General features: G+C 46.2%; 3 protein-coding genes across 6 annotated transcripts; all 3 read right to left on the minus strand.

Annotated features, from left to right (window-relative positions):
* Positions 1-5902: 5902 nt before the first annotated feature.
* BCDIN3D (BCDIN3 domain containing RNA methyltransferase) lies at positions 5903-11157 on the minus strand. Its single transcript, XM_077328899.1, has 2 exons — positions 10888-11157; positions 5903-6700 (listed from the first exon to the last, which is right to left on the minus strand). Exons 1-2 carry the CDS (start codon positions 11104-11106, stop codon positions 6107-6109), a joined length of 813 nt encoding a protein of 270 aa, XP_077185014.1. The 5' UTR covers positions 11107-11157; the 3' UTR covers positions 5903-6106.
* Positions 11158-17045: 5888 nt separating this feature from the next.
* Positions 17046-49294, minus strand: LOC143833287 (aquaporin-5-like). Of its 2 annotated transcripts, XM_077328904.1 has the most exons (5): positions 48264-49294; positions 23186-23460; positions 20608-20772; positions 19892-19975; positions 17047-18161 (listed from the first exon to the last, which is right to left on the minus strand). In XM_077328904.1, the coding sequence occupies exons 1-5, from the start codon at positions 48286-48288 to the stop codon at positions 17988-17990; spliced, it is 723 nt and encodes a 240-aa protein (XP_077185019.1). In that variant the 5' UTR covers positions 48289-49294; the 3' UTR covers positions 17047-17987. The 2 variants fall into 2 exon arrangements, with proteins under 2 accessions (XP_077185018.1, XP_077185019.1); XM_077328903.1 differs by lacking the exon at positions 48264-49294 and having other exon boundaries at positions 17046-18161; positions 23186-23616.
* A 131-nt stretch (positions 49295-49425) lies between these two features.
* Positions 49426-111750, minus strand: FAIM2 (Fas apoptotic inhibitory molecule 2). 3 transcript variants are annotated; one of them, XM_077328900.1, is made up of 12 exons: positions 111608-111750; positions 102463-102652; positions 84444-84547; positions 83062-83126; positions 80570-80623; positions 75223-75273; positions 70171-70210; positions 68861-68898; positions 65818-65905; positions 63065-63160; positions 56887-56940; positions 49426-51939 (listed from the first exon to the last, which is right to left on the minus strand). In XM_077328900.1, exons 1-12 carry the CDS (start codon positions 111650-111652, stop codon positions 51790-51792), a joined length of 975 nt encoding a protein of 324 aa, XP_077185015.1. In that variant the 5' UTR covers positions 111653-111750; the 3' UTR covers positions 49426-51789. The 3 variants fall into 3 exon arrangements, with proteins under 3 accessions (XP_077185015.1, XP_077185016.1, XP_077185017.1); XM_077328901.1 differs by lacking the exon at positions 111608-111750 and adding an exon at positions 108733-108994; XM_077328902.1 differs by lacking the exons at positions 102463-102652; positions 111608-111750 and adding an exon at positions 91967-92086.
* Between the last annotated feature and the right edge of the window lie 3467 nt (positions 111751-115217).

Raw genomic sequence — 115217 nt, forward strand, 5'->3', positions numbered from 1 at the left:
GAGCCCAACCAAACCACACTAGAGGGAGCGGCTATGTAACACAGCAGACGCCCAGAGAACAAAATAGCTTCATACAAACCCAGTCAAATGCTTTGTTGTTGGGTACAATAAAACATTCTCAAATCGTGCATTAACCACACACAAACAAACGCACACACACACTCAGGGTCTACTCCAGAGGGTGGTGGAGTGAGACATTTGGACTGTTTACGCACTGGGAACTTCACTGCCCCAGCTCCCGTGCAGGGGTAGATGAGGTGCACCAGGCCAAATGCTCCCCCATGTGGGTGTAGGAAGTGGTGGGGCAACCTGCCATGACTAAAACTCCAGCCTGCAGCCCAGCATGAAACCTCCAGTGCGTAAACAGTCCTTGGGGGTAACCAGCATATGGCCTCTCTCCCACTATATTACCACCTGTGTATGGTGTGGTTTAGTGGTTAACAGGGTTTCTCAACCAGAGTTTCATAAAACCCTGGGGTTTCTTGATGGTTCTGGACGTGTTTCCTGAATGAGTTCGTTAATTTTAATATATATTTTTAAATTATGAAACGTTTATCAGTTGATATGACCATATATGATCATATATGACATGCCCATCAACCTCTCCCCCCCCCCAAAAAAAATGGCCAATGATGGGCCTGGAGGGGGTGGGAAGGGGAAGGCCCCCTGAGTGAGCATGTCCACAGCTATCTTTCCCAACCATATTCTGCATGATCACGCCATTTCTGGGGTTTCTCAAAGCCTGAAGACTATTTCAGGGGTTTCCCAACGGTAAAAAGATTGAGAAGCTTTAGGTCGCTATTAGGGAGAAGATGAAGTTAGGAATAAAGCAATTAAATAGTATGTTAATGGTAGATGAGAGAATTCTTGGTGTGTATATTCCCCCTTCCCCCATCCAGATTAACAGGGGACCCATGAGACTATCTTGCTTGCATTCTCCTAAAATCCCAGCGTCAGCACTGATTACACTATCCTACAGAGGAAAACATCTTTGATGCTTTTTGGTCTCTGAAATTTCCAGGCAAAGATCTAATCGTACCTCACTGTGAACCATAGTGAATAGTTTCTGGAAAAGGAAGCACGGAGGGGAAAGGGAAATGGTTTTAAGAAAATCACCTATCCTTTAAGAAAACCACCCGGTTCCTTTCAGGTAAAGTGTTCCACCATACACAGACCTGCAGCAACCTGTACTGAAAATAAAATTAAATTGAGAACTGTGTTCTTCTGCAATGTACTACTGCCCCCTAATGGGCACATGAGGTAGGAAACGGTATTGAGGGAGCCTGCTTGCTAAAGGTTTGCATGGTGGGAAAGTCACATAGTCCTGAGTCCAGTGACACTTTTAAGACCAACAAAGTCTTATTCAAGATATATGAGGATTCACACCCTGAATAAAACTTTGTCGGTCTTCAGGGTGCCTGACGCTGTTCACCAATGTCATTATTATGTGCAGGGTAGATTTATAGGAAAAGGGGAAATAAGGATACCTTTCCCCTTTTTTTATCATCAAAGCTCTTACATCACCAGCTACTTACTGGTCTCATGCAATGTTTTTATGATTTAATCTCATGATTTTAATCTTTGAATGAATGTGTTTTTATGTTGTGAACCACCCCACAAGCCTGCCAATTAAAGAAAAATAAAATAATACATTTGGTAATCGACATTCTGTCTATTTTGCCTTATTTATTTATTTATTTGGGGTTTTTAAACCTTCTTTACGGCTCTGGGATTACATGGATCAGTGCATAAGTTTACATGGAACATTGTAACAATCGATAACATTAGACAAATTTCAATAGAACATCACAACAATCTATCAAGTAGCTACTTGATAGATTGTATAACATAAATAACAACAACACTGGAGAGATCAAATTGTTCAGTCATGGAAGGGCATCTGAGGGGGGCGGCAGCAGATGTTCTGAGTAGGTTGGCCTCAAGCGAATGCCTGGTGGAGGAGCTCCTTTTTGCAGGCCCTGCGGAATTGTGAAAGTTTGGGCAGGGCCCTGATCTCCTCTGGGAGCTCCTTCCACCAGGTGGGGACCAGGACCAAGAAGGCTCTGGCCCTTGTTGAGGCGCCAGGGATTTGGGGCCAGAGTATTTTGGAAAAAATATACTCCCTCCTTATTACAGCAAGCATGAATTTGAAAGCCACTTCTGGGCTGATTCTGCACTTACTTTGTTTCTTTCCGGTGTGGATCCTGCTGAATTCAGATTGATTTGAACTCGGTATTCCTCTTTCCTACTCCTCCCCACTGAAACAGAAAAGTGTCCTGCACTTGATTGGGAAAGCTCAGAATGGGAGGGGGGAGCCAAGCCCAGACAGAGCCTATTTCTTTCTTTCTTTTCTTTTCTTGAATGGGGGGGGGGGGAAGGGACAGGATTGAAGACAACAGAGAAGGGAGAAAAAAAACCAAATCTCTATCCACATTAGTAAGGGCTTCTGCAATTTCTACAGAAAGAAAATTAGGGTTTCCTCTTTAAGAAAAGCTAACAGCCTTGGCTGGTTTGGCAGGTTTGGCCAATCAGGGCTTCTCTACCACAGGGTCAGCTGGCCAATCAGCACTTCTCTACCACATAGGGAGTGCTTTCTCATGCTTTCTCAACCCAATCTTCCAATATCAAGGATTAAAAGCACTCCTGGATATCGCGAAGAAATGGTAGGGTGACTCCGGATCAATCCTGCTTGGTGCAGAGGGAAAATTAAAATTGCCCAAAATCAAAAAAGAAATAGCATTCTGTGTAGACGGCAGGGACTGAATTGTCCTGGGATTGGAATAAAAGCTCCATGCAGTTTACACCCTGGTGAAGTCATAGATGTCAATCACTGGGGGTGATTTCCAGTGGTCAGAGATTGGGTAGCCCATCTCCAGTGGTTCTCAACCTTTCTCACATCCCACCATTCACTCGACCAAGCAGAAAGCTGACAACACTGTGAAAAATATAATAATAAAATAATAAAATAGTAAATAAAAGGCAAATGAGTCTTAGATTATAAGTTATCTTCCAGACACCCTGTTTCAGTCTCACTTTTTCGGCACAAATACTTTCCTCCAGGCCTAGGAGTATTCTAATGAACCACGGCAGCTTGCATCTTCTTTTGCATTGGCAAGGGCCAGACCAAGATGCAAGCTGGAGGGAGCTCAAGCGATCAATGGATCCCACCACATCCCAGGAGGCAAGGTGAAATGGTCTGTTTTCATCAGGAACTGAGATCACTTGGGGCAAGTGGAGACATCCCTCCTCCCCCCTCCCCCCCCGGGACGACCCTGACCAAGTACCGACCTGGAACTTAACTGCATGTTATGGCCACACAGTCAGATCATAGAATCATAGAATCATAGAACCATAGAGTTGGAAGGGGCCATACAGGCCTTCTAGTCCAACCCCCTGCTCAACGCAGGATCAACCCAAAGCATCCTAAAGCATCCAAGAAAAGTGTGCATCCAACCTTTGCTTGAAGACTGCCAGTGAGGGGGAGCTCACCACCTCCTTAGGCAGCCTATTCCACTGCTGAACTACTCTGACTGTGAAAAATGTTTTCCTGATATCTAGCCTATATCGTTATACTTGAAGTTTAAACCCAGTACAACCCAGATGTGCTTTGTGACTTCTGTTCTGGAATGGTAATTCCCAGGAAAGCATGGATCAGGACCACGGCACACAGGGTGAGGATGCTTATGCCTCCCCTGCCATTTTCCCTGTCTGGAATAGCCCAGGGGATGCTATTTGCCCCATCAGTACACATGACACTCCCAGGGAAGCAAATAGCGAACCACCGGGTCCATTTCAGATGAGAACAAGGTCACAGGAGCAACATAATCACCCTCTTCCCAAATGACATAGTGTCCATCTGAATCAGGCCTTGTGGCCCTGGGACCTGGGTTCCCAGCACAGAAAAGTGGTGTAGCTTCATGGTCAGAGTGTCAGGATAGGATCCCCAGTCTGCCAAGGTTGCTTTTGGTGCCAGGCACACACTCTCCACGGAAGCAAGGAGAACAATGCAAGCCACTCTGGGCTGCCACAGGGCAGAAAGGCAAAGTATCATTGACGTAAATAAACATTCCGACACAGTACTGAGGAAGCAACATGTCTGCGCATGGAGCTCATGGGTGTGCATTGTTGTCTCTTTCTGGTGAGCTTTAAAATGATGGGTCCAGAGGACAATAGGTATGAGGCCTGGTTTAAAGACTGGTGGTCAGAGAAATATTGCTGTGGTGGTCATCTGTTGAGAACTCCCGGTCTCTCCACTAGTATAAGGATTTCACCACCTACTGCAGAGACCCCTCCCCCCCTCTTTTAAGCTGTATCCAGATGTCATGGTGGATGGACTGGCCAGGAAAATAGCAGGTTAGCCTAAGGATGGCTGGCAAGGGCTCATGGGAATTGTTGTCCATGGACATCTGGAGAGCCAGATTGGCCAACCCCTAGTGGCACATGTGTGTAGTAAATCTTGGGTTGTCCATAAACCCTCCATTAGTCTGCTTCTGTTTTTTTTTTTAAACATTAACACCCTTTGTACCTTGCAGAACTTAAGGTTGCTTATCTTTAACCGCTCCTGCGGAGGGGATTAAATAATTCGTTAAGGGCCCCAAGGGCGGGCCCTGTCCGTGATGAGGAAGGGTGCAGAGAGGCCCCTTCCTCCGGACTGACAGTCAGTCTGCCGATTGGGCCCTCTGATTGTCAGTCCGGCAGCAAGGGATCAATTGCGAGCTGCACGCAGCGAAGCACCTCCCGATCCGCCCCCCCACCTCAGACCCATGCAGCCACCCGCCATTACCTTCCGAGCCCCGGAGATGGAAGGTCCATGACTGACCACGCGCCGAGGAGCACCCGCTGCCAGTCTCAGCTGCGAACACGCCACCTCCCCACCACCCCAAACGGCTCCCGCCGCCGCCCCACCAACAGCTCCCGAGCCACTCCTGTCTTCCCCCGCAGCTGCCGCCCCGCCGCCAGCCGTGCCGGTGCCACAAACGCCTTCGGACACCCTGCTTTCGAGGACGCCACGTCGCTGGCAACCCCCCCACCAGAGAGCACCTGCCGCCTGCTCCCACCGCAGTAATGGCACCGGAACCCCCTCCAGCGGCACCTGGCCCAGTGGCGGCCACGCAACTGGTCGCGGCAGACGCAGCGCCAGCAACACCGCCACTGGCCTGGCCCCCAGAACAACCATCTCCTCTACTTGCCGCCATTCCAAGCCGACCGCCATTTCAAACCTGCCCTCCTACACCTCAGGTAAGTCCCGTGCCTCGGGTGGTTTGCCAGTGCCTTCCGCAGTCATTATTACAACGTCTTCTGGGGTGCTGAGCTCAATGTGATTCAGTGGGCATTTGCACTCGGCTAAAGCATGTAGACACACACATAATAAATAAGGTAAAGGTAAAGGTATCCCCTGTGCAAGCCACTGGGTCATGTCTGACCCTTGGGGTGACACCCTCCAGCGTTTTCATGGCAGACTCAATACGGGGTGGTTTGCCAGTGCCTTCCCCAGTCATTACCATTTACCCCCCAGCAGCAAGCTGGGTACTGATTTCACCGACCTGGGAAGGATGGAAGGCTGAGTCAACCTTGAGCTGGCTGCTGGGATTGAACTCCCAGCCTCATGGGCAGACAGCTTCAGACTGCATTTCTGCTGCCTTACCACCCTGCGCCACAAGAGGCTCTAATTCATATTATAGTACCACAATATTACCACACTGTTGTTTTATTTACAGTTATATACTGTAAAACCAGTTTTGAGACTGTGTCAGTTTTTTTAGCTGTGAATGTTGTATTTGTTAATCGACATGCTGTCTATTTTGAATACTGGCTTTTATATTTTTAATTCTTGCATTTAATAGTCATAAGAGTGCTGACTTTTTGTATGTTGCACAGTAATGACAGCTGATGAAGCTCTGCGTGAATCTGAACAATACCAGATGTTTATTTTGTCTTTTGAATCTTCCCTTCTGTGAAAACCAATTTACATTTGAGTTTTCTGTGAAAATCATATGATCTGACATTAAAAAATCACACACGGATGACCATGGACTTCTGGAGAACCTTTATTTTTTTGTAACATCCATGGACTAGGTTACCCCTACGTACTAACTGTGACAAGCCCTTAATTGCCACAAGTATTCGGCCTACTTGATTTAAAAAGCAAAATGCTCCTGTCCCAGCTGGTGCTCCCAAAGCAACACACAAGTTCCATGGCACAGTCGTTGGTCAAGATTTTAGTTATGTTCTCCACCATGTCCCCGTTGATGGTCAGCGAGCGGAAGTGGTCAAAGTCATTCCTGCCCAGCTTCCGCAAGCGCCGGGCAGCTGCTCGGTAGCACTTCCATGGCTGCGGTTCCACTAGCAAGTACGTGCATTTGGAAGCAAGACAGGACAAGAACGTCACCAGGCCCCTGTCCCCGTGATTCAGGTGGATCCACATGGTCACGGACATGCAGAAGCAGAGGTCGAAAGCAGAACGTCCAAACGTGTCCAAATAGGAGCGCAGCAGAGGCTCCCTGGTATTGGGATCCATGATATTGAGGGTGATATAAGAAATAGAGTCAGGGAAGGGGCTCCGTTGCTTGGCTCGCTCAATCAGCTCACTGTCAATGTCACAGCAGAGGAGTCTCAAGTCCATTCCGGCCATGGAACCCTGTGGGCAGCTTCTGCTTTCCTGCAGTCCAAGGAGGTGTCTGTAGAGGGCGGTGCTGAGCTCCTAGTGAGGAGAGAGAAACTCTTCAGTATGCCAATTCAGCTTCTGAAGCAAGGAGTGTCAGACTGAGGCTTGAGCGCTGCCCTGCCTAGGGGGACTTTCCCTCCTCTAGAAAGGTTCTACTACAATTTAATCAACATAAGGTTTAAAAGAGCGTTTCATTTGAACAGCAATAAAAATAAGATGGATATAAATATAGAAACCTGTAAGAGATGCCCTGCTAGACCAGACCAGGGGTTTGATAAGAACCCTCAACTTGCTTGGAGGTCTCCAAACACTAACCGGGGCTGACCCTACTTAGCTTCTGAGACCTGACAGGATCAGGCTAGCCTGTTTCTAATAACAGCCATGCCTCCAAGCAGAGCATGAAAAGGGCAGCCTTGCTCCATGGTTTATCTCCAGCACCTGTAACTTAAAGGCACACCGGTTTTTGAACATGGAGGTTTTAGTTACCATGACTGACAGCCTAGCCACCTTGAATGTAGTGAACTGGTTTAGGAAGGGCATTACTCTGTTTATGACTGCTAAAAACTGAAAGTAAAGAAGCCTCTATGTCAGCAGTTCTCAACCCGGGGGTCGCGGCCCCCTGAGGGGTCGTTCAGCCTGTCCCGGCTGGGGGAGAGGTCGTGGTGGTGGCGGTGGCAGCATGGTGCTGGCCTCCTCCATGCCGCCGCGGAGCTCACCGAACCGGCACAGAGGAGGCCAGTGCCATGCTGCCACTGCTGCTCCGGCTGCTGCCACCAGCTCTCCTGTAATGCTGGCCTCCTCCTTGCCACCTCTGTAAGCTCCGAGGCGGCATGGAGGAGGCCAGCACCATGCCGCCACCACTTTGGACGCCTCCACAGCCGCTCCATGTGCCTGCAAGGGCAGTGTCTACGCATGCGCAGTGCTGTATGTGCGCATGTGCAGTGCCGTGTGTGCACATGCACGCGCCACATGAGTGCAAACGTGCACATATGAGTGCGTGAACCACCACTGCACCACACCTGGCTCACCTGATGCCTTCTAGAACGGATGCATTGAGGAGAGCACCTCCTGCCATATGGAATGGGCTCCCTGGGAAGGTAGAAGGCTTAAAGGTTGTTTGAGATTTTATTTATTTATTTATTATTTATGTATTTATTTTAGGCTGCCACTCTCAGCCAGGCCAGCTCAAGGCGGTTTCCAATAAAAATATAAAACTCATTAAAATCCCCAGAACATTAATAAGGAATAATCAGTGGCAGCAACAAACAACGCCCTATACTTTCCTGCATCAACTCTGCTGCACGCAGTCTAGGTCCATTCTAGACAGTCCAGGCTAGGGGTACTGATCACAAGAGCGGAAGGGATCTTACTACCCCGAGTCTCCAGCCCAACCTCAGCCAAATGCCTGGCATAAGAGCTCCGTGTTGCAAGTCCTGCGGAACCCAGAGAGTTCCGTCAGGACCCTCAGCTCTTCCGGGGACTCGTTCCACCAGGTAGGGGCCAGGAACGAAAAGGTCCTGGTTGAGGCCAGGTGCACTTCTTGGGGACTTCTCGGTGGCCTGGGACAACCAGCAAATTCATACCCACAGAGCAAAGGGCCCTGCAGGGAGCATAAGGAGATAAGGGGGTTTCTGTGGCACAGGCTCCATCTATTGTCTTGGGAAGGGGGATTAAAAACTGGGCTTTATTGTACTAAATGTCAACTTTTAGGAAATACGAGCAGATCAAAAATGATGTCTTTTCCCCCCTCCCCAAAATTAATGCAACCAGATTCATGGAATATACATTCTTCATTGGTGACTAGCCATGATAGTGACAAGGACTGCTTGTCATATAGAAATTCTCCTTAAGAGACCAGCCTTCTTCTGCCTTTTCAACACAAATGGTACATTCAGCAACCTTGCTTATTCCTTAATTGTAACCTGTCTCAATCGTAGTTCTTCGAGTTGCTGACTTTTCGTCTTAGAGAAGATCTTTTACTCAGATTCTGCTGTAACTAATATTTGTGTAAATGAATTCTGCACGTTCAATGTTTGCTTGAAATATAATTAATCCTAGGAACAGATGCGATATGTAACATGGTAATAAAGGGATTGGATCCACTTGTGGCAAATGGAGTGGAGTCAGCATTTGCAGACCTTGGGAGCCCTCATCAAGGCCCTGACCTGGGTAGCACTGGCTAGCCTCATCTCACCAGATCTCAGAAGCTAAGGTGGGGCAGCTCTGGTTAGTATACGGAAGGGAGGCCACCAAGGAAGTCCAGAGTCACAACAGGCACCTCTGAATGTCTCTTGCCTTGAAAACCCTAAGTCAGCTGTGACTTGACAGGAACAAAAAAATAGTGGCCAAGGGTATCTTCTGTCAGCAACACTGGTTCACCAAAACTGCTTCTTTTCATGTGCTCTACACGTGCTTGTCATTGAATACAGCCCAGAAACGGCAGCCAGTTCAGATTGCAGCAGCCCATTTATTGTCAAGGAGTTAAGCAATACCATATGTTACCCATCTCACAACATTGGTTGCCAGCTTGTTTCCAAGGCCAATTCTGATTAGGCACCTTAAAACTCTGTACAGCCTAGAAGACATATATCTAATTGGTTTAGCTCCTCCAATGATCTCATATCTGGCCAGTACTCCAAGAACTCGGTTGGCTGGCTCCCAGTTGAATTCCGGATTAACCTTAAGGTTTTGGTAATCACCACTAAGGCCATACGCGGTCTGGGCCCAGTGTATCTGAGAGACCGCCTCCCTGCCCATACCCCCAGAAGAGCTCTACGCTCCGCCACCTCCAACTGGCTATGGATCCCTGGCCCTAATGAGGCACGTTGGGCCTCAACAAGGGCCAGGGCCTTTTCAGTCCTGGCCCCCACCTGGTGGAATGAGCTCCCCAAAGAGATCAGGGCCCTGCCGGGACTTCCACAATTCCGCAGGGCCTGCAAAAAGGAGCTCTTCCACCAGGCATTTGGTGGGACCGACTGACCCATAACATCTACAGGCGCCCCCCCCCCCCAGACTGAGGGACTGAACCTACGGAGGGATTGTCAAGTTATTGTTGAAGTGCTGTTCTAATTGTTCCAGTTGATGTGCTGTTGTTATTGTTGTACTGTTATATTGCTTTAGATAGTGTTCTATGTGAATGTTCAAAAATGTTTTATGTAAACCGCCCAGAGCCATAGGGAAGGGCGGTATGTATGTATGTATGTATGTATGTATGTATGTATGTATGTATGAATGTATGAATGAATGTATGAATGAATGAATGAATGAATGAATGAATGAATGAATGAATGAATAAATAAATGTTCTTATGAGCCAGTTACAGTGTTCAACCTGCTACCTATTCACTGTTCTCCAAACTTAAGGTAGCCTGCCTGGAATCAACTTGACCTGTGACCTCTCTATTGCAGCTTCTACTTTGCAGAAAGGTTCCCTTTAAAATTTTCCAGAAAGTGCTCCAAGATCATTGGAGGCATATGTACAGATTTCTACATGCAATCTGCAGGCAATGGGAACACATTGAAGGCTACAGGCGCTGTTGCTGGAGTATTACATCTTCTCTTCTGGAAGCTCACCCCCCCCCCCCAGGGACGTACTGCGGAATCCCTCCTCCCCAGTTTAGAATCCTACTGAAACAGCTGCCATTGGAACCTGCTGAGTTCAGACAGGCTGATGACCCTCTCCCAGGACCACACACAAATTTACTCCCCCCCCCAAAGGCACAGAAATAACTAGCAATGGAAACCTGCACAAAGGTAACAGGTTTAGACCAAAATAATCCTGCATAGAGTTTCACTACCAAAAAAGAAAAAGTCTTGCAGTACTTTGCATAAACTCCTGAGAGAGCTCACTGTCACAACCAATTTAAATGCAATATTCTCGAAAATGCCACGGGATTCTCCGCCCCCTTTGTGGGTAATGCTGCCTCTCTAGAACTTTTCAATGGGAGTTTCTAACCAGTTCAACCTCCTCACCCTCCCATCCTAGAATTTACTGCGATGTCTATGGCATCATCCATAATCATATGATCTTCTGAAGAGCTCCAAACAGATCTCGCGTTAGTCTTCTGCAGCTCCAAATAACGACAGCCTGAAACAACCCCGGAAAGAAACTCGCAGCTCAGCCAGTTGAACTTCCACCTGTTGCCCGGTGGGGGGGGGGATGCTCTCAATGAAGGCTTGCTGTGCCCACCCAATCACGCTCCGATGCCCTGCACGGTCTCTCACCCCCGAGTTGCATCCTACGTCCAGACCCAGAAGCGGTCCCTCGCGTTGCTCGGGGAACAACCGGCTCAGCAGCGCGCTGGGAAGGAGGCGAAGGCGTCCCTCCGGCGGGTGGAAGCGAGAATAATCGGGGAAATTCCCATAGGGAGCCGCCCCGCCGGGGAGAACGGCGGGCTCCATGTTCTCAAGCGCCTTACGGGAGTCGCTCATGGGCGCCGCCATCTTGGGAGCCACGAGAAAGAGAGTCCGAGTGGGAAACAATGAGGCGCGGGAGAAAAGTTCCGGGGACCATGCGGGTGATGGGGAGAGGATAACCGAAGGGCAGAAAAAGGCTTCTGTGGGTTCGGGTGGGTCGCCGTGCTGGGCTTCTGTGGGGTGAATCCCCCCCCCCCCTGCGAGCGAGCAGGCTCGGATCGTCTTCTTGGGCTCCTGCAACCCATTCTAGCCAAGGCAGCCCGGGTTAAAGTGTAATGAGGGCGTTTTGGTGGCGTCAGATGAGAATTTGGGAGAGCTGAGTTGGAATCAGCAGGCTGCTGCTGCAGGATCACTGGGCTGTTGTTGTTAGTTGCGAAGTCGTGTCCGACCCATCGCGACCCCATGGACAATGATCCTGCAGGCCTTCCTGTCCTCTACCATTCCCCGGAGTCCATTTAAGTTTGCACCTACTGCTTCAGTGACTCCATCCATCCACCTCATTCTCTGTCGTCCCCTTCTTCTTTTGCCCTCGATCGCTCCCAGCATTAGGCTCTTCTCCAGGGAGTCCTTCCTCCTCACGAGGTGGCCAAACTATTTGAGTTTCATCTTCAGGATCTGGCCTTCTAAAGAGCAGTCAGGGCTGATCTCCTCTAGGACTGACCGGTTTGTAGTGAGGATAAAACGGGGGAGGGAGAATCCTTACCTGCCTCACTGAGGAAAGGTTGGGTCACAGGATGCATTCGATAAATAGTGGTAGAAACATTGTCAGTAGAGAGTAAAACTTTGTGAAAGATATAAGGTTTATGTGTTTATTTTTATTTTATTATATTTATACACCACCCTTCCTTTGCAACTCAGGGTGGTTCACAATGAAGATTTCATAGTACGGTGCAAGGAAACGTCATAATTTTGAACGTGGACCATTTTTAACAGTAGAACCTTGTATCAAAATAGAACGTTTGCCCATTTAGCGTTTAGCAATATCGAACATTATAATTTTACAGCTCTGCAGTGAACTGCACTGTGGTTCAGCTCTTCATCTGCGGGTGTAGCTGGTGGTGAGAGGGGCCTCTGAGCTCTGGCTGGTGGAGCTGGGTCACTTATCTCGACTGAAAACCTGGTACAATAAAAATCAGAGTCCAGTAGCACCTTTAAGACCAACAAAGGTTTATTCAGGGTGTGAGCTTTCGAGTGCAAGCACTCTTCCTCAGATTATGATCTCCTTACATGACAGGGAATATATAGCAAAAATGGGGGTGGGGTGGGGGGTTGAGTTAGAGGCGCCAAACTTTCAGCCTAACTACAACAGCCTGTTCTCATAAGACACTCAAAGTTTCAAGAAGATTAGGCCAGGGGGTCCAGTTCTAGGAGCACCCAAATTGGGAGACCCCATCCAAACTCCATTGTTTCCAATGGTAGATTCTCTGGCCATGTCACTCCCATTGGAAACAATGGAGTCTGAATGGGGCTTAGCAGTAATGTCTAAATTATGGGCTCTGGCTGATTGGAAGATGAGGTCATGGCTGCAGGAGGCCAGTATTGTTCTCTAATTGGTGTGCTCAAGGAGCAGTACTTCCTGGTGTCAGGTGTACAAAGGGGCTGTAGCTTTCTTTTCCTTATGCATAGGAAGCTTCTTGCTATGCAAGTTGAGGCTACAATCAACACTCTTTATGTGTTGATGTGCTGTGCAACTGAGCTATGGTTCCACTCCTTTGGTCCTTCTTTTTTCTTAATTAGTTGGTAATGAATTTGATGAAGCATTTTGTGGCACAGAGTGGAAAGCGGCAGAAATGCTGTCTGAAGCTGTCTGCCCATGAGGTTGGGAGTTCGACCCCAGCAGCCGGCTCAAGGTTGACTCAGCCTTCCATCCTTCCGAGGTCGGTAAAATGAGTACCCAGCTTGCTGGGGGGTAAATGGCAATGACTGGGGAAGGCACTGGCAAACCACCCCGTATTGAGTCTGCCATGAAAACGCTAGAGGGCGTCACCCCAAGGGTCAGACATGATTCGGTGCTTGCACAGGGGATACCTTTACCTTTACCTTGTTGTTTTTCCAAATATGGATATAATTAGGGTTGCCAGCTCTGGGCTGGGAAAAACCTGGAGACTTTGAGGGTGGAGCCTGCAGGGGGTGGGATTTGAGGAGGGGTGGGACTTCCATAGGGTAAAATGGCATAGATACTACATTCTCAGTGGCCATTGTCTTCATTAGTTTGTAAGGTGAAGAAGAGTTGTTTTATACCCCACTTTTCACTACCCAAAGGAGTTTGAAAGCAGTTCCCTTCCTATCCCCACAAAAGACACCATATGAGTTGGGGTGAGGCTGAGAGAGCTCTGAGAGAAACTGACAACAGCTCTAACAGGACTGGGATAGCCCAAGGTCACCCAGCTGGCTGCATGTAGAGGAGGAGTGGAGAATCAACCCCACCTTGCCAGATTAGAAGCTGCTGTTCTTAACCACTGCGCCAAGCTGGCTCAAGGTGCTACTGGACTAAAATTTTCTAGAAGGACTATCAGAATTGCTGCCTTCTCATTCTGGGCAACTTGCTGGTGGGGGGGGGCACCAAATAGGGTTGGCAACCTCCAAATGGCCACAGAGATCAGTCCCCCTGGAGAAAATGGCTGCTTTGGAGGGTCGACTCTATGGCATTATGCCCTGCTGAGACCCCTCCCCTCTCTCAAAATCTCTAGGAAATTTTCAACTCAGGGCTGGCAACCTTACCACCAAGTCAACCTGTGTACACCCACTTACCTGGCTGCCAGCTAAGGCTGTACAGTTAGAAATTTACTAATGACAACTTGACCTCAAATCACACCTTATATAGAAATGTCAGGAATGTTCTTAATCTGCCCCAAATTATTTCAGTCATTTGGGCTGGGGAAAAACAAACAAGCAAAAATCTTCTGATCTCTAAGAAATATGTATTATTATTCAGAAGTCTGTTTGATGTTTTCACTTGCTTGGTGGGCTGCAGCCTCAAAGCACTTCCCTCTAGAGTGGGAGTGGCCAAACTGTGGCTCTTCATATGTCCATGAACTACAATTCCCATGAGCCCCAGGGGACATCAGGAAAGCCACACTTTGGCACCCCTGCCCTAGAGCAGGCTTCCTCAATCAGGGTTTTGTGAGACTCTCCGTTGTGAACCCATGGCTTCCCCCACCTTTCAATGAATTTGTTTTGTTCGTCATTCAGATTTTGAATGGGGCATCCATAATTCTGTGGCTATTTACCTGGGCCTCTTAAAGCGCTGGAGGGCTGCACATCCATTACCATACAATGGGGTGAGGGGATGACTAAGTCCACCTCAGACAGCCAATGTTCCCTTGGATTTTATAACAAAAGACCTGAACTCTCATTTTCTTCACTGTGCCCAAGACCCGCTGAGAGCAGAATATGTTGGAAAATGCAAAATCTGTAGTGTGCTTGATGGAAGAGGATATGGGGAATGTCCTGCAGGAGGGAATCGCAGGAGATGTGCAGTTACAATATTTAGATCAGGAACTTCCTGATATTTTTCAAATACTCTCTTTTGTGTCCTGATTGGCTCCATGGAGCCTTCCTCCTCCTTTGAACATACTTCCTCCCTGCTTGGCTCCAGAACAGTACAAGCAGATGGACTGAATGAACAGAACAGTTTGACTTAGGACTCTTTCCCTCCTCACTTTCTATACAAAGTTGTTTCTCTTCACAATACAACCATTTAAGTTTTTTTAAGCAGGCTGGTGCTCTACCCCTCTTTGCACATTTAATCTCTGTCAACAGCGTGACCCTCTAAGGGCCTGTTCCAGAAATAATAAACCAAGGTTACCAACTCTGGTTTGGGAAACTGCTGGAGATCTGGGCATCAAACTTCAAGGAAGGTGGGGCTGTGGGGGGAGGGACCTCAGCAGGGTGCAATGCAGTAGAGTCCTCCCAAGCAGCCATCTTTTCCAGGGGAACGGATCTCCTTGGTCTGCAGATCAGTTCTAGTTCTGGGAGAGTTCCAGGCCCCACCTGGTAACTGGCCACCCCCACCCCAGCTCATCCTCCCCCAACTATCATTGACATCTTAGTGATAGCATTTTGTAGTTTGTTTTTATTGATAATAAATAATGCCTTGTTTTACACGTGGTGATCAAAGCCTTAATATGCCTATCTTTGGGAAACTAACAGTCAACAAAAAAGAGAGAGAGAGAGAGAGAGAGAGAGAGGGCAGTGGGATAACAGCCAGAGCTGGAAACTCTTTCCTTGTCTGTTTACCAATTTCAGGGCTGTCCTTTTAGGATTCATTTCTCCTCGTGTCTGAGGTGTTCCACATTCCAGTGAATGGATGTCCCTTGGCTCAGCTCCTGAGCCAGCATGCCAGAGGGGTGTTGTGGCTCGGAATGAGTTCCCCTGTGAGATCAGGGTCTTTCCCAAACTCCAGCATCGGTTCCACAGGGCCTCTAAAATGGAGCTCTTCAGCCAAGCCTTTGGTGGAGACAAGTGGGCACCTACTGCATACAGCAGTTATTACCAGGCCTTTGCATACACACATATTACATCTGCATTCACCTTTATGTAGTAAGGTATATGTATTGCATACTCAACCACAAGGGTAAGAATTTCCATCTTTCCCCCAGGTCCAATTTGCCCACATTGGGACCAATGAGGTGGGGTTGACTATTGATTTTATAGAGAGGCTGTATGGGGATTTTACCCTATTTTATATTTCATTTTAACTTTATTCTTACCTTGTGAACTGCCCCAAGACTTTGGGAGGAGCGGGATACAAATAATAAATAAAAAAGAGCAGCAAATTCAAATCTGAAGAACCGTGTTTGAGTCTCCATCCTTCCCCATGGACAGTGTTGGGTGACCTTGGGCCAATCACAGTTCTCTCACAACTCTCTCAGCCCTACCGATCTGAGAAGGTGCCTCTTGTGGGGAGAGGAAGGAAAAGAGAAATGTGGGGTATAAAAACCAACTCTTCTTCTTCCATGGAATTCATCAAATGGTACTTGAAGGCAACCTGACAAATATAGAGTTGCCAACTGTTTTTTAAATTTGCTGTTTTTTCTCTGCCCTCTACCAGCATGTTTAGAGCTAACATTAGCAGCATGGTATTTATTATGTGTAGAGCCTCTTGTGGCGCAGAGTGGTAAGAATCATAGAATCATAGAGTTGGAAGGGGCCATACAGGCCATCTAGTCCAACCCCCTGCTCAACGATGCATCCTAAAGCATCGAAGAAAAGTGTGTATCCAACCTTTGCTTGAAGACTGCCAGTGAGGGGGAGCTCACCACCTCCTTAGGCAGCCTATTCCACCTCCTAAGGCAGCAGACATGCAGTCTGAAGCTGTCTGCCCATGAGGCTGGGAGTTCAATCCCAGCAGTCGGCTCAAGGTTGACTCAGCTTTCCACCCTTCCGGGGTCGGTAAAATGAGTACCCAGCTTGCTGGGGGGTAAACGGTAATGACTGGGGAAGGTACTGGCAAACCACCTCGTATTGAGTCTGCCATGAAAATGCTAGAGAGCGTCACCCCAAGGGTCAGACATGACCCAGTGCATGCACAGGGGATACCTTTACCTTTACCTTATTTATTATGTGTGTACATGCTTTAGCCGAGTGCAAATGCCCACTGAATCACATTGAGCACACCAACCCCAGAAGACGTTGTACAAGTTGGATTTCACTGCCCCCCCCCTCTCACACACACTCCTGCATCCATGGGTTCCATTGAACCAAGGGGGGCATAGCAAAGCAACCAGGTTAGCTTGGCAGAGCTGTGGAGATTGATCTTCCTGTGACACTCTTCTCTACTGGTCAAGAGCCTAAGCATAGGTTTAATCCTCCTCCTAACCCTTACCCAAGCTTAGGCTTCACCCACTGCTGCTGCCAGCACCTGCCAATGGTGAAAGAAAGCTTTTGCTATTTGTTGGGTTCCAATTGGGCCACCCAACTTTCCTTCTTGATCTGGACTCTGTGTTTTCCTGCACTAGACGTGCACTGATATTTTAAAACCACACGTTGGCACCCTTATCTGTCTTTTTCTCCTCTCCCTCTTCATCAAAGAGCTGGCCAGAGCTGCAGAACTATCCCTTGGACTTCACAAGGGCTTTTGGTCTATGTACAGTTGATGGGAAATTAATTCGCTGTGCTGGTTTGAGCCGACAGAAGATGGGCATTGAGTCAAAGCAAGGCTCTCCACTTTGTTGACATTTATTCCAGACCACAATGAGCAAATGCAGATGGAAAGAACACACAGTAAGGACAGGGTTCTAGAGGCAGGGTTGTCTCTGTAGGGTCTCACACAAATTCTCACAAGGTCAAGACTTAAAACGGCTGGGAAATTGCCCTCTTTGATATGCCCATTTGAAACTTCCTCCTTAAATGTCTTCTTAGTATCTATGTAGTAGGTACAAATGGATGACGAGTTAAAAACAAAACAGCTAATGGAAAGCATCATTAGGTATAAGAGAAAAGACCAGCCTTGGGAGACTCATGTTTGCCCCCAAGCCCTGAAAGCCCAGGGCATATACAGCATTCAGATGACAGAAAACCAAACACAAATAACTAGGAGAGTTACAACAACACTCAGTTGCAAATGTGAAGGTCCCAACGTAGACAACAGTTCTAGAACCCTCCTGCTCTTTTGCGAGTCCCAAGAGGTCACCAACCCTCCTTGTTTGGCGTTGTTTGCTGGGATGCATCATTCCTGAAACGGGCTGTGCTGGAACAGCCCCTTCTTGTGTGTTGGTTTCTCCTGTGCACTCACAGAGGCAGGCAGCCACACACTCAAGATGGCCACGCACACAAATAAAGTCTATCCCCGTTCCCCCTCTTCAGCCCCCTGGCACCGGCAGAAGTGCCTCTTTCTTTGGATTGTGGGGCGCAGTCAGTATGTATTTGGCTCATCGCCTTCCCCATCCTGCCCAGAGCGCTGTCGGTCAAGGGGAGGACATTTCCATGCTCTTCTCCTTCTCCTCCCACTCTTCTTCCGACTCGTAAGTGCCTTTCACAATGGCCACTCTGTCAGACAGATTCATCGAGTGGGGCATCAGTAGGTAGTTGTAAAGCAGAGAAGCCAGGATGCCCCCACAGATGGGGCCCACCCAGAAGACCTGAGAAAAGTCAAGGAAAGAGTTAGCCAACGTTCAAAGACGTTCAGGGAAACTGTATCAGATTTGCAGAGCAACCATGCTGGGTCTCCTAATGTCCCATTTGCTGATTGTGAGCACGGAGGCTGTTGTTCGGCTAGCGGTTCAGATTAGAGCTGTCAGTCCCCAGGTGGGACTTGGGGATCCCCTAGAATTACAGATGATGTCCAGCCTCAAGAAATCAATTCCCCTGGAGAAATGGCTGCTTTGTTGGGGCGACTCCATAGCATTATACAACCCTGAGGTCTTTTGCCAGCCCAAATCCCACCCACTCTTGGCTTCACTCCCAAAGTCTCCAGGTATTTCACCACCCAGAGCTGATAACACTAGTTTGACCTTCCATTGGAGTTGGGGGGAGGGAGAGGTATTTTGTTCCAGAGGGAGAGTCATAGGAGAGCTCTAAGAGAAAGGACAACCCTGCTGGGAAAAAATAGTTCTCTGGGTGGAGAGAGAGTTCTGCAGAGGGAAAAAGGAAGAGTAAGCCATCTGGCTCGGAGGTAAGGATCCCCGTCCCCAGGTGGGACCCTCCCAGTTTTACAGTTCATATCCAGGTGACAGAGATCAGTTCCCCTGGAGCAAATGGCTATTTTGGAAGGGGGACTCCATAGCATTGTCCTCCATGGAAAACCCTCCTCACCCCAAATCCTGCCTACTTCTGGCTCCACCCCCGGTCTCCAGATTATTTCCCGATCTAGAGCTGGCAACTAGGGGTGTGCGGTTTGATTTTGCCAAAAAGTACCCAAATCAATCTTGATTGGGGCAGAAATTGGCCAAATCCAACCTGAATTTCCATTCCCCAATGTTTGAATGGCCGAATCGACCTTGTTCAAATTGAAGGATTGCAATTCCGCACTATTTGTGGATTTGGACAAGCAACTGCTTAAACTTCAAAAGAAAAGGGAATTGTATTTTCTGAAATCAGGAGGGGTGGGGTTTTGAAGTATAGGCACCAAGCTTGGACTGTAGCTGCAGCAGCCACTCCTCAAAAGAATCCCCAGGCTGCAAAAAGATTGGACCAGGGAGTCCAGTTCTAGGGGCACCCAGAGAAGGTACCACCATTCCGCAGCCATTATTTCCTATCATGTGAATTTACAAACAGAGCAGAGAATTTATTTTTCCCTCGTCATAGGAAATAATGGAGGTCAGATGGGGGGAACCCTGGTTGGGAATCCCTGCTCTAATGATCCACCAGACTGGCTCACAGATGTTTTGGTTCTCCAGTGCCCATTGTGAACATCTCGGATGCAAGGGTTCTGTAAAAGAGACAGTACATGGTAAGGCAGCCATTATCTGAGTCCCTTGACCATCTCTACTATCATGGCATTACAGGTGTATCTGTTCATAACAGTATTTTGAATGATGCTTTATGTGATTTAGTGCCCAGCAGGAAGTGCTATCAAGTAACTCTATAGGGTTTTCAAAGCAAGAGAGGTTCTGAGGTGGTTTGCTATCACCTCCTCTCTGTTTAGCAAATCTGGACTTCTTGGTGGCCTCCCATCTACATACTAATGGACCTTGCTTAGCTTTTGAGATCTAATGAGGAGTTCTGCAAAGGATAGCACTAAGAACCCCTTCTTTTGTTGTCTGTTTGGACTTTGTTTTTGCCTCTGCAAAATGTTGGTGGTGCAAGAATGGCGAGTGGATTCTTAGGGCATGTATTCTCTGAAGTGGCCCCTACACGGCCAGTGTCTTACCCAGTGAGCAGAGGTGAATCGGCCGGTGACAACAGCAGGAGCAAATGACCTAGCTGGATTCATAGAGCAGCCAGTGAAATAGATCTACGGAGGGAAGGACAGTTTGTTAGACATTTTAAAGTTTTCTGTACATTTGTTATTGTCCCCTGCCCATATGTCAGACAATCACAGTCAAAGTCAAACTTTATTGGACTAGGCCGTAGGCCAATCACAGTCCCTGTTTCCTTCTGAATAATGTAGGCAGTAAATTCGTCCTTCCATTCCCATCAATGTGTTTTCATCTTGGAAAGAGTTCTAAACAATGTTCTTGGGTATACCCCAGGAGCAAATGTGTGCAGCAAACAAAACTAGATGTGTTCTGACAACTGCTTCTCCCAGCAACAGTATACCCCACTTTTCACTGCCCAATGGCTCAAAGCGGTTTACAATTCTCTTCTGTTCCTCTCCTCACAACAGACACCCTGTGAAGTAGGTAGGGCTGAGAGAGCTCTGACAGGACTGCTCTTAGGGGGGAAAAACTCTATCAGGACTGTGGCTAGCCCAGGGTCACCCAGCTGGCTGCATGTGGAAGAATGAGGAATCAACCTCTTCTATAAGGGGGACTTTAAGAACTTCTCCCTTTGTGGTGCCCCCATCATCACATCAGGCTTCTGAGGCAAGCAGAAACAAAGGTAAGACCTACATGTGAGGGAGAGTAACAGAGCTGCCACACTCACCCCAACCAGGGCCCCCAGGGTGACAGACAATCCGATAGACAGGGCCGGGGAGCCCACATTGCCACGCCGGCGGCTGTCAGTCGAGGCAAAAATGCACATGACAAGCTGGAAAGTGAGGATCATCTCCACCACCACCCCTTGTCCTGCAGAGGTGTTGTTGCTGAGCTGTGAAGACAGGAAAAGAGGGAGGCTTAGGGCGCCATTCCATAAACTTCGGTTGATAAGCAACTCTCACTCACCTTCCAGTAATAGTAATAGTAATAGTAATAGTAATAGTAATAGTAATAGTAATAGTAATAGTAATAGTAATAGTAATAGTAATAGTAATAGTAATAGTAATAGTAATAGTAATAGTAATAGTAATAATTTTATTTGTATCACTCCCTTCCACATTGCTCAGAACAGGGAACTAACGATACATCCTCAAGGCCGTATGGTGCTAATTAAAAATCATGCAAAATCCTTGAGTGATTGTCAGTGCATTCCAAGCCTTTTGAGGCAGAGAGCCACATTATCTGGCTCTCTTGGGCACTTCCAAGCTTGGTGGGGGTGCCGTTCTTCACCCTAAAGCAACAGGTGCATTTCTAAGCTGGTTGAAACAGGACACTGGAATATCCCCGTCCCCTGCCCCTCCCCTCCCCGCACTTTAGGTAACAGAAAGGGGCTCAGTCTGACTCCTGCAGAATTCCATCTCTCTGTCCTTTTTACTCTCTGCATTTAACTCTCACCTTTGGGCCCTCAATATCACATCACTATCAATCTGTCTGTATGGTGGTAGAAAGTGCCATCAAATTGTATCCAACTGTGGCCACAGTCCATCAGAGAATCAGTGGCCTTAAATATGGTAACCATGTGTACCCCCCCCAACCATTGGTAGGGAGTAGCCAGGTAAGACTGCCAGATCTACGTTGGTAAACACCTGGAAATTTGAGGATGGAGCCAGGGGAGGACAGGCATCTCAGTGGAGCATAGTGCCATACAATCCATCCTCCAAGGCAGCCATTTTCTCCAGGGGTACAGATCTCTGTAGTCTGAAGATGACTCCAGGGGATCTCCAAGTCCCACCTGGAGGCTGGCATCCCTAGCCTTGAGTGCTTTTCACTCTCTATTGGATGGATTGCCACCTCTATCTAAACGCCAAAAGAGTTTTGAGTCCAGTGGTACCCTTAAGACTCACATAGTTTTATTCAAGGTATAAGTGTTCGTGTGCATGCACCCTTTGTCAGAGATCTGTATGTGAAGACGTGTGCTTACACTTGAAAGCTTATACCTTGAATAAAACTTTGTTGGTCATAAAGCTGCCTCTGGACTCAAACTTGGTTCTGCTGCTTCAGACCCACCTGGACCCAAAGAGGCTTCTATTCATGCACAGACTCTGCCCAAATACCAAGAGAGGGGGGAAGAAGCCTAGACCTTCCTGGCCTGCAAGCCCATCAGCAAGATTTGATCTCGCTACCACATTTCTGAAATAAAGCCGAAAGTTTCCTTTCATGACTTATGAAAATGCACCTATGGGACCAAATCTGGAGTCAGTGCATGTTAAAATGTTGCATCAAGCCCACCGAAAATATGTTTAGGACCTTCATGCAGAAAGCACCTCTGTTATTCAAGGGGATTTTGTCTCTGTGTGGTCCTCCCTTCCATAGTATGTTTGTTTATATTAAATGCTGCTCCAGAGATCCCCTGACCTCCGAGATTGGCATTAGGTGGGAACGGAAGAGCCACAACAGCCTCTCCTCCTGTGCCATGCCCTGCAATGTCAGCCTTTGTACTTCCACTTTCCTTTTCAGCTAGGAACTTAGGGGTACCGGCCTCCCAGTGGGGCCTGGAGATTGCCTGGAATCACAGCTCATCTCCAGACTATAGAAATCAGCTTCCCTGGACGAAACAGATGCCTTGATTGGTGGAGTGTATGTGATTGTACCCCACTGAGGTCCCTGTCCTCCCCAGGCTCCACGCCCTCCCTCCAAATTTCCAGTTTTCCAATCTGTGTCTGGCAACCCTCCCCCCACCGCCTACCTAGTGTCAGTGGCCAGGAGGACCTGGCAACCCTATATGAACTACCTCTCCTAAGTACACAATCCGATCTATACAAATTAGGCACCAGAACTACACCCATTTTCAGTAGGTCCAAGTGATCCCCTTTCCCATCCCAAAGAAGAAAAAACAATATATATAAGCACCCCAAATCTTTTGTTTTTGCTCCTCTTCCAGGTGAAAAAGCTGGAGTTAAAGTTTTTTTTTGTTTTTTTTTTGCTTTTCCCCTCTCTCCTTCTGATTGACTCACTCACCCCCTTAGGATATGAGAAGCCTGGGGGAGAAACCCCACCTTGTAAATTGCACAGTTTACCTGTCAAGCCAGCCAGCTGCCTGATATATCCTTAGCGCACACGTGTGGTGCAGCAGCGTGTAGGCGGAATCTACATTGTCAGAAATACAGAGTGGCAGCCTCTGACTTTCAGCTCTCAGCTGAGATGTAGTTGCATTGAGTGTGTTGGCTTGCCTGACTATCTCTCACACAAATGGCTAGACCGCCCAACTATCTTTGGAACAAATCACCCTCCCCATGAATGCTTACCCCGTTGACTGCCAGGTTGCCACGGACGTTAGCAGGAGTCAGTCCATAAAGGATGCCCGCTCCAGCAATGGCCCCCACCAACTGGGCCACGACATAAAACAGAGTCCGGAGGAAAGAGATCTGGTTGCCGACAAAGAAGGCGATCGTCACTGCTGGATTCATGTGACCACCACTGATGTGGCCAAAGGTCTGGACCATGGTGCCGATGGCCAAGCCGAAAGCCAGGGAGATCTGAAGGATGCTGGGCAATGCTGAAGGCCATTTTAGGGCTGAACCTAAGCCAAAGAAGACAAAAATCAAGGTGGCCAAAAATTCGGTAAAGACAGCACGTGCAAAAGCAATGGTATAGATTTCTTTCTTCATGTCCAGGCAGTGGCAGGTGGAATAGCGGTGATGATAAATGCTAAGACGATGTTGTGGAAATGTACAGCCAAACAGATCTCTCTCTATATAAGTACAGGTATAGTTAGGAAGGATTTTGTGGGCGGAGTCAGGGCAATTGCCAGTCCTCCCCCCTCCCCATCTGATCTTGTGGAATTTGGAAACTTTCCATCTTCAAACAATGTCTACGCCTTCCTCTGACATAGGCCGGTGCTGATTTTCTTCTTTTCTCCTTCACACAATGGGGAACCTTTTGTATGTCCGTACGGTCATTAGATATCTACAGTATTGTATAATGACATAGCAAGGGACACCTTGTCTATTAAGATATGCTAGTGCTACCAAAAACTACCTTTTTAAATGCCTGACACTATAGATCAAATATTACATTTGATCTGTAGAGCCAGGCATTTAAAAAGAAAGTTTTTGTATCATTGGCATAATCCCATCTCATTGGATGAAATTACTGACAGTATTTGTCTCCTGCAAAGCTTCTCTGGTATCTCAAGATCTGACGGGTGTGAATTCCTTTATAACATTGAATGATGGATTATATGTCTTGGTGAATCAGATCAATTTCCTGGGTGATTATTGAAAAACTAGGAATCAAAAAGATCATGCTTACCTCAGTAAAACAAGCTAAAGAGTTCCTTTAAAATAATAAGAAATTCCTACTAGACGGAGACACCGAAGAAATATAATTACCCTCTCTTTTCAAAAGGTATATAGATTGTATTTATTCCTAATTGGATAATCTGTACACAGCCCGTGGCGCCACGGGCGCCACGGACTGTATAAAGGAGTAAGGGGTGGTGGGGAGGAGTTAGGGCGGGACCGGTCCGGGATAAAAACTCGGAGGGGTGCAATCAGGAGCCGCAAAGCGGCTCCTGATTGGCCCCTCCAAGTGTCCATCCCGGCCCAAGCAGGCACTGGCAAGGGAGCACCCGCCGAGAGCCAGCAGAACAAAAAAACCCTGTAGGAGCCTTTCGCAGCTCCAAGCCGAGAGCCAGCAGAAAAAAAAACCCTGTAGGAGCCTTTCGCAGCTCCAAGCCGGCACGCCCACGAGAGCCAGCAGAAAAACATTAACCCTGTAGGAGCCTTTCGCAGCTCCAGGCCGAGAGCCAGCAGAAAAAAAAACCCTGTAGGAGCCTTTCGCAGCTCCAAGCCGAGAGCCAGCAGAAAAAAAAACCCTGTAGGAGCCTTTCGCAGCTCCAAGCCGGCACGCCCACGAGAGCCAGCAGAAAAGCATTAACCCTGTAGGAGCCTTTCGCAGCTCCAAGCCGAGAGGCAGCAGAAAAAAAAAACCCCTGGAGGAGCCTTTCGCCGCTTCAAGCCGGCGCCCTGGGAGCCCCGGCAGCCGCCCACAGCGCAGCTGCTGGGTGCTCCCTGCCCTCATGGCCCCAGAACACAATGGAGCCGCCGGGAAAGCCGCAGAAGAACAAAAAAATGCAGAGGAGCCGCCACAGCCCAGCGCACCACACCTGGGACTCCCCGGCAAAAACTACGAGACGCCGAGGAGCCGCCGCCCGCCTCCTCTTTCAGGTAGCCTGTCCCTCGCTCTGTCCCTCGCCTGCCGCTCGCTCTGGTCCCCACCTGCTAGCGCCCATTGTCTTCTTCATACAATGGGCTTTTTTACTAGTTACAGAATAAGATGTTGGACCTTCATATAATTTCCGGGAATGTGAACGGGTTAAATAGTCTACAGAAAAGAAGGAAACTCAACCATATTTTGCAAAAACAGAAGTTAGATATAGTGGCTTTACAGAAGACCAATATTAGAATTAAAGCTAGACAGTTAATATGTCCAAAACTAGGTAAGGGATTTGTTTCTTCAAATGATAAGAAAAGAAATCATATCAAATGATAAGAAAAGAATATCAAAGCAACCTTGGATCTGAAGTAAATCTTAAGTGATAGGTTGGGAATATATATACTTGTAGAAATCAGTTGGTCAGGGACTAAATCCTTAATACTGGCTATTTATGCTCCAAATGTGCTTAAACATAAATTCTTTGTCAAATTGAGAAATAAGATAACTGAGTTGGATGGTACAAATTGGTGTTTATTGGCAGATTTTAATGGGTTGTTTCTCCTGGTCTAGATTTTTAAAATCCTCAAAATATAACTAATCTGGATGGGAGCCTATCTTCCACTTTTTTTTTAAATAGACAACACTAAAATTTTAGATATGTGGACAATAAGAATTCCAGAGGACATGGACTTCACTTTTTTTTCCAGCTAGGCACAAATTTCTTTATAGAATAGACATAGATTTGGCTGTCAAATTGCCTGTTAAGTTACTAAAACAAGTATTGAACCAAGAGATGTGTCAGGCCATAATGCAGTACTGACTAAAATTAAGAATATTGATAAGTCCTGAATCTGGAGATTAAATGGTGAGCTATTATATAGACAAGGGATACTGGGAAAATGTAGAAAGGAGTTAAGATTTATTTAGTGACAATTGTGGAAAAGACATGGAAATGAATATAATTTGGGAAGCAATGAAAGCAGTGATGACACGATTTTTAAACATACTAACAACTTTATTTAAAAAACCAAATTCAGGAGGAAATTAGAGAATTAGAAGTAGGTTAAATAAAGACAAACAATAAAGAGCTATTACAAAAATTAATATTGAATAAACAACTCTCACTGCTATTAGTTTTTGAATTAGAGAACAAACTTAAATTTGCAAAATTAAAAATTAAACATTTTTGAAAATGCAAATAAATCAGGTAATTGCTTAGTGAGAAAATTATGGGGAGAAAGGGAAAATGCATACCTCAACTGAAAGCAGACGACAAAGTAATTTCAGATTTAAAGATAATTCAAAAGACATCTGAAAGATAATGTGAGAATAGTAGTTGACATTACTGATTATCTGAATATACATATTGAGAAACAAGCTGCACTTATATTTATTGATGCAGAAAAGACTTTCACAATGTCTATTGGTCTTTTATGCTGAAAACTTTACAACTTATTAACACTGGGAAAGTTTTCTAACTTAGGTGAATCTATACAATCAGGTGGCAAGAGATAAAATTTACAACCAAATTTCACAGAAGTGTATAGTAGGTAAGGGAACAAGACAAGGTTGCCCTCTTTTGTTTATTTTGTGTCTAGAGAGCTTAGATATATTTTAGAAGATGCAAAAATTATTGGTTTGAATGTGAAATCAGAGGAATATAAACTGTCAGCATTTGCTGATGACCTAATAGTTTGTATAGAGGTTCCTTTAACATTTACAAAACCGTTATTTGTGAAACCACATGAGTTTGGGAAGATTTCAGGTTTCAAGGTCAATGAGCAAAAAAACTGGATTATGTTAAGATATCAGGTGGAAGATTCAGAAAAATCATCAATAAAAGCGCAAAAAAAGATCAAATATTTAGACATAGATATATGATTGATATCTAATAAAAACCATTTGTTCTTTGAAAATAGTTATGTAAGAGTTTGGAAGGAAATAAACTTATTTCTGAAGAAATGGGAGAACCTTCAACTGTCTCTAATGGGTAGAATAACAACAGTAAAGATGGTGATATTTCCTAAACTGATTCCCCCCCCCAAACATTGCCCATTAGTATGTCAAAGAAATCTTTCTGGGAGTGGCAGAAGATTCTAACAACATTTATTGATGTGAAACACATCTTCTGGCGCACCTCGTCGAACAATGAAGAGAGAGGGAAGGGGCCCTGACCAAGTCACTCCACAGCAGGTATATGTCCCACACACCTTCTGAGAGTCAGACTGTCCAGACAATTCTTTTGTCAAAGGAAAAAAACCAAAATAAAATTTAAAAATCTGTGTGATAGTGGGGAATGAGGGGGATGAAATCATCATACTTTATTATGATGATTTGAAGATGCTATCTTTGTTTGATTAAGAGATTGGATACTGTTCAAAGATCAACACCTACTGAATTTAGAAGGCCAGAATTTAATTTTTGGATGACAAGCATATTTGGATTACAATGATGTGAAAGTCAGTAGAGAATTTAGAAACCACTATGGTTGAGATATAAGAAGGTACTATTTGGAAATATGCCTATGTGTTTTTCACCTCATGAGGCACTTTTTAGCAAGCAATCTTTAAGCCAGGAAGCATTTTTGAAATATGACAATATCTTGGAGAAGAACAATGTACAGATTAGGCTTAAAAAATGGGAAGAAATATTTGTTGATAGAGTAATGTGCAATTGGTCCTTTTATAAGCAAGTATTATACAGACTGAATATAGATAAGCAATGTTCTGAATTTGAATTTCAGGGATCATCTTGCGTCAAAATTGCTGTAAAAAGGATGAACAATTGATTAAAGTGATGTATAGTTGGTTACTAGTTTATGATTCACAACCTGAACAAATAAAAGAGGTCATGATCAGCTGAGCTAATAACATTGGCCATGACATTTTTTTAGAGGACTGGGAAAAATCATGGGGCAAAAGCACCAGATTCTCTAATTGTGTAAAACAAAAGGGAAATTATTACAAAATGCTTTATAGACTTTATTTGACACCAAAGAAACTATCATTGATATATAAATCAGTTTTTCCAATTTGCTGGAAATTCAATTGTAAAATAGGATCTTTAGTGGTAGCTATGCAAATCCACTAAAACATTTTGGCAAAAGATACACACTAAGACCATTTATGCACTGGGAACTTCACTGCCCCAGCTCCTGCTCAGGAGCACAAATGGAGGGTGGATGAGGTGCTCCAGGCCAAATGCTCCCCCATATGGGTGCAGGAAGAGGTGGGGCAATCTGCCACGACTAAAACTCCAGCCTGCAGCACAGCATGAAATCTTCAGTGCATAAATGGTCTAAAGTAGTTTCCATAAACAAATCCCTCTTCCCTCTTCCATAAGTAAATTTCTTTTCCATAAGAGATTCCTCTTACCCCAGAGTTATTTTTACTGAATATGGTAAAAATGAATATGGTAAAAATGAATAACCCAAATACAGATTCCAAATGTGTGAAGAGGATGATATTTCCCTCCTCTTCCTTCCTCCATATAGGGAACTCCTCACTGAAGATCTGGCATCGTCAGTCAGGGTCTGATGGGTTAACAGAACTGTTCCTGGGGAAGAGGGTGAAGATTATAGCAAAGGTGCATAGTTTTGAGCTGCTCTGGCACAGAGTGCAAGGAAAACTGGCAGCCAGCCGTCAGACACGCAAACATTCACGCGCACGCTTGGCTCTCCCCTCTGATCTTCCATGATACATGATGCTGTGTGCACAGAGGGCAAGCAAGCCAGATTCTATGCTGTGTTCTTGGTTTTTTTAAGAAGTGCATGAGAAGAGGGAGAATGTCACCATACTTAGAAGGATAGGAGCATAGCCAACATGATCTGTGCATTGCTCATTTACAGGTCATCCACCTTTGTGAGATTCTCTGCCTTTTATTCGAGGTTTATTGTGTCTGCACCCTAGGTGTGGAGAGAGAAGTTTTCTCTTTTTCTTTTTTCAACACTTATTTTTTAATACATACATGATAGTAAAGTAGGGATGTAACATTTGCAGTCTTCATGTTTGAGTTTTAAAATATTTATTTACCATAACACAGATGTCTATTAAAGTTCTAAAGGGGGGGGGAGCTACAAAACTGCAAAGGTATGAGGGGAGTACATTATCTTGATTTTCCCCATTTTTCCCATTACAGGGCATCTCCCAATAAATCTCCCAATAAATCTGTTCCTTTGAAAATCAGCACCTGCTCTTCAGAGGTGACTTAGTTTTGTTGCAATGTCCCCAATCCATGGGTGGACCTGTCAACTAAGGAGAATCTCCAGGTGGTGGCTGGAGATTTCTTGGGATTACCCTGATCTCTAGGTCAGGGATCCTCAACCTGTGGTCCTCCAGATGTTCATGGACAACAATTCCCATGAGCCCCTGCCAGCAAATGCTGGCAGGGGCTCGTGGGAATTGTAGTCCATGAACATCTGGAGGACCACAGGTTGACTACCCCTGCTCTAGGTGACAGAGATCAGTTCCCCTGGACAAAATGGAAGGTGGACTCTACGGTGTTATGCCCCACTGACATCTCCCCCACATCTGAAATCCAGCCTTTTTTAGCTCCACTCCAAAAATGTCCAGGTATTTCCCAACCCAGAGCTGGCAATTTGGCTCACCAGATTAGAGGCTGCCGCTCTCAACCACTGCACACACACACTTGCGCGCACACCTGGGTCTCTGATTTTGGCGTTCCAACCCTTACACAACTTTTTCTGGCTGGCATGCTGCTCAGAAGATGAACAAACAGCAGGCCAGGCAGAGAGGATTTCTTGCTTCATGCAGGGGGCTGAGCAGAATGAATAAGGCGTTCACCATGGAGGCCAACTGACCCTGGACCTAAAATGGCCGCCACGAGGCAGATTGAGGAACCTCAAGGTGGTCGGCCTGCTTCTTGGAATTCAGAGGCTGAGAAACTTTCATCTCAGCATGTAAACTAGAACGGTTTCGGAGAGCATCTTTATAAAGTGAATAATACATTTGTAATAATGATAAAGCTGGTGTGAATGCTTGTGGAATTTAAGTTGTTCTTCATTGTGTACATCTTGCCGTTATTTCCTTGCAGTGTTCTCTGCTTCTGTAACCCAACCTTTATTTTTCTGTTTACTGTATGTAATATGACGCTTCACTGCATTATTCTCAAATCTTCTAATCCCTCTTTATTGCCTCATGCTAGTTGTTCGGGCACATAGTTCTCTTTGTGTGTATTATTACTGCATTGAAATCCAGCTGAAGTTTCAGTGAGAATGGTGGTCTGCCTATTAAATAAATAAATACATTTTCACCTAAAGCCAGGATTGCCAGGTACCAACACCTGGCCACTGGTGGGGGTTGTGGGGGGTAGGATTGCCAGAACCAAGTTGGAGGATTCCTGGAGATTTGGGGGCAGAGCCTAGAAAGGGCGGGGACCTCAATGGGGTACCATGTCACAGAGGAGCCATTCTCAATGGGGGCCACATGCCCCTGGCCCATTTGAAGGGGTCCCAGACTGAAAAATGCAAGAAGGGAAGCCCAAAGGATTTATTGGGCATCCTGGTAACTGAACAAATGAATATTTATTACATTTCTGCACTGCCCTTGTCCGAAGGTTCAGGGCAGTTTACAGTGCTACAATACATTCAGTTAAAACACTGAAATACAATTCTGCTCAACATTTAAAATTATGAAAAACAATTTACGTTTAAAATATTGTTATGTGAAAGGCTACGAGCTTCCACCCTTCCTCAAGTGAGGGGGGAATAAATCAATATACCGACGTACTCTGTAGCGACTAGAAGTTATTCCTATATCCATTTTATCTATTTATGTTTTTTTCTGCTTTAACTACATATGTATGGATTTCCCATGTGGTCCCGAGATTTTTGTAAGAGAGGGGCAGCCTATAAATCCAGCCAATCAGTCAATAGTGCATAGGGAGGCCAGTTGCATTGATGTTCCGTGGGCCTCAGCCATAGGCCTGGCAGAACAACTCAGCTTTGTAGGCCTTGTGGAAGTGTTTTAAGTCCTGCAAGGCCCTGTTCTCACTGGGACTTTTTCCACACCAGGAATCCAGCCCAGCAAAATGCTCATCTGTTGCAGGGCTAATTTCCGCTTCCAGATGACATCAGCGCCGGTCTGGGGTGGTACAAGGCCTGATGCGATGCAGGCCCTCCTTCTCCCCTCAGCAAGGGAACATGGGGCAAATGAGGGCCTGCATTGCACCAAGCTTGGAACCACATCCGCCATCACCAATATCACCCAGAAGCAAAAATTAGCCCTACGACTGGATGAGTGCTGCACAGGGCCAGATTCCTGGTGCAGAAAAGGGCTCAGAACAGTGTTCTGGCAGGCTGGTGCCAGGGCAGAAGAAGCTCTGGCTCTGGTTGAGGCCGGTTTCACCTCTCTGGGGCCAGGGACCTTTACTAGATTTTGTGTTAAGCGTAGGCTCCTTTGAGGGGCATAGGGGCAAAGTCTTAAAAATAAAGCAGTAGCTACATTTTGTTCCCTGGAAGAAAGAGTGCCAATTTATCTGGCCCAGTCCAGAGCCTCCAGTAAGATCCGGAGACACCAAAAGGGTATTTGTAAGTGATTCTTCTCTACCATACGTTGTTCTGCTTCCTTTCTCTTTAGCTACAAACAAAACTCTGCCTTATACATTTTCTGTCTTTCCATGAATTTTATGAGCATATATGGAATGGATATGGATTCACTCAAATTACAAACTCATAAAGACTTCAACAACATCACATAAACTTAAGTTTTAGTTTGATCAAGTAAGTCTCTAGTCCTCACTGTTGAAATGGTAGAGCTGAAAGTCTGGAGTCACTAACATGACCTCTGAAGTTTCCAAAACAGAGATTTTCTTTTTAATAAATCATTAGGCAGAAGCTGGTTCTTTATTTGTGACTTATTTGTGACTTGTTGTGACTCAAACAACAAATATTGTGTTTGCTTTAAAGGCTCTGAACCCCAAAATAAGGTTAGACCACCACGCAATCATACATTCCCACATTCAGGGGACTCGACCCTCTGAGACAGCATCTACAGTTTCCTGGTCCAAAACCTACTTCCTGTGCCTTAATTCATAGTCGTGTGTGTGTGTTAAATAAATGTTTTGGTGCTGGTGATCCCAGATGACGAGGGTGAGAAAGAGTTATTCCCACCCCAGATACATGCTGTTTACCGGTTAAATCAAAAGGATTATAGGTGTGGTTATAAGAGTATCACGTTGAGTGTTAAGTTTATTTTATTTTAACTGTCAGTTCTGGAAACAACAGCTCAGTTGACTGAGAGGGGATTATATTACAAGCTCATTTTCCAAACTGCCCTGGCTGAATTTCATAGCCTGGTCACTGTTGCTGTCCTCCTTAAAAAACACTCTTTGATTCTAGTCGTTCCTCGTGGTGGCATGATCTTCTTTTTTCACAGAACCACAGGGTGAGAAAGAAGGCTCAATCCCTTGCCCCCAAAGAAAAGACGGTCCACTACGACTAAGTTTTACCGGAAGCCAAGTGTGGAAGGGGTCCGCCCCCCCCCTCAAGCTTCTACAAAACTATTATAACTAGGGGGTTGTATAGAGGTTTCATACATGCACACACGATCAGCAACAGGTTGAACTAAAATCTACAGTGGTGGCATGATCTTCTTTTTTCACAGAACCACAGGGTGAGAAAGAAGGCTCAATCCCTTGCCCCCAAAGAAAAGACGGTCCACTACGACTAAGTTTTACCAGAAGCCAAGTGTGGAAGGGGTCCGCCTTCCACACTTCCGTCGAACTAAAATCTACAGTGCCTTACAAGAAGAGAATGATTCTACCACTTACCCAAGGCTATTTCTGATTGTGTAATTCTGATTACTCAAGTAAGCGAGCCAAGGAGCATTTTTCTGAGCACAAACACAAATCTTTCCTTAGAGGATGGTGGGGGAGAGTGAATATTCTGGCCTATGAGCATTTGTAATGGAAAGTGCCATCCAGTCGCAGCCAACTTGTGGCGACCCCATTGGTTTTTCAAGCCAACCTGAGTGGTGCTTGGGATCAGGGTCCAAAATATTTTGGATGGGTCAGAGTCTAGCACAAAAACAGTCTGTAAACACACTGACTGACTGACATCCCACCTCTCCCAGCATATCCGGCTTGGGACAGCTTACAACATAATGATGAAAACACATACAGCAAATTTATAAACAGTTATAAAATTTAAAATACCGTAACCTAAAAGAAATCAGTCAACTGTATGGGCAGACTAAAACAAAGAGTCTCTTGATTTTTTGAGGAGGGTATCTCTAGGGAATCTAATGATGTTTAGTTAACTCATCTAGATGTTCATTGGTCCCAACCAAATGCCTGGCAGAAAAACTCCGTTTTACAGGCCCTGTGAAACTGGACCAGTTCTGTCAGAGCCCTTATCCCTTCCAGGAGCTCATTCTACAAGGTCGGGGCCAGAACAGAAAATGTCCTGGGCCTGATTGAAACCAGACATACTTCTTTTGGACCACGGATTGTTAATTTATTTTCATTTAATGCTCTTAAGGTCCTTTGGAGGGTCTAGTCAAACAAACAGTCCATTTCTCAGCAACACAAAGTATGAAATTCCCTCTCAGATGGGAGTTGGGATCAGTGTGTTAAAACAGAAATCATGTTCTTGCAGTATTTCTATAGCTCAGCTTAGTACTAGCCACACCGCCTGCAATCAAGAAAAACAACCACATTAGATTTCTTGAAGGAACAACAATCTTTAAATGCTGGTGGGGCAATGTTCTTCCACAGAAGGCAGTGCCATGGCAAGTGAAATTCTACACCAGAGATTTGGGAGTGAATCCTGGAGAGGATGGAGTCTGGGGAAGGGGGGAGGAAAAAGCAGGGAAGCACTGTCACCTTCCCACACTGCTACTTCTCCCAAGGAAATGGATCTTTGGGCATGAGATCAGTTTGTCACCTAGTGAGCTTCCATGACACATTGGGTACTGGGTTTCCCGTATCCAACCACTACACCAGGGGTGGCCACACTGTGGCTCTCCAGATGTCCATGTACAACAGTTACCTGGGCTGGCAGGAGCTCATGGGAATTGTGGTCCATTGACATCTGGAGAGCCACAGTTTGGCCACCCCTGCCTTGCACCGTGCTGGCTCTTCACCCCTGTGGTTGCTGTCGCTTTAAAACCCTTCTAAATGGCTGTAATTTGCAACAGCAGAGATGAAGATCAGCTGCACAAATCCTCTTATGTAACAAGAATTGCTCAGAAGTATGGGAATATCACCCTCCTTTGTAACGCTGGTTGATATCCCCACCCCCTCTGGCTCAGTGGAGGCTCCGCATACCTGTGCACTAACCCTTGATTAATTGCCTCTCCAATCATGCCGTAATGACAGGAACGTGTTCTTCGAGGGGTGATGACCCAAGTACTCTCCTAAGTGGCAGAATAATTTAATCCCAGGGAGTGTCCAGCCTCTACAGCAAGCTGCCACCCTCTAAGGCTCCTACCCCATTCATTGTGGCCATTTCCTTGTGTTAATGCGCGTTGTATGTTTTCTGCAGGTGAACACTTTCCATTTCTTTCACATTCTACTGTTTTTGCATCTCTCATTAATTTAATTGCAAGTCACTTTAAATCCTGAACAAGGCTGCATTCCAAATTTACCCAAAGTGACATTTCGGAGGCAGTTTTGGGGTCTATGAGGGAGCTAAACAAGGTGTCTCAGTCCGGTTCAGAACAGAGGCCTCAGCAAAACACAATGGTAGAATGACAAAGATTAGATGGTGGGGGGGGGGGGTCCTTTATGGCCCGCTCAAGGAATGGACAAGATTTTCAAAATGTATTTTGAGTTTATTAAGTGTGCACAAAACAAAGTCAACACTAGCAGTGAATGAAAACAAAAGACTTTATATTTCTCTCTAACCGGTTATAATCACAAGCAAAGGTTATAAGCTGTGTTGCAAAGTTCACAGAGCATATGCAGAGTTTCAAATGGTCAGACTCACAGAATCCAAATGGAACAGCATTCCAGCAAAACAAGAGGTCAAGATGAAAGGGTAAGACAAAGCAATGGAATTTTTAAATTAGAAAATCCCACATGGGACCTAATAATTAGAAACAATCAGTTTCTAATGCCAATCAATAGTGAGGCCAATGGTATGCTGAATTTTAGGATGGCAACAGGGTTGATGACCAGTCAGGGGCTTAACAGGAAAATTTACACCATGAATTAACACCATGATTTCATGGTGTCCCATTCTAGCATCAGGGTCCATTTCTCAAAACACTCATTGGCAGCAGCTGGAAAAGGGACCCCATCTTCCATCACTCCACGCAGGCTTAGCTACAGGTGCACAGAAGCCTCTAGGGCAGGGGTAGTCAACCTGTGGTCCTCCAGATGTCCATGGACTACAATTCCCATGAGCCCCTGCCAGCAAACGCTGACAGGGGCTCATGGGAATTGTAGTCCATTGACATCTGGAGGACCACAGGTTGACTACCCCTGCTCTAGGGAAGTTCAACCTACAGCTGGGAGCACACAGTTTTAAAGACAGATCGCTTCTGCTGCATGCTGCTCTGTGCAGATGTCTTGACTGTGTGGAAGAGATTGTGTGGAAGATATGTATATGCAGAGGGGCTGCCTGCCAACATTCAGCTGAAAACATGGATGTTGGGAGTAGGGCCAGTGGGCACCACCTCATTCTGAAACATAATTTTAATGTGCCAGGCTCCTGGGAATACCTCCTGTTCTGTTTAGGATGTGTGCCTTTCTCATGATAGGAAGAAACATAACCCAAGCCGGTGGATTTGTATTGTTTCCCCCAGCCTGGAGTCTCCAGTGACGGGGAAATGGCTGGTTTTCCGCCACAGGCCTTAAAAAGGCAAGATGTCCAAACTGCAAAGCAGGAATTCTGTTGTAAAGCGTCACATTTGCTTTCAATTCAGCCTTTGTTTGGGCGAAATCCATCGGGTGGTGGAAGCCTGTTCCTCCTGCCCAGAGTGCCTGCCAAGTGGGACTTCCAGCCCTGTAACACCCCGTTGGCAGGGCACCGCCGGTCGCCACGACCCAGCTGGTTGACATTCTGCCTGCCTCCACTGCAAAAGTAATTTAAAAACACTGGAACTGCCTTTGAATAATTGTGAGAAAGGGGAAGGACGGAGATGGAGATCTGAAGCAGCGAGAGTTTCACAAGCAGAACATAATGGCAGTCTCTCACCGTCTTGACTCCCCAGACCTTGGCACATCTAAGGCTGGCTGTTTTTAATTCCCAGCATTGGGCCTAGAGGGGGACTGGCTGTTTTAACTTGCCAGGAGACTTGCTGCTGGGCCCTGCCCTAGGGACTGGGGGCAGACCACTGGGGCCGATGCAGCAGAGCTTGCCTGTGCCTTGGAGAAAATCAGCAGAAGAATTGATCTTTGTTCTCTGAAAGTTGGTTGTAATTCCTGGTGATCTCCAGTCCCCACCTGGAGGATGCAAATGAAGACCAGCCGATCCAAAAGGGTGGAAGAGCAAAGCAGAAGGATTGACACAAAAGCTGATAAATAAACTTCTTTAATGCTCAATTTATTGCATCAAAATTCAAGCCTAAACAGAGTCTGGATTTACAATACCATTTTCAAATCACCCACTTTTCATTAGTAACTTGGCCCTAAATTGACATAATAAATAATGTCATAATGCATGTTTTTCAGATCTAGAAACCACAAAGTCAAAACAAAGAATTCCACATACACGTCCCCCTAACAAATAATTTTCTTGCCAGTTTCACAACGTAAATATTACTTAACCAATTCTAAAAAATAATACACAACAGTCATTTACCCTAACAAGTATGCCAAGCCATAACTTAATATCCTTAGTAATATACCTTGTAATATCCATTGACCAAAGGTTTATAAAGATTTCGTGGAGGATCCAAATTAAGACCCCCCAATTGCTCACTACAACCATTTAAAAATAGAGCCTGGCAGGTGTAGTCCACAAACACGCTTAAAGGGCCAAATTTAGAAAGCCCATGCAGTATTTAAACCACTAGGTGTCAGCGTATCCGAGGAGAAGATATAGAAATTTTCCCTTTGCAGTAGTCTACAAGTAATATTAGTTCTACAGTTGGGTAAAGAGGTTATTTGCTCATTTCCATTAGGATGCTCTATTTTTAAATGGTGATTCTGCCCATCAAGCTGCAGGAAGGCTCTCCAAAGACGTTCAAACTTCAACATAGGTGAGGTCAATTATAGCTGGTTTCCCAAGGGTTGAGAGTTAAGACAGCTTGGTGTAGTTGAGAGAGCTGAGGCAGAGCTAGCTTGGTGTAGTCGTTCAGAGTGGCAGCCTTTAATCCGGTGAGCTAGGTTTAATTCCCTCACTCCTCCACATGCAGCCAGCTGGGTGACCCTGGGATAATCACAGCCCTGATAGTGTTGTTCTCACAAAGCAGTAACATCAGGGCTCTCTCAGCCCCACCTCCCTCACAGGGTGTCTGTTATGGGGAGAGGAAAGGGAAGGCAGTAATATCAGGGCTCTCTCAGCCCCACCTCCCTCACAGGGTGTCTGTTATGGGGAGAGGAAAGGGAAAGCAATTGTAAGCCGCTTTGAGACTCCTTCGGTCAGTGAAAGGCGGGGTATTAAAAACAAAAACCCTCTTCTTCTGTACAGGTTTCATCAAGTAGATGCTTATTTTAGCACATTCATTCAAACAGAAAGGGGCTGTCTGTTCATCAACTGGTGGATGAATATACAGGGGAGGAGGGAAAAAACATGCAATGTTTATGCATCCAAAAACAGTGCCCGTGGGGCTTCCATGGGGAAAATGGAGCCATATGCGGAAAATGGGGTGGAGGAGTTTGTGGGGTTTTTGCCGAGTTTTTGTGAGGTTTTCCCCAGTGCATAATTTCCCCTGTCTTTTGCATGATGGAAAAGCTGAAAACATTGTGGTTTTTCTGATCTCTGCACAGGAGAGTGGATTTACTCTGCAAAAATGATTCTGCTCTGCATGGTCAACCCTGTCTTTTTGCTCGCAGCGTCCCTTCATCGTCGTTTCTGAAAGCGGCTAAAAGGCAATTTATTTCTCTCCTGCCTGCCTGGGGCGCTTTATTAGTCACGCAGAGCTTCCTTGGTTGTGCAGATGAGTGACTGCATCAGAGAACAAAGCATATTCCTGAGTTTCTAATAGAGTCTAGCAAGTGGCTTTGGCAAATCTACAGTGGGCAGGGCTAGGAATTGTTCCAAGCAGAAAGCATTGCAGTGTAATTTTTCAACAGACTATATTCAATGCAGAACAACGATTGTAGTATAATAAAAGGTAAAGGTATCCCCTGTGCAAGCACCGAGTCATGTCTGACCCTTGGGGTGACGCCCTCCAGCGTTTTCATGGCAGACTCAATACGGGGTGGTTTGCCAGTGCCTTCCCCAGTCATTACCGTTTACCCCCCAGCAAGCTGGGTACTCATTTTACCGACCTCGGAAGGATGGAAGGCTGAGTCAACCTTGAGCCGGCTGCTGGGATTGAACCCCCAGCCTCATGGGCAAAGCTTTCAGACGGCTGCCTTACCACTCTGCGCCACAGGAGGCTCATGTAGTATAATAAAGCGGTCTAAACTGGTTGTTTTTTAAACTGTTTTATTGGCCTCCGAGCAGGCTATAAAAACCTTCTTAGAATCATAGAATAATAGAGTTGGAAGGGACCTCATGGGTCATCTAATCCAACCCCTTGCACTGTGCAGGACACTCACATCCCAATCGCTCATCCACTGTAACCTGCCACCCTCCTTAAGCCTTCACAGAATCCGCCTCTCCATCAGATGGCTATCTAGCCTTTGCTTAAAAATTTCCAAAGAAATCAGCATTGCAAAGGGCATAAAAAGGGCATAAGAGGTAAAACTGACCTTCATTAACAAGTTGTTTTGCAACCATTCAGAAAAACATGAAACTATTAGAGCTTGCATGCCCAATCTAGCTCATTATTAAGACTCACACTGGAATGGATTCCTGATTTGAAAATCATTTGGGCTTCTTTTCTTAAAAGCAATGCACTGATGTCTGTTCTCATCTTTTTTGTTTAATTTACCGTGTGGCCACATTTTGCTTACTTATCTTATTGACTTCATGACTTTTAGGGGCAGAAGCTTTTCATATTCTGACTATGACAAAAAACATTTTGGCATTACTAATTTGAATTTTGGGACTAACTCCACTGAACCAGACTTTAACAAACAATTGAATTTGGAAAAGGAATGCATCTATTTTAATGCATCTAGGGGTTTGGACTAGATGGCCTGTATGGCCCCTCCCAACTCTATGATTCTATGATTCTATTTAAAGTTATGTGCGGCTTCCAGGTCGGGATACGTGAATGTTTTGTGCATTCCCAGAGGACTCATACATCAATAAAACTCTCAAAAAGGCGAAGGACTTCTATAGAACTATACTAAAATGGCAAAGTAGACTCTTTTGAGTTACTGTAATTGTAAGTTCAGAACTGAAGAAGCTTAGGACAGATGGTCATAAAATACAGAGAGAATGAGCAAACAATTCCCGCTTCTCTCCATAAATCTGGGTACAGTTGCCAATGGCCAGCTGGTACCTGGAGTTCTCCTGCTATTACAATTGACCCCCAGATTTCCAAGATCTGTCCCTCTGAAGAAAATGGCTCCATTGGAGGGTAAATATGACATTGTATTTCCTAACTCCGAGCTGGCTACACCACCATCCTTCACTTATCCCCAAATGACACACTCAGCCCCCTTGTTCCCTCCTTCCCCATTCTTGTAGGACTTCCAGTAGCAGAGAGATCTTCAAGGAATATCTAATTTACACTCAAAAGACTCAGTTCAAGAACAGGCAGGGAGTAACAAGAGAATTCTTCCAGCTCCATCCTAACAGCAGAAAGTAAACATTACAGCTCCCCATAGAGTTCAAATAGATTACACTATGCCATGTAGCAGTACATATATCAATAAAATCTCTCTAGAGAGAGGATTTCTGCAAAAATACACTCAAATGGCAAAGGGTTCTCTTTTGAATTACTGTAATTATAAGTTCAGAACCGAAGAAGTTCTGGACTGACTCATGGTTGCAGGCTGTTTCGGAGGGACCTTTGTTCCTTTGTGGTTTCCTCTGTGCCGGCCACCTGTTCCCTGCCCCCTATTTAAACTGCCTCCGCCTGACATTTCATTAAAGCTCAGCACCGACACTTTCCTTGGCCGTGTCAGAACATCACAGTTAATTACAGTGACCCATGGGGGCCTTTTACATGTGCACTGCAGGGTCGAGACCTTTTGCATGCCAGAATTCCCAGAGGAGCATCTGCCCCGTGCCACCAGCCTATGAAAAGGACTGCATTTATTAGCGTTTATGTAAGAAGGCATAATTATAGCAACCTGCTCTGGATTCATCCATCCTCCATTACTCAGCGTCAACAAGTCCACATGATTCAGGGGGACTTCAGCACCCACAGTCAGGAATGACAGTACTGCATCAGTTCAGGCTTCTTGGGCCAAGAGAATGAATCACAGTGGATCATCTGGGGCATTCATTGCGTATGATTATTTTGTTCACCGGAGCATACCATACATTGGTCCATGAGTCAACATGATGCTTTCAAGAAGGTGTGTTAATTGTGCTGGCATTTTCTTTTGTTTTCTTTAAAAAATATGCCTATAAACAAAAAGTCACACCAGAAAAACACTACAGAGCTAAACCGTCTGATATCACATACAGAATACAGTAGAATTCTATTGTATTGTATTCTATTGTAGAATACAATACAACAGTATTGTTCTCTCCAGTAAAGAAGGTCACAAAAAGCACAGAAATATGTAAGACAAGAATACAAACCAAACAACAAAAAAGGACTGGAGGGTGTGTGTGTGTGGGTGGGTGCTTCCATCCAAGTTGGCATTCTTTTACATAAAATTATTGAATCCAGTTCTAAACACTTAATCCAATCTCAAACAAACAAAATAAATAAATAGGAATGCCTCCCGCTGATTAAAGAACATTCTTACATGAAATATATTCCGAAAATTCCATCAGACACTTTTATAAAATATGGGCATTTTATTTTGTGCCATGTAGCTGCTCTTGTCTGCCTCTTTGTTCTTTGAACACCAATAAGTTGGTTGCCCCCAGCCTGAGAGATGCCTACCTTGTTGTTCCTGGCCTCTACCTGGTGGAATGAGCTCCCAGAGGAGCTAAAGGTCCTGACAGAACTGGCTCAGTTCCACAGGGGATGTAAGATCCATCAGGCATTTGGTTGAGGCCAGGATTGCAACGAATGTCATCTAAAGCAGCTGTCCCCAACCCACAGTCCAGGGACTGGGACCGGTCCATGGATCAATCCGTACTGGGCCGCGGCTTCTCCTCATCCTCCTCCCCAGCTGCTGCCTCGGGAGCTGCCCTGCCACTCTGCCGCTGGCTCACTTTTGGTGCTCTCCAGCGGCCACCATGGCTGGGGCTCCCCCTCAGCGTGGCACTGCACAGCTGCTGCTGGCAGCGCCCCCCAGTGGGCTGTGGGAAGTCAGGGGCACCGGTGGGAAAGCAAGTGGAGCAGGGGCTCAGACGACAGCGACGTCCCTCGGCAAAAGACTACCCTCCCCCCCGGGCCTCAGCAAAATTGTCAAGCATTGACCGGTCCCCAGTGTTAAAAAGGTTGGGGACCACTGATCTAAAGCAGTGGTCCCCAACCTGCGGGCCGCGGCCCGGCGCCGGGCCACAAAGGCCATGGCGCCGGGCCGCGGCTCCCTCTCCCCGCCCCCCCCCGCAATAAAAAAATTCCCCGGCCGCAAGGTTGCGGCCTGGGAAGCTACTTACTGCGGGAGGGCGGGGAGAAGGAATGAGGGCCGGGCTGCGCCCGTCCGGCCCGCGGGTGCAGCCCGATCTGCGGGCGCGGCCGGGCGCGGCTCGCGGGTGCGGCCGGCGGTCGCCGCCGGCAGGCGCGGCCGGGCACGGCTCGCGGGTGCGGGCGGCGGGCGCGGCCGGGCGCGGCCCACGGGCGCGGCCCGAAGCGTGGGCGTGGCCCGTGCGGGCGCGGTCCCTGCGGGCGCAGCCCGATGCCCTGCCGGTCCCCAGCCTAAAAAAGGTTGGGGACCACTGATCTAAAGTATAAATAATAAATAATCCATAATAAAGATTTGCTAAGTGTAGCCCCTTAGGCTTCCATGTTTCTTTTGTCAACCAAGTCTTGGATCCCAACTAGTGTTTCCGCAGGTACAAGGACTTCCACTTGCAGAGTGTGATTTCCCCACCTCCTATGGGAGCTCAAAATGCCATTCCAGTCCAGAGACTGTGGTTGCTGGTTGTTACAAGATTTCAGGTACATTTCAGGCTCCCTCACGATGAGGGAGATGGGAAAGACACAGGGGTGGGAATATCTACCTTATGTCTGATATATAATATGAACCACCCCCAGCCCCTATGGGGAGGGGCAGTGTAGAAATTAAATGTTATTATTATATACATAAAAATTACAGCTGCTGCACAATTAAAGGACTCTGATTAATCCTGTGAGAGCGAGCAGTCAGTTTATTTAATTAAATCTGCAAATGTATTTATATTGAGATTATTTTTTATCTCACCGCCCCAAAATCTTGCTTTTAAGTTGCTATTGGACAAGTTAATTCAAACAGTTAAATGGCTGACCAGTTGATCAGAGCACCTTTTTGACCCAGTTAATCCAATTAACTCAGTGTTGCAGAAGTAATTTAAATGCACGGATATATAAACATGCGGGTCTCATGAATTGCTCAGCCTGCCATTCTATGCTCATTTTAACTAATTCCATGTACTGTTTTCTACGTTTTATGTAAACCTGAGCCTCAGGCCAGGGCGGTACATACATACATACATACATACATACATACATACATACATACATACATACATACATACATACATACATACATACATACATACATACATACATGCAACACATTACAGAATATTTTTTCTAATGTATCTTTTAATCCGAAGAACAAATTTCCCCGTTGTCTGAGAAGTCATTGGGTACACACATGACAGAATGAGGTTCTCCGTTTAGAATGAAACAAGAGATTAATTATTCATTCCCTCCCTTTTGACTTCAACCCTTACCAATCTATGACTACTAATTATATAGTAATGACTATCGACTCTCCCGTATCGGTATGGGATGCCTGTTAGGTGTAATTGATCTGGTGTTTAGGATTATTTTGCTTCTGTCATTCAGTGATCATTATTGTGATTTAATTGTTGTAATCAGTCTTGAAGAATTAAGGCAGAAATTAATTCTTGCCAAAGAAAGTTGGGAAGACCGTCTGTCTGAAAATGGGTTATGATAAAATTGCAGTTGCTAAAGACCAGTTTGGTGTAGTGGTTAGGAGTGCGGACTTCTAATCTGGCATGCCGGGTTCGATTCTGCGCTCCCCCACATGCAACCAGCTGGGTGACCTTGGGCTCGCCACGGCACTGATAAAACTGTTCTGACCGAGCAGTGATATCAGGGCTCTCTCAGCCTCACCCACCTCACATGGTGTCTGATGTGGGGAGAGGAATGGGAAGGCGACTGTAAGCCGCTTTGAGCCTCCTTCAGGTAGGGAAAAGCGGTGTATAAGAACCAACTCTTCTTCTTCTTCTTCGTTCTTCTTCTTCTTCTTCTTCTTCTTCTTCTTCTTCTTCTTCTTCTTCTTCTTCTTCTTCTTCTTCTTCTTCTTCTTCTTCTTCTTCTTCTTCGTTCTTCTTCTTCTTCTTCTTCTTCTTCTTCTTCTTCTTCCATAGATCTGGCTTTCTCAACCAAGATTTCATGAAACCCTGGGATTTCTTGATGGCCCTGGAAGGGTTTCCCAAATAAGTGGGAGTTAATTAATTTTGTATTTTCAGTTTATTAAATATTTATTGGGTGATATGCCCAAATATGATCATGTCGACCTGCCCCCTCCAAAAAATGGCCAATCATGGGCCGGGAAGGGGAGGAACCCTGGATTGGCATGTACCCAGCTATGCTTCCCAACCATATTCTGCATGATTGCACCACTTTGGGGGTTTCTCAGAGCCTGAAGAATGTTTCAGGGGTTTCTCAATGGTAAAAAAGTTGAGAAAGGCTGCCATAGATACTGGGCACCCTTGTTTCTGTGACTGGACCTCAGTGCCTCACATCCAACATGTCTGGGTGTTGTGCAGCTGCCACAACTGTACCAAGTCTACAGTGGTTTGATTTCTTTATTTCTTGGATTTCTATACCGCCCTCCCATAAGGCTCAGGGAGGTTTAAATAAAACGCCATGAATATACATCAAAATCTTGTGACAATAATATAACAGTGGTTCCAAAATTGAACATGACAGATTATAACAAAATACTGCAGCAGATTCACAGTGTGACAACAATATTCAACATTTAACACGAACCCATGGGAGGTCAGCATGGCTCAAATCATGGAGGGGGGTGTTTGGGGGACCAACAGATGTTGAGTCGGCCAGCCTCAACCAATGCCTGTTGTGGTTCACATGTTTTAGCTAAGCCCGTTCAATCATGAGAGAAGAAACCCTCGCCGATAAGTCATGCCTCCTGCTTTTGAAGGGCTCAACTGAGAGAAACCAGTGAGGGAGCCTCTCTTACATAATTCCAAACCTGAGTGAAAAGACCTGCGGGCCCTGAAGGGAGAGCACGAGCAAAACCTGAGTCAGGAACTTCATGTTTTCATTATTCAATTGGGCTTTCCTAGGTAGGCATAGGCAATAGGAGCATCATTGTTTCAAAAGTTACTTGGACAAATGATTAGGGACTACGGCCTTGTTGTTGTTGTTATGTGCGAAGTCGTGTCCGACCCATCGCGACCCCATGGACAATGATCCTCCAGGCCTTCCTGTCCTCCACCATTCCCCGGAGTCCATTTAAGTTTGCACCTACTGCTTCAGTGACTCCATCCAGCCACCTCATTCTCTGTCGTCCCCTTCTTCTTTTGCCCTCGATCGCTCCCAGCATTAGGCTCTTCTCCAGGGAGTCCTTCCTTCTCATGAGGTGGCCAAAGTATTTGAGTTTCATCTTCAGGATCTGGCCTTCTAAAGAGCAGTCAGGGTTGATCTCCTCTAGGACTGACTGGTTTGTTCGCCTTGCAGTCCAAGGGACTCGCAAGAGTCTTCTCCAGCACCAGAGTTCAAAAGCCTCAATTCTTTGACGCTCGGCCTTCCTTATGATCCAACTTTCGCAGCCATACATTGCAACTGGGCATACCATAGCCTTGACTAAACGCACTTTTGTTGGCAGGGTGATGTCTCTGCTTTTTAGAATGCTGTCTAGATTTGCCATAGCTTTCCTCCCCAGGAGCAAGCGTCTTTTAATTTCTTTGCTGCAGTCCCCATCTGCAGTGATCTTGGAGCCCAGGAAAATAAAATCTGTCACTATCTCCATTTCTTCCCCATCTATTTGCCATGAATTGAGAGGGCCGGATGCCATGATCTTTGTTTTCTTGATGTTGAGTTTCAAGCCAACTTTTGCACTCTCCTCCTTCACCCGCATCAACAGGCTCTTTAGTTCCTCTTCACTTTCTGCCATTAGAGTGGTATCATCTGCATATCTGAGGTTGTTGATATTTCTCCCTGCAATCTTGATCCCAATTTGTGACTCCTCTGATCCCGCCTTTCTCATGATGTGCTCTGCATACAAGTTAAATAGGCAAGGCGACAGTATACAGCCTTGCCGAACTCCTTTCTCAATTTTGAACCAGTCAGTGATTCCATGTTCAGTTCTCACTGTTGCTTCTTGACCTGCATATAAATTTCTCAAGAGACAAATAAGATGCTCTGGTATTCCCATCTCTTTAAGAACTTGCCACAATTTGTTGTGCTCCACACAATCAAAGGCTTTAGCATAGTCAATGAAGCAGAAGTAGACGTTCTTCTGGTACTCCCTAGCTTTCTCCATGATCCAGTGTATGTTGGCAATTTGATCTCTAGTTCCTCTGCCTCTTCGAAATCCTGACTACGGCCTACACAACTGTATATAGCAGGGGTGGCCTAACTGCAGACCTCCAGATGTCCATGGATTACAATTCCCATGAGCCCCTGCCAGCAAACTACCCCTGCACTACCCCTGCACTACACCATCCTCACTACCCAAGAAAACAACGGACAATTTCTGTGTGACTGTTTTGTCTTTTCATCTTTTAACTTGTAAACTGCTTTGGGTGTGTTGACAGAAAAAGGATAATATAAATGTATCATCAAATAGATCAGTAAAATGTCCAATTCAGCCTTTGCTGCTGCTGGTTGCACTGGCTGTAGGGTACTTGTATTCTCCTGGGGATCTCCTTGGCATAGTATGGAGCAGCCCCTCTGGGTGCTTGAAAGATCTCGGAGAGAGGGAGTGAGGAAGATTATAGGGAAGCAGTAAGAATAAGTGACACGAGGCGGGGGTCTGTGTGAAAAGGCCTCCAGCTGATCTGGAGGTGCTGCGGTATTTATTATTTCCCCCCACCAAGTTAGACAAAGGCGCTTCCTGAAGGCATCCTGTTCTTTCAGGATTGGTTTAGGTTACATTCCAAGCCAAATAAGGAAATAGGTCAAAAGGGGTCGTCTCAGACTAGGGTTAGAAGCAGAAGCTTTAGCCGAACAGGGGTGTGGTTTGCCAGCACCCAACAGCCAAACTCCTACAGAAGATGCTTACGTGATTTTCATTACAAGGATAGGCATGCTCAGAACAATGCATAGGTCCAAAGCAAGATCTGGGGTCAGCCGGGTCAAAGTTTGTGAGCCAAACAGTCAGAAGCTGATCAATAGAAACCAGTGACTAAGGGTTCGCATGCAGGGCAAACAGCCCCACCATCTCCAGACCTGTAGGCAACCTGAGCAGTAACTGTCTGGCTGGGTGCGTAGACCTACTGAGGACTTAGCTTGAGATCCAAGGGAGGATCAGAACTCTACAGTTCATTCAGTCAATGTGCAGCTAGATCCCTAGCCATAGCACACACTGGGGTTTTGGTGGGGCTCTTTGGTTCAGTTATGCTCTTGTTGTATTATGCTGGGGTCTTAATAAAGAGCTTAAATCACTGCAAGTGTCCATGTTCTTTCGAACCCACAAATGTAACATATCTTTTTAAAAATAGTACTCCTCTGGGAAAGCAGCTCTACCACAATGGTTAATGCAAGTCTGAAAAGATTCCTAAAGAACAGGCCAGTTGTATGGACTGTAGAAGCTGTTGTGTCATGGTAATCTCATGTTGTATCCTGCCTTTGGCCTGATACACCCTTTGGATGTGTTTGCTTAATATAATATAGCTATCACTAAGGTGGAAATTTGCTTTGAATCATCTGTTCCTCTTAATAAAAGGGTAAGAGGGTGCTGGGAGGAGCTGGGATTCATTGCCTACCCACCAATCAGGGAGGCTGTCCCAGCTGTCCCATCCCTGATTGGCCATCTGTCCAATGAATGGCCAATCAGATGGAATGTCTCACCCCTGGCCACGTCCACCTCCACCTTCTGACATATGGAAAAAGTGCCAGCCACCGGTAAGGTAGGCAGGCAGCTGGAACTGGGAGGGAAGGTGGAGGGCCAGGGACTGTGGCTGAGGGTGGTAGGGGGGGTAGAGGAGGAAGGGGGTCCTTGCTAGCACTCCCGTCACTCACAAAAGCTCCGCCCATGGCCTTGCCAGGATTTAGCTGGACTGCCTAGGGTGGCACAGGGAGGAGCGGAGTCCCCCCCCCCCCTGACACACTACTCCCTTCCCCACCCTGAAAAAGCCTGCCAAGGCCTGTGGGGAACTCAGTGGGCCTTTTCGGGGTGGGGGCAGGCCCCAGCTGATGTGCCAGGGTGGGAGAGGGGGGCCTAGCACCCATTGTATTGTTAGATACAATGGGATTTGTTGCTAGCAGAATTATAGAGTTGGAAGGGCCTTCAGGGTTATTTAGTCCAACACCCTGCAAAATACAGGAACAATAACAGAAATATAATAGAAGTGCCGGGGTGCCAATCTTCTTTCCTTTACTATCTTTACATTTAGAATTAGGAAGTAAACGTTCACTTGGTGGCAGACAGGCCTGTCAGGCTGAGCTTGACTTACTCAAATGCTCCATATTTGACCGCATTTTCCCCTTTGGCATGCATGGTTTACCTCCTTCCTCCCACTCCCCCCCCCCCCCCCAGAGGAATCAGTTAGCTGAATTACAATGTGGATTTATAAACCAGGGCAAAACTGATCTGCTAGGAAAACATTGGGGGGGGGGGGAGTGTCACTTGCCATGCACACTGCTTTTCTACCTGGGCATGGTAACTTTCCTCTCATTAGCTCAGGGGCACCGGTTGGTCAACAGAACACTTCTGCAAGGACTGTAGGGACAGGTGGGGGCTCAGAGGGGGAAAGCTGCAGCAGGACAGCGACAGAATGCATCACAGGAATTGCTTGGCATCAGCCTGCTACAGGCTCCGTCCTTCTCCTCATTGGTCAGCATTGCCACTGGCAACCCGGTGACGCAGGCTCCCCGCCATTCCCAGGCAGATCTCTGATAAGCCCTCCGTATCAGGTGGACGGATCATCTCTCAAATCAGCGCTGGAGAGGCCAGGGCTTATCTCTGCCTGGGGCCTGCACTTAGGAAAGAGCTGGTCGCTTTCCAACACAGGAGGACATTAATACCGCCCCAAGATGGAAAGATACTCGTGTAGGCTGTCGAGTTGGTTCAGGTTGCAGCCTGGAGAAATGCAAAGGTGGGAGACGGCACGTAATCCGGTTGCTCTTCCAGGCCAAGCGCTCGCTCGCTCTCTGGATAAATGACAAGCAATCTGCAAACGAAAACCTTTAATGGGCCCTGACCACCTTTGGGGGTGGGGGGGAAGGAAGGGTCATTTTTCGGCAGGGACTTGTTGGCCACCAGGCTCGGAGAGTGCAGATTTGGCATAAGGCTGTCAAGTTGCCGATTTCATCCTGGATCCCCCACCGCCAAAAGCAACTTTACCTGCTTCCAATTCAACATTCCCATCTCCAGGAGCCTGAGAACATTTCCTGGCAACAACGCATCCAGTTCAAGTCTCCCACACACACACACTATTGAAATGCTTCTGTTCTCAGAGAAGGGGGCACCTCCAGGGAGACTTCTCTGGGCCAGGCAATGGAGATTTCATACCAGGCCGGGGAGGGTGTTGATGTGTCCAGCCAGCAGCAAGGTAGTGATGAGCGAGAGCTGTCAAGCTACATCTGCGTGAGGTTGAGCCAGCGCTGCTGAAGAATAAACCACCCTGGGACGGAACGCACTCCTTTAATCACTGTACGGCCTGAGGACTTTGGATGCTGTTACATTGCACAAGCTAAGCCAGTCTCCACCCTGGCTGGTGCTTGGGAGAGAAACTGCCTGGAAGCCTCTATAGGTCAGGTCCCCCGAGCGCCCAGGAAAGAAAACGGCGTGACAAATAAATACATCGGGAGCATTGTATGAGATATATATATATATATATATAATACTATATCTACAGAGTCAGTCTTGCGTGGCCAACATGGTACTGGATTTGCAACTACGGAGAGTCAGGTTCAAACCATTGCTCGGTTATCATGTTCTCTGGGCAACTCTGCGGAAGTCACTGCCTCTCAGTCAAACCTGTCTCCCCCTTGTGTGGTTGGGGGGGGGGGATAAAATAAGCGTGCTCTGTGAATCCTGCAACTAGATCAGGTGATATCCCTGAGTTCCTTGGGGGAAGGGTGTGGAGCCTTGAATGCCCAAATGACGGCAGTGTGAGGCCGTGCAAATGCCCACTCTCTGATTGTGATAACAGCGATATATATCCACCCGCAATACAGAGATTATGTGGCCTGCTGTGGGATGCAAAGGGTGGTCCTTTGTTGTCATTATCGGATGCAGAGATGCACGGGCTCTTGCACTGGCGTAGATACAACCTTAGGGTTGTGTGCGGTGGCGTCCGAATCGGCCGTTCCAGGCCGATTCGGATGCCGCCGCGCACAACTCTACTTGAGACCTTAAAACCCCAACTTCCTGCTCAGCTTGGGAATTCAGAATCTCTGAAGCACCCTCTTCACCATCAGCCGGAGTCCAGCGGTGTTCCAGCTTCCCCATTCTGGGATCTTTGCCTCCACCTTTTTCTATCCATAGGTCAGCTTCCAGCATCAGGCAGAGGGCTGAATGGCCATAAACTCTAGCAGACAACTGAGGTACGGCAACTGTTCTGGCCTCGGGGTTAAGAGGGAACCTGAGTGTGGGGTTCAAAGCAGCTGGAGCGACTTTCACATAAGAAGGTTGCAGGAATTTTGGGGACGAGCCAAAGCATGTCTTAAAAACATCTCATAAGGCCCATCTAAGGATGAGATTTAGGAGAGATCTGGGGGTCTTTTCTACGCATTTCTAAAGGATTGATTGTGTCAAGGCAAGGGTGGCGGGAGAGGGATGGAGCCCTGTCTAGATTTTGGAATCTCTTTTCCATGAAGGTATTCGGCGCTGTTTCTTTCTCTCTCTCCACAATGGCCAAATTTTTAATTTACTTTTTAAAAATCCACAACCCGTTAGAGAGGCTGCAGCCGCCACTCTCTTAAAATCAGCACCGATTCTCTGTAGTCTGGCTCTGTTTAGCTTAGGAAGGCAAAAACCGAAAACTGCCTTGTTTATCTCCCTGTCTTCCAGGACCCTGGCCAAGCTCTCATCCCAAGCCACCACCAAATACCCTGGAGCAGGGGTAGTCAAACTGCGGCCCTCCGGATGTCCATGGACTACAATTCCCAGGAGCCCCCTGCCAGCATTCGCTGGCAGGGGGCTCCTGGGAATTGTAGTCCATGGACATCCGGAGGGCCGCAGTTTGGCTACCCCTGCCCTGGAGAGAGAAGGCGAGACCAAATGGAGGAACTGAGGCAGGGGGTGGCAGTGTGAAAATGGTGTCCAGAAGAACTCTCGGAGTCCCTGGCTGTCAATAAGCAACCATTTGCTCTAGGCCACTGCTCCCAGGGCTCTCCTTGGTTAAGCTACACTAACAAAGTCTTCTGCAGGTTCCTCCTCCCATTCTCCCAATCCTGGAACTGGAGCTGAAGCAAAAGCAAAAGCAAACGCACTAAAAGATCTGCAAAAGCACTACAACCTGTTATTGCCAGAAATGCCAATCAAGGCAGAATGTTTTTGTCCGTGTGGCCTAAGTGCCCGTTGGCTTGATTCTGTCCTCTTGCTGCCGCTCGGTCTGCTGGGATTAAACCACCACCATGGTGGGAGAGTCACCACACCACACTAGGCAAGCCTGCTCCATGCTCTTTGGAAAAGGAGGAGGAAGAATTTGTTAAGAAGCCCAATTAACAAGCACAGCCTTAATTACAATTCGGCACAAGGATGCAAGGACTCCCGCGAGATTCAGATTTTCGCAGACTGCTCAGGGCATGACAATTTGGAAAAGGTGAGTTTGGAATTCTTGTCCATCCCCCTCCTCCTTCTCCGCTTTTGTTTCAGCTCCGGTTTGTCTGCAGATAGACAGATATTACCTTTTCTCATGGCGCACCTTGTTACCACCACAATCCCAAATACAATTTCCGCTTTTGAAGAGGGGCAGTGAAAGAAGACATAGCATTTACACCCCAGATTGTTTTGTTGAGTCACGCAAGTTTTCACAGCGTATATGTACAAGCTGAAGAAGGAACTCGAGGCTGGGGGAGGCGGGTGGCAGGTACTCTTCTGATGGAATGGAGTTTGCTGTGAAAGGCTAGAGAGGTTGGTTACTTCTTTCCCCCATTCTTTCCTTCCTGCTGTTAGATCAACTTGTACATATATCTATTTTTCTCTTTCATCGGACACGGGTATGTCAGACTCAATCTCGGCTGGACCCGAAGATCTGCAGGAAGAAGGAGAATATGTAGACGATGTCCAGGTAAATGTTGAGGGCGCCAAAGATGTATTCCTCAGGGCTCATGGCATAACGGCGGTTCCCCATCAAGAGCTGTGTATCGAAGGCCAGGAACTGGGGGAAGAAAGCACAGAGGTTAAGAGTTGCCAACTTCGACTTGACTAATTCTGGGAGGACGAAGAAGAAGAGTTGGTTCATATATGCTGCTTTTCACTACCGCTTTTCTCCTCCCCTGTGCTATCATCCACCAATTGATGAACTCACAGCCCCTTTCTGTTTGCATGTGCTACTATAAGCATCTGTTTGATGATACCTGTACATAAGAAGGAGGGGTTTTTTATACCCCGCTTTCCACTGCCTGAAGGAGTCTCAAAGCGGCTTACAATCTCCTTTCCTCTCCCCACTACAGACGCCCTGTGAGGGAGGTGAGGCTAAGAGAGCCCCGATATTCCTGCCTTCCCTTTCCTCTCCCCACAACAGACACCCTGTGAGGGAAGTGAGGCTGAGAGAGTCCTGATATTACTGCCTTCCCTTTCCTCTCCCCACTACAGACACCCTGTGATTCACCTGGGGATGCGATTTTAGCTACCATATCTTCCTTTGGCAATTTGGACAAATCGATCTACCTGTTATCAGACACAGATCTTTCTGTTTCCTGCAGAGCAGCATTCTTTGCCTCTAGCAGCAAGGAAAATAAGAGCAAACACGATTCCAAAAAGTTTCCGCTCGATTTAGGTCTTACCTTTTATGTGTGTTGTTAAATTTTAATGGCGGCAACTGATTTGAAATGTTTTAGGTGTACATCTTTTTTACTTTATTTATTTATTTATTTATTTATTTATTTATTTATTTATTTATTTATTTATTTATTTATTATATCTATATACCTCCCTCCCGGGAGCTCAGGGCGGTTTACATAATAACATAAGAACAATACATGGAACAGTCTATAAAACATTTGAATAACTGTGCAATAATAACTGATAATTGTAAACATATAACACTAGTAAATACGCCTGCTGTCTCCTAAATACAGCGGACGCTAGCGGCCGTGAGACCCTTCCCGGGCTGGCTGGCAGCATTCCCACTGGCCCCCCCTGCAGGCGAGGCCGGGCATGTGGCGGCCTGGGAGCCTTCCCCAGTGGCTCGGCCGTGTGTTTGATGGACGCGCCGCCTACCGTTGGTGGTGTCTGCGTAGATCGGGGCCGGTGTTGTGTTGGCAGCGTGACTTGCATAGTCAGCGGGCGGCGGCAGCAGCATGGGAGCGTGCGCGGCCGCCGGACGCCAGCAGCTGCCGCTGCTCCTGGAGCTGGGGGTTGTGGCTGCTGCTGGCGGTATGGGGCAGTGGCAGAGGCCGCGTTGAAGTGTGTGCCGCTGCCGGCGGCGCCACTGATGCTTGCTCTGGCGCAAGCTTGCTCCAGCGGCCACTCCTCCATGTGTGGGGCAGCGGCGAGGCGTCTTCTTGGCAGCCGCAGCCGTCGCTACCCGCCGTCACTGGATCCTCCGAGGTGGCGACCTGCCTTGTCCAAGGGGAGTCAGGTAATGGCTGCGGGCGGCCGTATGGTGGCGAACACGGAGTGGGGGGCGGATCGGGAGGAGCGAAGCGCCTCCCAATTTGTCAATCCAGCGGCAAGGGACCAATGGCGAGCCGCCAGACTGACAATCGGAGGGCCCTTCGCACCTGCCGATTGGGTCTTCCTATTGTCAGTCTGGGGGAAGGGGCCTATCGGCACCCTTCCTCATCCCGGACAGGGCCCGCCAATGGAGCCCTTACTGTTTTATTTTATCCTCTCCGTGATGAGCAGTTAAATATAGATTATAATTATAATTGTATAATAACGTTGCAACATACAAACAGGTCCAGAGTGTACAGGTGGTCTTCTGAGGGGGGGGGGCGGAGATCAGGGGCCCTTTGGTCGCTGTTGGTTATGTCTGGTCTCAACCAAATGCCCGGCAGAACATTCTATCGAAACTTATAAACAGGATTAGCAAGAAAGCCCACTGAAACCATGAATGTAATGGGAGCTAGGACCCAGTGCAGATCTCTCTTGCAGCAAGAGCCATAGCAGGTAATCAAGGTTCGTTTGTGGTTTGGCAGGGGTCTCTGTGTCTCTGTGTATCTCTCTCAGGCGTCTGAGAACAAAGTGGCTAGCCTCCAGGGAAGGAGAGTGGGAGATGGATAGGGAGGGTCAACCAGGGCGCTGGCTGCACCTTGATTGGCCCTATTCCATCTTGGACAGCCAGGACACTCTCCACCCCTAGGGCTGTTCACAAATATTACGAGGAACAATGGATAAGGATGGCCTCAATGCTGGAATCTGATAAACACTCACCTATCTCCCCAAAGAGTATTTGTCATGTGGCCTCCACCCTTGGGTTTTCTAGCCTTGGCTAGGCTGCATGTGTGCATCTGGTTTCTTCACACTTTGGTTTTCTGGTAGCTCCCATCCATTCCTGGTGGTTTTGCTTTGTAGCAGCTGGAGTCTGACTCTGCTGGGGAAACTGGCTCAGTTCTTCACAGTTTAGGCTTGCATATGACCTTAACTACCTGTTGGCAGCTAGGTACAAAAGTTTCTGTTTTGTAGATAAAAGCCTATGTTTTGTTGGAAAGGGTTTTGGCGGGTAAAATGTGTGCTTGATGGGGGGGGGGGGAGGTTCCCTATATGAACCTCAAGCTTGGCTTAGCAACTTGTTCTTAGCAATGCTCATCTCTCGCAAAGGGCCCTGATGTACCTTCTTTGGATTGAATGAACAACGGTTGACTTTTCTGTGTGAGATGTTTCTGCTCATTTGTGTTGGGAGTAGGCAATGTCTGGTGTACAAAGAGGAAGAAGACCCTGAAGGGGGCAGCAAGAAGACTGTAAGATAGGTCAGAGAGTTCAGGACCTTTCTGTCTTTTAAGTGTGCCTTTTGTCTGTCCCTAGACCGACACTCTCAGGGCAAATTCATCTTTCTTCACGGAAGCTTCTCTCCATCACTCTCTCTCCTTGAGCTAGAGATGTAGACAGCAACTATCCTATCTCTGCCTCCGCTCTATCACAAATGTCCTTCTATAAATAAACTTTTTCCTCCTTTAACCTAAGATATAGCATGTGCATATCAATGACTTTCTGCCCTGCTAACAATTTGATCTCCTGTGGAAGAGTATTCCAGGTTTGTGACTGTATTGTTGCCAGAAAGCAACAGACATTGGGCAGTAGGATAAAAAGTGGCTTCCTTGCCAGACCGCCATTCTGATTTATGGGCGCCATACAAAATGGCACCCCTACAATCCGTCTTCCTAATGTCATCATTGCTATGTGCTCGTTAAATCAGTTTCTTTGTTAAATCGTTAAATCACTTTCTTTCCTCATGCCTACTTAAAATGTCCAAGAGACTTTGGGTTGCGGGACAAAGAGTGAGACTCATAGGGGTGGTTTGGTGTTAATAATAAATCATGGGTTATCAACGGCACAAAGTGCTGTTAGCAGAAAGCTCCAGGAGAACGGCCTTTCATTTGTTTGCTCGGAAGTAGATGTGGCAAGCCACTCTGTTTTCCCATGGTTACAGCAAACACAGACACGATAACCTTGACTGGCTGAGGGCACTGGGCCATTAACTTGGGTTGGCCTATATTAGACAATCTGATTGCCTTATCACTGGGCAAATGCATTAGAGCAGGCCCCAAATTAGCCATCATAGATGGGAAAATGATCGATCTTAGCCAAAAGAGGTCAGTATGCTTTTTACAAAAATTGGGAGCTACCCACATACACATAGTAAAAAGGTAAAGGTATCCCCTGTGCAAGCACCGGGTCATGTGTGACCCTTGGGATGACGCCCTCTAGCGTTTTCATGGCAGACTCAATACGGGGTGGTTTGCCAGTGCCTTCCCCAGTCATTACCATTTACCCCCCAGCAAGCTGGGTACTCATTTTACCGACCTGGGAAGGATGGAAGGCTGAGTCAACCTTGAGCCGGCTGCTGGGATTGAACTCCCAGCCTCATAGGCAGACAGCTTCAGACTGCATGTCTGCTGCCTTACCACCCTGCGCCACAAGAGGCTCATCACACACACATAGACACACCTATATCTCCAGCAATTTTTGCAGGACTGATGAGAGAGGACAGGTTCAGAATGGGGGCAACTGAGGACCTCACTGGTTGGAATCATAGGGACACACAGAGAGCTTGTGCCCTCTGATGACCTCACTGAGTCAAATCTAACTTGGTAGGCAATGCGGGAAAATTATTAAATTCAATATATGATCCCTGATTGGTTGGAGGGGGACGAATGGCTCTGCAGCTGTAGCAGTTTGGAGGAATGCTGACTTTGAACTGTTGTCGTAGGATGGGGGAATCAGTATTTTCAGAGACAGGGAATTTGAGAGAACACAGAACGCAGTTTTCCTATTGAAAATCAAAAATGGCTAAAAAGTGCTCATTATATTTATTTATTTAGCTGTTTTACCTTATTTTTCTCTCCTGTGGGGACCCAAGGCAGCTCACAACAATGTTCTCCCTGGCTCTGCTTTCTCCTTGCACAAACTACTCTGAGAGATAAGCTAGGCTGAGACAGAGTGATGGGTCATCCAGTGAACTTCCATGGCAGAGCAGAGCTCTGAAGCTAACTTCTACGCCATGGCCTAAAACAGGGGTAGTCAACCTGTGGTCCTCCAGATGTTCATGGACTACAATTCCCATGAGCCCCTGCCAGCAAATGCACATAGGAGTAAAATTGCCTCGAGATAGAGAGCTCAAAGCCGGGAGCTACGTCTTAATTTACTGTTAAATGGATTACAGACTCTGCAGTGGCAATCGTTGAAGAAGTATTTGAAAACGGGGGGGGGGGGGGGGAATATACCTAGGAGCCCGTTCTGGTTGCCCAGAAACTATATGACTTATACACCAAACAAGAGTGGCTGTGAGACTTATCATTTTGGCCTGCTGATTTCATTTTTCTCTTATCTGTAAGATTCGGAAATCAATGGTGACGTTCCTCGTCACTGAACACCTGTGAACGTTCATGGCCAATGGAAGAAAGGGAACCATACTGGAATCTTGGGGGTTAGGTTGACTTACCATAGTAAACACAACTGCACCCAGCACAGCATAAATGGCATGCAGCCACGGCACCTGGCAGGAAGAAACAGAGATGATTGGGTCAGTTTAATATGTCAAAGGTGGAGAGGGGGTTTGCACAATCCGTGTAACCTTAGGCACCCAGCATAACCTTAGGCAGAACCTTAGGCATCCAGTGGTCCGGATGCTCAATGGGTGGGGAAAAAAAGACAGATGATCCAAAATAAAAATAGAAGGCAGAAGAGGGAACAAGTGAGCATGACAAGAGGTCCTCTCTTGTCTCATTAGTCCAGCTTCTAGCCATGGGCTGGTGACCAAGTATCGCTAGATAATGAACAGGTTATGCTGAACTTGATGGAATTAAATGCTGAACTGGGAATTAAAGCTCTTTCTTTCTTGAGAGACAACTACTGAAACAGGTACTGTGACCTATAGAAAGGCCCTTCGGGACTGTGATGGGACTTCAGACAACTTCTGTCACTTGTCTCTGGCTTAAATGACTTCTCAAAGGGTTTAAGAGAAAGGGGAACTGTGCTTCACCAATCTTTTAACAATCTCACAAGCACTCTTCAACCATTTGGGCTCTTGACGAGATGTCCGTCATTGGCAGGATCCCAAAGTGGCCTGTCACATGACACACATCTCAGTTGCAAGGTTGGAATCCCTGTCCAGCAACTTTGAAACTTAATAAGGTCCCCTTCCAGTCAGGACCTGAGGAGCCGTACAAATGCAGCCTTCAAGCTTAACTTAGAAGCTTTGCATGTGATACTGAAGTTCCAGCTGTATTGTTGCATATTTGCAGTATATTAACACATATCTGCGGTAAATAAATGGTAATGATTGGGGAAGGCACTGGCAAACCACCCCGTATTGAGTCTGCCACGAAAACGCTTCACCCCAAGGGTCAGACATGACCCGGTGCTTGCACAAGGGATACCTTTACCTTTACCTTTAACACATATCTGCGGTTTAAGTTATTTCTTGACAGATGGACTTCTGTATGTGAAGCCACCTTCGGTAGGACTCCAAGCCTCACTGCTTTTACTTGACGAATTAGTCTTCTATTTTCTTGCTACTCATCCCTATTCCCACTCTCTTTTTGCTAGGCTTGTGGAGTTTACACACACACACACACACACAAATCAAAGGCGGCCAAACTATGGCTCTCCAGATGTCCATGGACTACCATCACCAGGAGCCCCTGTCAATTGGCCATGCTGGCAGGGGCTCATATTAATTATAGTCTCTCTCTCTCTCCCTCTCCCTCTCCCCTCTGTGTGTGTTGTCTTGGTTTTGAACTTATTTTGTGATTCTTTTATAAGATCCTGCTTTGAACTGATAAACACCTTGGTGGTTCTGAGTGAGCAAAATGATGGAGTATAATTTCTGTCAATAAATACACACACACACATGCACACACACTAACCCTGCCCAGGAGATACCATCTGGTGAGAAAGATCCCACTTCCTTTTGTACATCCCCATGGAACCAAAGCGGTCAGGCGTTTATATCTGCAAGACTGAGCTGGCCACGTGGTTTTCTCTGCCAAGCAACCGGCAAGCAAGGTGGGCTTGATGTTTCATAATGTGGCAAAGGCAGAAACATCCCTGCTTTTGCTTTGGGACCTGAAACTTGAGAAGGGTCAGCAACGTTGCTTTCCCTTCCTTGGCCCTGTTAATGTTTAAGATAAATGTATGCCAAGAATGTGTTATACTTTTCCTGAACTGCTTGATAATATCTTGTTTATACAATATTGTTTGTACCTTATTGTAAATGATAGCATCTAAGGTTGCCACCTCTGGGTTGGGAAATACCTGGAGATTTTGAAGGTGCAGCCTGAGGAGGATGGAGCTATATGGCTATAGCAACAGCTATATGGCTATAGAGTCCACCCCCCAAAGAAAGGACCTCTGTTATCTGGAGAGATCGCCAGATCCCCACATAGAGGTTGGCAGCCTGACAACCCAGTCATAGCCTGACTTTCTACCCACTATCATTCCCTACAGCAGGGGTAGTCAAACTGCGGCCCTCCAGATGTCCATGGACTACAATTCCCAGAAGCCCCTGCCAGCAAATGCTGGCAGGGGCTGCTGGGAATTGTAGTCCATGGACATCTGGAGGGCCGCAGTTTGACTACCCCTGCCCTACAGTGTAATGCAGAGTTAATTAATTTAGAATAATAGATTAATTATAGAGGATTTAGCTGATCATATAGGAAAAGATTTTAACCAGAAGGTACATGTGATTATATTTAAGTATTTGAAAGGTTGTTACTTGGAGGAGGGCAGGATGCTGTTTCTGCTGGCTGCAGAGGAGAGGACACGCAGTAACTGGTTTAAACTACAAGTACAACGATATAGGCTAGATATCAGGAAAAACATTTGTCACAGTCAGAGTAGTTCAGCAGTGGAATAGGCTGCCTAAGGAGGTGGTGAGCTCCCCCTCACTGGCAGTCTTCAAGCAAAGGTTGGATACACACTTTTCTTGGATGCTTTAGGATGCTTAGGGCTGATCCTGCGTTGAGCAGGGGGTTGGACTAGATAGCCTGTAAGGTCCCTTCCAACTCTATGATTCTATGATATGCAGACACACACTCTCTCTCGTAGGAATTAGATAAAATATTACCCTTACCATTTATATGTGTTGTGTGATAGGTGCCATCAAGGCCACCTTTGATGACCTGATGCATCCTCCAAAGTGTCCTATCATCAACAGCTTTGCTCAGGCCTTCCAAGTTGAAGTCTGGGGCTTCCTTGACTGAGTCCATCCAACTCATGTTGGGTCTTTTCGGTAAACCACTTCACGGTTTCCCTGCTGCCTTTAGCTTGTCCTAGCATGACTGCCCTTTTCAGCACTTCTTGTCCTCTCGTAATGTGACCAAAGTGTGATAGCCTCAGGTTAGTCATTTTAGCTTTTAGGGAGAGTTCAGGCTCGATTTGATCTCAACCCACTTAAATGTCTTTTGGGCGGCACGCAGCGTCTGTAAAATGCCCCTCCAACTCCACATTTCAAAGGAATACATTTCCTTCCTGTCGGCTTCCTTCGTTTTCCAGCTTTCACACCCATACATAACATGAGGCGCTTATAAGAAGAGTTGATTATTATATCCCGCTTTTCACTTTCTGAAGGAGTCTCAGAACGGCTTACATTCACCTTCCCTTCCTCTCCCCATTTTTTATTACCCACAGGAGTCTCAACGTAGCTTACAATGGCCTTTTTCCCTCTCCCCACATCAGACACCCTGTGAGGCAGGTGGGGCTGAGAGAGCTCTGACAGAACTGCTCTGTGAGAACAGCTCTAACAGGACTGTGACAAGCCCAAGGTCACCCGGCTGGCCGCATGTGGATGAGTGGGGAAGCAAACCCACCTCACCCGATTAGAGTCGGCCACTTTTAACCACTTCACCAAGCTGGATTTTCTTCCTGGCTCATAGCTACTATTTCATCAGCAGCATAAATGCAGACCAACCCACCTCAAAACTCTGGGGCATGGGGAAAGAGAGACAAGAGCAAATAATTAAATTAAACATCTTGACTGTGTGTGCAGGGTGTGCGGGGTGCCTGTGCGCCTTTATTTATTTGGTTAGAAAACGTAGATGACGTATCTCCAGCAAACCTGCTTGGTTTTCTAAAGTTCCTAAAGAGATAAGTTGTACTCTGGGGAGCCATGTGCGTCATTCCGAACTGAGATCTGCAGCAAGCCGGAAATTCCACTCCCAGGAGTCCTCCTCTGCTAACCAAATGGGTAACTTCAGCAGCCTAATTGGCATCAGACGTTAAGGCCAGTGCAAAGTGCAAAACTTTTATAATGAGCCTTCAAAGTCCCATTCATTCTTGAATGTCAGGAAGGCGTGAACGAAAGGCAAAGAAAGGGCCTTTCAGAAATAGGATTATCAGCTGCTCCCCGGAAGATTGTCCTGATAGGGGAAGCCTGAACTGAAGCACGTAAAGATAGATTCAAGTGGGAAGCTGCGTTGAATATCTTTGTTGGCCTTAAGGGTGCTATTGGACTCAATTCCTGCCAGGCGCATAAAGTCAGCTTGGTGCAGTGGTTAAAAGTGGCGGCCGCTAATTTGGAGGACCGGGTTTGATCTCCAACTTTTCCTTGACGTTCAGCCAGCTAGGTGACCTTGAGCCAGTCACAGTTCTCTCAGAGCTCTCTCAGCCCCAACTAACTCACAGGGTGTCTGTTTTGGGGAGAGGAAGTAAAAATCAGGATACAAAAAAAAAAACAAACCCTGCTCTTATTCTTTAAATCAAATCCACAGTGATTACCTGGAGATTTGGGGGTAGTGTTCTGAGAGGACAGAGTTAGCGGAAGGACCTCTGTTGGGCAGAAAATCCATAAAGCCCACTTTCTAAAGGAGCCATTTCCTTCAGAGGAACTGATCTCTTTCGTAATTGTAATTCAGAATTGTAATTCTGAGGGGTCTCTAAGCCCTCGCCAGGAGCTTGGCAAGCCAAGCAGTTTCCCGTATCTCACACGTCCTCCTTGGTGGAGAACAGGGGAGAAGAGTCCTTGGTGGGAACAGGGGAGAGATTCCAATCTCTTTCCCCTCCTTTGTTTTACTCCCTGTCACACGGGGTTCCTGCCATGTGAGTAATGGCAGGTCAAGAACAGCCAACAGCCCAGGACTCAGTGCCAAACCTTTCAGATGCCAAAAGAAAATAGCACCAAAATAGTGATTGGGGGGAGGGAACCAAATGGAATAAAGCTTGTGGGAAAAGTCTGCTGAGACTAAAACAGCAACATTAAGTATGTGGGTAAAATATATGCCAGGGCAAACCCATGTTAGCTAGGCTTCTACTAGCTACTGGTGAGGTTTAATGGGATGTGCAGAGCTGAAACAGAATCACACCAAGCTGGAAGAGACAACAAAGGGCTATCCAGTCCAGCTCCTCACCTGCTTAACTTCTATCTGATAAGATCGGGCTTGCCTGGGCTATCCAGGTCAGAGTGGTACCCAAAATGTATAAACTGGTCCTAGTAAAAATCTGTGAAACTGCCAGGAAGGAGGTGCAACAGGCACGTGATAAGGTGTGCAGAGTGGACAAGAGTAGCTCAACCCACTGTACTGTGGGAATGGTAAGGACTGGATCTTTGCTGCATTTTAAGATGATGGGATTCTCGTGGCAACCTCTACAGTCCTCTAAGCCAGAGATTTCCAACCAGGCCTCCGAGAACCCCCAGGAGTTTGCAGAAGATCCAGAGGGGTTTCAGAGCCTGCTTAAATGAGCTTGTCCACAAACTAGGGACCCGGCTGCCTCTACCCAGTGCAGGGAGAGTCGGTTGTGCCGCAGTATGGGTTATCTGGGTTGTTTTCTACATGAGGCAGAGCCACCAGAGTAGTAGTAAAGGCAGGGAGAAGGAGAAAAAGGAAATTAAAGACTGTGGGTCACCTCTGGTGACATCTCACTTCCGGGGGCATGGCAGGCAGGTGTGGACAGCTGACAGCACTTCCAGGGGTCCTTGAAGCCTGAGGGCCATTCCGCACAGCGTTAATGTTGCTAAAGTCTTACCATTGTGTAATGCTATTTTTTTTAAAGTTACACACGACATCGTACACAATCTGCAACACTCCTGCAACACTCCCACAAAAATTGCTTCTTTGTAGCACTTTTCGGGGAATCCACAAAAGTGGATTACCCCTAAAAAAAACCCACTAGACTCTTGAGAACAACCTGTAACACATCCGAAAAAGACATGTGCGTTCTCAATATAGTGTTAGCAAGCATGTCCCTCCCTAATGTCTCGCACTCGAGCTTCCGGCATCGTGATCGCCATTTTTTCCCCCTTAAACCAGCAAAACCAAAAATGAGCAATTCTTCTTTGGCTCAAATCCCTCCACAAGCAATTGTCTGTAAAGTTTCCAAGCACAATACAGCCCCCTGTTCGACACTGCCTGTCATTTCGGCCAGAAATATTTTAGGGGGGTTGATGGGTTTAATGGTTTTTATTGTTTTACTGTGAACCGCCGCCAGTTCGAATGGAGCACAGCGGCATATAAATTTGAAAATGAAAAATCCATGTCACGAGCACAAGTAGGGGAGGGGCTACTCTGAGGGACCTGAAGGATGGCATGCGCCATCTTTCATCACTTGAGTGATATGGTCCCAGCAATCTACTCCCGTCAACAGTGAGAGGCTACCTGTTGTCCTTGAGGCAAACTGTGACTTACGTATTGGAAAGGAAGCATGATGGCAAGGATGATCCCACTGAAGAACAGCACCATCAGCATCACAAAGAGGACTCCCTGGCAAGAGGTGAAGTCATACTGCAGGAGAAACAAGGCACCATTATTATATTGGCGAAAGCTGAATGTATGGATTTCATTTACGACTCACTAACCTCCAAGCATAAGATGTACATACATGTGCGTATATTTTTCGTCAGATCTTGGCTTATGGATCTCTATTCCAGACTTGAAACTCCCACTTCTCCAGTTTTACTCCAAGCCCCAGATCTTGCACTATCCTAGATGCAAGCAAGCACTGTTCCATCTACATTTAAGATCCAGTTATTTATTCGGCACCAAATGAATTACCAATGAATGAATTCTGACCAACAGCAACCCTGAAAGATAGCCCTACTAAGTGAAGAAGGAAGAGGTTGAAGCTGGGACCTTCTGAAGATCTAGAACATGGATGGTTGCCAGGTTCTGCCTGGCCACTAGTGGGCGATGAGGAGACAGGGTTGCCAGATCCAGGCTGGGAAACGTCCGGAGATTAGGGGATGTTGGGAGAGGACAGGGACCTCAGTGGGCTACAATGGCATTGAATACACTCTCCAAAGCACCCATTTTCTCCAAGGGAACCAATCTCTGTAGTCTGGAAATGAGGTATAATTCCAGTGGATGTCCAGATCCCACCTGAAGGATGGCATCCCTATGTAAGTGTTCCAGAATATTCACTCTGTGGCTCTACCATTGAGCTACAGCCTGTAACCAAGAGTGGGGTTTGAGCCTGGGTCCTTCAAAAGGCATTAACTCAGTTATTTTATTTATTTAGAGAATGTTTATGCCACCTGTCCAGGAACCTGCCCAAGGTGACTTCCAAAATAAGAAAATAATAAAAACAAAACTTTAAAAGCAATTAAAACCCAGCTTTAAAAACCCATCCCAGCATTAAAACACAGACCATAAATACAGATCACAAACTGCTTAAAATAATAGTTTCCAGGCTAAAGACCCCTTAATTCAAAGCCTGGGTGAACAGAAACGTTTTGGTCTGGCACCGAAAATGAAGCAATGTAGGTGCCAGGCGAGCCCTAAGGGGAAGGGAGTTCTGTAAGTGAAGAGCCACTACTGAAAAAACCCTGCCTGTGGTTTCCACCCACCTCACCTCCGAAGGTTGGGGAAAAGAGAACAGGGCTTGTGAGGCAGGTATTAACTGGCAGGCAGTACGGTATGGAAGAAGGCAGTCCTTCGAGTACTCTGGCCCCATCATTTAGGACCTTAAAGGTAAGAACCAGCACCTTGGATTGTGCCTGGAAACAAATGGGCAGCCACTGCAGATCTTTCAACACTGGGGTGCATGATCTACCCCATGTCAGTTTCAGTCTTTTTAAAAGTCGTATGTTGCATTGTTAATGTCGGATCTTTGGTCTCAGCTGCCACTAATTCCCAATCTCCTCCATGTTCTTCTCCATTAAAAGTTAGCAGATTTAGGTGCTAAGGGTCAGTTTTCACAACCATGGCAGAGAAAATACAAGGAACTGCTGCTTTTTAATGAGTATTCAAACAGGATTCTGATACCTATGCACATCCTGGAAAGCAATCGTGTTAGGTGATTACAATAAATAAATGCACATGGGCTAGCTGACCAACCATTACAAAAAATCCCCCCTCCAAACAGCCATTAGGTATCTTGCTTTGGGGGGGCAGTTGCAAAACCATCAAAGTGCCAAGTCCATGTTTTATTTGGTTTAGTTTGACTTTTTTAAAATCTTACTTTTAAATGTCTTTTTTTCCCTTTTAAAAGTTTTATCTATGAATTTTAAGAGAAAAGATGGCTGTGGCTCACTGGAAGAGCCTCTGCTTTGGATGTAGAAGGTCCCAGGTTCAATCCCTGGCAGCTCTGTTTAAGGTGGACCAGCCAGTAGGTGATGGGAAGGAATGGACCCTGAGGGTCAGCGTCAGTCTGAGTGGTACTGACCTTGATGGACAAAGACAGCTTCATGTGTACATGTGACACTGGTGCCAGGTTTCTAATTCTGGACTAGTCAAATACTGCCCAAATAACATAAATGGTTGATTTCCATAATTGGCAAACTTAACCATGAATAGAAGCTTCACAATACTTTGGCCCACTTTACATCAGCGTGTAAACTTCAACCTCTGACAGGGCACGGCATCTCCAATATTTTGGATCTACTTATGCCGACACAATGAGCTAGTTCTGGAAGATAATTCTTGAAAATGCTCCAAGCCATTTAGTGAATTATCTTCCAGAACTAGCTTGTCGTGTCAGCATAAGTAGATCCAAAATATTGGAGGGTCAATTGAAGAGCAAAGCCTTCTATATTTGGAAATATTGTGTCCGAAGAAGAACCTATCTGAAACAAGCTGAAAACTGGCTGCCCGTCATATACATGATGGAAATAGATGATGAAATATAAAGAATTAAAATTTGTAATAACAAATATTAAGCTGATAACCACAAGGAAGAATTCTTTTCCTCCAATACATTTCAATATATTACTGTACACAGATGGTAATTCCTGATCACTGTTCTATTCTGTGTATCCTTTTTTAAAATTTCATCTCAAGATTTTACCACCTTTCTTCTGCTGCGTGTGTAGACCAAATTGACCCCCTGCAGCCTGAAGTGGTACAGTCCAGGAATAGTTTGACAGCAAGCACTCTCTGTGGTTTGTAGACCATATTGGTTGTCACAAAGTAAGAAGCAAGTCCTTGAATGACACTCGACTCACCTTGGTCTGGAAACTGAAGATGGTCACGGAGAGGCAGACCAGTGCTGTGATCCCAAGGCACAGAAGGACTGACATGGTATTGTAGTAGCTGCACAAGAAACAATAAGAAGAAATCATGGCATTCAATCAAGGGACCAAGCCCTATGAAGATAGGTTGAGGGACTTGGGAATGTTCAGCCTGGAGAAAAGGAGGTTGAGAGGGGACATGATAGCCCTCTTTAAGTATTTGAAAGGTTGTCACTTGGAGGAGGGCAGGATGCTGTTTCCGTTGGCTGCAGAGGAGAGGACACGCAGTAATGGGTTTAAACTTCAAGTACAACGATATAGGCTAGATATCAGGAAAAAAAATTTCACAGTCAGAGTAGTTCAGCAGTGGAATAGGCTGCCTAAGGAGGTGGTGAGCTACCCCTCACTGGCAGTCTTCAAGCAAAGGTTGGATACACACTTTTCTTGGATGCTTTAGGATGCTTTGGGCTGATCCTGTGTTGAGCAGGGGGTTGGACTCGATGGCCTGTATGGCCCCTTCAAACTCTATGATTCTATGATTCTATGATTCATTTCTAATCAGGCTCATTGCCGTACAAAGAAGAATGCAAGGAAGTTAGAATAGTATTTGTAATTCTCAAAAAATGTGTTTGGAGTACACTGATGCACCACAAAAGAGTCGCTTGGATCAGTGGTCCCCAACTTTTTTATCACCGGGGACCACTCAATGCTTGACAATTTTACTGAGACCCGGGGGGGGGGTAGTTTACTCCTCTACTCTCAACCACTGCCCTAACGCTCTCTGATCGCTATGGCAATGTTTAAACATCCCTTCAAAATAAGATACAGACACGCCACAACAATGAACATAAGGAACATTTTATTTTCATGGAAATTTTAACTCATGACAATGACAAATCAATGGGAACCCTGAGCTTGTTTCTCTGCAATGAGATAGTCCCATCTGGGAGTGATGGGAGACAAGGACACCCGAAGTGTGTCGTAAAGGGCCGGGGCGGGATGAAATAAAGGGCTGGGGGGGGGAAGGCGTCCTTCGGGGCCCACCTCCAATAAGTCGAAGGACCACATGTGGTCTGCGGCCCACAGTTTGGGGATCGCTAGTTTGGATGATTTGAGAAAATTATTAGCTGTTGTGCTGCAAAAGGAAAATTAAATAACTGGAGGCTCCCAAAAACTCCAAACAACCACTCAGGGACTTACTGTTCCTAGAATCCTAGAGTGAGAAGGGGCCAGATAGGCCATCTACTCCAACCCCCTGCTCAATGCAGGATCAGCCTAAAGCATCCAGGCTAAGTATCTGTCCAGCTGCTGGTTGAAGACAGTCAAGTGAGGGGGAGCTCACCATTTCCTTAGGCAGTTGATTCCACTGCTGAACTACTCTGACTGTGAAATAAAATGTCCCGATATCTAGCCGATGTCATTCTCCACATAGTTTAAACCCATTACTGTGGGTCCTATCCGCTGCTGGCCACAGGAACCGTTCCCTGCCCTCCTCTTACAACCTTTCAGATACTTAAAGATCACAATCATGTCCCCTTTCAACCTCCTCTCCCCCAGGCTGAACATTCGCAAGTCCCAGGTGCTGAGTAGAGTTGGGTGCTTTGGTGTGCAAAGCGGCCATTTGCACCCGAAGCAGCCAGTGCCGTGGCGCGGAGGGGAGGGGACACAGGACTCTGTGCCGGTGTGTATGTGCCGGAGTGCCCAACCCTAGTACTGAGTATCAAAGAGAAATGAATTTTCTATATTGCGAAGAGGCAGGCTCAGTGCGATAGCTTCACACTTGAATATAGGAAACTAGATTACATTGAAGGTGGTTCGACAATTAGCTCTACTTCTGTAATTATTTGTCCAGATCTTTTTTAAAAAACATAATACAGCCAAGCTGGAGTGGGGTGGGTGGGTGGGGGCTGCTGTAATTTAAAGGCAGAGATTAGCATTGGGCAGTGGCGTGTGGCAGGAGCAGCTATTTAAAAGTATCAACTCACTTCTTGGTTGCAACTCTCTCAAACGTTTTATTTCCATTTCTCAGAGGAATACAAGAGGACTACAGGGACAAAAGGCAGACACAACTTTGGAAAAGGCTAAACTGGCAAGCGATCCTCATGTATTGATTTTCATCCCCAAGGGTTCATTTGCTCCTTGTTTATAAACAACAACAACGTGGTATTTGCAACTGGGCAGAACTTCCCCTCTGAAATATAACTTACATGATTATGGTGCTTTGTGTGACGTTTAGACATCCCATGCCTAAACAGTTACTCAGGAAGTAAGTCCAATGGATTTCAATGTGATTTACTTCTAGGCCAACAAGCTCAGAATCTCAGCCCAAATTGTATCTGCTACTAAGTGGGTTTCTTTGTTTTCCTTGTCAGCAGCAGAAAAGCTCATTGCAATGGCATCAGTGCTACTGCCCCTTGGATCCTGTGGCCAAGGAGGGGCCCTGTTTGTTGCTCCATCCTGCTGCATTTCTTGTCCCACTGCTGCCACTGACCAGCCTTTTGACGTGAGATTGTTACAGCTAGAAACAAAGGGAGGGCTGGGTGAAAGCCGGCATTTTATTGCACGCTTTGGATTAATGTCGTTACGTCTACATGTTGTACACCATCCTGAGACAGGGCAGTATAGAAATCAAATAATAATCCCTATGGAATGGGATTGCCAACCTTCAGGTGGGGTTTGGAGGGCTCTTGGGATTCTGACTGATTTCCAGATGGCAAAGTTATCTTTCCCTGGATGAAATGGTTGCTTTGAAGGGATGGGCTGTATGGCATTATAGCCTACTGAGGTGTCCACCCCCCCCCTTCCCAAAACCTGCCCTCCCTAGGCCCCAAACCCAAATTTCCAGGAATTTCCAAACGCAGAGGTTTCCAAACCCTTCTATGGAGCCTGGAGATTCGGGTGCAGGGGAGGGATGGGCAAATGTCAAGCCTTGTATTTTTCTTGTTTGCCACCTTACCCATCTGTCAATAAAATGTGGGATATCATTGCATTTAATAAGTGAAATAAACTATTGCAGCTCCTTCTGCAACTGACCTACCTGGACAGCATGCCTGTTAGATAAGCCATGGACAGAGTCTGGGGAGAGAAAAATACACTCTTGTTAATTGAGACATGGGAGCAAGGAAGAAAACAAAAGAGACACAAAGAACAAGAGCAAGCTGTTTACACATATTCAGGCCTACACATTGCATTAACTAGCTGCATGTGGTTACCCACCACAAATGTGATAAACCTGCTTTGCCGACACATGAGACTGAAAAATGATGTTTGAAGGCATGGGACAATATAAGATCCCTTCGAATGGCCTTCCATGGAGACACATGTCTCCATAGGTACCTCCCATAGATACAATGCCCTCAATGCCCGGAAACTACAATTGGCTCAGAACACAGCTGCCTGGATCCTCATGGGCAGGGGTAGTCAACCTGTGGTCCTCCAGATGTCCATGGACTACAATTCCCATGAGCCCCTTCCAGCAAGCGCTGGCAGGGGCTCATGGGTATTGTAGTCCATGGACATCTGGAGGACCACAGGTTGACTACCCCCTGCTCATGGGTACTCCCTGGGGGCCCCATATCCGCCCCATCCTTCGACAGTTGCACTGGCTTATGATTAAATTCTGAATCAGGTTTAAGGTGCTGGTTCTTACTTTCATGGCCATCCATGGTCCGGGTCCATACCTAATGGAGTTCCTCTCTGCCTATGTCCCCTGAAGAGCCTTGAGCTCTGTGAGTTCCAACCAGGTAGTAGTTCCAAGGAAGTACCTATGGCCTCAACCAGGGCCAGGATATTTTCCGTCCTGGGCCCCACTTGGTGGATATGAGCTCCTGGAAGAGATCTGGGCCCTGTTGGGGTTTCCCCAGGTTTCCCAGGGCTAGCAAGATGGAGCTCTTCCACCAAGTTCTTTGAACTGTCATCTGGTGGAGGAATTTCACCCTGATTTCCAATGCACTTTAGAATGCACTTTAGAAGTAGGTTGTCCCACACAGGAAAATCAGGCTGTAAAAGCACATTCAAAAGTGCATTATTCAATGTGTGCATAATGGGTCCTGCTGTCATTCCACACATGTTGGATAATGCACTTTCAGTGCACTTTAGAAGCAGACTTTCCTGTTTTATAAAGAAAAATCCAGCTGCGAAAGTGCATGCAGAGTAATTGGTGCATCGATGCCTTCCCGCTTGACAAAGTCAATTCCCCCTGTAGTGCCTTTGGGTTGCCCGCAAATGTTATTGTCTCAACACTCAGGAAAGTCCCGGGGTTGCTCTCGAAACCACTGCCTTTTAATCTAGGTATCCTGTAAGGTTCCCCTTGTTCAGCATGAGGACGGTGCCAGGTGTTTTACTTACAAAGATGCTCAGGAGAATCAGGTTCCATGGGTAATGCCTCCTGTGAATTAAGCAAAAGGCAGGCGAGTAAGCAATTGTTCCCCACAGGGCATGATCACTGCAAGGAAAATTGCACAAGAGGGTGACATAATAAGGTAATTAAAGGACAGGCAGACGCTTGGAGCTCTAGGACAACAGTTGGTTCGTTCTGCTGGGTAACTACAGTTCACACAGCATCCTGTGGCTGGGATCAAAATGCTCTCATGGATTCAATGCAAACCAGGAACAAGACTCTCTAACCAACCAACCAGGCTCTGTAGCTGTGCCTAGGATTTAATTAATTGCATTTGCATCTTGCATTTCTTCCCTTGTGGAACTGAAGGTGGTAGAGATGAGGTTTGCAGGAGCTCGCCCAGGCGGTCCCTGACCAGACCCAGCCCTGGAAGGTGCCTGTGTTATAAGCTCTCTGGTAGGGTTGCCAATCAGAGCGTCTCTACAATGGAGCAAAGCCCAGATTCAAAACAGCCTGCTTTCTCAATTCGAATCTTAAAATATTGAGCATTAAAAGCACTCTAAGATATCACACAATAAAGGTAGGGTCACTCCAGATCAATCCTTCTTGCTGCAGAAGGAAAATTTAAATCACCCCAAATCAAAACAGAAATCGCATTCTGTGTAGACGGCAGGGACTCAATCGACCTGGGATGGGAATAAAAGCTCCGTGCAGTTTACACCCTGGTGAAGCTTCTCATGACATGGAGGTAAATAACAACACCCAGTCAAGAGGCCTCTTTTATAAGTAGTTAGCAGATGGACCCTCCAAGCATAAGCTGGTACCAGTCCCTGGAGTTAAGGAATTGATGAAGATGTTTGTGGCATGAAGGAAAATTGCCATCTCCTTCTGATTACGGACAATTAGGCAGCAATTAAGGCACAGCTACACAGAATGGTTTGACCGATTGGCTATCAAAAAACTAATCTATTTTTGCTTATAATTGTTCCAATGTATTGAAAAAATATAACCTCAATAAATAAAACTCTCTATGGTTTTCACAGCCATGAAACACTGAGCCTCAGGGACTGTTTGTATGAAATACTTGATGAGATTGAGACACGACGCATTTAAAAATAGAACCACTGAGGAAGAGGGAAACATTGAAAACGGACTGTTGAGAAAAAAAAAACTGGGTTTATCCGGAACCCGTTTTGGTTTGGTTTATGTTTTCATGCCTATTACATCACAGATATGAAGATAGTATCTATTGAATATTAATTATTGAAGTTATATTTTTTCAATGAATTGGAACAATTATAAACAAAACCAGATAACTTTTTGATAGCCAATCAGTCGAATTTTTCAATTTTGGATACTTCCATTTGACCAGCCCTCTTTTGCACAGAGAATGATGGGGGCAGGGGGGAGCTGGCAAGTTTGAGAGGGGGTCATCTAGAGCAGGGGTAGTCAACCTGTGGTCCTCCAGATGTCCATGGACTACAATTCCCATGAGCCCCTGCCAGCAAATGCTGGCAGGGGGCTCATGGGAATTGTAGTCCATGAACATCTGGAGGACCACAGGTTGACTACCCCTGATCTAGAGATATCTAAACTCCAAAGTGCTTTCAGCTGGGGCAGGCTTTCTCAACCAGGGTTTCATGAAACCCTGGGGTTTCTTGATAGCCCTGGAAGGGTTTCTCAAATGGGTAGGAGTTAATTTTTTAATATATTTTAAAATTTGTAAATATTTTATCAGGTAATATGGTCAATGTCAACCTGCCCTTCCCGCAAATGGCCAATGATGAGTAGGTGGGGGTGGATTTTTAGTTCACTACCGGGATACACTTGGTTTTTAACGTTGGAATTTTATTGTATTGTAGGATTTTACTGTGTAACCTGCCAATAGCTGAGGTCAAGAAATCCAGTGGATTTGAGGAAGGGATTGAATGGTGTATATTTTCTTATTGTAAAATTTTAGGGAAATTTTGCTTGGCATTTAGTAATGTTTTGCAATCTCTGAATTACTAAAATGCTCACTGAACAAAGAACATTTTTAATGTCTATGCTAATTTTTAATTCTTTTATGTTCAATTGATGTAAGCCACTACAGGCTAGCCGGACAATGATCATAATGATCATCATAAAAGTCAGATAAATATAAATTAAAATAAATCATGGTGTTTTTGATTTCCTTGGATTATTCAGACCAAAGGCAGACACAAAATGCAGGACAAACTAGGGGCGCTTTCACAAAGACACATTTATTTACTGAGAGATACAAGGTCTTAAGTCACCCTTTTAAAACCACAATATGTTGAGACAGATCAATACATGCCCTTGCAGAAATATAGAATTAAGGGCATTAGTTGTAAACCATTTGAAATGCAGACTGTCACAGTGAACTTGAACTATAGGGGATGCAGTGGCCCTTTTTGTGTGGGAGTACAGAAGGACAGGAAGTCACTATTTTGTTGGGAAATGACCTTGCTGGAAAGGCTGCTACTATCAATATTATTACCAGAAGCCAATTGCAACAGTTGTCAGAAGGAAGGGAACCTTGGTCTTCTAACACAGACACTGAAACCATGGCAACCCCAACTACTTGCTCAGGAAAGCAGAGAAACTCTTGAGGCAGAGACTGGAAATGGACCTATGCCTGTTTCCACACTATAGTTTCTTGCTAACTAACAACAGGACGACAACCCTTTGAGAATGAGATGAACTGGTTCCTGGCAGAAGAGTCCAAAGGGACAAACCTGAATATTATCTTAGAACATGCAAAGAGCCCAATCCAAACAGAAGAACTGGTACAACACCAAGGCCCGAGAAAGACTGTTCCTACCAGGAGACCAGGTCCTGGTGCTGAAGCCCAGGAGAAAGAAGTAGCTCAAAGTTGCCTCAGAAGGCCACCTCCAAGCAGTCTGAAAGACATCGGATGTAAACTATGTAGTTGAACTAGATCAGGACGGGACACAGATTAGATTACTCCATGTTGAAACCCTACTTTAATAGGAAAAATATGTTCCTGGTTACTAAAAAAGATCCTGAGCAGGAAATAGAGTTGTCATGTGTAGGTGGGGAGAGTGGGTGTTACTTTAGAAGAGGTATGTTTTGAATCTACCATAACTAAAAAGCAGTTAAATGAAGTTAAGATCATTACCAGAAAGGCCCATCCCATCTCCTTACCTCCATTGTAACATGGCCAAATACCTCTATTATTGACAAAGAGGTTAAAGAGATTAATAGCACATTCCAATAGCCCTCGGTCAGCCCCAGTACCAAAACCTGACAAGACAGTACGATTTGGTACAGATGATAGGTGACTGAGTAATGTGACAGGATCTGATGTTTATCTCATGTCCAGGGTAGATGAACTAGTAGTAATCATTGGGGCAGCTCAGTTTATCACTATGTTAGATCTCATTAGGGGATATTGGCAAGTGGCCATATCTGGTGCGGATCAGAGGAAAACAGGTTTTGTTACTAGGGAAGGATTAATTGAATTCAAAGCACTCCCCTTCGGGATGAGGAGTGCTCCAGGAACCTTCCAGAGGTTGATGGATAAACTAATTAGGGGGCTGAAAGAGTATGCTTTAGCATATATTTAGATAATATTGCAATACTTAGTATTAGCTGAAAGGGTCACAGTACATTTGCAGGTTGTGCTTAAATGCATCAAGGAAGCAGGCTAAACCCTAAAAGCCTCCAAATACCAAACTGGCAGGAAAAAGGTAAAACATTACAACTGCAGTGGGCTAAAGAGCAAGCTATACAGGAATGGCCTAAACCCATAAATCAAAAACAAGTAAGAGTTTTCATTGGAGTTGTTGGATATTTCCGATGTTTCGTACCAGATTTTGGTAAGATAGCTGCTCCACTTTGTACACTAAGAAAAATATCATTCCCAGATAGAATAGCATGGACAGAAACTTTTCAACAAGCTTTTGACAGACTAGAAACAACTCTCATAACTTTCCTCATTTTAAGAGCTCCGAATTTTGAGAAACCATTTTCTTTGTTCACAGATGCTTCCAATATTGGCCTTGGAGCTACTCTATGCCAAGGAGGAGATTATGGAATTTATCACCCTACCCTTTACTTGTGTACAGACTGTCACAGTGAACATTAACTATAGGGGATACAGTGGCCCTTTTCATGTGGGAGCATGGGAAGAACTAGAAGTCCACATTTTGTTGGGAAATGACCTTGCTGGGAAGGCTGCTACTATCAATATTATTACCAGAAGCCAATTGCAACAGTTGTCAGAAGGAAGGGAACCGTGGCCTTCTAACACAGACATTGAAACCATGGCAACCCCAACTACTGCTCAGGAAAGCAGAGAAACTCTTGAGCAGGGGTAGTCAAACTGCGGCCCTCCAGATGTCCATGGACTACAGTTCCCAGAAGCCCCTGCCAGCGAATGCTGGCAGGGGCTTCTGGGAATTGTAGTCCATGGACATCTGGAGGGCCGCAGTTTGACTATCCCTGCTCTTGAGGCACTGGAAATGGACCTATGCCTGTTCCCACACTACAGTTTCTTGCTGACCAACAACAGGATGACAACCTAAAGACCATTTGGGAACTAACAGAACTCGTTCCTGGCAGGGCAGTCTAAGGAGAAGCCTGAATACTATATTTTTAAGAATCAACTCCTCTACGGAGCTAGCTTACAGAGCAACGTGCAGCAGTGAAAGCCAAGCGGTGACAAACTACAATCCAAGGGGTGTCAAACTAGAACCTTTGGGTGACAAACCCAAGCTTTTGACAAACTAGAAACAACTCTCATAACTTTCCCCATTTTAAGAGCTCCAAATTTTGAGAAACCATTTTCTTTGTTCACAGATGCTTCCAATATTAGCCTTGGGGCCATTGTATGCCAAGGGGGGGGGGATAGAACGTATCACCCCACTCTTGACTCGAGTAGGAAGTTAACAGAAAGGCAACACTTTTCCGTTATGGAGAGGGAGTGTCTAGCTGTTGTTTGGACTTGAATAAACTAAAGCCATACCTCTGGGGAAGGAAATTCACTTTATGTACAGACCATCCTAAATAGTGAAAATGTCACAGTAGCATTTTACCTGGGTCCAGAACAGCAGGCCAGAATCAAATAGGTAACAAAGAAGACAGCACTACAAGGAAACAAAGAGAAAGGAAAAATGAGATGCAGGGAAAACTATTCTTCATTGTGGCTGTGACCTGGTGGATATTTCCCTCTGCCTTTCCTTCCTTCCTTCCAGCATTCTCACAAGAGGAAACACCAGAGGCAGGAAGTAGATTTATTCCCCGCCCCAGTGAGGTTCATAAAGGTAACCTTGTTGCATCCATTTATTGGTGTGTGTGTCTGCATGAAACAAAGCAATCACTCCTTTAAGGAAAAACTAAAGCACCGTCATCTGGCATTCTGTGACCAAAGGAGTCTCAAAGCAGCTTACAAAGCAGCTCACATGTGTCCGAAGGAGTCTCAAAGCAGCTTACAAGTGCCTCTACCCTTCCTCTACCCTCAAGGTAGAGGCACTTGTAAGCTGCTTTGAGACTCCTTCGTGTAGTGAAAAAGGGGGATATAAAAACTAACTCTCCTTCAGTCTACATTCCTCCCTTACACAGTGGATTGGGCCCCGCAGAGAGTGTTCTAGATTCTACAGTCTTCCCCAACCCCCGGGCTGCGGACCGGTACTGGGCTGTGGAGCCCTTGCTACTGGGCCGCGGTGGGGGGCAGGGAGGCGCTGGCGCGTGGCACTCACACCAGGGCCCGGGCGGCCGATTGCTCCCGGCCCCCGGCGCAGCGAGGACCGCGTTGCAGGGGGAGGAGGCACGGGCAGCGGCGGGCGCAAACGCACAGGCACAGAGTTGCCGCGCCTGCGCGTTTGTGCTCACCAGCACGCCCGCGCCTCCCTGTTCCCCGGGCCTCCCTTTCCTCCCCCCCCATTCCCTGGCCCGAAAAGGGTTGGGAACCACTGTTGTAGAAGGTGGTGGGGTGTGCTGTGCTGTGCTTCTGTACCCCAGGGGTCCTTGCCACATGAGCTCTCTCCAAAGACAGATAATGATGGGCATTTCCCACAGCCGTCATCATGACAGACATTCAGGCTAGTGGTTTATAAAGCTGGGGGTCAGTGTAATTTGTCTCTTCCAGTGTATGACATTTCAGAGGCTGGGCATGATAGCCTCTCTTCACAGATGACAAAACAGTAATGAGTCCTTGTTATTTAGTGAGGCTCTATTCCCCTCACTACTAGGCCTAATGGTAAATCAAACTCTGGTTAGCCCCTAGAAAATGTCTATAGAAACCTAACAACCAAGTTACCAGTCAGCCAAAGAGAGCTATGAGGAATCTCACGGAACCCACAGCTTTTGGTCTTTCTTTGCTTCCAAGGCCAAGCTGGTATCATGGCAGGAGAATTTGTGGTCTGCAATATGCCAAAGGTGACGTTACTTTTAGTGCAAAACCACAAGTGACATCCTTGCATTGGGCAATGCCAAAGGATTCCTACAGCGCTGTGCTGGCCTGAGGATGTCACTTCCAGTTTTGTGACAATAATTATGCCTCAAGATGTTGTAATGCTGAATCACTGCACCATTTCCCCCCTGCCACCTTGCCAAGCATGGGGGGTGGGGATGGGGATGGAGATCTGCCTCCCTAGTCAGTAAATGGAAGCATAGTAAGCTCCAATGTACTACTAAAGCTTAATTGATGGGCACCCTGAATTATTGTTGTTATTGCAATTTCATCTATAGCCCATGTTTCTCACAGGGACTCAACATTATGAGATCACCATAACATACAGATGTTTCATCAACAAAAAAAACACAAGAGCCTGAAAATCATTTAACCTGACAACCTGCCTTAAGAAAAAACCAGAATAAAAATCCATGGGACTCTAAAAACAACTTGCAAAAGTTCATCAGATAAGACAGGCAAGACCTTGACTAATGCACTTCCTAATGAATTCTATTCAAACACAGGAAAATAACTTCCTAATGGACTTGCTAATGAACTCCACGCAGACACAGCATGTCCTTGTTCCAGTCCATCCCTGGGAGACTTCCAAGTAAGTCAGGTATATGATGCTTTCCCATCTTGCTGAGTCCCACCTCTGAAGATGCCAATCACAATTATAGCCAGGGACTATAGCCCAATCACAGCCACAAATCCTGGAAATCTACAACAACCAGCATACAGTTGTTGATTTGTGCATTGCTTAAAAGGCACATCTAGTCACATTACTCAGGATCAGTTTTTAATCACAGACTACATCGTGCAGGGCAAGCACTATAAAGGAAAGGGGAAACCTTAACCCCGCCTCCCACAGATTTTTAATGTGAAAATATATAAACTGAGAAATGATTTGTAATACCAACCAACTTCAGAGGGCAGAGAATAACACCAAATGGATTAAGAGGGCAGGAACACAGAGGGTAAGAGTCCACGGTATGACATCACTTCTGGAAATAGCCAGAATTGACATCATGCCCTCTAGGAACTGATTGAACTTTATGGCAAAACTATAGAATTTCCTGAGATTCCTAGAGAGAGCTGGCAGCACCTCTGAAGGAAAAACTGGAAGTGATGTCAATCCTCTCTAGGAATCACTTAAACTCCATAGAGTTTTACCAATCCCTAGTATGGCATCACCTCCATTTGCCCAAATCTCACTCACTCGTGGCTCCATACCCAAAACCTCCAGGCATTTCCCAATCCAGAGCTGGCAACTCTATGATGAGTATATTTCCGTTATCAAAAATATTATATCTTTAACCCTAAACTTGCTTACTTGGTTTTAACCCTAAACTTGCTTTTAACCCTAAACTTGTTCCACCTTGTTAAATATTATATAAACTTAGCTAGCTGATGTCTTGGCTAAAGGTGTCTCAGACCCTGGAGCCAACAATGTAGCTGACTCCACTGAAAAACATCTCCTTTGAATTGCCATTGGGTGGAATGTAAATTTTACATGCAGCTCATTGACACATGCATATCGTTGCTTCATGGTGCCATTGGTCCATCAAGCACATTCTAATCCTAGCCTTCGTCTAAGGAGTATCCAGTGGTGTACGTAGCATGCCCTTTCCAATGCTGTCCTTGCCAAAACCGTACGAGGTACGTGAGGCTAAGAGAGTATACCTAAAATGAAGCTACCAAGTGCTTTTTATGCCGCACCTGAACCCAGGTCTCCTAGATCCAGTGCTCCTACCATGAACCTTTGACCCAGCCCTTGAAGCCAGACAGCAGAGGACTAGCTACATTTTTGTCCACCGACTGGGAGCTAGATGCCATCTGTTTGTAGAGCAGAGAGGATGCACAAAGGTCATCAGCCATGCGCCCACTATTCAATCTGCTAACGTTTTCCTTCTTCCTCCTCCTTGCATGAAAACAAAAATAAGCAGCTGGTTCTGAATGCTGCCGACACATACCTAGCATTTTTCACCTCTAGCATGCTCAATGATCTTCCCCAATGCCAAAAATAACCTTACCGACATCACAGGAAATGCCTTAATGGCAAAGCTTTTAACACCCGTGGGATCTAGCACAAAAAACTTCAGATTTCCCCAAATTATTTGGGGCCAGGGGCTGGTTAAACGTCTGAGAGGTGACTCAGATAACCACGGCCACCCTGGGGATGCCACCTTTTCTTTTGGTTCTTACTGCACACATTTAGCAAGATAAACTTTTCTAGACTTCTTGGTAAGGGGTTGATTTCCTTTGCGTGCGACTACTGACAAAGTTGGAGATTAAGAAATAACAGTAACAATGCCCGGCCACTTCCGAGCGGTCATTTCTTTTCACCCATAGAAAAGATGACCCTCAGAGAAGCAACAAAATGCCAGGAAGACATCAGCATTCATGAAACAGAAATGCCACTCACAAATCATTTCCCCCTCCCTTGTTGCAACAAACAAATTGCATCACTTCTGTGTGACATGTATTTTAATGTGGCAACATCTATTTGGAAGCATAAAGCCATTCTGTTTGCTTAAAACATCTCCTTGGTACTGCGCTGAGAAAGTCTAAATTCTGAAATATATTGAAGGAAAATTCCATAATCTTTCTTATTTTGTATAATGTATTTTACCTCTGCAACCCCGTTTAGTATAACAGAGTATAACAAGATTCTGAAGGCCAGGAGCTAACAGAAACATAGAGTTGGAAGGACCCAGAAGGGCCATCTAGTCCAACCCCCTGCACAACACAGGAAATTCACAGCCACCTCCATAGCTCCTGAGATTTCCTCAGGCATTGTCCACATACATTTCAGCATATATTTGCTTCTATAAGGGGTAGAAACACACTGTTTTCAAATAAATCTGACCGGCTCAGGAAACTGGATTTTTCAACACTTGTGAGAGAGAATCCTTGTGATGTCCATTATTGTAGACATCTAAATAAAAGTGGCCAGTGTGGTGTAGTGGTTAGAAGCGCAGACTTCTAATCTGGAAAGCCGGGTTTGATTCCCTGCTCCTCCTCCACATGCAGCCAACTGGGTGACCTTGGGCTGGGTGACCTTGATTAGAGCTGTTCTCTAATATCAGGGCTCTCGCAGCCTCCCCTCCCTCACAGGGTGTCTGTTGTGGGGAGAAGAAAGGGAAGGCAATTGTAAGCTGCTTTGAGTCTCCTTTTGTTAGAAAAAAGCAGCATATAAGAACCATCTCTTCTTCTTCTTATATAAAACTGGTCATTGTGCAGGAATGCTTGCAAAACTGAGGCCACTAGTGAGAGTTAACTCCTTTGGCTGCTTTTCAGAGTGAGGCCCATCCATCATCAATGCCTTTACCTTCTGTGGCTTTGTTTCAACAGCACACCGTGACACCTGATTGGCTAGGTAGCAGTGAGATTCTGTCATGCTCACTCTGGGCTTCCCTGTTTCTCTGAAATTGCTTATGGGATTATTCCCAGAATGAAGGCTCTTCCAAACATGTTCATCCCACTATGCCAAAACAATGGCACAATCAATGGGCAGGGAACACGGTCAACATATGCAATTTTGGGAAAATTTGTGCCTTCATGAAGCTGGTACAACTCTAAAACCCCAGCCTAAAGTAGGGGAGCAACATTTTTCTTTTTGACATCCACTGTGAAAATATGCAGGGTCAGCAGTCGAATGGTAACCAGCCATTCGATTAAAGGGGCTTAACAAACCCTACAGTGTGCAGGATTTGAGCCTGGTAAAGCCAATGAATGTAATGCATTTATCTGAAAAGATCAATATGAAGTTGTATTCCTCGCATGCAAAAACTGTGCTTGACTTTTGCAGCCCTTTGCATGCTTTCAAAGACTATGTCCCATTGATCTCAATTGGTCTGCTTACTTCAAAGAAAAGATCCATAGGATTTGGGTGCACATTATGTGCAGGTATTTGGCTGCCCCAAATATATATGCCATAAGCATGCCTACAGAAACCTTTTCAGGTCCGTTTCTGAGCTAATACTTACTAAGAAGCCCAGTACCAGGCTGGGTTGGACTGGATATATCCTTTGACTGGTTCACTGCAAGAAAGCAAAAGAGACAGAAGACATGTAAGCACAATGAGAAGCTGGGATGGGCCCAACAATAGCTATATCAAGTAACATGCCCATAGCTCAGCCATTTTCAAACTGGGATGAATTGCACAAAGCTTGTTGGTTGGGTTATGTTACCTCCATGTTGAGGTCCCTTACAAGAAACAGAATCCCTGCTTTCCTACTCTTTGCTGCCTGGCCATAGCTGGCATCTCACTAGGTTGACCCAGGAGGAAAAAAGTAATTCATGCTACTTAGTACCCAACCTTGTTTAACTGGAGATGCTGGGAATTGGACCTGAGATCTTCTGCATGCAAGCCAGATGTTCTACCACTCAACCGCAGTCTCTCCTCACTGTATGAAACGCCCTGTGCTTCGTAACTGCAAGTATTCTCATATAGCATCAATGTTATTTGAGAGACCAGAGATGCAGGAGGAGGCTGACTTGGGTTACAAAGAAATGAATTTCTGGTGCTCAGATGACTACCTAATGGTCACCAAGAAGTTGGCCGGCCATGTCCTCATGTCTCTGTAAATCCGGCTCATTCATTCATTCATTCATTCATTCATTCATTCATTCATTCATTCATTCATTCATTCATTCATTCATTCATTCATCTATTTATTTATTTATTTATTTAATTTATTTGCCGCCCTTCCCGGAGGGGAGTTAGTGACAAGAACTAACTTGTATTAGTTCTGAAACTGCTTGGATAATGAGTGCCTTGAGAGACAGGCTGAGGTTGGCACTAAGGATCTGGGTCACAGCCCAGCGTCAGAGCCAGGGAATGGCTTTTTCCCTTGGTCTCCATGCTGAGAGAGAACATGCCATGTTATTCTCGAAGGCATTGCCAATGCAGGAGTTACTAGGATCAGGAGGGAGCACATAGTACAGATCCTTTCTGCATGCTTGTGGAGAAAAGGCCTACAAAAACATGATTGACTCTTTAACACACATGCTCAAGGAAGAAGGAATATCACATGGCCTTAAGAGCAAGCAGAGAGTACAATCAGCTCGACGCCATTGATTTTCTGCACCTAATTCTACTCCAGGGAAACAGCTGTTGGCTTCAGAGACAGGCAGCTGATTAAATGGCCCGTAAGGTCTCAAGTGATGCCTAATGTAATATTGATGCTCAATGCAATTCGATCCTGTTGCCCTTTTGCCACTAAGGCCTCTGCTATGCCAGCGTCACATGCCCAGCCAACCGCTGGAAATGTGGAGGTGAATAAAAGTGTACACCAGCCTCTTTCCAGCTATTGACCATGGAAGCGACCCTGAAATAATTTTTCAGCCTTCAAGGAGCCCTGGAAGTTACGTCAGCTGGCCACGCCTCCCTGCCACACACCCCAAAAGTTACTTGTCCATGGAAATGACATCACCACTTATGTTACCAGGCAGTCTTGAGGAGGAGTAAGGGGAGGAAAGACAGGAGGAGTTTAAGGTGGGAGGAGACCTGCAGCCGCTGCATCCTCCCAGGCACGGAAACCACAAGAGAACTCACTTATGCTTAGGAAGGGTGAGCAATAGAAGCAGCCGGTTCCCTAGCTTGTGGACAAGTTCAATAAGTCAGCAGGGGGAAGGCCATGGATCCCCCCGGATATCCTGCAGGCCCCTGGGCATCCGCAGACCCCTAGTTGAGAATCCCTGGTGTACATAGGTTGGAGGATTCTCATGCTCTCTTCTGCAAGAAGGAAGAAAGGCAGCATGGTATATTGCCCAGCTTCATCAGATCTCAGAAACTGCACAGGGTCAGTACTGAAAGGGAGACCACAACAAAGGCTCTGCAGAGGAAGGCAATGGCCAAGCCCCTCTGCTTCATGCTTGCCTTGAAAGCCCCTCCCTAGAGTCACTGTAAGTCGGCTGCGACTTAAACAGCACTTATTTAAGTACACAGCCTACAAGAAAGACAGACAGGGCTAAACTGCAATGGCATAAGTTATACAATCCAGAAATACCTTAGTATTGGCCTGCTACGGACCTTTAGGAAAGCTTTTACAGCCAAGACCAGAGTCCTTCTTTCCTCCCAAGGCAACATCCATTTATGTATACTACTTAAGGAAGCAACCATTTTTTATTCTGAATTTTACCTTGGTAAAAAAGGCAAGGCAAATATGGATGTTCTGTTTTAGTCAAGCTAGCCAAGGGATTTGGAGGGAAAGCATTATTTTTTTTAAAAAGTTGTGCATGACTTCAGTCATTACCATCATCCTGTTTTAACACTTCATTTAGCTTGAAATACGCATTCAGCGAGTTACGCAGACTTGTCCAGTTCACAAGCGAAACATTAGACAATCTGTAAGTGTGAATTTTCCGAGCAAGGCTAGGTATAAAGTCTGTTAAGAGAGCGGCGGCATTTGGAAGCAAAAAATGACAGAATCTGAAAAAGGAAAGGATGACGCTTGCTGTTAATTCTGAAGCTTACCAGAAAGTGAAGAGAGCCACGATGCCAACTGTAACAAACAGCTGGACCATAAGGATGGTGTAAACCTGGAAACAAAAAAGCAGGGCATGTGTTAGACTGGCAGATGCTCCAGACAAGAATGTGATCATGGCTCTCCTTATGAGGCTCAATTTTTGATTGTTCCCATACAGCAGGGGTAGTCAACCTGTGGTCCTCCAGATGTCCATGGACTACAATTCCCATGAGCCCCTGCCAGCATATGTAGTCCATGGACATCTGGAGGACCACAGGTTGACTACCCCTGCCATACAGCAAACATTGCATCCATCCTTACTTACCATATGTTTGGGGCTTTATGACAAATGCCTTTTGTTCTGATGTGGTGCACAGAGGCTAGCATTTCCATGGATCGCTTGGAATGAATGCCTTTGAACCTACCTACCTACCCCTCTGTGGTAGCAGTGGCTGGAAAACCCAGGACTGAAAGTTAACTTTTGCTGGGATCACACAGGACTCCCAAGTGGAGTACTTTTTTGTTCCCTACCAGAATATCAGCCTTTTAATTTATGTGAGAGAAAATAAAACAGCAGACTCAAACAGATGAGATGAAGAACACACATCTCATCTCATCTCATCTCATCTCAGTCTGTCCATAAAATGAAAGTTGTAGGTTGCTACAGCCTGCAATTTGCCTTGGGGCTGTGCAAAGAAAGGAGAGGAGAGGGTTAAATCTTAAATGTCCACTGGGTTTTAAGATTCGAAACCAACTCCCCCAATTGGCTGTTAGCACTTTAAAGGAGAAAACAGTCTGCCTGTTCTAAACTCATCGTTGCTCCTTTAAAAATGCGAGTAGGGACACCAAATTTTGGGAAGCATTGAGCTATATCTGCAGCAGTGGCATGAGCCATTAAAAACCAGAGTTTTCTGTCTGACTGGCCCCAGCTTGACTTAGGTTTCTTTTTAAATTATTGCAGAATAAAAGCAAAAGACAACACCCTATACAAGCTTTCAAAGTCAATTAGAAGCTGCCAAAGTCATTATCCAATCCTGAAATTTTGTGACTGGTGATGCCAAAACAGGGGTCTTCCCTGGTGATGCCAAAGCAGGGGTCTCCCAGGCACATTGGGAATTCTGACATGGCATAGTGGCACAGCAACAATGGCTGCCACAGGAGGCGGAGCCAGCCACAAAACGATTGCCTCAGCTTAATTTCAGTAACACAGTGCAGAACCTTGTGCTGTGGTGGCAATCAAATCTCCAATCAGAAGGCTTGCTGGACAAAAACCCTACCTGGCCACGCCCACATGTTATTACTGTTACTTCTCCACATTCTCCAGAAGAAGCATCTGTTAAGTTCAACATGAAGACAGGGCTGCCAAGGATATCTTTTTAAATGGCATTACCTTCCTGATAAACACCCTGCGTACATTCTTGTCATCCCAGTTGAAAGTTGTGAGCATCTCAGTGTCCCTTGGGTATCCTCCACTGCCATAGTTGGGGCTTGAACCTGAAAATGAGGAGAAACAAAGTGTGTTAAGTTTGATCCAGTTGTCTCCACAGTCATGAGGCAATTTTACTCCTTACCTCCTAGGATATATGTCCTGTTACCACACATGGTCAAGAAGACACTAATCTTGAAACAGCTTTGGTCTATGAATGTAAAATTAACAAAATGCCAATTATTGAGAGAGAATTGGGATAGGATGATCTATAGGTGGTACCTGTCACCTAAAGATATGAGAAAAATGTCTAGCCAATTTGATGGGAGCTGTTGGAGAGGTCATGATCTTACAGGTTCTTTTTCATACGTGGTGGTCCTGTGGGAAAGTTAGAGTTTTGGATAAAAATTAATGAGAAAGCGCAGACAATGCTTAAAATTCAGGGGCTTTTTGCACGGCTTCAAAATCGCACAATGGTTGCTAATTGGAAACGCTATTGATTTGCCTTAACGCACGACGTCGTAGACAATCTGCAACACTCCTGAAACCGATCAGCAAAAAGCGCTTCGTTGTAGCGCTTTCAGGGGAATCCCAAAAAGTGGATTCACCCTCCGGAAAGCCCTACACTCTTGCAAACAATCTGTAACACTAGCGATAAAGACCTGTGCGTTACCATTGTTGCGGTTTCTTCAAAGTCCCTCCTCCTGAGCCTGTCCTCCAAACTTCCGGCGAAGCGATCGCCATTTTTTTTCTCCGAGCGAGCGGGGATAAACGCACCAGCGAGCCTCTTTCTGTTTAGAGGCTTCCCTGGCTTCAGTCCTTTACCTTTAGTCACTAAGCACAAACCACATAAAAGCCCGTTTGCTGAAATAAAGTCCCTTTATTTTTTACACATTAATTCAGCCGAAAATCGGGCCCCCGGGAAGCGCTCCCTCTCAGCCAACCCCCCCACCCCACCCCTCACATTCAGCTCTTCCCAGCGGCCTGGAAAGCAGCCGGGAAGCTGAAGGGGAGGACCCTTTCAAAGCCCATTCTTATAAACGGGCTTTGAAGCTAGTTCTTTAAATAATTTGATACATAGTTTCAGATTAATGTTCTAATCTTTTCTTTTCCTTTACTGGTTTATTAATTCAAAATAAAAAAAAGAAGATACTAGTCTTACATATGGATTACTTTCCAAATTCAAGTCCAACAACATGCTCTAAACCAAGTTGAGTTTAAGGAACATGTGTTATTCCCACTACCTCTCACTCCTAAACTAAATGAACTCCTGGCTTAGGTTCTATACCTAGGAATGACCCACCTAGGGTATGTCCCAGGGGCTCAGGTTTATTGGGAAATAGCACCAAAGACAATTTTTGAGATGTGGAGACCAGAAATTTATCTAATATATTCTGTTTATATCACAGCAATCCAAATTTCTAAAATTATTTTAGATCACAAAAATTGGCAACAATTGTCTGCATTAAAAAAAACAAAACTTAAGCCTTTAGAACTAAATGGACAAGAATGGGGAAAATAATTGCCCATGTTCTCTTCTTTCATTTGTTTTTAATTTGTAAACTAGTTCATAGAATCACAGAATCATAGAGTTGGAAGGGGCCATACAGGCCATCTAGTCCAACTCCCTGCTCAACGCAGGATCAGCCCTAAGCATCCTAAAGCATCCAAGAAAAGTGTGTATCCAACCTTTGCTTGAAGACTGCCAGTGAGGGGGAGCTCACCACCTCCTTAGGCAGCCTATTCCAGAGAACAATACAACTATATGGGCCAGGGGACTGTGAACAGAATCAAGCATTTTAAGGTCAATACTAAGACACCCACTAAAGGAGCCAAATATCCAACCTCTGCAATTTACTCAGGAAGGGGGTGCAAGAAGAGGGTGCAAAAACTTTAGTGCATGATTAAAAAAAAAAAACTTTTTTTATTCATGATATTCTAGAGGGTATGGGTGTGCACAAACGTTACAGAGATGCCTTGAAAAATATGTAATAAATATGTCCCTCTTTTTTGCAATTGGACTCAAGGCAGTTTAAAATATTTAAAACAAAAAAATTAAAAACATACAAAGGTCAAACAAAACAGCTCCTCAGGAGCTGATGCCAGCCTCTACTACTTGTAACCCTTATCTGCCTTACCCTTAGAGCAGTGGTCCCCAACCCCTGGTCCGGGGACCGGTACCGGGCCGGGGCGTTTCCTTGTCCTCCTCCCCGGCTGCTGCCTTGGGGGCTGCCCTGCCACTCTGCCGCCGGCTCACCTTTGGTGCTTTCTAGTGGCCACCATGGCTGGGGCTCCCCCTCGGTGTGGGACTACGTAGCTGCTGCTGGCAGCGACCCCCAGCAGGTGGTGAGAAGTCAGGGGCACTGGTGGGAAAGCAAGTAGAGCAGGGGCTCAGGCGGCGGTGCTGTCCCTCAGCAAAAGACTACCACCACCACCACCCCAGGCCTCAGAAAAATTGTCAAGCCTTGACCGGTCCCCGATGATAAGAAGGTTGAGGACCACTGCCTTGGAGCGCACAGATCTTTAAATAGATCGAAGAAAAGAATTTCCCCCACATGCTGTTTATTCCCCTCTTCACTGCTATATTCACAACGACCCTGTAAAGTAGCTCAGACCCAAAGTATGACAGGCCCAATGTTACCAGTAAGCTTCCTAGAAGGGTTGGGATCTGAACTCAGTTGTTGTCAAACAACATTATGACTACATTGGCTTTCTTGTATTTAGCAGTTGTAAATCACTCGGGAGACATATTTACATGGATGACTACTGTGGTTTATAACACTGCTCGGGAATAAATTTATAAATCTGCATTTTTAAGATGAAAGACCCATCAAATTTGGGATATGCATGCAACAGAAAGAGAGGGGGAGAGAGAGAGAGAGAGAGAGAGAGAGCAGTAAAGGCCTCTTGCACACAAAAAAATACAATGGGCCTTAGGCCACCCATGCTCCCTTTCAATCTCCCCCCCCCCCTCAGCCTGCAATGGTAGGGGGGGGGATATTGAAAGGCAGCATGACTGTGTAACATCTGATCATGACAGCACCACAGGACTGTCATGATCAGCTGTAATGCAAGGTCCGGTCCCTTTAAAACACCCCTCACCAGCCTACAAAGACAGGAGGAGAGGAGCATTTAAAGGGAGCGGGGAGGGGGGGTCCAGGTTGCAGCAGATCATGACAACCCCATGACTGTCATGATCAGTTGTAATGCAGCAGCACGCTCCCTTTAAATACCCCTCCCCACCTTCGCAGGCAAAGCTTTGCCTGTGAAGGGGTGTGTGTGTGTGTGTGTGTGTGTGTGTGTGTGTGTGTGTGTGTGTGTGTGTGTGTGTGTGTGTGTGTGGAGGGGGGGTGCATCTTGAACATTCCAAAACCTCCTGGCATGGGTGAAGTTCTGCCTGGAGGCTTTAGAACATTCTAATTGTCAGAAGAATGCACACTCAATTATATTGTAAAGATAGTTTTCCAAGGACCTTTGGTCCCACGTAGGACAGGCAGATCGCATCACAGCTGGCCATAGTCTCTCAGGTATTTATTTGCATTTATTATATTTCTATACCACCCTTCCCCTTCAAATAGGCATAATCTCTCAACCAGTTTTACCTTCAAGGGAAATTGGGTTGAATAACAAAAGCTGTTCTTTTAGACAAGTCTGGTCCATGCTGAGGCCTCCAAATCCAAGCCCTTGGCCACCATCATGAACAAGTTTGTCAAGGCAGAACACACCAAGAACAAAACCTGTGGGGCTGTGGTAGGGTCTTGTATAACCATGCAGCAAAAATTCTTTGGAAAGGCATGTTTAAATGTCTCAGGTCTAAGGTGACCAGATTGTCCCACTTTTGGAGGGACATCTGGGGGCACCTGGCAAATTGTAGTTATGTTGAAATTTAAAATATATATATTACAATACTATTTTTGCGTTCCATGCGTTCTATGCAAATTTTTATTGCTTATAGACCAAATTTTTAATCAAGAAATACCCCACCTCCCGGTCAATGGTGTCCCGCTTTACCAATGTTACAATCTTACTCAGGTCAGAAGGGTCTTTTACCATGAAGATGCAGCTATGCCCGGCCATTGCAACAGCTAGGTGGAAGTAAGATACTTTTGCTGTAAACTTCTCACACTGCTCACTATAATTACTTGCATTTTCCTAGTAATAAAGTGGAATGTGGCTACCCGCATTATTGCTACACACACCATGGGATATTTAAAGACCACAGTGAGGGCTTCAATTATACCTTTACCTTCAAGCCCAGGCCAGAGGCTTTACCTTTTATTGCTCTTGTAAGTCTACAGAATATATCTCCCAGAAGAAACATCTCCCTCAATCTTAGTTTTAGAAGGAATTCCCCCGCCTACTTTGCCTTAGATCAATCCGTGCCTTGACATTATTAATCACAGCACGTTGTTCAGATTGTCTTAACTCAGATACAAGATTTTAAGCAGTGACCAAAATACCCACTGAGTAACAACACCACTGAGTCCAAATTTGTGCACTGGCTAACTGTCCAACATGATATAGACCAGTGGTCCCCAACCTTTTTATCACCGGGGACCGGTCAACGCTTAACAATTTTACTGAGGCCCGGGGGGGGGTAGTCTTTTGCCGAGGGACGTTGGCGCTGCCTGAGCCCCTGCTCTGCTTACTTTCCTGCCGGCGCGCCTGACTTCCAGCTGCCCACTGGGGGGCGCTGCCAGCAGCAGCTGCACAGTGCCACGCTGAGGGGGAGCCCCAGCCATGGCGGCCGCTGGAGAGCACCAAAGATGAGCCGGCGGCAGATTGGCAGGACAGCCCCAGAGGCAGCAGCCGGGGAGGAGGAGCCACGCCCCGGTACTGACTGATTTACGGACCGGTTCCGGTCTCCGGACCGGGGGTTGGGGACCACTGATATGGACCATTTTGCTATCCGCCGACAACTATGAGGAAAACTTTGTATGCTTTGTACATGGATAAGCATTATGAAATGCCTAGCTCAATGTGAGGGAGAATGGTCCTGTTCAATAATTGCACATTCCCCTTTTCCAAATACGGATTGATGACATGGATTTTAAAAATAACCTCAAAACATCAATAAATTAAATTTTCTAAACAGAAATAAATTACACACTACATTTATATATGACAGAGTTGCCAGATCTCAGCTGGGAACCTCCTGGAGATTCAGGGATGGAGCCTGGGGAGGGAAGGGGACGTCAATGGGATATAGTGTTATAGAGGCATGTCTCCAAAGCAGCCATTTTCTCCACAGGAACTGTACTCTGTGTGGAGAGGAGCTGTAATTCCCACCGGAGACTGTCAAGTAGGAGAAAGCTATGAGGATTCCTCCACACACTTGAGAGCAGATGGAGGCAGTGTGATAGCTGCATCTCCGTCAATTATTTTCAGCTTTCCACAGTTAAGAAGGATACACTTGCCCATCAATATCCAATTTTGATGTATTTATTTCCTTCATTATGTTTCCCCCTGGAATTAAACCCAAACAAATGGTGACCATAGAAACGAAGCTTGTTATTCCAGTTTGGTCCTTGTGTTTAATGACTTTATTAAGCTTTATATACTAACTAGTAAATTGTACTTATGTTGAAATTAAAAATATATATATTACAATACTATTTTTGCATTCTATGCATTCTATGAAAATTTGTGTTGCTCCATATAGACCACATTTTAATCCAGACCCTCCCCCCCCCCAGTCAATGGTGTCCCGCTTTACAAATCTGGTCACCTTAGTGCATGAACATAAGAGCTGATACCCTGAATAAAACTTGTTGGTTTTAGAAATGTCTCTGGACGCAAAAAGCAGTTGGCCTGCTCATTCAGACCAACATGGCTACCTCATGTATGACATTTACAGCACATAACATTGATGGAGGTATCCATCGGATTCCCTCAGCAGAATGGCAGTTTGTATTCAGGCCTGCAGAGACAACCAAATTTTGCAGTCTGAGGTGGAATGGAAAACTGATGGTAAAACTTCACCAATAAGTTAAAACCTTTGAGCATTCAGCTTCTTTTAACAGTACGCCTCCCCAAACTCTGTTGGCAGCTGTAGGCTCTGCTCTACAGCTGCCAACTCCAGATTGGAAATTTCTGGAAATCTGGGAGGGAGTCTCAGAGGTTAAAAACAGGTAACATTTAAAACACCAACACAGTAACAAGGCTGAAGTTGGTTCCCAAGTCCTGATTCCTTTTCAGATTTCCTAGTCCCTTATTTGCAAATCTCACAAACACAGTGACAAATATTGAGGACAATTTAAAAGCTCTGAACCCCCCGAAATGAGATTCGGGCCATCACAAATCATACACTCCCACATTTAGGGAACTCTCTCCTCCAAGAGGATGTGAGCTGTTTCCTGGTCCAGTTCTTGGACCAACTGCTACAAGGAGGGTCCCCCCAAGATAAATGCATATGCAGACACTGAGGCCAAGGTGTACCACAAAACAATTCTTGATCTACCCCAAATCACACATGCCCATACACTAGAGAATGTCCCTTGCAAGAAGACATAGTGGTGCTTGGAGTTTCTGTCGCTCAGTGACTGTAGCAACATGACAATTTGCACGTGAATCATCATTGTCAGGCCTATGGGTGAGACCAGGGAATAAGATCAATGGTTGCTGACCTGAAAATTTGAACTGGAAACCACCTATCAAAAAACCGAAATCAACAGAGAGCACCCCCAGGATACAGATTTTAATTGTAAATAACCAGCTTTTAAAATTTCGCAATCTAAAATTATTATTACTATGTGACTGTTTTAACTTGTGTATATTATATTTTGGTTGAGACTTTTTGTTACCCACCCTGGGCGAGTAGGAATGATTCCACAAGGACAGAAATGAAGGCCTGACTTCAGGATTTTCAGAATGTTCATGACCTTATCATTCTGAGTACTGTGAAAACTGCTGTCAAGTCACATACAACTTGTGGTAACCCCAAAGGGTTTTCAAGGGATGAGATGTTAAGAGGTGGTTTGCCATTGCCTTCCTCTGCTTAGCAAGCCTAGAATCCCTTGGTGGTCTTCTAGTCAAATCTTAACCAGAGCAGACCCTGCTTAGATTTCAAGTCAAGTCTATCCAGAAATGCTAATTACAAATTTCTGCGATGTCCGGATCACCAAATACACCAAACTGGGGGCAGAGGTGCCATTACGCTTTCCTTTTCTCTGAGTTGTCATCCCAACCCTGCATTTGTTAATAGCTTGAGTTCCAACAATTATGTTGCAAGACTTCTATTCAACCAGTTGTATGATCTTCATTGTTTACATCAAGGTAGCTACGTCATTGACAGCTACAACAGCACCTAAAACTTGCCTCTGTCACCAGCAACATCCTGTTGTCTTCACTAGCTTGTCCTTGGCACCTTCTCTTTGATTACCTTCTCCTAAATTCGTTTTCGGAATGCTCATCCTTTCAATAAAACAATCAAGCTAAAATTAATCTGAGGATAATTTGCTTTTATGATAGTTCCCAAGGAATAGCACCTTCTCTTTGCAGCGAGAGTGAATACATCTGCCTTCTGAAGACTGTGGCAAGGACAAGTGGGCCAAGGGAGCAGCGGTCATCCTGAAAGGATAGACACCCCTGCAGTACCTTAGTCATCTGATTGTGACGGTCACCTCATTGTGAGGGAGCACCACTAGAATGTTCAGCTGGCAGGCAAATTCTCATTTTCTCTGCCAGTACGGTGTTGTTGTTAAGAGCGATGGTCTCTACTCTGGAGAACTGGGTGTGATTCCCAGGTCCATTCTGCACGACTTAAATGTAGCAGAATTCTTACCTTTGGTAAACGCTACAAATTTGGCATTCCGCATGGCGTCGCACACAATCTGCAACACTCCCACAAAAAGCGCTTTGTTGTAGCGCTTTTTGGGAAATTGGGAAAAGTGGATTCCCCCTGAGAAAACCGCTACACTCTTGCGAACAACCTGCGACACTTGTGAAAAAGCCATGTGCGTTCTCAATGTAGCGGTAGAAAGAATGTTCCTCCTCTGCTCTCTGCCTCGAACGTCCAGTGATCCGTTTGCCATTTTTTTTTTATTTTGATCACCAATAGTAACGAATAAGCGAGCAAGCGCCTGGTTTCCTAGTCCGATTCCGCTCAACAATTGCATCCGAAGAGCACAATAGTATACACACTGTCACAGTGCCAAAATATGCACACAACTTAGAACCCCGGTCACCATCGCCTAGAACTTTGCCTAGAAGTGGCACCGTTCACGGAAAATATTTTTAAAAACTATTTAGTAGCGTCTTAACGAATAATCGCTGATTGCAGCTGATAAAATTGTTTTGACTTGTGTGCTTGGGGAAGGGAAGATGGTGAGGGCACTTCAGTGTACTGTTTCTGTGCTTGCTGTGAATAGACCACCTGCATGCTATTGAGGACTGGTGGCCATCGTTGTTTAATGTTGCGTGCATGTCCATACTGCTTTTCTCATGTGTAAACGCATACGCGCATGCGTTAAGTCAACCATTTTGAGCAGCAAGCTAGCTACGAGGGTAAGAACCTTTTCCCACGCAAGAAGTTTTGAAAGTAACATGTGACTGCAGCTGTCCAATCAAAGGATCCCTGACTGTACTACATCCAATCAGGAGGCGAGAATTCCTTCAATCTCTCCTTGTGTGGGAGGAAGGTATATGACCAGGGACACACTCCACGTCGCACCACCATTTTGCAGAACCACTTGTAAGCGCATGATGGATTCTGCTTCACAGTCCTCATCTATCCAGGGAACCAGGAGAGGGCCTACATGGAGGGACGCGGAGATCCACGACTTGATGGCAATCTTTGCATAGGAACGCATACAGGACGCCTTCAGATCCTCCCACAGAAACTGGGAGGTTTTTGAAGAAGTGGCCATGAGGATGTGAGCCCTCGGCCACCAGAGGACTGTCCTAGAGTGCCGGTCCAAAACTAAAGCAATGCGGGCTGAGTACATGAGGTGCGTGGCTCACAACCGCAAACTTGGAAATGCACGAGTAACCTGTCCCGATTTTGAGGTGCAGTGTGAAATTTATGGTGAGGGTGACAGAGATGGAAGGCTGAATAGAGCAGGAAGAATTCTCAAGGTACTCAAGCGGCCAGCTGCTCTGGTAGAGGAACCATCACAGCAGGACAACCCAGGAGAGGGCACCTCAACAGGAAGGATTGTTCGGCCTCCTCCTGAGAAACATCCACGTGGAGCAGACCTCGTCACGCTGGACCTGCTGGCAATAATCCCAGGAGAGGAGACAAACATTTTGGCACAGACACCCCTTGCCTCAGGTAAGGTCTTTTCTCAGGAATCATGGCCAAAAAGTATAGTCTTTGTGTGCTGACAGTTAGGATTCGTTTTCACGTGTATTCGTTGCCACGCTTAATTTGCCAACCTTTCTCTAGACTACTGTGCTTTTATTAACCGTTTCTATTTTCTAAGTTCCAGTTAAAATTTCCTCAGGGATGCTTTTCCTATAGATCTGCGTTGGTACAGCTTCTTGGAATGCTTACTGTGTTGTGTGGGTTGTGGGCTTACTCTTTTTTTACTATTTTCTCTTGTTTTCCACAGAAACACAGTTCCCAGCTACAGAACCATCTTCATGTGAGTCAACAGCCATTGGTGTAGACCTGGACAGTGTTTCTGGTGCACCCACAAATTTAGGTGGGGAAAGGGACTGTGTGAACTGCTGTGTGCTTTGTTGTTTGTGCAGGAGGATATTACTTGGCAAGGACAAAGAAGAAGGTACCTCTATCTTGATGGTGGTGAGTTTTGCAGCTCAACTTACTTCCCTGTATTTAAAAAAAACATTATTCTTCATATCCAGACTATATCACGGGCACACAGGAAGAACAGCGCAGGGCACAAAGATCCACAACGCCTCGCATGGCAAGAGAGATTCAAGCAGCTAAGCATATTGGACTGAAAACAGTCCATTTATTGCTAGATCAACAGGACAATGAGTCCTGAAAACCAGTTCAGATGTGTTTGCTAGGCATTGTGGGAAGGTTTTTTGTTTGAGAACTTACTCGCAGAACACATTTTGTTTTTTTTCCACAGATGTCCTTCCAGAAGAGGAGCAAGCAGAGGTGGGTGCGGCCAGCCCGATGCGTGATGTCCCAAGAGGAGCACAGTCTGCAGAGGAGACTGCAGGAGACAGAGGCGCGTATCGGTTTTGACCAATGTTGGCCAGCGTCTCCTAGAGTAGCGATCCCCAACCTGTGGGCCGTGGACCACATGTGGTCCGTCGACTAATTGGAGGTGGGCCGTGAAGGACCCCTTCTCCCCCCCCCAGCCCTTTACTTCATCCCACCCGGCCCTTTACAACACACTTTGGGTGTCATTGTCTCCCATCACTCCCAGATGGGACTATCTTGTTGCAGAGAAATAAGCTCAGGGTCCCCATTGATTTGTCATTGTCATGAGTTAAAATTTCCATGAAAATAAAATGTTCCTTATGTTCGTTGTTGTGGCGTGTCTGTATCTTATTTTGAAGGGATGCTTAAACCTTACCATAGCGATCAGAGAGCGTTAGGGCAGTGGTTGAGAGTAGAGGAGTAAACTATCCCCCTCCACCGGGCCTCAGTAAAATTGTCAAGCGTTGAGTGGTCCCCGGTGCTAAAAAGGTTGGCGACCACTGTCCTAGAGCAAGCCGAAGAAGACACGAGGCGTTCCAGAGCCTTTGGGGAGGCAATGCTGGGGTGGGAACGAGAGCACACACAGATGGAGCTCCAGGAGGGGAGACTCAAGCGTGAGATCTTCATGGAGACCAATGCAACACTCGGGGGGAGTGTTGAGGAAATGAGACTTATAAGGGGACTTGCGGAGAGGGCGGTTGTGGTGATGGAGGCCAGAGAGGACAGGGAGAGTGCGAACCCTCCACAGATAAATGTTAACCTGACCCCCCCCCACACACACACACACACAGCAGACTCCACCAACTCCCTCACACGGCACGGCTACACAAACCAGGAGGAGGGCAGCTCTAGGAAAGAGGACGGTGAAGCCTGCTGACAAATCTTTTTAAACTAAGAGGGGGAGTATTGTTCTCTGTGTTCTGTGTTAAATTTGTGTTATTTTATAAATAAAGGTTTAAACTTGCCTCCTGTTTCTTATGCCCCTTAGTCTAACATAAGGCTAGCCCCACTCTATCTTTCTGGCTAATGGGTCACCCATGTTTTGTTGTGGTGGAGAGGGGTGGGCCTCCTTGAAAGGCTAAACAGAAAAGGGGTGGGTGTTGAAAGATCGACACTGGAAACTTTATTGTTTTTCAAAGAAGGTTACACATTTTATTTAAATGTTTAAAGCACAACAGTGTTAAACCCCCTCCCACAAACCCCAGCCAACCTAAAACTGCAAAGTTTCAATAATCTGGATCCCCACCGACCTCTCCCAAAAACCTTAACAAACATTTCTTAACCACTACTCCCTTCCCCTGCCCCACCTTGGTCTGTGTCTCCCGCGGCACCCTTTTGTTTCAAGTGCTTCCCTTTGCCTTTTTCCCCCTTGCCACCCGCCTTCCCCTTAACAGCCTTTCCCTTTCCCCCTCCTCCCTCTTTGCCCGCAGCTCTTGCAGCTGGCGATCCATTCTTGTGATGGTCCTCCAAGTCCTCTTTCTCCAGATGGCATCCTTCTTCTCCTTGCTTCTCACTGTTTAGAGAGGAAAGGGCACACATGTTAAGATCCCATTCATTACTGAGACGTGGGGAACATTCGTAGGCCAGTAAGCCACAGTGTGGGATGCAACAGTGGGGGTGCAAGTGAACTTACATGCTTTCTCCGCCTGCTGTTTCTGGCCATCCAGCTTAGCCCTGAGTTCTGCCGTGAGCTTCTTCTGGATGTCTAATTCACCCCGGAGCTCTGCCACCGTAGCCTGCCCTGTGAATGGTGGGAAAACACAGATATAACATCTAGCTGCATTCTGAACAGATATTTGTAGTGTACGCCACCTCACACCAGTCTTTTCCTACTCACACTCCTGCCTGTGCCTCTCCACGTCAGCCTCCAGCGCCTCAATCCTTGCCATCATTGCTTCTGCTGTAAAATAGAAAAGGCAGGATTAGAAAGGTCTTCCTCATCCAGTCTTAAAAGTCAAGGGTTGTGTTAAAAGAAGTATTCTTCTCACATGTGGCTCTGGTAGAGGTGGATGGGCCCTCCTCCTCCTCCTCCTGTTCCCCCTGTTCCCTCTGTCTTTCATTTTTCTAGCCAGCACCAGATACGCCCCCTTGGTGTGGCAGTGCGTGCTGGCCATGAGGCGGCCGACACTCTTGGAGTGGAGCACCAGCTCCAAGAGTGCCTCTGCCTCGGAGTGCTGCCAAAAGGAGCCTTTTCTGGGCTGAGACATTTTGAGGAATGACGTTCAGTCAACGAATATTCGTTGCTACTGCCCGCCTCTAAAAGTTAAAATGTATCATAGCTTTCCACCAATGGAATTAGCCTCATGGGGATAATAAACACAAAGTGCTTGTGTCCTCCACTGGTATAGGTGTTGCCTAAACTTCCTGCATAGCTGTTTTCCCCACCCTTGCCTGTTGAACGTTCCTGAAACTGGAGTGTCATTTTCAGAGGGATGAAACTACAGTGAAGCTACTAGGTGCTAAAAAGTGCTTTTGAACCAGAGAGTTGTTCGGTTTGCTTTAGGAAATGTTGCTTGACTTAAAAGGCAATAACTAGAACACATGAATGACAGAAGAATCTCAAACTTTATTGAAAACAGAATTAACATAATTAAATAAGATTTGTCAAAACCTTCTCCTGTTCCTGGAAAGGTAACAGGTGATGGCGTCCCGGACCCTGCACCCCTCCGCATAAATCCTTTTTTTTCTGGCTTGGGGGATGGGTGCTGCATCCTCCAGGACCACGGGTTCCGGACCAGCCAAGGGGAAGGGGATGTGGTGTCCGTTGTCCTCACGGATGTTATGCAGGATAACACAAGCAATGATCAGTGGTGTCACATTGTCTATATGTACATGTAGTCTCGACATCAGACAACGAAACTGAGCCTTCAAGTGGCCAAAGGCACGCTCCACAACATTCCTTGTGTGGGAGTGTCTGAGGTTATAGTAACTCTGCGCATTTGTCCTTGGCCGCTTATAGGGAGTCATAATAGGCTCCATCTCCGAGTATCAATGCTGGAACAGACACCCACTCTATGGTGGCAGTGGGGTTGCCAGGAACAAAGACCCCTTCATCCATGGCCGCCCTGAGGTTGGACTCATGGAACACAAGGGCATCATGCCTCCTCCCACTCCACCCAACCTCGGCATTTATGAACCTTCCAGAGGAGTCCACGGTTCCTTGGAGGGGAACAGAACAGAAGTCCTTCCTGTTCCAGTACTCCTTGATGCTGCCCTCAGGTGCTCGGATTGGAATGTGGGTGCCATCCATGGCCGCGAAGCAATGTGGGAAGCCAAGTCTCCCAAACCCATCCATGCTCTGTGTTAACAAAAAGAAAAGAAGAGACATCAGGGATGAATTCAAATGTGGAGTTAAACGCGTAATCACTGCTGTACTGTCATTAATTTTTTTTAAGGGAGTCATAATGTAAAGGGTATTAAACGGCACCCACCTCTCCAAGTCGGTCTCCGAGGCACACCACTTTGCTGTCCAGTTCTGACTCCATCGAGAAGCAGACCTCCAGCAGGATCTCACCGACAGTCGACACTCCTACGCCAAATTGCTGTGCTACTGTGCAGAAGTACTATGGGGTGGCCAAGTACCACAACGCAGCTGCGATCCTTTTTTCAACAGGAATGGGGCACCACATGCCGGTTACACGCCACTCCATGCGGCCACGGAGAGCTTCCCCAAGTTCAAAAAAAGTTGCCCTCGACATTCTGAAGTTGGAAATCCATTGGTCATCATCCCAGCGAGAAATTACAACATTTTCCCACCAGTCAGTGGATCTCTCGTCCATCCAGAACTGTCTCGGGAACCGCACCTCTGATAGGGCTTGACAGCGGATCCTACCCGCCACGCGTGCCCTTCGAGATTTCCTTTGCATTACAGCCCTTCTGGTGATTGCCCTCCTTCTGCTGCTGTCCAGACATTCTCTGTATGCCCAAAAAGTAGACCTCATCCGCGACACAGTGGCACGGACACAATGAGCTATTGCTAGGATCTGAGCCAACAAGACAAGAATTATCTTCTCCATTGTTACGTTGCGCTGTGGAGTAGCCACGCGACAAGGAGAACAAAGAGTGAGGTTGACCAGGTGTGTGTGGCGGTAAATATAGGCAGGTAATCTGTGGGCGTGACCAGGCTGAGCACATGTTTTCGGAAAAAAACTTTTTTTCACAAAAGTTAGGGAAACCCGGTACGTCTGCGGCAATGAATATACACACATTCATTGCTACGGGGTTTTCGGGGTTTAAAAAAAAAATCGAAAGGCTTACGGCTTTGGGGGGAACGGCAAAAGGTGGCCGCTCTGTTTGATTGACAGCCATGGGAAGCCAGAAGCGCGAAAAAGGGAACTCCTTTGTGGCGATTCGACCTAGACCGGAAACCTGTGGGGAATGTAAATACCGCTAGTGGGAGTTCAAACTTCTGCGAAAATCGCTGTGGTGCGGAACAGCTTTTTTTTGCTACTTTCAGTAGCAATTTTGACAAAAACAAACATATGGCCACTTTTAACGATGTGCAGAATGGACCCCACTCTTCCCCATGCACCCAGAGCAGTTGTTAAAGCTCTCTCAGCTCCACCTACCTCACAGGGAGTCCGTTGTGGGGAGAGGAAGGGAAATGTGCTTGTAAGCTCCTTTGGAATTCCATCAGGGGGTGAAAAGCAGGTTACAAAAAAATGTTCTTCTTCCCATAGAATATACCCACACATTTAACCATGGATAAGATACTGGGAATGCCCCAATGAGACCGTTTTCGCACTGGCAACTTCACTGCCCTGGCTTCCGTGTGGGAGCACAAATAGGGGCAGATGAGCTGTACCAGGCTAAATGCTCCCCTATACAGCCTGCAGCCCAGCACAAAGATTCCTGTGTGGAAACGGTCAACTCTCACTTCTCCCCTTTTCCCTTCTCACGTGATGATCAATTTCCTCCATCCTTTCTGGAGCCAGTCATAACATAGTACTATACTTCAGTGTTTACACTTCGGCAGATGTAATGCTGCTTCAGAAAATGTTCCCTACGGAGGAAAGGAGGGTGGAATTTCCATATGAGAGGAGGGAGGAGTCTGTGAGTTGGCAAGCAACTATGGACCATACCCCTGTTAGGAGCGTGGAAGTTTATATCTGCAAAGCACTAACTTTTAGCTCCGCAGAGTGGTTAAGTGATCTTTTGCTTCTACCTTTGTGGAAACTTTATGAATTATATACACGGGTTGTTAAGAGAGCTGTGAGATCTGATTTCTTCAGGTTTCCTTGCAATGAAACCAGCAGCCGTACTCTGGTGTTCTTCCGCACTTACCTGGCCATCCATTTACTATAAATTACAATTTACTAACAAATTGAAGTTGATTTGTGGTTTTTAAACATTTATTTCTAAGGTAGCCATTGAGAAAGTCTCAGAGGACAACATCACTCTGCAAGTGTGGCATCCTGTTTTAAGGAATGTTACTTTAAAAGTCCATGGAATGTAAAATAAACTTTATCAATTATTGTGTCAAATTGATCTGTGGACAGGGTTGAGGTAAATGATGAAAAACGCCAGAATTAACTTTGAACATTTCTAACAAGCAGAGCGGGGGGGGGGGGGGGGAGTCAATCATTAGCCCAACATTATTACAGATCATTTTCCACGTGTCTCATAGATAGCTCCATTGCTTCTCAGGCATTTTCCGGATCCGGTTCAAGGTTTTGGTTCTGGCCTTTGAGGCCTTACGTGGTCTGGGCCCAGCTTATCTGAGGAACCGGCTGTTGTCCTATGCCCCCCACAGGGCTTTAAACTCTATGGTGCGAATCTATTGGTCGTTTCCAGCCCCGGAGAGGTGCGCCTGGCCTTTTCATTCCACCCAACCGGGTGGAATAAGCTCCCGGAGGAGCTGCGAGAGCTTCCAGCATTCCGCAGGCCGTGTAAAATGGAGCTCTTTCGCCAAGTTGTTGGTTGAGGCCGGGCCGCAAGGAGGATCAGCGGCCCTCCCGTAGGAGCAATCTGAGTGGCAGTAGCGAATACAAACAGCGCCCTCTGTCTCTCTCCCCTCTAGAATGAGTTTTTCAGGGATCGGTTTGATAAGGAACTGTGTTTTTTCTGCCACATCTTTCTTAATATGGGTTTTTATATGTGTGTTTTATTGTCTATTTTGTATTGGTTTCTACTGGGTTTTTTAGATGTTGTAACTCGCCTCGAGCCTTTGGGGAGAGGTGAATAATAAATTAAAACAACAACAACAACAACAATAATATGCAATAAGATAGAAGTGATCTCCTAACAGGTAAATGGATATACAAATTAGGCAATACAGGGCATCCTTATCAAACCACTTGCTATGACCAGGAAACATTCTTCCATATAAAAATACACCTAGAACATCATATAAAGCAAATTAAAATATTTAGATTTACTTTTACCTTACCGATATTTACCAGAATGGTAAATTTACCAAGATGCCCCTGTAGAATGTAGAATGATCTCCCTTTTAAAAAGGTTATAGACAAAAGGACTTTTCTTAATGCACACCATGGTGGGCTTTTTCCCATTGGTTCTGGCTTCATACTACTTTGGTTTGTAGCCCCCTTTCCACATGCATTTTTGTGCCCTGTCTCCCAGTTTTTTCTGGTGCTTTCGAAACCACTTTTACAGCGACCTTTTCCCGGGAAGCTGATTTCGAGTCATTTTTTTCCTTGTGTGTAGAGTTTATCTTGATTTTCTTTGTCCCACCGACTCCCACTCAGCTCCAGCCCACTTTTCAATAATTGGACAGTCATCATCAAACCACACTCTCTCCACTTCTCGGAACGTGAGTTGTTTTGGTTTGGATTTTTTTTTTAAAGGCCCTGAAATATCAATGTATCCATATAGTGTTTCAAATCATAGTTTAAGAACGTTCTCTGGAGTCTCAGCTTTCATTTTAAAAAGTAGGCATCTAGCTGAATCTTTAATGACAATTATTGTTATACTATATTGATTGATAGATTTGTATTTTAGGGCCTTTTTAAAAGGGGGGAGTGCTGTGACATCACAGATGATACCACAAATGACCTTCCTTGAAAATCCTGATTATTTAAACCACGTGCAGAAGAAAATAAACTGACACCACTAGGGATGTCAGTCCTACGGCGGGACCAGGGGATCCCCTGGAATTACAGCTCATCTCCGGACTAAAGAAATCAGTTCCCCTGGAGGAATTGGCTGCTTTGGAGGGTGAACTCCATAGCATTATACTCTGAGGCCCCTCCCTGCCCTAAATCATGCCCACTCCTGGCTCCACCCCCAAAGACTCCAGGTATTTCCCAACCCAGAGCCGGCAACCCTAGCCACAACTATGAAAATGCACAGGGAGGCCACATGTGTAGAAGCACTATACCCATATGATGCCAATGCTTATGGACTGGCTGCTAAGAAAATCAAAGTGTAGTCAAGAGTACAGAAAATCTATATAACTTGTATGCAAATTTAGAGCATCCTCTTTTTATTCACAGCACCATGCTTGGGGGAAAAAAACTAGTATTCCTTTTAGGTAAATAGGTAGGGTTGCGAGCTCAGGGATGCAAGATACCTGTAGAGGTAACTTTGAGGTAGAACTGAGAGATTAAGGGTACATGGCAAAAACAAGCCTCTTTTGGCGAGGAGGAGATTTCCTCCAGTTTCTTGACACCCTGAACCAGAGAGAGACATGCAAAACGAGGGGATCCCCAGGCCTCAACTGGGGAATAGCAGCCCTAGCGTGAGCAACCTCAACGTGGTTGAAAATGTAGAAATAACTCAAGGAATGTAGATTTATTCATCACTGTCACCTTTCTTCCATACCTAGGGAACCAGATTTTGCCAAACAGAATAATGAGCATTCCCTGCAACTGGACATGAAGTTTAGAGAAGAAGTTTTGCACTCACTAGGATCCACATATGCCCAGTTGGGGTGGAGAGGGACATTCATAGGGGGAGGGAATGCTCCAGCTTTCAGGCCTTCCCCTGAGGTTGCCTCTTCATAACTTGGAGGTGCAGATGGGGCGGTGGCATTATCCTTCTTTTCTTCACTCCCCTGCTGCCCATCTGAGTTTGTAGGCTTGCTATTCACAGAAAGCTGTAGAGCAAAAGAGAAAAACGAGATTTAGAAAGATCCCAACCACACTGTGCATAAATTCTCCATGGGATGGAATGGGATGGAAGGGGGACAGAAATGCCATCCCAGCTGCAAGATTTTGGAGGCTTTCAGCTAAAGGGACCCTCTGTGGATCTTCTTTGAGTAACACACACACCATTGTATAGCGGAGCAATAACAGTTGGGAGGCAGACAATTTGTTAACCAAGGTGTTTTTATCTAGAACAGGGGCGGTCAACTTGTGACTCTCCAGATGCCCCTGCTGGCAGAAGCTCCTGGTAATTGTAGTCCGTGGACATCAGGAGAACCACATTTTGCCTACCCCTGATCTAGACCTAGAATTGCCCTGGCTTGTTTGAACTAGGGTGTAGCTTGAGGGTGTTGGAGTTTGGATAAGAGGCAAGACCTTAGTAATTATACTATATTAAGTAATTATACTATAATTATACTATAATGACATAGACTCCAGCCTTAAAAGCAGCCATTTTCCCCAGGGGAACTGATCCCTATAATCTGAAGATCAGTTGAAACTCTAGGAGAGCCCCAGGCCTCACCTGGAGGTTACAAACCAAAAGCAGCTGTTCAGTAAAGATCAAGTAATTCATACCAAAACCTGAACAAAGGTAAAATAACAATCCTCGGCGAAGGACGACCCGTTTCACAGTTTGTTTGTTTTCTTGTTTTCCTGTTTTCCCTCCCCCCCCCCCGGTTATTTCATTCTCTGCCAGAACAATACCTCAAGACTTTGCGTTCAAACACTGCTTTTTACTTGTACACAATAAGCATTCCTAAAATTCAAATGGTTTAGTTCTATCCACTGTTTCCTGAGGGGACCAAGCCTTCATAATGGCAACCCTTATTTGGATGCATAAAGGCCCCAAGGGAACAGTGGATGGATATAACCAAACCATTTGAATTTTAGGAATGCTGATTGTATACAAGTGAAAAGTGAAGCGTTTGAACACATAAAACTTGAGAACAAGTGCTCTTTGCCACTGATAAAAGTACAAGTGAAAATGGCTGTTATATCCGGAGGTCATTCTGGCAGAGAACGAAAGAAAAGAAGGGGGGGTGAGGAAAACAGAAAAAGGAACAGTGAACTAGTTTGTCCTTCACTGAGGATTGCTACTTTGCTTTTGTTCAGGTTTTGGTGTGAATTGCTCACCTGGAGGCTGGCCAGCTTAGTTTGAAAAGTTTCTGTTGGCCTGCTGCAGGTTATCATCTGCAAACCGACACAGGTTTCCCTCGCATTATCTTACAAAACCTGCATACAAAGAGGACTTCCAGGTTAGCCTCTTAAAAAGATATTTCACAACACTTTCCAAGTCCCTTCCAACACCTGCATTCCACAGTCCTGGTGAGAGGAAAGGACCGGTGTCCACTGCAGCTCACTGAAGAGAAGGACGGTCAGCCTGAAGCAGCAGGCTGCATGGGAAGGGGGGGGGGGGTGGTACGGCAGAGGAAGGACAATGGGCGAAGCATCTTCCGCCATCCCCTTTTGGCCTCATGACAGAGAGGCAAGACATACGGACAGAATTCTCATGCACTGTTAGGATTGCCAACCTCCAGGGATGAGAACTCATCTTCAGGCGACACAGATCAGTTCCCCTGGAGAAAATGGCAGCTTAGGACAGTGGATTCTGTGGCATTATATCCGACTGAATAAATAGGACGGATGCAAAGTGAATACAATCTCAGCAAAAGAGACCTACCCAAAGGCAATACAATAAACTTAATACTATCCAAAACAAGAATAATCTCTCCTTATACGTTCTTTCTTTTCTTCTTCCTTTATTTGTCGGGATTTCTACCAGAATGGCATCCTGGTAATGTCTGTTTTCAATGGAAATCAACTTTCCTTAGTGGGAAGTCCTCCAATTAGTCAATTTTCAAATATAATGGATCTCTCTCCAATAGCTTATTTTAAACCGGTAATAATAAACAAACAGCCACCGGCTCTAAGAAGTGTGGGGAGAAACGTGTAATTTGCCATTCTGATAGAAGTCCCGACAAATAAAAGAACAAGAAAAGAAAGACCATATAAGGAGAGACTATTCTTGTTTTTGTTAATATTATGTCCGTTCTAGCAGCCAGCAGGGGATGGGGAATGGCTTAGCAAGAGCAGGGCGTTTCAGCAATGTGCCCACGAGTCTTTCAACATGACCTGGAAGTGATGTAAGCACATTGAAGAAATCGAGGTGACACTGTTCTGTGGGCAAAGCCTCTATGGTAGAATTCTGCCATAGAGATTTTGCCCCAACACCAGAGCATCACCCCTAAATCCCCAAGGTCCCTACATCACTACCAGGCCATGTTGATGTAATGTAGGTCCATTGCTGAAACATTGGGTGTTCCTTTTTGCAGTAAATCTGCCCCCCCCCCCGCCAGCCAGCTGATTGACAGTGGAAAGATGAGGCCTTGGAGCAGATGCCCCCCAACCCCCACTGGAAGGTCTGACATCCCTACATGGAAGTCATTCCCCTCCCCAAATTCTCCAGCTCCCATTACTAAAATCTTCAGATGGTTCCCCATCCAGAGCTGGCAACCCTAAACATGATGCCTGACAATTTTAGGATTTTCAGGCCCTGTGAAAGTGGCAGCACATCTTGGGCAATTAACTCATCGCTAAACTAGCAGGGGGCCCATGCCAGTACCCTTCCTGGCCTCTACAGCAGACCAAGGAAAAAATGTTGCAAGAATGTCTGGCACATTTTGCCTGCAAACTAATTATTTTTGGGTCTCAATGCAGTTTTTCTCAAATACAAATAAACCTCAACCAGCAGCATGCAAATTCTGTACATTTATAGCGAGCAGAATACATTACAGCCACCTAAATAGCTCAGGCCTAGCTGCAGCTTATAGCTCAGGGTTGGCCCTGGTCAGTACTTCCCACCAAGGAAACCCAGGGTGTGGGTTAAAGAGCAGCATAGGAAAATGTGATATAGTGGCTAAAGTGGAGTGGACTCTAATCTGGAGAACCTGGCTTGATTCCCCACTCATCCACATACAGCCAGCTGGGTGACCCTGAGCAGCACAGTTAGAGCTCTCTCAGCTCCACCTCCTTCACAGGGTGTCTGTTATGGGGAGAGGGAGGGAAGGCGATTGTAAGCCGCTTTGAACTCAGGTATAAAAGACAATTCTTCAATTGCACATGTCCTCCTAGACCAAGGGAAGGCTATCCCCTGCCCTGGCACACAGGCTGAAAACTTCACAATAGTCTAATTTGTTTGGCACCAAGGCCAGATCTTTGCCCAAGCAACCAAGGCCCAGCTAGCACAGCAGTGCAGGAGAAGCCAACCGGTCTTGTATTCGCCGATCGTCACCTTCACAATGACAACTGAATGCAAAGTGAGCCCCTGAGAGTCTGGCCGCTCATTCCAAGCGTGCATCCAAGTACAACCCTTCTCTCCACCCCCATTTTGTTTGCTGGCTCACCCACATCTGCATAGGTAAGTACTGTGTCACACCCCCACCCCCACATGTGGGCCCAAAATCTTGCCTACCTCTCCCCCAAGACTGATCTCCTGGGTCCTAGTATTATGGTTCGTTGACCTTTGCCTGAACAGATTCAGTCTGTAGACTCTAAGCAAAATCCAACCTTTTGGAATCATTTTTTTTAATATTGGGAGGAGGGGTTAACCCCCTCCCCAAAAAAAACAAGAGAAGCAGAGCCTGTTAACCCCCCCCCCCCCCGCACCCTTAAAAAAAATACCAATAGAAGCAATTGCTTTGAAAGTTGCTAGACTCCATGACCCTATAGGGTGGCCAGACTGTGGTTCCCCAGATGTCCATGGACTACAATTCTCTTGACTCCCTGCCAGCATGTCCTGGTAGTGGCTCATGGGAACTGTAGTTCACAGATATCTGGAGAGCATCTGGAGAACCACCTTCCCCTTTTCCCTAGAACAGTGGTCCCCAACCCCCGGTCCAGGGACAGGTGCCGGTCCACAGATCAGTTGGTACCGGTCCGGGACTCCTCTTTGTCCTCCTTTCTGGCTGCTGCCTGGGGGGCTGCCCTGCCACTCTGCAACCGGATCACCTTTGGTGCTCTCTGGCGGCCATCATGGCTGGGGCTCCCCCTCAGCGTGGCACTGCGCAGCTGCTGCAGGCAACGCCCCCCAGCAGATGGTGGGAAAGCAAGTGGAGCAGGGACTCAGGCTGCAGCGACATCCCTCAGCAAAAGACTACCCCCCATCCGGGCCTCAGTACAATTGTCAAGTGTTGACCGGTCCCCAGTGATAAAAAGGTTGGGGACCACTGCCCTAGAAGCTTATCTTCCACAAGAAGCTCTCTCCAAGCTCCATTCCCAGTTAGTTATGACTTTCCCAAGCCAGAGTCAGCAATTCTGCCACTGGGCTGGGCCTGGCAGCCAGCACTGCACATAGTCTTCCCAGGAACATGCTACCAGGGATCGAGAGGATGAGGAGGAACCAAGGACTGGGCAGGAGAGAAGGACGTAGGGGAAAGAGAGAGGCTTTATAGGGGATTTCAGGGAAGTGAAAGAGAAAATAGTGGGGGAAGAGATTTCTTACGGGTCTCCAATTTTGCAACCACAAAGCAATTAAAAAAAAAACCTTCTATAGATATTCTGAATCAGGGTTGCCAATTCTGGGTCAGGAACTTCCTGGACATTTTGTGGGTGTATCCTGGGGAGGGCAGGGTCCTTAGTGGGTGTAGCCACAGAGTCTACCCTCCAAAGCAGCCTGGGACTCAGTTGTAATTTTGGGAGCTCTCCAGGCCCCACCTGGAGGCTGGCCACCTTGCGAATCACTTGGCATTTCAGTCATAAACAAATTATTCACATTGAGGTCCTGCATCAGGGAAGATTTATATCCCACTGACCTACAGAGTCGCAGCCCAATGTTCAAGCTGGCTTGAATCCTGAACAGTCAGCAGCTACATAAAACTGCTGCAAACCAGCCTGTGGACTGCATCAACCCGGTAGGGGCTTACTGGGAGCCGGCCGGAAAAGCTCCCAACAACAGCTGCCTAGATTATAACTCAACGGAACCCTCCGAGCCATCAGTGGAACCTTTCTGAAGAACCCGACCGACTCAGAGGTGCCCAGAGTAATTCCAGCTTTGCGTCAATGTGGTGCCACCTGGGAAGAAATGATCTCATCCAGGCACCTAGAAGTGGGGAGGGGAGACTGAGAAATCATGGCTCGCCACGGAAAGGCCGTCTAGCTCAGGGGTAGTCAACCTGTGGTCCTCCAGATGTCCATGGACTACAATTCCCAAGAGCCCCTGCCAGCATTAGCTGGCAGGGGCTCATGGGGATTGTAGTCCATGGACATCTGGAGGACCACAGGTTGACTACCACAGGTCTAGCCGACAGCTTCTCCCCCGGCATGAAATTCATTCCAACTACGCATCAGTTTGTCAGGCTGCCAAAACACAGCCCGTGGCATCATCGCTCTCCTCCAGTCATGCTTGGCTCCTCGAGCACATCCTGAGTTGTGTAACTCCTCTCACACGCAGGCCGGATCCGCAGCCGCAGAACAAACAACGTCAAGCCGTCGCTAGCAGAATCCACGCCACCACCGTCAAATGTGTTGGTTCTGTCCCACTTAGCAACCTAATGCCCTCAACCCTGCAGAGGCTCAAAAGACCACAACAGGGAGGCTTTCGAAACAAGTATGCCCTAGTTCTACGTTCCCATGGCAACTGAGGATAAGGGCAACCACGGTGAGCAGATGGAAGCAGCATCTCCTAGGGTGTTAACCCCCCGGGATGAAGGAGGGTAACGGTTTCTGATCCTCCAGCGTCCTAGGGGGACTTTTGAAGTCTAGAGGGCTGCCCCAGATCCTGCTTGGGAGGCAGAGGGGATCAAATACGAATTTGTGACATCAGAGCAGCCTCTGAAGAAGGATGACACAAAAACCATCATTCCTTCATCATCTCCTTGTTAAAGATCTGACAGGCAGACCAGGCGGATGGGCGATTTGCTATTGGAAAGGCCCTCTTCAACACGACCCTTTCCTTCCCCCACCCCATCAATCCACCAGACCTCTGCACACATGACCTTGCATCACACCTGGGGGGGGGGTTGTCTCCACCTACCTTTCCCTGGGTCATCCTTTCCTGTGTATGGAGGCTTCTCTGCTCAGGATATTGGTGCCTCTCCGGAGGGGAGACAGACAGTGAGACAAAGAGAGTGTTTCCCCCCCTCCCGGGCAGGTCTCTAAGCAGCTGGTTTGAATTGGGCTCGGTGGTGGATTTGTTTTGTTTCAAATGGGCTGTCGCTTCAGCCTCTGCAGCCGGCGCTGATGCTCTTGCATTCTAGCAGCATCGAGAGCTCTCGGTCTGGCCGAGGTGGGACTGAACCATTTCCAAGCTGTCGGACAGGGGGATGCTGAGGGAAGCAGATGCGCAGGGAAGGAAGGAGGGGGGGAGGAAGAGAGAGAGAAGCAAGCTTTCCCCCCCCCCTTTTCTTTTTTCTTTTTCTTTTTTTAACGTGGGCCGTTTCAGAGTATGATGCAGAGTCACACGGCGAGGGGGAAAGCCAGAAAATGCCAGAATGCGGCTGAACGCCGAGGACCAGAATTGCAGGGAGAACAATGCGGGGAGGGCTGGGAAACAGAGAAGGTGATGCGGAGAAGCAAGAAGGGGGGGGGGTGATTTTCTTGTTGCATTACTGGTTACTAATAGCATCCTGGGGAGTTTTTAGCACAGACGTAGGGGAGACTTTCTCAGCAACCCTCCTCCCGTTGCTCGCCAACCTGGCAAGAGAAGGATTGCTACTCGACTGCTTTTTCGGCCCTAGCTTTCAAGTTTTATGGCTGTGCTCTGGTTGCAAGCATGGACTGTATTGTACTCAAATGCAAGGCCAGGTTTTATTCCACAGGTATGCTATTAAAAAAAAAGAAAGAAGGTCATCTTACATCTAGCTTACAGGTTAAAACGTTATGTCCAATTTGTGTGCGTGTGTCATTTTTAAGAGGGTTGTCTGAAATTCAGGGCCAGCTTCCTTTAATAAATACAGGATGAGCTGCACAGCAGACCAGTGGCTTTGCATGACTTTTTACATGGCTGGGTTTGAAATTTCAAACTCTTTTATCATGCACCACTAGCATTCCAGTAAGTGCATCTGAAATGCATGTAAACAGCACACCTCTCTGTTCCTCTCTGTTATCAGGCTTGTCCTTCCTCCTCCACCTTCCCCCTTAATACTCCTTTCTTTATATTGTTGTTTGATAGCCTGAAGACAGGGCATAAGTCTTTTTGATTTTTGTATACAATTCGACTTTGTAATTGCTGTGAGCAGCTTCGGGGTGGGTGGGGGGTCGCTTTTGAATGAAATGCAGGATCACGTTGGATAAACCCATAACATGCAAACATTCTGACCTGGCTAAGCTCAATGATCATTGTCATTCTTTTTCATTGTCTTTATGCAAGAGAAGAAGAGCTGGGTTTTTTATACCCCACTTGTCACTACCCAAAGGAGTCCCAAAATGGCTTACAAAAACACTTCCCTTCCTCTCCCCACAACAGACATCCTGTGAGGTGGGTGAGGCTAAGAAAGCTCTGAGAGAACTGCTGTGTGAGAACAGCCCTAAGAGTGAATGACTGGCCCAAGGTCACCCAGCTGGCTGCATGCAGAGGAGTGGAGAATCAAACCCAGTTCTTGAGATTAGAGTCCGCTGCCTTTAAGGACTATGGACATGCCTCTGCATGTCATTGTATTCACGTGCATCTATATTTTTTAGTCTTGTGCATTTGTTAGGGTTGACAACCTCCAGGCGGGGGGGGGGGGCTGAAATTCAGCATTACAACTGATCTCCAGATGACAGAGATTATTCGCCCCTGGATTAAAAAGTTGATTTTGACTCTCTGGCATTCATACCCTGCCTTCCCCAGAGTTCCTGTCCCCAGGATTCACCCTCAAATCTCCAGGAATTTCCCAATTTGGAGTTGGCAACGTTAGCATGCATGATAACCAGGCCTGCCTCCTGCCATCCCTTCCTACTGACATGTGGGTGGTAGGAGAGAAATGGCAGGATGGGGGGTTAGCAGTTTGGTGTAGTGGTTAAGCGCAGTAGCTTCTAAATTGGAGAGCCAGGTTTGATTCCCTGCTCCACCACATGCAGCCAGCTGGCTGATCTTGGGCCTGTTAGAATCTATTCTCATGGAGCAGTTCTGTCTCACAGGAGAGGAAAGGAAGGCAATGATTAAAAGAGGCCATGATGCTAGAACGTTTTTGTGTTAACACAATAAAATCAGTGCATTGGACAGATATTTCAGGTGCATTTCATTATGCTATTTGTTTGTAAAAGATTTGTTTTGAATATTTCATACAGGAAATTAGGGAAGGAACATCATCTTCTTGTTTGAGGCCAAACTTATCAAACAGCCTCAGACCCCACAAAGGGTATGAAGATGATTCCCCGAGGAAGGGGGAGTTCTGTATAATTTGGACAGCCAAAATCCTGCTCTTAAAACAGCAAAAGATTAGTAAATTGGAAACAGCAAATGAATAGTAAATTGGTGACACATGTTTTGTAGTGATTCCCAGACAGCCTTTGTTCTAATATGGTGTCCTTTGTTCTATAGGGTGTCCTATGAGGTAACCATTTTCTCTGGGAGGAACTGGTCTCTATAACCCGGAAACCAATTGTAATTCTGGGAGTGCTCCAGCCACCTCCTGTGGACTGAGCAAAAAAAAAAAGATGAGTCCTTGTGAGGCAAAAAAAAGAAATTTTACTCATATAATCAAATAGTTTCTGCTTCAGGGCAAAGAAAACATGTTGTCATCGAGGGAATGAATCCTCCTTATGTCCTCAAACAATTTCTAGTAAATAAACTTGTTTTCGTTGAACTTCATCTAGAGAACTAAAAATTATCTATCTATAAGATAAAGAAAACAGAAACAAAGAGCCATACAATCATCTTGAAATACAGAGGACTAAATACAAAAATGTTAATAGCTTAATCTTACCATGTCCACCAAACTGCAGGAAGGCTCTCTAAGGACTTCAAACATCAACCTAAGCAAGGAAAAGTGTAGTCAGTTTCACAGGTGTTGAGAGTTAAGCCAGTTTGGAGTTTCCGCTTCTAATCTGATGAGCCGGGTTTGATTCCCCACTCTGCCTCCACATGCAGCCAGCTGGGTGACTTTGGGCCTGTCTCAGCCTTGATAGTGCTGTTCTCACAGAGCAGTAATATCAGGGCTGTCAACCCCACCTACCGCACAGGGTGTCTGTTGTGGGGAGAGGAAGGGAAGTGTTTTTGTAAGCCGCTTTGAGACTTTCTGGTTGAGAAAAGCAGGGTATAAAATCCAACTGTTTTTCTTCTTTGCAATGTTAATTAACTTAACATTTGTGAAACCAACTATTATTTTCCTTGCCTAGTTTGACATCTGAACGTCTTTCGAGAGCTTTCCTGCAGCTGCAGGAAGATCAAAAGTAGGAACATTTCTGTATTCAGTCCTGGATGTTTCGAAATGATTGCATACCTCCTTGTTTATATTTATGTTATAGACAGAAAATGTTTTAGTTCTCCAGACAAGTTCAACAAAAACAAGCTTATTGATTAGAAACTGTAAGTGGCAGTTCCCTTGGAGAAAAAGGCAGCACTGGAGGATGGACATTATAGTAGTCCAGTCAGCATGGTGTAGTCATTAAGAGTAGCAGCCTCTGAGCTCTGGGTTTGATTCCCCACTCCTCCCTGTGCTGCTGCTTTCTTCCCTTGGGTTAGTCACAGTCCTGTTAGGGCTGTTCTCACATAACAGTTCTCTCAGAGCTCTCGCAGCCCCCAAAAGGGGTCTGTTGTGGGGAAAGGAAGGGAAGACGATTTGTAAGCTGCTTTGGTACTCCTTCGGGCAGTGAAAAGTGGGTTGTAAAAAACTGAGTTCTTCTTTTCTTCCACAAGCCCCACTTTCCCCAGGCTCCAAACCAAAAGCCGCCAGGTCTTTTCCAAGCTGGAGCTGACAGCCCTGAGTGAGGTTCTCTCTGCTCCAGTGTTCTCCTCTGCCCCAAGTGGCCACTTGGTAGCGTCCACAATGAGTCATGGTTCACCCTTGGCCTTCTCCTACAGACCAGCAGCCATATGGAAGAGGCAGTGATGGGTTGCCAGCCTCCAGCTGGGGACTGGAGATCACCAGGAATTACAACTTTCAGAGAATGAAGATTAGTTCTTCTGCTGTTTTTCTCCAAGGCACAGGCAAGCTCTGCTGCATCGGCCCCAGTGGTCTGCCCCCAGTCCCTAGGGCTGGGCCCAGCAGCAAGTCTCCTGGCAAGTTAAAACAGCCAGTCCCCCTCTAGGCCCAATGCTGGGAATTAAAAACGGCCAGCCTTAGATGTGCCAAGGTCTGGGGAGTGAAGACGGTGAGAGATTGCCATTATGTTCTGCTTGTGAAACTCTCGCTGCTTCAGATCTCCATCTCCGTCCTTCCCCTTTCTCACAATTATTCAAAGGCAGTTCCAGTGTTTTTTAATTACTTTTGCAGTGGAGGCAGGCAGAATGTCAACCAGCTGGGTCATGGCGACCGGCAGTGCCCTGCCAATGGGGTGTTACAGGGCTGGAAGTCCCACTTGGCAGGCACTCTGGGCAGGCATCCTGTGCGGGAGGAACAGGCTTCCACCACCCGATGGATTTCGCCCAAACAAAGGCTGAATTGAAAGCAAATGTGACGCTTTACAACAGAATTCCTGCTTTGCAGTTTGGACATATTGCCTTTTTAAGGCCTGTGGCTGAAAACCAGCCATTTCCCCATCACTGGAGTTTCCAGGCTGGGGGAAACAATACAAAGCCACCAGCTTGGGTTATGTTTCTTCCTATCATGAGAAAGGCACACATCCTAAACAGGAGGCATTCCCAGGAGCCTGGCACATTAAAATTATGTTTCAGAACGAGGTGGTGCCCACTGGCCCTACTCCCAACATCCATGTTTTCAGCTGAACATTGGCAGGCAGCCCCCCTGCATATACAGATACATATTGAGGCTCTTCCACACAATCAAGACATCTGCACAGGGCAGCATGCAGCAGAAGGCAAAAATAAGGGCACAGTTGGATTTGCACACAGGCCAAGTAAACTCCATTTACAGGCTTCTGATTACAAAGGGTGTTTAAACGCAAAAGGCTTCCTAAAAATTAGTACGTTTCCCGGTGAGTGGAAGGTGGCTTGGTACAGACTGAACTCTTCAGATCTCCAAAGCGAAGCAGGGCCGGTACTTGGATGGGAGACCACCAAGGAAAGCTCTGCAGAGAAGGTAAGAGCAAATCACCTCTGCTTCTCCCTAGCCTTGAAAGCCCCTTCCTGGGGTCGCCATAAGTCAGCTGTGAGAGCCACTGGATGGCACTTTACACACACAAGGTTCAAAGGTGGCTCAGAGGTGGTGACAGACTACCTTACAGGGACAGGCACCCACCCTGCTTTGTAACTGAGCCTGTCTCCCATAAAAAAGGAGGAATTGAGTCTGAGGAATTGGCCCCTTTGGAAGTGTCCCCATGACAGTGCTGACCACGGATTCGACCCATGGACAATGTGCCATTTCAAAGCAATTTAAAAATGCCATGAGGGCCTCTGCAGCAACAGTGGGCTGAGGTGCTCACCATCCCCCCCCCTCCAAAATACGTTCTCATGTGCTGACGCAGTGGCATCCTACCCAGGCAGCTGTTTCAGTGCATGAAAAAACTTGCCAGGCTGAGGGGTTGGGGACAGGAACTTGAGGGGGGTGGGGTACAATGGCAGTCTCATCACTTCCAGGGAAAACCCTGAAGTGGTAGCTCTAGGGATTGCAAGAAGTCCAGTGGTGAAGCCATAGAGTTTTCAAAATTCCTAGAGCTACTTACTACCAATACCAAGTTTTCTCTGTAGGGGAAAATGTCTACTCCAATGGTCCCCAACCTTTTTATCACCAGGGACCACTCAACGCCTTTTACTGAGGCCCGGTGGGGGGGGGAGGTTTACTCCTCTACTCTCAACCACTGCCCTAACGCTCTCTGATCGCTATGGTAATGTTTAAACATCCCTTCAAAATAAGATACAGACACGCCACAACAATGAACATAAGGAACATTTTATTTTCATGGAAATTTTAACTCATGACAATGACAAATCAATGGGAACCCTGAGCTTGTTTCTCTGCAACGAGATAGTCCCATCTGGGAGTGATGGGAGACAATGACACCCAAAGTGTGTTGTAAAGGGCCGGGGGGGGGATGAAGTAAAGGGCCGGGGGGGGGAGAAGGCGTCCTTTGCGGCCCACCTCCAATTAGTCGAAGGACCACATGTGGTCTGCGGCCCACAGGTTGGGGATTGCTAGTCTACTCCATCTGGCAACCCTAGCTTGCATCCTGCCTTCTTTCTGTCTGCCGATCTCAAGTACACATGAACGGAATTTCCCTGAAAAATTGTGTTTCTGTTTCTCTTTCTTGGAGGTATTTCCCAAATAAGAGCCTCCAAAATGTCACTTTGGGTAAATTTGGAATGCCACCTTGTTCAGGATTTATAGTGTACATCTTTGACTTGCAATTAAATTAAGGAGAGATGCAAAAACAGTAGAATCTGAAATAAATGGAAAGTGTTCATCTGCAGAAAACATA

Source organism: Paroedura picta, chromosome 3, assembly GCF_049243985.1.
Source record: "Paroedura picta isolate Pp20150507F chromosome 3, Ppicta_v3.0, whole genome shotgun sequence".
In the NCBI taxonomy this organism is placed as follows: Eukaryota; Metazoa; Chordata; class Lepidosauria; order Squamata; family Gekkonidae; genus Paroedura; species Paroedura picta.

Bases quoted from the DNA above. Each gene is read 5' to 3' on its own strand.
- BCDIN3D (XM_077328899.1), bottom strand. From the start codon at position 11,106: ATGGCGGCGCCCATGAGCGACTCCCGTAAGGCGCTTGAGAACATGGAG. The intron at 6,701-10,887 runs GTGAGAGACCGT...TCTCCTCACTAG, and splicing joins ACGTAGGATGCAACTCGGGG to GAGCTCAGCACCGCCCTCTA.
- LOC143833287 (XM_077328903.1), bottom strand. From the start codon at position 23,548: ATGAAGAAAGAAATCTATACCATTGCTTTTGCACGTGCTGTCTTTACC. The intron at 19,976-20,607 runs GTGAGTGTGGCA...TTCCCTCCGTAG, and splicing joins CCCTGGGGGCCCTGGTTGGG to ATCTATTTCACTGGCTGCTC. The intron at 18,162-19,891 runs GTAAGACACTGG...GACTTTTCTCAG, and splicing joins GATTCACCTCTGCTCACTGG to GTCTTCTGGGTGGGCCCCAT.
- FAIM2 (XM_077328900.1), bottom strand. From the start codon at position 111,652: ATGTTTGAAGTCCTTAGAGAGCCTTCCTGCAGTTTGGTGGACATG. The intron at 84,548-102,462 runs GTGAGTGCAAAA...CCTCATTTTCAG, and splicing joins CTGGGCATATGTGGATCCTA to GTTCAAGCCCCAACTATGGC. The intron at 51,940-56,886 runs GTAAGTCAACCT...TTCTTCCCCCAG, and splicing joins GTGCAGTTGTGTTTACTATG to TTCCTGGCCTTCGATACACA.